Source organism: Sturnira hondurensis, unplaced genomic scaffold (assembly GCF_014824575.4).
Source record: "Sturnira hondurensis isolate 20B ecotype Veracruz unplaced genomic scaffold, ASM1482457v3 Scaffold0008916, whole genome shotgun sequence".
Classification (NCBI taxonomy): Eukaryota; Metazoa; Chordata; class Mammalia; order Chiroptera; family Phyllostomidae; genus Sturnira; species Sturnira hondurensis.
In genome coordinates, this window is record NW_028081547.1 from 2677021 (window position 1) to 2819859 (window position 142839).

General features: G+C 49.4%; 2 protein-coding genes, 1 non-coding gene and 1 pseudogene across 4 annotated transcripts; 3 read left to right on the plus strand and 1 right to left on the minus strand.

Moving 5' to 3' along the window:
- The first annotated feature begins 11312 nt into the window (after positions 1-11312).
- On the plus strand, positions 11313-18346 carry PPIF (peptidylprolyl isomerase F). Its single transcript, XM_037056384.1, has 6 exons — positions 11313-11609; positions 12903-12933; positions 13523-13611; positions 15287-15383; positions 15907-15982; positions 17374-18346. The coding sequence occupies exons 1-6, from the start codon at positions 11427-11429 to the stop codon at positions 17507-17509; spliced, it is 612 nt and encodes a 203-aa protein (XP_036912279.1). The 5' UTR covers positions 11313-11426; the 3' UTR covers positions 17510-18346.
- A 31376-nt stretch (positions 18347-49722) lies between these two features.
- On the minus strand, positions 49723-107663 carry ZCCHC24 (zinc finger CCHC-type containing 24). 2 transcript variants are annotated; one of them, XM_037056385.1, is made up of 4 exons: positions 107222-107467; positions 96284-96484; positions 61430-61594; positions 49723-53807 (listed from the first exon to the last, which is right to left on the minus strand). In XM_037056385.1, exons 1-4 carry the CDS (start codon positions 107465-107467, stop codon positions 53694-53696), a joined length of 726 nt encoding a protein of 241 aa, XP_036912280.1. In that variant the 3' UTR covers positions 49723-53693. The 2 variants fall into 2 exon arrangements, with proteins under 2 accessions (XP_036912280.1, XP_036912281.1); XM_037056386.1 differs by lacking the exons at positions 49723-53807; positions 61430-61594 and adding an exon at positions 80715-81181 and having other exon boundaries at positions 107222-107663.
- A 15212-nt stretch (positions 107664-122875) lies between these two features.
- On the plus strand, positions 122876-122982 carry LOC118993873 (U6 spliceosomal RNA). Its single transcript, XR_005067959.1, has one exon. It is a non-coding gene; the product is annotated as a U6 spliceosomal RNA (small nuclear RNA).
- Positions 122983-136557: 13575 nt separating this feature from the next.
- Positions 136558-138324, plus strand: LOC118993866 (Bardet-Biedl syndrome 4 protein-like; annotated as a pseudogene).
- The last annotated feature ends 4515 nt before the right edge of the window (positions 138325-142839 follow it).

Genomic DNA, 142839 nt, shown 5'->3' on the forward strand with positions numbered 1-142839 from the left:
GCACAACACCTTACCTATGTCACATTCTATTGGTTGGAAGCAAGTCACTGAGGCCAGCCCAGAGTCAGAAGAAGAGATATAATACTCCATCTCTTGATATCAGGAATAACAATGAAACTGTGGGCATGTTTTAAAACCACCACAGCAGGGAGTCACTGGCAGCTCAACCTGTAGACTCTAGGATGAGTCCTGTTTCTAATGAGAGCATTTTAGAGCTCAAGTGAAAACTGGCCTGGCCAAAGAGCTCGGCAACTGTGGCACGTAGTTGAGTCTTAGTAGTAGCTGCTTAATGAAGAAGAGAATGAATGCAAGAGTAAAGGAGAGGAGGAGGGAGCGTGACCCAGGGCCCAGGCAGCCCAGGACCTAGCCTGCCTGACTTTGCACTCATATGAGGACCATGCCTGGCCCCAGCTAGTGTGGCTCGGTTGACTGGGCATTGTCCTGCAAACCAAAAGGTCACTGGTTTGATTCCCAGTCAGGGCACACACCTGGGTTGTGAGTTTAGTCCCCAGTCTGAAGCACATGCAAGATGCAACTGATTAATATTTCCGTTTCATGTCAGTGTTTTTCTCCCTCTCTTTCTCCCTTTCTTCCCCTCTCTTTAGAATCAATAAAAACCAAAAAAATTTTTTTAGAAAGAGAGCATGCCTGTCACCCCAGCCTTCCCTGTGTCCTAACTCTGTATCCTAACTATACTGGGCCACTTAGGCTACTAGGCTGGAATTTGGCCCTGGCCCTGGCCCTGGCCCTAGACGTGGGGTACTGCTGTCAGAAACCCTGTTATGAACAACCATCATCTGCCTGTGGAGATTCCAGTCAAGTCTTCTGCAAGACCCTGCCACAGGTCAGTCAGGACCTCCACCCCAGCAGTCCTTCTCAGATGCTGGTTATGGTTTGGACTCTTACATATTTGCCCATCCAGAGATGCTCAGCCTTTGTGGATTTCCACAATCACAGCCCCACCCCTCCCTGACTAACTGGCCCCCCTCCCCACCATGTGCCTGGAAGAGCTGGGAATCCTAAGCTTGAGACATTGAGAAGAGTTCAGAAGCCCTGGGTCTTGGTGCGAAAACGCTGACAGAGAAGACACAGGGGAAAGGTAAAGGCTGTGGAGTGCGCACAAAAGAGATGGACGGTGGAGGGAAGACTGAGAAGACAATGAGAAGGGGTGGTTGGAGGGGTCCATGGAAAATTAGGACAACATAGTGTCCAAGAGAGCAGCTCTGATGAGTGGGCCAGTGGTTGTGAAGATGTGTGAGGAGCCCATCAAGGAGAAGAGTATGGGCGGGTGGAGAGGGTGAATGCCAGAGGGTAATGAGCTGCAAGATGAGTGGGGGTGAGGATGCGGAGGAGGTATAATGTGCTAATGACTCAATTGCCACCTTAGAGCCTTGCAGTTTGGTAAGTGAACTTTCAAAGGCAGAGCCCCCAGAAGGCTTCTCCATTTGGTGAAATCACAGCCCAGAACATTCCAGGCTTATGTGGGTGTTTCTCTAGAACAGGCACCAACAGAGGCCAAGTTCTCTTTTGATCCCTCTAATAATGGCCTGGGTTCTCAAGTCAGAGAAGGGTGCAAGGTCTCCAAGCCCTGGGAGGCCCCCTCACTGTGCCCCTCGTCACTCAGTGAGGCCCTGGATGAGAACTCGAAGTCTTTGATGTGTGCGGGTGAGCACCCACATGCGCCACGCACAGTAGGGGCACAGAAGTGAAGGAGACATGGTTCCTATCACCGAGGAAATCACCAAGTAAGAACGGTGCTGGAAACAGGATGGTGATAACTACTATGCACTGAGTGTTTGGTGTGCCAGGCAAAGTGCCTTCAGACATCATTTCTTAATAGCACCTGAGGGAAAACAGAGGTCCATATGCATGCTACATCTCAGTCTACATGTATACGATGAATCTAGGAATCGGGTTCCCAGCTGGAATCTACGTGTGATTTGACCACTTCTGAAGCTGACTAGTGAACTGGAAGCCCTAGCCTACCGAAGGCCTCCTCGCAGGAGGGCGAGGAACATTTTGGTTGGGAACTGAGACCAACTTGGCCCAGTAAGAAACCTGTCATTATAGAGAAGGACAATTTTAGATTCATTCTGACATCTGTAAACAGGACTGGTCTCCCAGTCCTGCCTTCATCAGGCTTATGACTGAGTCTTGGGAGACCACAAGTACAGAAGAAACAGAGGAAACAGCTATTTCACTCGAACCTTTGTAAGACATTGAAGCCCAAGTTACCCTGTTGTAGGGTCCTGTTACGGGTTGAATTGTGTTTCCTCAGAATTTATAAGTTGAAGTCAACACCAGTACCTCAGAAGGTGACTTTATTTTGAAATACTATCATTACTGTTATAGTTGGTTAAAATGAGGACATTGGGGTGGACCTTAATCCAATATGACTATTGTCCTTCTAACAGAAAAATTTGGACACAGAGATAGGCACAGAGGGAAGACATGAAGAGACACAGGGAGAAGACAGGCATCGAGCAGGCAAGGAGAGAGGCCTAGATCAGATTTTTCTCTCACGGCCCTAGAAGGAACCAACCCTGCTGACATCTTCATTCTTGTGGCCTTCGGAGCTATGGGACATATGTCTGTTCTTGAAGCCAATCAGCATGTGGTACTTTGTAATGGCAGTTACGGCAGCTCTAGCATACCAATGCAAGACCCTAAATGGGTGAAGGGAGGTCTTTCTGACCCATTGGTGAGGCCACCTGTTGAAGCACAGCCAGCCCTCAGCAGGAGCAGACTGGGTTGGGGGTACATGTGAAATCTCCCCCAGGGGGCTAGGGCAGGAGAGCTCGCAGGGAGTGCAGTTGTAGTGGGTCTCAGTACCTGTCTGCAGGTAGAATCTGAGATATCATCAATAGTATAATTTTTTGTATGTGGCCACCCTAGTGAGGTCTGGGTAGACATTCTACTATAAAAGCACAGTGACAGAATCACTGTTCAGGGAGGGAGGAGGTTTCGTCTTCCAGCCGTTGACCCACGAGGTAAGAGCTCCATCTGTGTGGAGTCATGGTCAGGTATTAGTTGAGCATCTTCAGGGAGCAGATGCTGAAAGAATTAGATGTGAAAGAAATGTATTAAGGGAAATCCCTGTGAAAGACAATAGGTGGGAGAAGAGGGAAGCTGGGATAGCTATCAGACTGTCTGGCAAGCTTGACCTTGACTCAAGAAGAGAGGGAAGGAAGGAGGGAGGGAGGAGGAAAGAGGATTGGTTGGTTGGGAGCCTCTTGCAAGCCCTTTGGGGAGCCTCCAGCCAGAATTGGCCATCAGAGGTGTCTGCCCCTCCCAGGAGGGGGCTGCCTTAGCACACCTGCCACACTCAGCCATTGGCTGGGAGCATGGCTCAGGGGCAAATGTGAGGTTGGATTGGAGAGTGCCGCAGCCTGAGCAACGCTTTGTCTCAGCTGCCACACTGGAGCAGCCAGGAAGGGAGACTTGGCCCACACTGGAAAACTGCAAAAAAGCATGAGGTGTTAGGGGTTAAAAGATGGAATAGTGCACAAAGCTGATGGTGCTAAAATGATGTCCCACACCCGTTATGGATGTTTCTTCCATCACTTCCAGTGAGTTTGAACATTATTTTTCTTGGGCTTACTGGCCACTTGTAGTTTGCATTTTTATGAACTGCCTGATTATTTTCTCTCTGTGTTTCCTATTCAGGTATTAATATAATTCTTGTTGATCTTCACCAACAATTTTAATACTAAAGTTACACATATATAACAGACATTTTCCCTGGTGGGAAGAAAGCTCCTTGATCATGTAATGGATATGAGTTCTGGTCTACAGGTACGAGTAGGCAAGAAGCACAACTAAATTTACTTTTCTATAACTGAGCTTAATTTCTGTTTCAAGCTCCCATTTTGACTAAATGGTGGAAACAGTTTAAGCAATTTGTGGGGAGACCCTTCTCCCAACCTTTCTCTCAGCATTGCCTCTAAGTTCCTGGCGGTTAAGGAGTGTCAAGATGGCAGAGTTGGGGCATCTGCCAGAGCTGATCCCTGGTGTCTACTGAGGTCCTCATTTCTATCTGTCTCTGATCATGCTCTACCATGATCTCATCCACCCACAAGGCCTGCAAGTCTTCAGGCTTACTAGGTCACTCTGGGCCCTCTTGGACCCTCCAGGAAATCTGTCCATTGCTCCCTATGCCACACTATGGCTGGGGGAGGGGGCCAGGAGTCCACTTGCCAGGATACACCAAGCACCTGTTTCTGAATTCCCCGGCGAAGGGAAAGTCCTGGGTTCTCACTCCTTTCTTAGTCTACACAGAAACAGAGCTCAGGATGCCCCTGCTTTCAGATTCCTCAAGTCATCCACAGGTTCTCATGTCCCTCTATGGATCTAACTTACTCGATTTCCCTCTACAACCTTCTTCCTCCAGCACTGAGAATTCCATGTCAGTACATTTGGATAAAGGCAGAGGCTGAGTGGGAAGACAGGTTGAGCATTGATGCATATTTTCTAAGCCAAATGGCTGTGTCCTTCAGGTTTTCTAGAAATGTCAAAGCTAAGTATTGTTGTTTCTGAAACTCACCTGCCCCAAATGATGGAGGGAATGAGCAGCAAGAAACACCTGGAGAAGAAATACAGGTTACTTTAATCCCAGTTGTGCCCATGGTGCCTTTCAAAGTGCAGACATTTAAAATATGCACCCTATGACATAGTTCCATGGTTTTCTCTATAGTTCCTTCTGTTTGCTTCTATGCTTCAAACACTTTTGGCCATTTTGAAAACAGCAACTGCATACCAGTATTCTCCTCTGGCTGTTATGGTTTCATGTCACATTTCACTCACCAATACACCAATACATAACTTTGAGGTTGTGCTCTGCTCCTTCTGCTCCGCCAAGCAGCCTAGACCTAAGAGGACTATATCAGAGTCTCAGAATCAGAAGGATTCTGGGTCCTCATGGGTCCTGGGTCCCATTACCCACTCCAGTAGGAAGCCTCTCTATGGCATCTCTGATTGGGGTTTCTCACACACCTCCAGCTATGGGCAGTTTACCACGTCAACGCACTGTCATGTGAGATCACTGATTGATAGAAAGCTTTCTCATCTAAATAAGCTCAAATCTGGTTCCTTACTGGTCCTGCTTCAGGTCTATGGAGCCCCACTGTGTTCCCTGCCTAACATCCCAATCACCCTGGAGATGACATCTTGTCCACCCCTTCCCCCCTTCTCTAGTGAGCAGACTTGTTAGAACTGCTTTGCCCACCCTAGAATCACAGGGTCCCCTGCTCCCCTTCGGTTTGGATATACTTACATCCTTATTTCTTAATTCTCACATGACCCTTACGAACAAGTACTAACATTAACCGTTCTTTATAAGCTGTGCCTCTGCCTTGCAGAGTTATCACAAGGACTAGAAGGGCTTACAGATCTAAGTCACCAAGCATGGTGTCAGGCAAGCTGGAGGGCACGATATCTGGCCTAATCCATCGAAAGGGGCACAGCTTGGAGGCCACCAGCTGCTGAAGGAAGGCACATAGCCAAGGGGAAATTGGGAAGAATTCAGTCTCCACTTCACACCAGAAGGACTCTGGGAAAGTCACTAACCCTCTCTGGGCCTCCATTCCTTCATTTATGAGACAGGGATAAGAATGTCCACTTGGTGGGGTCCTCCTGAGGATCAGGACCATGTAAACAGAGTGCTTAGTGCAGAGCCCAACATGGAGTCATCGCGTGACTGCCATTTCTTCTCAGCGGCCAAACCCCAGTCCCTCTTCCTGAGCGCTGCCTCCCAGCTCCTTCTGTCTCTCAGGTTCCATGCATTCACCTTCAGAGGAATGAGACAAAAATAGCACATTCCACCTCTGCACCAAGAAAGGCCAGCCCAGTCTCTCAGGGCCAGTTTTCTCTGACTGCCCATGAGGTCTTTGCCAAGAGCAGCCGGTGACGCAGCCAGCTGTCTGAGAGGGCAGATCAGCTGAGAGAGCAGCAATGGGATCAGGGTTGGCCTTTAAAGGGCCTTGGCTGAGGGCAGGATGCTCGTGCGTTAGTTATCCAGTGCGGCAGAGCAAATGATCCCAACACTGAGCTTTAAAACAACAAACATTTATTACCTCGCAGCTTTGTGGGTCAGGGGTTGGGTGTGGCTTGAGCCAGCTGGTGCCTCCGGCTCAAGGACTCCTAAGCAGTTGCAGCCAAGCTGTGGACTGGGAGCAGCAGTCACCCCCAGGCTGCTCTGGACTTGCAGGATCCACTTCCAAGCTCACTCTTGTGCTGTGGGCAGGCCGCAGCAGAGCCGAGTCCAACTCCCTCATGGAGCTGCTGGCAGGACTGGGTCCTGTACCACGGGGACTGCACCAGGCCATGGCTACCAGGGCGGCACCAGGGGCCATCCTAGAGACCACCTGCCTCAGAGAGGGTGGGAGTGGGGGGAAAGTGCCATCATAGCGTTGTCTGTAGAGTGGAAAGAGCCCAAACCCAATGTCCCTACCTCAAATTCTGATTATTCTGTGTGGCCTGGGACTGCTGGGTGCCTACCTAGCTGGATCCCCAGCCTCCTCTTCTACCACATGAAATAACTGACCGGCCCAGCCAACCTCACAGGCTGTTGGCGGATCAAAAGGTGGGTGGCTGTAAATATATTTAAGGAATCCTCCAAACATTACGCACCAGTTGGTGTAAGGACAGCATGGATATATTAAGTCAAGTCTTGGGTAAACAGACATAAAAACCACCCATAAAACTTCCAACAGGACACATTTATCATTCACTCAAAATCACCTTTCCCACCCCGACTCTGCCTTCTCAGGTAGCCAGGGCAAAGTGGCAGTCACTCATTGACTCATTCATTCGCCGAGGCCCTAGTATGTTCAAGGCCCTTCGCTATGTTTTTCTCCTTAATATGAACAATTCTGTGACATAGGCATTATTAACTCCTCTTTACAGGTAAGGAAACCAAGGCTCAAAGGAGCCCTCAACACCGTACCGGAGCTCACACAGCTACATGTGACCTGGTCCAGGTGTCCCCTCCTTGGTTAGGCCACAGAGACCCCACCCATAGAGTGTCGCCCTCACCCTGGTCACTCCACAGCACATGACCTGGCTTCCCTTATGTAGAACATGTACCACTATCTGAAATTATTTTCCTTCTTTCTTCTTTCCTTCGTTTCTTTTTTATCATTGTTGTTCTCTTTATTATGAGAATATAAGTCTACTTTTCTGTCTAATGACTACCGTCATTTCTGGTGCCTAGGTGAAGATGATAGCTGTGGAGAAAAATGCATAAATGAGTGAAGAAATGAAATAGGAAGGCAGGTCCCCAGCTGAATTCTGCCTGACTTCAAAACCCACAGTTCCAGGACCGGGTGTTGGCTGACTGTCACCCCTCCCCCCAGGGTCTACCTCCAAAGTCTTTCCAAATGCTTTCCTTTGGTAGCAGCTTGTCAGGAAGCCTTCCTCAGTCCCCAGGGCCACCTGGATCATAGTGAACAGCAAATACACCCAGAAGGCTGCAGCCAGGGGGCTATACAAGAGCCAGGCACTGAAGGGGGTGAGCCCTGCCCTCACCACGGGTGCACATGGTGACTTTTCAAGCCCCGATGGACTCTGGGAGTTTCCCCAGGCCTTCCCCTTGGGGGCTCTTGTCACTGTGCCCACCACCACTCTAGGCCTTGAGGGAAATTACTGCCGCCTGTCTCTCCCTTCCTCCTACTGTGCTCAATTCAGAGCATGCTCTGGCCCAGACCCACCAGGAGTCCTGGAAGCCAGCAGAGCAAAGCTAATGCATTCATACTGACTTCACGAATGCTGGGATGCCAGAGGGAACACCCCAGAAAGGGCGGCAATCACAATGGCCTGTTCGCAGCCTCTGGCTGGATTTCTGTGCTCTCACCCAAAAATCTCTCCCCCAGAATCTCTGTCAGCTGCCCATGACAGGTGTTCTCCAACCCCCAGATCCCTCAAATGGAACCAAGAGAGTTCAAGTCCCTGGCCTCCTTCTACCTAGGGCATGTTGTATTATATTGTCCTGGTGACTGACACTGGCAATGATCATTCATGAAAACCCCATTCCGTGCCCACCCCAGCCCCTGCTGGACGGCTCTCCAGGACACCCAGAGCTTCATATGGCCCAGGACAACCACAGCATTCACTCCTGCCATGCACATGGGCTGCCTGGGAGAGGCCTGCTCAACAGCGCTTACAATTACACTGAACGTTAACTATCCTTCCCCAACTTCGTCCTTCTGTATCCCCAGAGTGTAGCTCAGGTCTGGCCCATCGCAGGTGCTTTGAAAACATGTCTGCTGAGTGAATCTGGCAGAAAGGGCCTGGGCAAGAGTGGAATTAGACCACAGTCCTGGGACTCCGTGGATATGTGACAGCGAGCAAGCCCCTATCCCTCTGAGCTTCAGTTCTCTCTTGTGTACACTGGAGATCAGAATGTACAAACTACTGGCCCAGAGGCCCCATGTAGGTTGTAAATATGTTGTTTCTAGCTCTGCCCTGTTTATTTTAAAATTAGTTCTCAACATTTAAAAAGTGGAAGATTTCCATAAGACCTAAAGTTTTCAGCTTTTATTGAAAAATGAGACTTGGTTACATGGACTCGTAGTCCCACATATAGTAATTGGCTGGCCTGGGCAGCAGCTTCACTTTCCGTTGAGGTGTTTGGATGTACTGCCACCTCCCCTCGCTTTCTAGAACCTTACCCAGCATGCTTCACTCACAAATGTCACCTCCTGGCCTCCATAGGTGTCTGAATTTGCAACCCCTGAACACTCATTTCTGAGCCCACATGACCTGACTGTTCTTTGGCTCTGTGAGGTCTAAAGGCTGGTGTTATAGGATCCATGGGTGATGAAAACCATTAACACCCTGAATAAGAAGCCACTGGGTTGAATAATGGGGAAACTCCTGTTTCTGAGGATGACACAGAGTCTATAAATAGCCCCAGAGCCAGATGACACCTGCCTATCTCACCTGGGCCAGAGTCCTCAAGGGCTGGGCACTTTTCAGTTCATAGCTCAGCCCAGGATCTATCCCTCTTCCTGATGCCACTGAAGACAGCGCAGTAGAGATGACCATACAGCTAAGCCTTTGGGAGAGGTGAAACTTCTTTTTGGCAGGAAGGTAGTGATGGTGTTTGGTTTTCCAAAGAGGGTAGAAAGAGTAACATGAATAAGGAAACCGATTCTTGGTCCAAGGTCCTGGGGATGGGGGCATTGCATCATCGATGAATCACCAGTTCTATCTAGCAATGTTAGACTTTCAGGGCCCTCTGTGATTGCCACTCCTGCCCCCGCCCCCAACACACACACACACACACACACACACACACACACACAGAGCCTTTCAGCTCGTTGTCAATACTGCAGTTTTGGCTTGAAGGTGTTCTCTGATATCTCCCAGCTCTGGGTGGGTTTTGGCTCATTCCCCTGCTGGAATCTCCCCTCCACATCTTTGTGGGGATTACTCAGATGTGGTCCCCAAGCAGATATCTCCCAGTTCCTCAGTTTGTGTTTTGCTGTGTTGTCTATTCAAGGTTTGTCCCTCTTGCCTTTCCCATCCTGCCCCAATAACCATCTCCTTGATGACAGTGAGAAGAGCTTGACATATCCTTGACATACCTTGAGCTTGGAGTCAGACTCTCAGTGAATGAAGGCAGCTCTTCCCAAATAGGACAGCTCATGCTTCAGCAGAGTGGGGGATCAATGGAGGCCCTCTGAGAGCAGACTTAAGGAACAGCAGGATACCACTAATGCCCTTGGCATAGCTAAAGGCTGTGTGAGTTGAGGGCATGGGGTGATTCCTCTCTTGCTCTTTCAAATTTATAGTATGTACAGATATGTGTAATCTGGGAGATGGGCTGAGGGCCCAGATGGGGCAGGGAGTAAGTGGGCTCCCCACTCGGGCCTGTTCTACTTCAGATCACAATTGAGAAAGGAGGAGGCATCCCTCAGGAAAGAGTGAGGCTGAACCTGGAGAGGAACTGGGATGCCATTGGGGCTTCATTGAGTGACCATGCCCTTGTAGACCAAGAATACAGAAAAGGGAACTGTAAACTTCCCAGAAAGGACCAAACTAGCATTCTCACGGGGCTAGGACACTATGCTCTGATGGCATGAATTTGCTTGGGTCAGCATTTTGCAGCCAAACCCCTTCCCAGGAGTTGATTCAGTCTGGTCCTAGCTCAAGTCCGTCTGACTCCAACAGCCAGCTACCAACCTCTTCTCTGGCCCCTGAAACCTCTGAGCTCCTGCAAATGAGACCCATTGTAGTATGAGCTCCAAGTTCTGAGCAAAGACCATTTAGACTCTGTCCATCACTGATGCTCATGGCATAGTACTTAACAATTGACAAATTCCTCTCTGTCCTATTCATTTTATCCTTGGAACAGACCTGGAGTAAAAAAAAAAAAGAGTAGGATTATCATCACACCATTATTCTCAGGGGGAAACTGAGGCCTAGAGAGGTCTGGGAGGACTGGAACAGGCTGGTGGTGGGGACTCCAGGGTTCTTCTAGCGCTGAAGAATGCCTTCCTCTCTCTGGGCCTCAGTTTCCCAACTGGAGGGTACAGGTGTTGGCCAGATGCGCTCTTAGGACTTCTGCCTGTTAATCACTTACTGTGGGCCTCCCATACCTCGAAAGCTTCTGTGAAGTCCACCTCAGCATGTGGCGTAGGTCCCCCACCCCATAGCTTCTCCCACTCAGTTCCCTTTCTCTTCCCATCTTGCTTTTTCACTTTCCAAGCACTGCCCATGCACTGGCCCCATGCGCTGCGTCACCTACAGATTCTGTGCAGTCCACGGGGAGTCTGTTTCTGTGTGAGGGATGGTGGGAGAGGAGCCAGTAGCCCTGGTTGCACCAGGGCTGTCAGTCTGTGGGGTTGAGGAGGGGCATCGGATCCAATCCTGGTGAAGGTCCAGGGACCCGTGGGAGCACAACAGGCCCAGACAAGTTTCCAGTCTTGTGGGAGGGAGACCTGATCTCTAGAAGCATCTGTGGACAGGACAAGCCTGTGGTCACTATGGGAGGTGCCTCTGCCTATCTCTGCCTGCCACCCCTCACTCTAATCCAGCCTTTCCTCTCCACCTTTCTCTGACTGACTGTCAATGCCACCATTTCTCCTGGTGTCTGTCTGTCTGCAGGGCCCTCACAAAATGGAACTGGTATCTTTTTGCGAGGTCGTGTCAGTCCCTCAAAACTCTGGCCCTGGTGAAGTTGAACGTAATTCACGCCCCACCGCCCTGCCAGTCCGGCTGCGTTGCCCATCGAGGCCGGTAGGGGTCGCCTACCGACAGCCCTGGAGGGGGCGAGGCGGGGCAGCGAGGCCTGCGGGACCAATAAAAGCGCCTGCGCGCCGCCGCGGCCGACCAGACTTTGTAGGCGCGCGTGACCTTCGCTGCAGTTTTTTTCGCCGGCACCGCGGATCTCGCCTCCCGACCCGACTCGACCTGACTGGTGCGCCATGCTGGCAGTACGCTGCGGACCCCGTTTGCTTGGCTTGCTCCCTGTCCCGCGCTCCTTGCCTCTGCGACCTGCGGCCCGCACCTGTAGCGGTGGCCCCTCCTCGTCCTCCTCCGCTGGGAACCCGCTAGTGTACCTGGATGTGGGCGCCGACGGGCATCCTCTCGGACGGGTGGTGCTGGAGGTGAGACCACTGGACTGGACTGCGCCGGGCCGAGCTTAAGGGACGTTATCGGGAGAGCCCAGGACCCCGGTGCGGCGCTGTGCCTGGCTCTCTGGGTGACCTTGCCTCCCACTCCCGGACTCTGGGCCTCAGTTTCCCCATCTGTAAGAAGGGGCAACGGATTGGTCTCCTCCAGTATCCTCTCGGAACTTTGGAAAAATGGAGGCGGAGGGAGGAGGGTACGTGTGGACAGGAAAGCTGAAGGTCAGGTCGTAGAAGGTGAGGGCCCGGCCCCACTAGCTCGCCTGGTGTGCGGGAGGGGTTCCAAGACCTCACGGAATCGGAACCTAGACCCCAGCTCCGAAGTGGGTGTCGGGCGTCCGGGTCCGGGCGGCGGCCTGGCCGGGGGCTCTTGTGGCGTTCTTTGCCTAAGGCGAGAGTTGCGCGCCACCTTCCCAACGAGGCTCCAATCCCGCGCGGCCTTGCCATCTCCCTCACTCGCCGGGCTCTGGGGAATGAAAGAGGATGGCTGGAGTAAGCCATCTCACGCAGTATCGGGCTCCAGCCACGAGTTAGGACCCCGGTATGGGGAGTCCGAGCAGTGTGCCAGGAGCCCAATTCCAACTCCAGCCACCCTTCCGGGGTCGACACTCACTTCCTGCTCCTGACTCCTGGGCCATTAAAAAAAAAAAGCAAACAAAGCAAAGAGGCCTTAAGTTAACAGAGCAGGAAGGTGACAGAAACTCGGTGAAGCCTTCAAGCTTGGCTCTATTTTTAACTAAGGGGTCTCAGTTAAACCTCGGTTTCCTCTTCTGGAAAACGGAGAGCACCAGTCCGGCTGCCATTCATTTCAGTGATTTGGCGCCATGGTACCTTTTGAGGCTGGGAGGCAAGAGGCCAATTTGAATGGGGCTCCGACCCCCCCTTACCCCAATTTTTCTAGCCTCTCTCTCAGCCTGTTTCCCATCTGCTCAATGAGGATCTCGGAGTGGCTCCTCCCTGGACCCTGTCACCAGGCCCTGAGCCTGTGCTTGGGTCCAGATGTAGTAGCTCTGCCAGTTCCACCGCGGGGAAGCAGGCCCAGATGGTATTGTGATCTCTCCTCACACATTAGGAAACCAAGCCTGCCCCTCCCAGCCTTGGATTCAGGAAGCAGCTGTCAAGAATGATAGCTGCTTAGGCTACTTAGACTGGGAATAACAGAAACAGAATGGCACATGGTGCTGTCTCAGTCTCCTTGGCCACCTTGGAGGTTCCTGCCTTCACCTGGCTCTTGACTGACCATCTTCTCTTGTCCTTCTTCTCTCCCTACAGCTGAAGGCAGATGTTGTGCCAAAGACAGCAGGTAAGACAGTGCCTGGGGCCCTCCTGAGTCTGGTTTAGGTAGAAGGAAGAGAGGGGCAAGGTGAGGTGGGTGCGCTGGCAAGAGGAGTTGGGGCAAGGGAATCTAGGACCAGATGGGATTCCGTACCATGGGATGTACCCATGTACCATGGGATTCCGTACCATGTGTGGCTCAGCCACTGTGAACACTGGGGCAGCCTTCTGTCCCACTCTGGGCCTCAGTGTGGGCCTTGCCCACCTACCTGTCTGGTGGTAGTCTCAGTATTAGTAGAAGGCACATGTAAATTTCCCTGGGACAGCCTCCTCCCTCCTGGTGCCCAGTTGGGGCAGAGTGGCGGGTCACAACCCTTGGACTCCCTGCCTTGCTGACCTGGTGCTGGAATAGCTAGGATTGTGTGCTCTGCCACTGAGGTCAGTGACTAGTCCCAGGTCACACAGCCAGAGCAGACTCAGGGTAGGCCTAGAGTCTTCTGTGCCCTGCTCACCTAGGGGATTAGAGGGGATGCTGGCTGGAATAAGGAGTCACCCCCCACCCCCAGAGTCTAGTTGCCTCCTGACCCTGTTGACCTGCCTCTCCCCTCCTCCCTCAGAGAACTTCCGAGCCTTGTGTACTGGGGAGAAGGGCTTTGGCTACAAAGGCTCCACGTTTCACAGAGTGATTCCGTCCTTCATGTGCCAGGTACTGTGGTCCTCTGTGCTCAGGTTCCTTTTCTGTAAGTGGGGATAAGAATGGGGGCCATTCGCAGGAGTGCTCTGAGGACTAATGAGTGAGCATGTGCTTGGTGCTTGCAAAATTCTGAATGGAGGGCAACTATAATGACTCTTGGCCTATCCTCTCCCCCTGAGAGACTGGAACTTGTCTGTGCTGCTTTTGCCCTCCCCTGCCCCTGAAGTTAAGCAACAGGGCAAGTGGCAGGATGGCCCTGCCCAGCTGAGTTGGGAAAGCTGAGTCTGTGGAGGGGGTGTTGGCATTCAGTGTGGATATGCATGGGAGGTAGTGTATTAGAGGACTAGTGTATTCAGACAGTCTCTGCCCCCTGTGTATCACACTGAGCACATGGCATGGGAGAAGAGGAAGAGGAGGGAGAGGCGGGGCACAGATGAGAACATATAGGTCTGGACTTGGAGTTTCTCTTTGCAGAGAAAGCATCTCTCAGTTGAATGAATATATTCCTTAGTCATGGGCCCTGCCCATTTGTCAGAGGCATTAGTATTGCTGTGTCAGGTTTTAGGGTAGCTTTTGGCAGCAAGAACTTCCCCAGGGATCAGGACCCATGCTTCCTTGGGTATTGTCCTCTGTTAGGTCAGACCCTGCTAGCTCATGAGTTTGTGTCCTGAGGCAATGGCATGGATATCATGACCTTTTTGAAGTGCTTTCAGCCTTGAATTCTCTCCCCATTCCCTCCACCCTACCTTGGTGGCTGTAATCATATGGTGGTGTCAGTGGGTTGGGGCTAGGCTTGCTGATGTGACAAATGCCATAGGAGGGGCAGGTTGTGGCATGGGACAGGCTTCGCCAAGCCCTGTATCTCCCAGGAGCTGAAGTGGGTGTCCTGAGCTGGACTATTGTCTTCCTCTGAAGAACAACAGTCAGGGGTGGAGACTTCCAAAGTTGCAGGGCTTGCTGAGGCATGAGCTGGCAGCACCAGGGGCCAGGCCAGGGTTTTGAATTGTCCCTCTTTGGGGTCACCTTATTGGCATTTGTGAATGCTTCAGCTGCCTGGTAGGTCATCCCTGTGACCTGAGATGGTCCCATCTCAGGAAAATGGTACCACGGCCTAGGTCTGGTGTGGCAGCCATTGGGCTCTTCTGGCCCTGGAAGCCTCAGACAAGGCCTGAGGAAGGATGTCAGCCCTGGGTGGACTCTGTACTGGGTGTGTAAGGCAGAGAACACCATGGGCGTGGTCAGCGGAAAATACTGGACAGGGACGGGACTGAGTTTAGGGAATTGGCTCTATGTGAACAGCTGCTGCTCCCCACAGACCAGACATGGGATCGGGGGCCCCTGGATGCCTCCCTGTTTATTCCCCAAGAGCTGTGAGTAGGAAATTAGTTATGAGTCCTTAAGAATCATGTCGTTGGTCATCAGTTCTTTTGAGGATCATTTAAAAACTTGATCAAAAAGTGAATCATTTGGAAACAGGAGAGTTATGCTAGAAAATATTTAAGTTTGTTTTAGTTTTGCTTATTTTCCTTAATATTTTATTAGTCCTCATATAATTAGATGCTTTTTGACTCCTTTGCTTGAAGGGCTTCTGGTGGGGTGGGTTAGAGTTAGGGGCTTCCCAGTGCTGTAGCAATGTCCCCTGCCAGCTCTGGGTGACAGCCATTCAGAAGGTGCTCTGTACTCATAGGCTGGAGACTTCACCAACCACAACGGCACCGGGGGAAAGTCTATCTATGGAAGCCGCTTTCCTGATGAGAACTTCACACTGAAGCACGAGGGGCCAGGTGAGTAGGGGGTTGCCATTTCCTGGTCTGAGGTCCCAAGCTTTGACCCAGCCCCTGCCCTTCCCAGCAGGCCTGAGGGCTCGCAATGTGATCACTGATCGTTCAGTATCTGATTGTGCCTCGATACCTTCCTTTCAGTGCTCAGGGTAGTTTGTTGGGTTTTGCAAGAGCTTTTCCATTCTGAGCTCTCAGTTTAAAAATAAACTGTCATTTGGAAACTTGACAAGGGGGAGAGCCTTTAAACCAAACTCCAGTGTTGTGTCACCTTTGGGACCCAACGTACAATGTGGAAAAGTCTAGAAGCAGGTAGGGGTTCTGCTTTGGCTGTACCATGAGTGCTTCTGCAAGGCCCTTTCCTTCCTCTGGAGCTGCGCATCCCATGGTCCCCGGCTTCCTCTTCTGAGCCCCGGGCTCTTCAGACTCACATGTTCTTGATGTGGCTTGAGCCATCCGCTCTTTTGAGTGACTTCCTGGATGAGATGCCTCTGTAGACAGCGTGGCTCACCCCTGCTTGTTTTTGTAGGTGTCCTGTCCATGGCAAATGCAGGCCCCAACACCAATGGCTCCCAGTTCTTCATTTGCACCATAAAGACTGACTGGTGAGTTCTGTGGTCCTGGCTCCAGTCCCTCTAAGAACCAGGGGCAGCGTCGCAGCAGGAGGAGGGTTTGTGTGTTCTCTGAGGAAGGTCTGTTCTGAGACGGTAGCCCTCACCAGAATTGTGTAATGAGAGAGAAAGTTCCTGAGAGGACTGAGGGAGAATGGGGGCTGTTCTGCCAGCTCTGTCTTAATTAGGCTTCCTGTAGTCACTGTCAGCTGGAATTTTTTCAGTGTGTTTTGCACACACATATAAAGTATAGACCTCGAGGTGGCCTGCTGTAGAAACCCATTTGCCTGGTTTAACCTGTTGTTTTCCAGGCTTATCTCCATTATGGAGTGTACCTTGGGAAACAATGTGGTAGACATTTGAATGTCACACCACAGTTTTCATCAGACCTTAGCAAAGGCCTGCAGGTAGCCACCAGCTCTCTTTCCCACATGCCCATGGTTTTTAGGGATGTCTTCCCTGGTAAATTTCCACTCAGGGATAAGTTTCTCTACCCAGAATCCCTTGTGTCCTAGTCCTGGGCATTTGGGGTTGAGGGGACAACAGCTGGCCAGGGACTAAGACTTAATAAAGCCCTTTTCTGAGGACTTTAGGGAGGTCTGGGTGATGGCCTTCAAGCCAGAAGGGACGTGGATGTCAGGGCTGGGCAGGTCATTGCTGCTTTTGTGCTCCTTCCATGGAACCAAGCCTTAATGGATCCCGCAGTTCCATCCTTGGCTATTCTCTCCCCATTCCCTCCACCCTACCTTGGTGGCTGTAATCATATGGTGGTGTCAGTGGGTTGGGGCTAGGCTTGCTGATGTGACAAATGCCATAGGAGGGGCAGGTTGTGGCATGGGACAGGCTTCGCCAAGCCCTGTATCTCCCAGGAGCTGAAGTGGGTGTCCTGAGCCCACTGTAACCAGTTTTGGCCTTGCTGGCACTAGACTGAGCTGCCTTTTAGATTGTTGGAACTCTCTCAAGTTGAGAACTGCTCAGGACTTGCAGTCTCATCGCACTTGTTACCTTGGCTCTCACCTCATGATTCATGACTATTAAAATAGCTCCATTTACATAGAACTTTTATTTCCTTAGAGTAGTTCAGCATGCTATAATCTCTCTGAGCAGAGCAAGAATAACTCACTTTTCATAGATGAGGTAGCCAGGCAAGGTCACACAGCATGAGAGTGGCAGAATATGCCCCGGAAGAAGGCCTCCTCCCATATATTTTGGGGAGCTCAGCAAGGCTTGATAACAGGAGGTTTGGGGAGTGGATCCAGCTTTTTGGTGTGCATTCCTTTCCGAATTGCTATTTTTGGTAGATAGTTCCGCAAAGAAGTGACCGTGGTGTTGGTTGACATTGCATTCTTCCCATTGCTTTTCACCTGGCTCACCTATCCTCACAGGTTGGATGGCAAACATGTTGTGTTTGGCCATGTCAAAGACGGCATGGATGTTGTGAAGAAAATAGAATCCTTTGGCTCCAAGAGTGGGAAGACAACCAAGAAGATAGTCATCACAGACTGTGGCCAGTTGAGCTAAACCAGGATGCTAGGCCCACAGCAGCTCTACCTGTGTGTTGTCACCCAGGTGACTGCTTTGGCCTCCCAGTGAAGGTGTCCCATAGAGATGCCTGTGCTTTCTCCGTCATTGCCATGTGCTCAAGGAAGGCATCTAAGGAATGTCACACCTCCCCAGGACCCACTCAGTGCCCACCCTGCCTCATGACCCTGTTTCTGGACCCCCACTGTGGACATCCTGTCACTGCTCCTCATTGGGCGTCAGCTGTGATTGTCCAGCCCAAGGTCACATGTGCTTTGGGTATCAGGAGTGGTGATGGATTAGCTTCAAGTTCAGGTTTTTACCTTTTCCTTGACCAAGGGGGAAAGCCAATTGCTGCAAAAAAGGCTATTGTGTAGCTGTTTAATGATGTCTTCCTAATTGGAATAATTTAATTAACAAGACTGGAGATAATGCTGTGACACTAACTCTTCTGTGCCGTGACCTGAGTTGGTGGCCCAGGCCACAGAACTCCAGAGGAACACAATCAGGGCTTTTGTGAAGGGTCTCATGGCTGAGGCCTGTTTATCCCAGCCACTGTGAATCCCATCAGTTTGTTGCTGTTTATGGGGTAGAAGCAGATAAACCTGGGAACAAAGCCATTGTGAGACGTGCCTACTCAATGTGAATTCCTGCGTGGAAAACGGAAATGGCCTGTGAGTGCCATGGGCGCTGGGAGAAAGCAAACGTGGATTTCCTGGTGGGCTTTGATTTTTCTGTATTTAGTAATTTAAATCTACTGATTATATATTAGTATACTTCAGGGACATTTTATTTGTGTTCACCTTAAATGTGAAAATAAATCCTATTTTCTACAAAGACCATTTGTCTGGTGTCCGGTGGTTTTAGGAAACAGTGTCTGTAACCCAATCTTTATGGAGTTACCCTGTGTCTGGTGCAACGTTGAGGGCATTCCATGGACTGTCATTTAATCATGAGCCACCCAGCTTTATAGCTGAGGAAATGGGCTCAAGAAAACTATGTCAATGACCAGAGCTTTTCCATGAGCATTGGTTTCACCCTGCATCCCAGCTCTGTTCTTGGTGACCCTGAGCCTCAGTTTTCTTCAACTGAGTGACAATAATGGAGCGACAATAATATCCACCCTGCAGTGTGGTGAGGGCCAGATGTGATGCATGTGCATGCAAAGAGCATAGCATGGTGGGGACTTCCAGCCAAGAGGGAGGTGTAGGTAGATACACTTCACACCCTTGTGCAACCACAAAAACGAATGACAACTAAATTTCAAAACGATGCCCAGAACTTTCAGAAAATCAACTGTATGGAAGTCCGACAACCAGGGATTTAAAGAAGCCACATTCATCCAGGCAGGTGGTTTTACAGGGAGTCAAAGCAGCTCTACCTAATACACAGAAACGAACACAGGGAGGCTGCCAAATTGAGGAGACAAAGAAATATGGCTCAAATAAAGAATGGAACAAAACCCCAGGAAAAGAACTAAATGAAACAGAGATAAGTCAACCTAACAGATGCAAAGTTCAAAACACTAGTGATCAGGATGCTGAAAAGAATTCATTGAATAAAACAACAACCTAAAGGAAGAAATGAAGGCTACACTAAGTGAAATAAAAATCTACAGGGAACCAACAATGAAGGGGATGAAGCCAAGGTTCAAATCGATGATTCCGAACATAAGAAATAAGCATCAACCAGAACAGAAGAAACAAGAATGCAGAAAAAAACAAAAACAAAAACAAGGCTAGTATAAGAAGCCTATGGGACGTTTCGAGACGTGTCAACATCAGAATCGTAGGGATGCCAGAAGGAGAAGAAAAAGCAAGAAATTGAAAACTTATTTGAAAAAATAATGAAAGAAAACTTACCTTATTTGGTGAAGGAAATAGACATATAAGTCCAGGAAACAGAGAGAGTTCCAAACAAATTGGACCAAAAGAGGACCACACTGAGACACATCATAATTAAAATGTCAGAGGTTCAAGACAGAATCTTAAAAGCAGAGAGTTGACTTCCAGCCAATGTGGAAGTGTAGGTGGAAACACTGTACCTCCTTGTACACCCAAATTTAAGGACAACAAAGATTTAGAAACAAAAACACAACCAAAACAGACAGAAAATTGAACTGTACCAAAATCTGACAACAATGAACTGTTCATCCAGACTGGTAAGAGGGGCGGAGTCGGCAGCCAGTGGAGAGGGGTCCCAGCAGGAAGAAGTGGTGGTTGGTGACCTGGGCGTGGGAGAAAACAAGCACTCAGTGAGGCACGCAAGGTGGCTGACCGCGGACACACATTTGTGCACAGATAAACCAGGCAGGTTTAAAAACAGTGAGACAGACCACATAACCCAGGGCCCCAGCCATGGAGAATAGAGCCTAAAAGCACTGATTGCAAAAACTTTAGGGGTTGAGGTGCCCAGCCTCACAGGAGAGTTCATTGGGGAGACCCACAGGGTCCTAAAACTTCTACAATTCCACATACCCAGGACTAGCACTGTAAGGGCCCAATTTCCTTGTGGGAAGAGGCAGAGGGGACCGAAATCTGAGAGAGAGGAACAAGCACCATCACTCCCTCTCGCCCTGCCCCCACATACAGCATCACAACCCAGACACTGGGTTGCCCCACCCTGGTGAGCACCTAGGCTCTACCCCTCATACATAACAGGTGTGAACAGACCAAAACATTATGGCTCAAGCAGAAGAACAGCTCAAAGCCCCAGAGCCATACTTCTAAGCGACAAAGAGATAGCCAACCTATCAGATGCACAGTTCAAAATACTGGTGATCAGGGTGCTCACAGAACTGGTTGATTTTAGTCACAAATTAGATGAAAAAATGAAGACTACACTAAGTGAAATGAAGCAAAATGCACAGGGAATTAATAATGATGAGACTAAAATCAATGGAGTGGACCAGAAGGAAGGAAGAAACAAACAGAAAAGAATGAAGCAAGAATTCAAAAAAAGGGGAGAGGCTTAGGAACCTCCAGGACATTTTTAAATGTTCCAACATACAAATTATAGAGGTACCAGAAGGGGGAGAGGAAGAGCAACAAGTGGAAAACATTTGAACAAATAATAAAGGAGAACTTCCCCAGTCTGGCAAAGGAAATAGACTTCCAGGAAATCCAGGAAGCTCTGAGAGTCCCAAAGAAGGCGGACCCAAGGAAGAACACACCATGGCACATCATAATTACATTAGCCAAAATTAAAATGAAGGAGAGCATTCTAGAAGCAGCAAGAGATAAGGAGACAGTTACCTACAAAGGAGTTCCCATCAGACTGTCAGCTGATTTCTCAAACGAGACCTTACAGGCAAGAAGGGGCTGGAAAGAAGTATTCCAAGTCATGAAATCCAAAGACCTACAGCCAAGATTGCTCTATTCAGCAAAACTTTCGTTTAGAATGGAAGGGCAGATAAAGCACTTCTCAGATTAGGTCAGGTTCAAAGAGTTCATCATCACCAAGCCCTTATTATATGAAATGTTAAAGGGACTTATCTAAGAAAAAAGAAGACAAAAAATATGAACAGTGAAAGGACAGCAAACACAGTTATTAACAACCACACCTAAAACAAAAGCAAACTAAGTGGACAGCTAGATCAGGAGCAGAGCCACAGAAATGGAGATCACATGGAGGAATAGCAACAGGGGAGTGGGAGGAGGAGAGAGAGGCATAAAGTACAGAGAATAAGTAGCATAGATGGTAGTAAAATATAGATGGGGGGAGGGTAAGAATAGTATGAGAAATAGAAGCCAAGAAGCTCTTCTTGAGCCAAGAAGCTAAAGAACTTGTGATACATGGACATGAACTAAAGAGGGAGTGTGGGGGGAGGGGTGTGCAGGGGGGAGGGTAATGAAGGGGGGGAATTAGACAACTATAATGGCATAATCAATAAAATATATTTTAAAAAAGAAAGCAGAGACCTGGCTGGTGTAGCTCAGTGGATTGAGTGCGGGCCTTTGAACCACACAATCGCAGTTCAATTCCCAGTCAGCGCACATGCCTGGGCTGCAGGCCAGTTCCCAGCAGGGGACTCATGAGAGGCAACCATACATTGATGTTTCTCTCCTTCTCTCCTTCCCTTCCCTTTTAAGATAAATAAATAGAATCTTAAAAAAAAAAAAAAAAAGAAAGCAGAGTTACTTTTAAAGGAATACCTATAAGACTATCAGCTGATTTCTCAAAAGACACTGCAGGCAAGAAGGGACTGGCAAGAAAAGTGATGAAAATCAAGGACCTGCAACCCAGATTACTTTATCTAGCAAAACTATCATTTAGAATGGAAGGGCAGATAAAGTGTTTCCCAAATGTCAAGCTAAAGGAGTGGATCATCAGCAAGACATTATTATATGAAATGTTAAGGGACTTATTTACAAAAAAGATCAAAACTATAACCGTTAGGCAACAAATTCACAACTATCAACAACTGAATATTAAACCCAAACAAACTAAGCAAACAACCAGAACAGGAACAGAGTCATAGGCATGACTATGATCCTCAAGAATGATCCTCAAGAAGATGATCCTCAAACTATCCTCAAGAAGATCATTTTCAGGATTATCGGGGAGGAGGGGGAATGGGGGAAAAGGTGCAGGGATTAAAAAGCATAATTGGTAGGTATAAAATATAGGGGGATGTTAAGAATAGTATAGGAAATGGAGAAGTCAAAGAACTTCTCCATTTTTTAATATATGCACAACCCCTGGACATGAACTAAAAAGGGGGAAATGCTGAAGGGAAGGGGAGTACTGGGCAGAGGGCGGGCAAAGGGGGAAGCTTGAGACAACTGCAATAACATAACCTATGATATACTTTAAAAAAACAGCATGGTGCCTGGCACATTTTAGTAAGTACTCTGGGGTGACAGGGATGATGCCATTTCCACATGTCAAGGTTCCCTTCCTCCCTTCCTCCTTTCCTTGGATATGTTCATGGGTTATTAGAGGAAGAGGGAGAGAGAAACACCAATGTGAGAGAAACATCAGTTGCCTCTTGTATGTGCCCCCATTGAAGATGAAGCCCACAACCTTCTAGTATATAGGATAAATCTCTAACCAAATGAGCCACCCAGCCAGGACCCACGTGTTAGGCTTTTAGAAGAGAAGGACCTAAGACCATCCAAGGTTAGACATGAACTTCACTCTCCTAGATGTGCCATTTAAATTTGGAATTAATTTCTAGGTGTTTCTAAACTGACAGGAAAGGCAGATTGGGAGGTAAGAGGAAGACAGCTTCCTCAGACATCCAGATATGGCAGCCCAAACAATGGAATAATCACATTCTGTTCACAATGTGAATAGAGTTACCTCACACTGGGGTTCCCTGAGTCAGATTGTGTGCGGTCCTATGTCCTAGTCATTCTGAGGTCAGTAGCTAGACTTGAGTCATTTGGTGTATGGGGTTGTCAGGTTTTGTGAGGTCACAGGTTGATGTCGTCACTGAGGTCACGGCAGGATCGGATCATTTGGAATCTTGGAGGGTTTCCATGAAGTCAGTTCAGCTGCATGGATTGGGAGGCTCAGCCAGCCTAGCGTAGTTTTTAAACAAGAGCCTTCTATGGGTCCTCAAAGTAGAACAAGGGGGAAACAGAGCCAAGGGCCCCTGAACCCCATTCTCCAATTAGGTATCCTCCATTTTTTGTAACTGGGCCTCTACAAGTAATTTCATTTGAAGAACGGAATCTTGAGCCAAGTAATAATAATTGGTAATTGCTCATCTAGTCCAACATTTTACAGCTAGATAAACTAAGGATCCAAAAATGGGTCATGGTTGCCTAAGGTGAGCCTATGAGCCACCTGACAGAGCGGGGGCTGGTACTCCAGCCCCACCAGCTGAGAGGCCAGTTTATGTTGATGGCCTTTGGGAAAGCACGGGCTTCTACCCTCCAATCCACATGTTCTGAGGTCATATCTTCAGTCCTTGCATGGTTTTCTCTTGACCTCCAGGGACTATAGGAGGCAGAGGTGCTACTGACAAGTTTGAGCTACAGTCTCTTGAGGTGTGGCCTGCAGGCCTATGGTGATTCCTGAGAGGTCTCAGGGTCCCAGAGTCTGTGGGGCTTGTGCTTACAGGTCATTCCCTTTTTAAAGGGGGGAAAGGGAGGGAGGGGCAGAGAGAGAGATGGAGAGAGAGAGTGTGTGTGGTTTGACCATCAAATGGAATCTGATGAACGGGGATCGAGCCAGTATGCAGGAATTCCCTAAAAACTGTTGCCTGAAAATGGGGCCATTAGTGCCATTCTCTTCTCAGCACTTCGCACCAGGGCCTGAGCCCAGTCTTATTTCTTATACAAAACAGGAGCCTAGCTAGTATACAAATAAGATACTGACTTATTGCTGGCACGAGGTACCTTATGCATGAATGAGGCAGTGAGTCATACACATGCTCTCAGAAATGTAATCACATGATGTCATGTAAACACATGTTTAAATATCTGAAATAACATTTTCCTCTGACAACATGTGATAGCTTTTCATGATGACTTCGGTGAAATTCACACATTTACAAGTATAGGTGGATGACTTTTGGCAAATTCATAGACTGAGTAACTACCACCAAATTAACATTTCCATCTGTCCAGAAAGTCACCTTTCTGCCCCTTCCCAGACAACTACTGAATTCTATCACTATAGATTATTTTTACCTGTTGTAGGACTCATTTTTTAAATATATTTTATTGAGTATGCTATTACAGTTGTCCCATTCCCCTCTTAATTCCCCTCTGCCCTGCACACCCCCTCCCACCTGCATTTCCCCACCCTGCCTCACCCTGCCTTAGTTCATGTCTTTGGGTCATACACATAAGCTCTTTGGCTTCTCCATTCCCTATACTATTCTTAACCTCCTCCTGTCTATTTTCTACCTACCATTTATGCTACTTATTCCCTGTACCTTTGCCCCATTCCCTCCTCTTCCCTGCTGTAACCCTCCGTGTGATCTCCATTTCTGTGATTCTGTTCCTGTTCTGGTTGTTTGCTTAGTTTGGTTTTGATTTTGATTTGGGGGGGGGGGGCAATTAGGTTAGGTTGTTGATAGTTGTGAGTTTCTTGTCATTTTACTGTTCACATTTTTTATTTTTTTTCTTAGATAAGTCCCTTAACATTTCATATAATAAAGGCTTGGTGACAATGAACTCCTTTAACTTGACCTTATCTGGGAAGTACTTTACCTGCCCTTCCATCCTAAATGATAGCTTTGCTAGATAGAGCAATCTTGGATGTAGGTGCTTGCCTTTCATGACTTGGAATACTTCTTTCCAGCCCCTTCTTGCCTGCAAGACTTCTTTTGAGAAATCAACCGATAATCTTACAGGAACTCCTTTGTAGGTAAGTGTGTCTTTTTCTCTTGCTGCTTTTAAGATTCTCTCCTTATCTTTAATCTTGGTTAATGTAATTTTGATGTGTCTTGGTATGTGCGTCCTTGGGTCCAACTTCTTTGGGACTCCCTGAGCTTCTGGACTTCCTGGAAGTCTATTTCCTTGGCCATATTGGGGAAATTCTTCTTCATTATTTGTTTTATATATATATTATTGATTATACCATTACAGTTGTTGTTCTATTCCCCCTCTTCATTCTCCTCCACCCTGCACACCCCCTCCCCCACCTTTCCCCCCCTTTAGTTTATGACCACGTGTCTCAAGTTCATTAGATTCTATATTTCCCCTACTATTCTTGCCCTACCCCTATCTATTTTCTACCTGCCGTCTATGCTATTTTCTGTGCCTTCTACCCCTTCTCCTCCTCCCACTCCCCTGTTGCTAACCCTCCATGTGTTCTTCATTTCTGTGGCTCTGCTCCTGATCTAGCTGTCCTCTTGGTTTGCTTTTGTCTTAGGTGTGGTTGTTGATAACTGTGAGTTTGCTGTCCTTTCGCTGTTCATATTTTTTATCTTCTTTTTCTTATATAAGTCCCTTTAGCATTTCATATAATAAGGGCTTGGTGATGATGAACTTCCTGAATTTGATCTTATCTGAGAAGCACTTTATCTGTCCTTCCATTCTAAATGAAAACTTTGCTGGATAAAGCAATCTTGGGTGTAGGTCTTTGGATTCCATGACTTGGAATACTTCTTTCCAGCCCCTTCTTGACCGTAAGGTCTCTTTTGAGAAATCAGCTGACAGTCTGATGGGAACTCCTTTGTAGGTGACTGTCCCCTTATCTCTTGCTGCTTCTAGGATTCTCTCCTTCATTTTAATCTTGAGTAATGTAATTATGATGTGCCATGGTGTGTTCCTCCTTGGGTCCACCTTCTTTGGGACTCTCTGAGCTTCCTGGATTTCCTGGAAGTCTATTTCCTTTGCCAGACTGGGGAAGTTCTCCTTTATTATTTGTTCAAATAAGTTTTCCACTCGTGGCTGTTTCTTTTCCCCTTCTGGTACCCCTATAATCCGAATGTTGGAACGTTTAAAGATGTCCTGGAGGTTCCTAAGCCTCTCCTCATTTTTTTGAATTCTCATGTCTTCATTCTTTTCTGGTTGGATGTTTTGTTCTTCCTTCTGGTCCATTCCATTGAATTGAGTCCCAGTTTCCTTTCCATCACTATCGGTTTCCTGTGCATTTCCCTTCATTTCAGTTAGTTTAGCCTTCATATGTTCCTCTAACTTGTGACTATAATCAACCAGTTCTGTGAGCATCCTGATCACCAGTATTTTTGAACTGTGCATCTAAGAGGTTCGCTATTTCCTGGTTGCTTAGAGTTATTGGCTCTGGGGCTTTGAGTTCTTCTTGAGCCATATTTTGGACTGTTTGTGCCTGTTACGTATCAGGATCGGAGCCCTAGGTGTTCACCAGGGTGGGGCAACTCAGTCCCTGGGTTGTGATGCTGTATGTGGGGGCGGGGTCAAAGGAAATCAGTGGTGGTACCCTCTGCCGCCTCCCGCTGCTGGGGCCCTCGTGCTCCGTCTCACTCCTTTGCTAGTTTATCTGCACTCGAGAATGTGCAACCGTGGTCAGCCTGCCCCGCACCCTCACTGGGTCCGCAATGCTACCCTGGCTGCCTACGTGCCTGGGTCGCCTGGGTCACCTGGGTCCGGGGATCCTTCCTGCCTCACCCTGCTCCACTGCTGGCTCTGCCCCTCTTACTGGTCTGGTTGAACGGTTCAGTTCATTGTTGTCGGACTTCCGTATAGTTCAGTTTTCTGTTCTTTAGCGGCATCTTTGTTTACTAAACCTTTGCTGTGTTCAAACTTGGTTGTGGGAGAAGGCACAGCGTTTCCACCTACGCCTCCATCTTGGCAGAAGTATTATTTGTTCAAATAAGTTTTCAATTTCTTGCTCTCCCTCTTCTCTTCTGTCATCACTATGATTTGGATGTTGGAACATTTAAAGTTGTCCCAGAGGTTCCTAAGCCGCTCCACATTTTTTTGAATTCTTGTTTTTTCATTCTGTTGTGGTTGAATGTTTATTTCTTCCTTCTGATCCAAACCATTGATTTGAGACCCAGTTTCCTTCCTGTTGTTGTTGTTTCCATGTGCATTTTCCTTTATTTCACTTTCCATAGCCTTCACTTTTTCCTCTATTTTGAGATCATGCTCAATCAATTCTGTGAGCATCCTGACTACTAGTGTTTAAACTCTGCATGTGATAGGTTGCCTATCTCTTCGTCACTTAGTTGTATTTTTTTCTTGAGCTTTGATCTGTTCTTTCATTTAGGTCATATTTTTTTGTCTCAGCACACCTGTTATATAGTAGTGGGTGGAGCCTTAGTTTATTTGCCAGGGCAACCCATGTGGTTGTGCTATGGTGCTATATGTCGGGGAGGAGTCCTAGAGGGAATGATGCTGCTTGTTCAGCTCTCTGCCAGTTTTCAGCCACTTCCTCTGCTACCTACAAGCAAATTGGGCCTTTCTGGTGGCTTTGTGTAGGTTCTAGGACTCTGTGGGTCTCTTCTGTGAGGCTAGGAGTTTCTCCTGCCTCACCCCCCACAGGCTTTTTCCATCAGAGGTTTTGAGGCTCTATTTCCCCATTTTGGAACCCTGGGTTGCATGGGAACTTTGCACACCGATAAACCAGTTGTTTCTCCTGGTTTGTCTGCACACACATGCTCCACCAGCTGCCATCTTGCTGAGAGTCCCCTCTGCCTGGCTGCCCATCTCCACCCCTCCTACCAGTCTGGATGAATTTTCTTCTTTAACTCCTTGGTTGTCAGATTTCCATACAGTTTGATTTTCTGTCAGTTCTGGTTGTTTTTTGTTTTGAAATTTATCGTTGTCCTTCTTTTGGTTGTGTGAGGAGGCAAAGTACATCTACCTAGTCTTCCATCTCAGCTGGAAGCTCCAGGACTCTTATTTTTATCAATGGAATTAGACGAGATTTACATTGTGTCTGACTTCTTCAGTGTCGCATGTATGAGAACATGGAGAGTTTCGTATCCTCTGGGCTCTGTGGATTGTTGGGCCATGGAAAGGAAGGTTGATAAGTGTTTCTCAGTCTGATGAGGCCTGAGCAGTGCTTCTCCTAGGAACCATGGGATGCTGGTAAAGCATGCAGATTACTGGGCCGCCCCTGAGACCTACTGAACACAGATGTCTGCGGATGGGATCTAGGAATCCGAACATTAAAATAATAATTCTGCTAAAGTTGTGAATATTTGAGTGTAGGCCAGAGTGGGCAAGATTGAAAAGGGTGGGCATGGCTCACCGCTTGAGTCATTGTTTACTTCTAGACACATTTTTGCTGGATGCTCTCACTTGAGTTGTGACTGGGATGGTGGGTGGGGCAGTCTGTTCACCCCCAGCCTTGTGAGGCTTCTGGTTCTGTTTCTCTGAAAAACCCTGGCTACTACACACATCTTCATTTTTTCTACTTGGAAAACCAAATGAAATTGTAAAAATGTAAATGTTACATAAATATGTAATATAGAAAATTAAAATGACCTAAAACTCTATCATTTTAATAGTTGTATAGGTCTTGGCATTTGCTTAAGATGTAAAAAGCTACAAAAATCATAATTTCTACCCAGCAGTAATAAAAAGCTGAATAAATGATATAACTATAACTTCCTTTGAGTTCATCAGAAAGGCAACCAGGTGATGTGAATTCCAAAGAGGAACAAAACCCTGCAAAGGAGAGACAGGACATGTGATGTGGTGGAGCTCAGCAGGAAGACATGGCCAGAGAACAAGTGGGGAAAAAGAAACTGGGTAAAATTTTAATGAATTGTTAAAGGCTGGTGTGTCTGTCTGCAATAGCTGGGGCATCCCCACAGGAGGTGGGCTCATGCTCACTTAACAGATCTCTCCCCCAGTTCTTCAGTGATGCTCAGGAGAAAGACCGGGGCATGGCAGAGGACCTGAGGAGACTGCCTTGGTGTGCAGGCCTGTGGAGATCTTCAGCTCCTGAAGAAAGACAAGAAGCCATGCTCACTTCCTCAGATTCTTCTCCCCTATGAAGCACAATTCTTAGTGCACTGAGGGGAGGCAATACTCCCATCACCCCCAAAGGAGAAAAAATTACAACCCTCATGAGGGGCCAGAAATCATCCAGGGCCCAAGACCCTGTTCTGATACCAGCCAGAAATGAGCTACCACTGGGGCAAGGGGCAAATGCACACTTAAGACATGCCTTAGGCTGAGGCTGGACCAGGACAACAGAGAGCCCTCCTGCCCCCACCCCAAGCCTAGTCTACTGCTGGGGGAGAAGGAAAGGCATAGAGAGAGTTACCCTCCAGGCTGCAAGAAGCTGGAAGTGGAGTCCAAACAGTGAGAGAAACCCTTCAGCACCCCAGCTTTACCCAAAGCACCAGCAGCAGTTGCCCTCTGCTATAGGAATTTGCAGCGTGGCTCTGAAGTTTAAGGACAACACCACCAAAACCCAAACCCAACTCAATTCCTGAAGAGCAACTCCATTCCCTGCAATAAAGAATGGAAGCAAGAAACAGCACACCCATTTTCCAGTGTGCATTCTGTACCACTGTCTCTTCTATTGTACAATGCTTAGTATTCAATGGAAAAACTAAAATAGAAGGGGAAATAGAAGGGGAAATAGAAGGGGGAAAATAGAAGGGGAAAAACACTGTCAATAAGTAAGGCAATCAACTGAGTCAGACTCTGATATAATCCTGTCAGACAGGGACATTAAAATAACTGTGGTTAAATATTTTAAAGGGTCTGGTGGGAAAGGTGGGCAACATGCGTGAACAGATGGAGAACAATTTTAGCAGAGAAAATTATAAGGAAGAGTCTAATGCGCATATTCCAAGAAAGACAGGATACCAAAAATGAAGAATTCCTTCTGTGAGCTCAACAATAAACTCAGCACAAGTGAGGGATGTGTTAGTGATTTGGCAAAGGGTTATAGATGTAACACCACAGAACAATCAACAAAGGAAAAAAATAGATAAATTGGATTTCACCAAAGTTAAAATTTAAAATGTTTGTGCTCCAGAGGTCACCATAAAGAAAATGAAAAACAACCCACTCAATGGGAGGAAATAACTGCTGTTAGTGGGTGTAAGATGGTCCACCTGCTTTGGAGAGCATCTGGCAGATCCTCAGGTGATTAAATATAAAGTCAACACATGACCCGTCAATTCCACTCCTTGGTACATACCTAAGAGAAATGAAAAATGTGTTCACACAGAAACCTGTACACAAATGTTTATCATAGCACTACCAATAATGGTCACAAAATGGAAGCAATTCAAATGTCCATCAGTGGGAAAAGGAATCAACAAAATGGGGCATATCCACCCAGGGGGACGTTACTTGACTATAAGAAGGAATGAAGCCCTAGCTGGTGTAGCTCAGTGGATTGAGCGTGGGCCTGCGAACCAGAGGATTGAGGTTCGATTCCCAGCCAGGGCACATGCCTGGGTTGCAGGCCAGTTCCCAGCAGGGGACTCACAAGAGGCAACCATACATTGATATTTCTCTCCTTCTCTCCTTCCCTTTATTTCTAAAGATAAATAAATAAAATCCTTTAAAAAAATTTAAAAAAAAAGAAGGAATGAAGCACTGACACATGCTACAGCGTAGATGAACCTTGAAGACATAATGCTAAGTGAATGAAGCCAGTCATGAAAGGCCATGTAGTATATGATTCCATTCATACAAAGTATCTAGAGCAGGAAAATCTACAGAGACAGAAAGGAGGTTAGTGGTTGCCTACGGCTGAAGGGGTTGAGTTGGTGGGGGTAAGCGGTCAAGAGCCAAAGTGTATGATCGAGGTTTCTTTAATGTGATGATGACAATGTTCTAAAATGGACTGTTCTGTCATGGCTGGTGTAGCTCAGTGGATTGAGCACGGGCCTGTGAAGCAAAGGGTCACTGGTCCGATTCCCAGTCAGGACACATGCCTGGGTTGCAGGCCAGGTCCCCAGTAGGGGACACGTGAGTGGCAACCACACATTGATGTTTCTCTCCCTCTCTTTCTCCTTCCCTTCCCCTCTCTCTAAAAATAAATAAAATATTTAAAATGGACTGTTCTGGTAGTTGTCAATATCTCTATACTAAAGATCATTGACTTTTACACTTTAAATGGGTGTTGTATGACATGTGAACTATATTTATACCAGTAGTCTCCCTTTCATGTGTGTGTGTGTACATGTATGCTGTTTGGACCCCCCTCCCATTCCTCTGGAAAATGCCAAGATTTGACCTCGTTATGGAAGTAGTTATGGTGAGTCTTGGGCACCACCTTTGAAAGAATCTATTCCAGGTGAAGTCATGATAGTGGTTTTAAGCAAGGAAAACTTTTTCTTGGACACAGAAGGGCAAACTACCTCTGGCAAGGGAGGAACAGAGTGACTTGAGGGTTCAAGGTGTTTATTTCATTTGGATCCAAGGAGATGCCCCTATTACAAATTTCATTCTTTCCCATCAGTGGGTCTCATTCTGTCCCATCAGTGCCCCTTCACACGACACATTTATTGAGACTGAATTCAATTTTATGTTGTAATTCATCAACCTACACAATTAAATTTCTGCTTGCTTTGCAGTGATATCAGTTCAGTGACCACAAGAAATGAGAAAATCTTTTAGAGTTGTAATGGTAGCTATTACAACTAGCTTACATAATTACAAATTATGATGGTCAGATCATAATTTAAACTGAGAATTAAAGGACATGATTTGTCATTTTGGTAAACAGTCAAGCATGCACGAGGTAATGCACTCCACACCACAGTCCTTGTGGTCATCATTACCACCAGTGCTCAGCCACTTGGCCTCCAAAGGCACATGGTTCTCTGGTCACTTAAACACACACAGGTGATAGCATGATAAATTGTGACGTCACTGCATGCCATACATTACCAGAATTCCACTTCCCTTTGGTAGGTAGTTCAGCTCTGCCTTCAAGCCCAAGCACACTGCCAAACAAATCTCTAAATCCCATCTTTGTGGGTTATCTCCTAGGATGTTCCCAGTGTCAATTCTATATTGGATGGGTCCAAACAGGATACACAAACAACAGAGTAATTCCAACAAGGGAAGCTTAATATCTAAAATATTTATTATTATTATTATTATTATTATTAAATCCTCACCTGAGGAGATGTTCATCCATAGAGAGAGAGAGAGACATTGATTGGTTGCCTCTGTACATGCCCTGACTGGGTATCAAACCCACAACCTAACTATGTGCCCTGACCGAAAATCAAACTCACAGTCTCTTTGGTGTATGGGACAATGCTCCAACCAACTGAGACACCCAATCAAGGCTAAAAAATTATTAACCATACATGGGTTTACCTACTCAGGGGAAGAGAACTCTGAAGACTGAAGTGTCTCTCTGGTGCCCTCTGCTGTTAAAGTTTAATATAATGTCAGGTGGCCATTATGTTACCATGAACAGGGCAACAGAGGAGGATTTAGAGCTAAGAGAGATGGACTCATAGGGTGCTTTGAGCATTGCTTTCTAGTCTAATCTGATGATCTCTGCCATTCAATTAAATATTAGACCATTTATATTTGACTTAATTATCAATGTAGTTAGATTGAAATTGGTCATCTTGCTATTTATTTTCTTTGTCTCATCTGCTTTTTATTCCATTTTTGCTTTCTTTTGGAATTAATTTTTTGTCCTAATTTCACTTTATCTTTATTATTGACTTATTAGATTTAATTTTTATTGCTTAAATATATGTTATTGATTGTGCTATTACAGTTGTCCCATTTTCCCCCCTTCACTCCCTTCCACCCTGCACATCCCCTCCCACCCACATTCTCCCCTTTAGTTCACGTCCATGTGTCATAGTTATAAGTTCTTCAGCTTCTAGGAGACTTCCGCCAAGATGGAGGCATAGGTGGAAACACTGTGCCTTCTCCCACAACCAAGTTTGAATACAACAAAGGTTTGGAGAAACAAAGACACAACCAAAGGACAGAAAATTGAATTATACGGAAGTCCGACTACATCTAACTGTTCAATGGGGACGGTAAGAGGAGCGGAGCCAGCAGCGAGCAGGGTCGGGCAGGACAGGGCCCCCGACCCAGGCGCGCAGGCAGACGGGAACCAGCTGGGGAGCGGGGCAGACCTCGGGCGCATATTCGCGCACAGTGAGACAGACCACGCAGGCCCCAGGGGGCGAGGGCTGACGGAGGTGGCACACTCGCGTGCAGTGGGACGAAACGCGTGGGCCCGGTGACGGCAGCATCTGCGGCACCGGTGAGGGCCGCCATAGTCCCTCTTTGACCCCGCCCCCACATACAGCGTCACAACCCAGCGACTTAGTTGCCCTTCAGCACCGGTGAGGGCCAGGGCGGCAGGCGGCAGATGGGACGCCAGAGTCCCTCTTTGACCCCGCACCCACATACAGCGTCACAACCCAGCGACTGAGTTGCCCTGTTCTAGTGAACACTTTAGGGCTCTGATCCTGCTATGGAACAGGCACGAACAACCTGAAAGATGGCACAAGAAAAACTCAAAGTCCCAGAGCCAATAACTCTAAGTGACCGAGAAATTGCCAGCCTCTCAGAAGCACAATTCAGGACACTATTTATCAGGATGCTCACAGAACTGGTTGATTATAGTCGCAAGTTAGAGGAACAAAGTTACAAATTAGAGGAACGTGTGAGGGCTGGACTGATTGAAATGAAGGGAGATGCACAGGAAACCAATAGCGATGGAAAGGAAACGGGGACGCAAATCAATGGAATGGACCAGAAGGAAGAACAAAACATCCCACCAGAAAGGAATGAAGAAATGAGAATTCAAAAAAATGAGGAGAGGCTTAGGAACCTCCAGGACATCTTTAAACGTTCCAACATCCGAATTATAGGGGTACCAGAAGGGGGAAAGAAACAGCCACGAGTGGAAAACGTATTTGAACAAATAATAAAGGAGAACTTCCCCAGTCTGGCAAAGGAAATAGACTTCCAGGAAATCCAGGAAGCTCAGAGAGTGCCAAAGAAGTTGGACCCAAGAAGGAACACACCAAGGCACATCATAATTACATTAGCCAAGACCAAAATGAAGGAGAGAATCCTAGAAGCATCAAGGGATAAGGGGACAGTCACCTACAAAGGAGTACCCATCAGACTGTCAGCGGATTTCTCAAAAGAGACCTTACAGGCAAGAAGGGGCTGGAAAGAAGTATTCCAAGTCATGAAATCCAAAGACCTACAGCCAAGATTGCTTTATCCAGCAAAACTTTCATTTAGAATGGAAGGACAGATAAAGTGCTTCTCAGATAAGGTCAAGTTAAAGGAGTCCATCATCACCAAGCCCTTATTATATGAACTGCTAAAGGGACTTATATAAGAAAAAGAAGATGAAAAAGATGAACAGTGAAAGGACAGCAAACACATAGTTATTAACAACCACACCTAAAACAAAAGCAAACCAAGAAGACAGCTAGATCAGGAGTGGAACTATAGAAATGAAGAACACATGGAGGGTTAGAAACAGGGGGGTGGGAGGGGGAGAAGAGGGGAGAAGGCACAGAAAATAACATAGATGGTAGGCAGAAAATAGATAGGGGGGAGGGCGAGAATAGTGGGGGAAATATAGAATCCAAAGAACTTGAGACACATGGTTATAAACTAAGGGGGGGAGAATGGTGGGGGAGGGAGGGTGTGGGTGGAGGGGATTGAAGGGGGGGAATAGAACAACTGTAATGGTATAATCAATAAAATATATTTTTAAAAAAAAAGTTCTTCAGCTTCTACATTTTCCCAAACTATTCTTGCCCTCCCCCTGTCTATTTTCTACCTACCATCTGTGCTACTTATTTTCTGGATCTTTTCCCCCTCTCTCCTCCTCCCACTCCTCTGTTGCTAACCTTCCATGTGATCTCCATTTCTGTGGTTTTGTTCCTGTTGTAGTTGTTCGCTTACTTTGTTTTTGTTTTAGGTGTGGTTGTTAATAATTGTGAGTTTACTGTCAATTTACTATACATGTTTTTTATCTTCTTTTTCTTAGATAAGTCCCTTTAACATTTCATAAAATAAGGGCTTGGTGATGATGGACTCCTTTAACTTGACCTTATCTGAGAAGCACTTTATCTGCCCTTCCATTCTAAATGAAAGCTTTGCTAGATAGAGCAATCTTGGCTGTAGGTCTTTGGCTTTCATGAGTTGGTATACTTCTTTCCAGCCCTTTCCTGCCTGTAAGGTCTCTTTTGAGAAATCAGCTGACAGTCTGATGGGTACTCCTTTGTAGGTGACTGTCCCCTTATCTCTTGCTGCTTCTAGGATTCTCTCCTTCATTTTAATCTTGGCTAATGTGATTATGATGTGTCTTGGTGTGTTCCTTCTTGGGTCCACTTCTTGGGGACTCTCTGAGCTTCCTCGATTTCCTGGAAGTCTATTTCCTTTGCCAGATTGGGAGAGTTCTCCTTTATTATTTGTTCAAATAACTTTTCCACTTTTTTGCTCTTCCTCTTCTCCTTCTGATACCCCTATAATTTGGATTTTGGAACATTTAAAGATGTCCTGGAGGTTCCTAAGCTTCTCCTCACTTGTTTTGAATTCATGTTTCTTCCTTCTTTTCTGTTTGGTTGTTTCTTTCTTCCTTCTCCACTGATTTTAGTCCCAGTTTCCTTCCCATCACTATTGGTTCCCTGTACATTTTCCTTTATTTGACTTAGAGTAGCTTTCATTTTTTTCATCTAATTTGCTACCAAATTCAACCAATTCTTTGAGCATCCTAATCACCAGTGCTTTGAACTGTGCATCTGATAGGTTGGCTATCTCTTTGTTTCTTAGTTGTATTGTTCTGGAGCTTTGATCTGTTCTTTCCTTTCGGCCATTTTTTTTTGTCTTGACGTACCTTTTAGGTAGTCAGGGGTGGAGCCTTAGGTGTTCACCAGGGTGGAGCAACCCAGTAGCTGGGTTGTGACGCTGTATGTAGGGCAGGGGTCTGAGAGGGAACAATGGCGCTTGCTCCACTCTCTGCCAGCTTCCAATCACTTCCCCCAAGCAAATTGGGCCATTCTGGTGCTGATTCCCAGGTGGGTGGGCTTGTGTATATTCTAGGACCCTGTGGGTCTCTCCAACAAACCCTCTTGTGAGGCTGGAAGTCTCTCCTGCCACCTCACCCCCCACAGGTGTTTTCAGTCAGTGGTTTCAGGCTTTATTTCCATGCTCTGGGACCCTGGGTTGCGAGGTCTGTCTTGCTCTTCAGTTTTGCCTGGTTTATCTGCGTGTGAATGTGGGATCACCCAGTCCGCCAGCCACCTTGTGTGCCTCGCTGAGTCTGCCAGCTACCCACCACTTTGCCTCGATCCCTCTCTACCCGGCTGCCTGACTCTGCCCCTCCTACCTGTCTGGATGAATGTGTCTACTTTAGGTCCTTGGTTGTCGTACTTCCATACAGTTCAATTTTCTGTCAGTTCTTGGGGGCGGGGGTTGTTTCTAAATTGTTGTTGTCCTTATTTTGGTTGTGTGAGGAGGCACAGTGTGTCTACCTACACCTCCATCTTGGCTGGAAGTCAGATTTAATTATTTATTTTATGTTTTTAGTGGTTTCTCTGGGGTTTACAATACTTAGCTTAATTTACAACAGATTATCTACAAATGATACCGTACCACGTTACATGGAATGTAAGAATTAGTTGGTCAAATGGCAACTCTATATTTAATGTTTTGAGGAAATTTCAAATTGTTATCCAAAGTAGCTATAGATGTTTATATTCCCAACAGCAATATATGAGAGTTTCAATTTCTCCACAACCAACACTTGTTGCTATCTATCTTTTTTATTTTTGTCATTGTAGCAGGCATGAGGTGGTGTCTCGTTACAGTTTTGATTTGCGTTCCTCTAGTGACTAATGGTGTTAAGCATCTTCTCTTGTGTTTACTGGCCATTTGTATGTTTTCTTTGAAGAATGTCTATTTAGATCTTTTGCCCATTTTTAAATTGGTTTGTCTTTATTGTTGAATTGTAAGAGCTCTTTGTATATTCTAGATACAAGTCCCTTATCAGTGCATAATCTGCAAATATTTTTCCCATTGTGTGAGTTAACTTTTCACTTATTGGTGTCCTTTGAAGCATAAAACTTGTAAGCTTTGATGAAGTCCAATTTATCTATTTTCAAAATGACCATAGGCTTGAATATCTGCACACTCTGTTTCAAAAATAAATCAGTTTCTTTGTGGCAAGTGGGAGCTCTCTTCTTTTATCTCTGGGTAAAATCTCTGAGCCACTACTCTGGAAGCTGGGCAGGGCGGTGGCCTCTGGTGCTCTGGGCTTACTTCTCCTGGTATGGAATCTGTGCCTGAGAGTGAGCTGGAGGAGGGGAGATTAGGGCCCTGTATTCTCGACCTGCTCCACCTGGAGCTGAGCCTCCATCTTATGGGTGAAGGCTGGGTGTGTAGGAAAGAGCCACCACCCTCTCAGCCATAAACCTGCAGAATTTAGCCTCCTCAGCTTGAGGAGCTTAGAAATTCCTTGGCCTGCCTCTCCCACTCATATGAGAGCTGCAGGAAGAGAAAGCCTCATTTCCTTGGCCACTGTCCCCTGCAGAGAAGCCTCCACCAAGCCCAGCTGCAATGCAGGTAGGGGAGAAGGAAGCAGTCATATGCTAAGTGCCACAGACTCTTATTCGTACTGAGTTGGTTTAGTGAATTTTTCTGAATAACTGTTTCTTCATTTGCTGTGTGCTCTCAGGAAAAATTCCAGAGGCTGTAAATGGTTTGGCTTTTAAAAATAGTTTTTATCACCTTTGCTTATTTCACAGGGAAGTAGGTGCATGGAGCTCTTTGCACTGCCTCTCATGTGGAACGCCACCCTTTTTACTGTTAAGTTATTTGTATCTTTACAAATAAAGTGAGTGACTTGTACACAGTATATGATTGGGTCTTAGATTTTTTAATTAGTCTTTGCCTTTTAATTGGGATGCTTAGACCACTTATATTCAATGTAATTATACTGATATGATTGTGTATTTGCCATCTTGATATTTGTTATTTCTATTCATCCCATAGTTCTTTGATTCCCTTTTCCTCTTCTTTTGCCTCGTTTTGAATTAATCGAGTTTTTATTGTTCCATTTTACCTCCTGTGTTGGATTGTTAGCTATACTTCTTTGCTGTACATCTTGTTTATTTTATTTTATTTATTTTTAGAGAGAGGGGAAGGGAGGGAGAAAGAGAGGGAGAGAAACATCCATGTGTGGTTGCCTTTCATGTGGCCCCCACTGGGGACCTGGCCCACAACCCAGGCATGTGCCCTGACTGGGAACTGAACTGGCGACCCTTTGGTTCACAGGCCCATGCTCAATCCACTGAGCTACACCAGCCAGGGTGTAGTATACATCTTAAACTTAACATAGTTGTGCTGCAAGTGACATTGTGCCGCTTTACATGTAGTGTAGGGACCTCACCACACACTTTAGTTTCCTCCCTCCATGGTCTTCGTGTTGCTGCTGTCATGCCACTGCCACGTCATAACACAGATGGGGGTTGTAAATAGCCACTTATCTCCTAAATAAACTTAAATTATAATTTAGAACATATTTTGTATTCACTCACAATGTAACTGTTTTTCCAACATCTTCATTCTTTTTTGCAGATGCAGATTACTATGGTATCATTTTTTTCCTGGCCAAAAGACTTTCCTTTGTATTTCTTATAATACATGTCTGCAGCTAATGAATTATTTTATTCTTGAATATCTAAAATTTCTCCACTTGGCCTTCACTTCTGAAAAACTACTTTTGCTGAGTTGGAATTCCAGGTTGACCGTTTCTCCTTTCAGTAATTTAAAGATGGCGTTCCACTGTCTTCTGCCTTGGATTCCTTTCCCCTGCAGAGCTGCCGTTTTCATCTTCGGTCTTCTGGATCAAGGTGTCCGTTTCTCCCCAATCTTCTCTTATCACTGCTTTCAAGCAGTTTGATTATGATGTTATGTGATGTAGCTTTCTTTATGTCTTGTGTTTGGGTTCATTGGATTTCTGAGTTTACAGTTTTCATCAACTTTTATCAATTATTTTTTTGAATTATCTTTTTCTTGTATTTCACTCTATTTCCTCTCTGTTGGGGACTCTTAGCTCACTGACACCCTGTTCTTTTGAGAGATTTTTTTAAGTCTTTTCGTATTTGCGTGTTTCATTTTAAATAGTTTCTAGAACTACTTATTCAAGTTCATTAATCTTTTCATTTCCTGTTAATCTCATCCAGTGTATTTTTCACATCAAAAAACCTTTTTTCACCAATAAAGGTTTAATTTAGATCTTTAAAAAATAATTTCCAGGTTTCTTTTTAATATGCTCATGCTTCCCTCTACCTTCTTGAACATATGGAATAGAGTTAAATGACTGTTTTAATGTCCTTGTCTGTTTTTATCCATCTTTTCCTCCTCGTTATGGATCTTACATTTCTGTTTCTCCAGACACCTAACTTTTATAGGACGCCAGACATTTTAACTAAAGTACTGAACATTTTTTTGTATTCCTATAAATATTCTTAAGCTTTGTTCTGGAAGGTAGATAAGTTCTTTGGAAAGTTTTATTCTTTTGTGGCTTCCCTTTGAACTTGGTTAGAAGAGCCAGAACACGTTAGTCGAGGACCAGTTCTGTCCCCCTGCAGAGCCCAGCTCTTTCTAAGTGCTGTCCCCTGTGTATCACCAGGCTCTGCATTCTGGCTGGTGGGGACGCAAACTGTTTCTGGCCCCCGTGAGTTCCAGGGCCTTAGTCCTGCTTGTGCCTTTTTGAGGTCTCGTCACCAGCTGTAGGTGACTTCCTCCCACAGGTGCTCGTCAGTTCGCAGCTGAGCAGCTGAAGGAACTGTGAGCACATGCCGGGAGCCTCTCTCTGCATCTCCCTCCTCTCTGACCCTTCCCTGTTCTCGACTCTGCTCTCTTCTTTCCTGTACTCTGTTCTGCAAAGTCTACCCAACCTTTGCCTTCCTAAATTCCCAACTCTGCCGCTGCAATACTGGGCTCTGTGGCTTTCCCTTCCCTGGAAAGGGACCTGGAAACTCTGTCCTGGCGGGACATCTACAACTGTAGGGTTCACTTCGTTGGTTTTCCTTTTTTCAAGAATTCCTGCTCTTCGCTTCCATGCCCAATGTCTGCAAACCATTGTATCATACATTTTGTCCATCAATTTAGTTGTTCAAATGGGAGGGTAAACCCGGTCTCTCTTACGCCATCTTAGCCAGAGCAGAAATCACCTTCCGTATTGTTTAAGTGTTTGCAAGGAGAATACATCCTGTTATGACTTGGCATACACCATCTTCACAGGGTTGGGGGAGCCAAATATAGATGCCCCCATTCCCTTCCTAGGGGAAGCAGCAAGCCCGGGGGCCTCAGGGAGGCACCAAAAGAGGAAGACAGGTCAGACCACAGTCTTCCCCTCAGAGGCAGCCTCACTCCTGAGGGGCGGCAGGCCTTCTGGGGTCTGAACAGGCTGCAGTGCAGACAGTTTCTCTCCACATTTGTCCAAGTGCTCACAGGGCTCCAGGCCTCAAACAAGTCTTTGGGCTCACAAATCCGCTCCCTGCATCAGCCCCCAAATTGTATGGAGGACCCCAGGGTAGCCTATAGGCTCTGCCAACCCTGCAGGAATCACAGATCAGAGGAAGTGCCAGGGTGAGGGATTCTGGGTGAAGCCCAATGCCCCAGTGTGTGAATGGGGAAACTGAGGCCTGGGGGGCACAAGAATATCATCAAAGACAGTGGCCTGAGTCCTGTCAAGTTAGACCCTGGCTTTCCTGACTCCAGATCTTCCTACTGTACTAAAGAAAAAAGTAATTTGAAAAAAAGAGATTGCTTTTAAAAACAACAGTGCTTCAATAGAGAATTGACAAATACGTTACTCAACAGAGGAATATAACCAGCTGTTAGAGAAATGAGGGAGACTTCTTTGCTAACAGGAAAAGATGATGAAAAAAGCAGGTCACCAAACAGCATGTCAAGTGTAATCCTGTTAACATATATGAGGTTTTTCTGGAAAAAGTCCAGCCATTGTTGATATAATGAGAACAGTTTGTACGGCATTGATGTAACCTGGCAGCCAAGGAGAGTGGACTGGAACGTGCATGTGTGAAAAATTACTTCACTGTATTAGTCATCGGGAGCAGTAGAAGCCATTGAGTGAGCATGTGTACTGTGTGGCTGTTGCATTCTAAATGACTGAGCCAGGAGAGCAACGAATCTGCATCAGATTTTGTGTCAAGCTTAAACATTCCTAGGCAGAAGCTACCCGGATGATTCAGAAGGCTGCAGCTGTAAGTAATTGGTGATTGGCAGCTTCATCACAACAACATGCCCACTCATGCATCATGTCTCATGCAGAGTTTTTTTATGAGACATCAAATCACCCAGGTGACTCAGCCCCCCACAGCCCAGGTTTGGTGCCCTGCGACTTCTGGCTTTTCCCAAAACTAAAATCACCTTTGAAAGGAAAGAGATTTCAGGCTGACCATGATATCGAGGTAAATACAACAGGACAGCTGATGGTGATTAGGAGAACTGTGTGAGGTTCCAAGGAGCCCACTTTGAGGGGCCTGAGGTGTCATTGCCCTGTGCACAGTGGTTCTTGTACCTTGTATCTTGTTCAGTAAGTGCCTTTATTTTTCACATTGCATGACTAGATACCTTCTGGACAGACCTCATATGTGTGTGTGTATGTAAATTACATACACATCTATTTTTAATTGTATTTTATTGATGATGCTATTATAGTTGTCCCAATTTTTCCCCATTTGCCCCCCCCCCAACTCCTATTCCCTCAGGCCATCCCCACACCATTGTTCATGTCCACAGGTCATGTGTGTAAGTTCTTTGGCTGCTCTGTTTCCTATACTGATTTACATCCCCATGGCTTTTCTGTAACTACCTACTTGTACTTCTTAATCCCCTCATCTCTTCATCCGTTCCCCCACAACCCCCTCCCACCTGGCACCCATCAAAACACTCTTCGTATCCAGGATTCTGTCTCTGTTCTTCCTGTTTGCTCAGTTTGATTTTTACATTCAATTGTTCATAGATATGTACTTATTGCCATTTCATTATTCATAGTTTTGACTTTCTTCTTCTTAGATAAGTGCTTTTAACATTTCATATAATAATGGTTTGGTGATAATGAACTCCTTCAGTTTTTTTTCTTGTCTGGGAAGTTCTTTATCTGCCCTTTGATTCTAAGTGATAGCTTCACTGAGTAGGGCAATCTTGGCTGTAGGTCCCTACTCTTCATGACTTTGAATATTTCTTGCCAATCCCTTCTAGACTGTAAAGTTTCTTTTGAGACATCAGCTGACGGTCTTATAGGAACTCTCTTGTAGGTAACTAATCACTTTTCTCTTGGTGCTTTTAAGATTCTCTCTTTATCTTTAGCCTTTGGCATTTTAATGATGATGTGTCTTGGTGTGGGCCTCTTTGCATCCATCTTGTTTGGGACTCTCTGTGCTTCCTGGACTTGCATGTGTATTTTCTTCACCAAATTAGGGACGTTTTCTTTTATTATTTTTTAAAATAGATTTTCAATGTCTCGTTCATTCTCTTCTCCTTCTGGCACCCCTCTGATGTGAATGTTGGACCTCTCGAAGCTTTCTCAAAGACTTCTTATACTTTCCTTATTTTTTTTTATTCTTTTTTCTTCTTGTTCTGACTGGTTGTGGTTTGCTTCTTTATGTTCCAAATCATTGATTTGATTCTTGACTTCACCTACTCTACTGTTGTTTCCCTGTAAATTGTTCTTTGTTTCAATTAGTGTGTCTTTCGTTTCTGACTAGATCTTTTTAATGCTGTTGCTGTCCTTACTAAGGACACTAAGTGCCTTACTAAGTTCCTTGAGCATCCTTATAGCCAGTGTTTTGAACTCTGCATCTGATAGATTGCTTATCTCCATTTTGTTCAGTTCTTTTTCTGGAGTTCTGTTCTATTCTTTCTTCTTCTTAGATGAGAAAGAATTTATGCCACGTTTCTTTGTCTCCACATTTTGGCAGCCTCCCTGCGTTTGTTTCTGTGTGTATTGGCTAGAGCTGCTATGATTCCCTATATTAGTACTGTGGCCTAATGTAGTAGGTGTCCTGTAGGTTCCAGTGGCACAGCCTCCCCTATCACCCAAGCTGGGTACTCAAGGTCTACCCTTCTTGCGGGCTGAGTACACTCTCCTCTTATAGTTGAACCTTGATTGCTGTTGGCAGGTCCATGGGAGTGATTTATCCAGGCCAATCAGCTGCAATGATTGGCTTTCACCACTGACCGACATCCTCTGCCCTCCATGAAGGATCAACTGTGCAGTGCCAGGTGGTGATGCTCTGACGTGGTCTCTAACTGTCCACCAGGTGCACATTCTCTGGGGTTTCCTTGGTGGTGCAGGCCTAGGTCAGCCCCACCTGTGTTTTGACCAGGGCCATCCTGCCTGGGCTGTAAAGCAGTCTGAGATGGCTGCAACTTGTGCTGGACTTGGAGGTTCCCAGGCAAAGCCAAGCTGTGAATGGAGGCTGCCTACTGCGAGTGCCCTAGTGCTGGGCCTGGGGCCACTTATCAAAAGGTGGGGGGCTGGGGACTCACTGAGTCCAGCTGCTGATTGTTTTTGAGGATTTATGAACTTGTGAAGCATGAGCAAGGACCAGCCATTCAAACGGAAGAGCAGCTTGGGTGGGCCCGTAAGTCTGGTGGGTTGGAGTCTCTGAGGACGTCCAGGGCGGGGCGCACACACATGTATTTACTCAATCAAGAAGACTATGGAAGGATATTGCCAAACTCTGGACAGTAGTGATCTCTGGGTGGGGCAAGTCGGGCTGCTAGGAATTTTTATATCCTACTTGTTTTTCTGTGTTGTTTCCACTTTACGTTGTGCATGCATTTTTTTGATTATTGGGTGAAGGGATCCAGATTTTACAACATGACAGTTTTACCCAGAAGATGTGTATGGATGCCTGGGTAGCCCTGTGCTAAGAAGGTCAGGTCTCATCTGGGATCTGGGAGAAAAATACTTTTCTTTTGTCCACCCTACGTGTAAGTTTGCTGCCCATAGGAAAGTTACAGTTCTCTGCTTCAGCCACCAGGGGACAGCAGGGGATCAGCCAATCCCTGGAAGTGGGGACTTGCTGAGCTGGCAGGGATGTGGCCACACTGAAGCAGTCTCTACTGTGGACAGGGCTGGGATCAGGTTCCCAGGGACAGGAAGCCCAGTTGCGTGCCAGGTGAGGATCTTTTGCTTCAGCACAAGAGGGAATCTGAAGCAGAAGCCAGACAGATCTGAACGAACAGAGTGTGGGTGCCTGGGGAAGGAAGGGGAGTGGCCTGCAGGCCAATCACCAGACAGCTCCAAGTCCGAGGGGGTGTGGGCTCCTCATCTCCTGCCACCTGGTCAGCACGAAGGTTTCAGAATACATAGCTCATGGGGCTGACAGCTAAGAGGCTAAAGCAGAGGGGAAATTGTGGGGGGCAATTTCAGAGGCAGCACAGGCCCAGGTGACTGTTACCACCTCTGTAACCAGTGCAGTAGCTAATAAGCTCTTGAGCATGTCCCAGGTGCCAGGTGCTTTGCTTCATCTTGTTTAGTCTTGACAACGACACTCAGTTAGATAGGTGGGCATTATCACACCCATTTCACAAAGAGGGAACCACGGTCCAGAGAGGAGAGGCAACTGGCTTAGGATGGTAGCTGATGAGTAGCGAAGGTGTAGTTCAGTGTCCAGTCCATACGACCCCATAGTCCTCGCCAGGGTGAGGATGATGTCACAGCAGATGCCACGATCCCAGACATATGAGGCAGAACTTGGACCCCAAATTGTCCCATAGGTTGTAGGGCCACCCTGACCTCAAGAAGTGACAACAGGTGGGAGTGTGTGGATGTTGAGAAGGAGAATACTACTCAGTTCTCAGCATGGAGTGCTCAGGGTGGGGAGAAAGACCCCCTTCACTTCCCAGACCAGCATGGAGGACAGGGAAACATGACTGACCTGGGTCTGGGGCTCCTGGAGGCCATGGACCAGGCAAGGAGGGCAAGGATGAGCGAGTGCCCAGGGGAGAAGCCCAGGTGCTGGCCTGGTTCGCCCTGGAGGCAGTGGAGGCAGGAGCAGGGCTCCCCCTACAACTGGAAAGGGGGCCCCTCTGGGAAGTTTCCAAGGACAGAGGTGGAGACAGGATTGGACTGGGGGCTGTGCTGGCAGCTTGGCGTGAGTCCCAGCTTCCATGCAGGCCCGTACTACTCGGGCCGACCGTGGGGGCCTGTACTACTCGGTTATTGGCTCTGAGCTACAGCAGGAGGCTGTTGGGCCAGCTGGGCTGGTGTGAGGGGCCCAGGCAGAGTGCAGGGGCTGAGGGCAGGCACAGTGGCAGGAGGCAGGGATTAAGCCCTGGATCTGCCCTTCCCTGGGGGTGAGGGGTAAGAAGTGGCTTTGGGAGGAGGGTCCAAGGAGGGGCTGTGCTGTTGCTAGCTTGTATGACCTTGGACAGTCACTCTACCTGTTTGAACCTCAGCTTCCCATCTGTAAAATGGTACTCACCGTACCCCCACCTCACAGGGCTGTGTCAGGGATCAAAAACGGTGATGCATGCAAATCACATAGTGCCTGGTACACAGAGGGCACAATGGATGTTTGACTGGATGTTACCTACTGGTTTATTCCACATTGGACCTGCCGTGTGCCAGACCACAGTAGCACTGTGGATGCACGGACAAAGGCTGAGCAGCCCCCAGAGGAATGTGGGGGCTCTGGGTGTGTCTGAGGACACATCTGGGGATCCCCACTCTGCCTGGTACACTTCTAGGCCTGGCTCCCCTGTGAGCCCGCCTCCTGCCCAGGAGTGGAGCACACACAGAAGTAGGGGCACAACTGGTCCCCAGGTCCTGTCTCCCCTAAGCCATCGTCATCATTTCGCCGGTCCCATTCAAACACCCCCTCCCCATCCCACATTCCGGATTACTTGGAAACAGAGCACAGGCATGTTCACTTCTCTCATAAACACACAGGTGTCTGATCGACGAAGACGTCTTCACATGACCTCAGCGCTCTCATCACACCTGACAAAACACGGATTCTCTCACTGCATGAGCCACAAGGACACACTTGGCTCACTGTGTAGAGCCAAGTTGTGGGCTGGCTTCCCCCACCACACACGGGGTTCGGAGCCCCAGCTTGTGGTAAGACTCATGGCCTGTGGGAAGGAAACCTCCACACCCTCTAGAGGGCTGGAGCTCCCTCCTCCGTAAAAGTGACCCTTAGCTAAGAGGGGCGAGAGAGGGGTACTAGGATGTGTGGGCTTATGGACACTGCACTGTTCTAGCTGGAGAGGGTGCCCCAGGTCTCCCCATCCCACAGGTGTTTGTGTGTGTGAAGGTGAGTATGTCTGAGTGTGTGTGTGAATATGCGAATGTATGAATATGTGACTGTGTGTGAGTGTTTGTGTGTGCGAGACTCTGAGCATGTGTGATGAGTGTGTATGTGCAAGTATGTATATGTCTCTCTGTGTGTATGTGAGTATACATATGTGCATGTGTCTGTGTGTGCAATGAGTGTGTCTGTGTATGATACGTGTGTCTGCATGTGCAAGCGTATGAGTGTGTGTGTGTGTGACTGTGATGAGTGTGTGTGAGTGTGTCTAAGTGTGCGAGGCAGAGGCAGCACAGGGCCTCTAACATCTCTGGATAAATGGGGGAGGGGGTTGTGTAGAAGGCCTTTGTCCCAAGAACAGGCTGTTCCTGGCTCTAGCCAGAGCTCTGGGGAGCAGACAGAGGCCTGAATGCAGGGGCAATGAGCCTTCCCCAGCCCGTGTCCCTCTTTGTTTCAGCTTTTCCTGTCCCTTCTCCCCCTCCCAGGCCTTGGGGAACTAGGGTCAGGGCATCTGGCAGCAGAGGTGGCTGACTTCGCCACCCATTGTGAGGCCCAGCCCTGGGCTGACCCCAAGAAATGCCCTGTGTTGCCGAAGGCCTGCACTGGCTCCTGGAAATCCTCTTGGAGTCTTGTTGGGATCAAAACGGCCCAGAGTTTGGAGGCTGGAGGGTGCAGCAGAGGGCCCCATCAGTCAGTCTTGGGCACCAGGGCCCTCCTGGGCCTCAGTTTCCCACCTATCACATTGGCATATTGTTCCCTGCCCTGGCTCCTATGAGGACTGTTTGAAGGACACAAGGGGGACCTGGGCCTGTGGGTGGGACCCAGACCCAAAGGCAGAGGGCCACCTGGGCCCAGCCTCAGGGTGTGAGGCTGCAGAGTGGGTGGGCAGGGATGCAGCCACCACGGAATGTGTGTTGGGCACAGGAGATGCCCAGCATCCCCTTCAGCTGGCAGGTGGGTCCTGATTGCCCCAGATTACAGATAAGGACACAGAGTAAGGCACACAGCTTCCATATCACACATGCTGAGAAGGGGTGGTGCTAGGAGCCTTGTCTGGGTCACAGGAGGGACCCTGAGCTCCAGCTGTTCTGGAGCTGAGGTGGGGAGGAGGGGGCATTGAGCACTGGGCCCTCTGTCCCCAGGCTTGGGACAGTGGTGTGGTCTTCCTGCCCCATGTCTGGAGTAAGTGCCCAGGGGGCTCCTTCTACCAAGGCCTTCATGAATTGAAACTGCTTGTCCCTCAGACCACCTCAGCCCCTGGGGCTTCCACTCCTTGCCTCACCTTTGCAAGTCTGGGTGCAGGTGCTGCCTGGGGCTCAGCCCCAGGTCTGCCTGTGAAGCACTGAACTGTGAGAACTCAGGGTTCAAACCTCTGCCACTTGCCCACTGGGTGACCGCTGTGAGCCCTCCCTCACTGGGGACCTCAGCTTCAGTCCAGACAGAAATATGGGGGTGGGTGGCAATTTAGAAGGAAGGCAGGGGTGGACCCAGAGCTGGGCCATCCTGTCTGGGTCCCCTGACACCCTTTCTGCAGCGGACTCTGCTCCCTCTCAGCCCTCAGCAGCTGGCAGCCTTTGGACATGGACACTAAGTCCAACCGGAAATCCTTCCTGTCCAAGGGAATTACTGGTTTCCACGGCTCTGGGAGATGTTGAAAGGCAGACTATGTTTACCTTGGGTTTATTTTCTTTCCACAGAAAACAAAACAAACACACAGGCACATACACACTAACACACAAGGACAGATACCGGAGTGTGTGCCCGGGGCCTCCGCTGCAGCACACGGAGGGTGCTTAGTGAGTGCCTGCTGGGGGCACAAATGGACAGGGGGGTGCCAGAGTGGAGACTGGCTTCCTTCCCACCCCACTTCCTGTGTGACCTCTAGCAAGGCATTTCTGCCTGAGACACAAACAGTGGGAGCAAGAGATCCACAGCCCTTGGGTCCTCAGGGTGCCAAGCCGTGCCCTGGGCCTCCTGTTCACCGGGCCATCTCATCCGCACGTTAACCCCGCAGAAGCTGGGGCTCAGAGAGGCAAGGATCTGCTCAACCTCACACAGCCCGGGAGAGGCAGGTCTTTGGGGGTCGGGGGCGCTCTGAGACAGACCCGGCTCTGTGTCCCTCAGGTCTGCCGGGGGAGGGCAGCTGGCAGAGTGTCTGCTGGGGAGCAAGCACTCACAGATCGCTCTTCCCTCCAGTCTGTTTGGGTAGGGTACCCCCCCACCCCCCACCCCCTGCATTCACCAGCTTGGTCAGCTGACATCCAGCTGTGTTCAGACTGCACCTGGCCCTGCTGCCTCTTCACACACCCTGAGGGAAGGCATCAGAGGTGAATTCTCCCTTTATGCCAGAAACCAGGAAAGGGCTTGGTGGCTTCCAAGGATTCGCTGTGCACCCCAAATAAGACTCCTGCTTCTGCAGTAGAGGTTCTCTGTCTCTGCCTGTCCCTCTCCCCTCCTCCATCCATGGTCCCCGATCCCAAACACTCACATCTGGTTTTCTCTGCCCTTGCTTGCTGTCCAGAGCTGGCCCACAGATACATGGTGTACAAACATTCAAACATTTAGTGAACTAGTTGCCAAAATTGAAAAATTGGAATATTTCACATAAGAACCTGGATTTCCAAGTCCCCCAACTCGTGTCCCCCCACCCACACACGCTGAGAGTAAGAGCACACTCAGGCAGTGTATTCTTGGCAGTCACTGGCTGGAGCTGAGGATGTGATCCTTGCAGCAGGGCTGGAGCCCCCTGCCCCTCACTGATATCACTGTCACCACCACAGGACCTCAAGGGACCACTGCAAAGTCCAGTGCTTCTCAACCCTGCACATGGGACTAATCTGGGGGCTTTAAGAACCCGAGGACACACCCAGGCCAACATTGCAAGCATCTCTGGGGTGTGACTGGGGCTCCCATAGGTGATTCTGGTGAGCAGCGAGGTTGAGAAGGAGCAGAGTACCTGTCCCGGGCTGAAGGGCTCCCATGCAGGTCCCTTGCCACTGCTCCCTAGCCCTGCGAGCCATGTCTTCTGTCTGTGGCCCTCAGCGAGCCCCACCACGTGACAGCCCAGGCCCACTCTGGGCTTGCTCAGGAGACAGACCCTCTGCTACACTGCCTGGAGACTGGCCAGGAGGCCCTGGACACTTCGCTTTGTTGACTGTGTCATGCCCAAACCCCAGCCTTGGCCAGAGGGCCGAGTGTAAGCGGGGCCAGCAAGGCTCAGGCTGCCAGCTCCGAGGAAGAGTCACTGCTATATATGGTCACCCAGGAGTCCCATCGCTGAGCTAACTCGTGACCTAATGCTGACAATCTTGCCCAGTCTGAAGCCCAACTTGGGGAAGGCTGCCACCCTGGAAAGTGTCCACTTGGAGCACAGGGGCTGTGAAGAGGCAAAGCAACAATGTGGAAGCAGGGCGTGGACAGGCCGACCCAGGCCCAGGAGAGCAGACGGGCACCCCAAGTCCCTCCCTTCCTGGTCGGCCCCATGGATCTGTGAAAGTCCAGCTCCACGCTGACGCTCTGTGTGAACGAGGAAAGCCACGAGCCCCTCTTGTGTTTAAAGTCCTTTTAATACAGCACGAAAAGACTATATGTCTATAGGCAAGCCGTATACAGATTCTCCAGGAATAAGGCACACAACGGAATGCCATCCCTAGGGCGACACTCTGGAGAGGTCAGGAGCCTTTCCGTGCACCCTCCAAGCTGGGCCCACGGGCTGTTTGTCTCTTTAGCTGGACACACACATATTAACAGATACACACATGGACAGGTCACCCCACAGGAGTGGAGGAGGTCAAACAGGGAGGTTGGCAGCAGACAGCAACCAGCCTGCTGCCACCAGCCCCCGCGGAACACCTCCCCCCCACACATACTTCAGTTAGTTGTCGCGCTGGGCTACAATGTAGTGATGTTGGGTTAAACAGTCATTCAGGATAGACTCAAGTCCATAGATGCTGGAGGGCAGGTGAGGACTCTGGTTGACAAATCCAAGTTCAAAGAGCCTGGGGCCCGGAGACATGGCTCAGATGGCAAGTGCAGAGGGGTGCGAGGACCTCCGATTCCTCTTTCCCTCCTTGGGCCCTGCTGAGGGGCCCCCTTCACCAGGCCAAGGAGGCCATCCTTGGAGCTGGCTGGCCACAGAGGGGCTAGTCACAGTCCCCGTCTTCCCATGGCCCACCTCCTTGCCTCCTGCAAACTAATAACCATAATAAGATAAGAAGGTGCGAGAGAGTGGATTACAATGCTGTGTTTGTTACGATCCTCAGCTGAAGAGGCTCAGAGGGGTTACCGCTCCCTTTTCACTATGTTTCCAATAATAGCTTCCTGTAGAAAGGCAACACTTTCCAAATACACATGTGTATAAATACAGGACAGAAACATATTAATAAGTCTAAGTACTTGAAGAATATGCTGGCTACTTAATATTGATATTCTCATCCAAGGAAAAAACAACACAGAATAATATGGCTTAAAGAATTGTGAAGGGTTTTTTTTCCCTCATCAGAATTATGTACCAACTTCATATAATATTCTATGTAGACAATATTTCCTTCTTAACGTAGTTCAGTTGCATACTTTTTACAGGCCAAAGTATAGTAAAAAAAAAATCAAACCAAAAAAATCCCAAAAGAGAAAAGTTCTCACCATAAATATTTTCTTGCAGCTCAAGAAGATTTGCAAAATACTTCCAGAAATTTTCATTTGATATTCTATTGTCCTCCCGAAAGCTCTGAAGTTTTGAAAATGCCTCTGTTTGCTTTTTTTAATCTCAAAAATCAAACAATTTTCTTTTTCTTTTTCTTTTTTTTTTTAAAAAAAAGGCCTTCATATATATACAGACAAAAATCACTGTGAAGATTTTTCGGGAGAAGGTAACAAATTCAGTGTCATGAGAGTAATTGACAACCATGCAGAAATTTTAACATCCATGATTTTTTTTCAAAATACACAAATAGTATTTTTCTTTAAAAAAGGAATTCTGTGTCAAGTATAACTCAAAATAAATACAAACTCACAAGTAGAACTACTGAATACTTCATACAGGGTAAACACTGCCATCTCCCAGCCAGACCACTGGTCTGCTAACTGCAGGCGATTGTCCCTTTCAACACGACTACCACCACACACTTTCTTGTCCCCTCCCAGGCCCTCTGAGCACTTGGTTCTCACAGCATCCAGCCTGGACATCAGTGGCTTTGGCTGACCACAGAGCACTCCCAGTCCAGGCAGAACAGCACAGGAGTGGGGTGTACATAGGGGCTGCCTCGGGCAGAAGGCCCAGCCCCCATGGCGGCCAGCTCCGCACAGATGGCAGGGGCGATGGCTGCCAGCTGGATATGCCCACTGAAAACGTCACTGTGGGGCGACAGCCCATATTCTGTTGGCCCATGCAGAGCCTGGCCTCCAGCAGCCTGAGTCTGGGTTCTCTGTAGGGTCCGGGCCTCCCCCACCATTGCAGCACCACTGGCAGGCCCAGGCACGCTGGGGCCAATGCCCCAAAGCAGGGCCAGGTCTCTGGAAGGGTTGGGGCCTCATCTTGCAGGTATGCTGCCCACCACTGAGCACAGTATCTTGAGCCGCTCCCCAGGATGACGGACAGTAACAGCTTCTCCTCAGGAACAGAGTGTCTTCAGTCAGGGCGACTCCTGCTCACCTCGACACCGTGGAGAAGGCAGGGAACAACTGGCCTAGGACTCCTCAGTGGCAACCCCAGTGCGTGGAGAGGGCGCTCACAGTCGGTAGCCAGGCGTCGCTGCTGCGGGCAGGGGAGTCAGCTCTGGGACTCAGGCTGGGGCCGATACCGTCTTCTCAAGTGCTCAGAGTGCACGAGCCCCTGAAACCTACACTGCAGTGCCCTGGCTTCCAGAACACGCGCTCCATCTTTTGGACTCACTCCCCGGACCCCTGGTTAACACTTTACTGTAACTCCTCGTTTGTACAAACATTTTCATTTGAAAACAAAAGGCAACTAGACACCGGGTAGGCGTCCTTGAGCCGTGGTAAACACTGAATTTCAGGCCCATTTCATGGTCTGATTTCTTTTTTCCACAGAGGCATAATGGCGGGGCAAAATCAAGTGACTCAGTCCTGACAACCAGTTTTCTCCCTGTCCCTGGGAGAAAGGAAGAATGGTGTGAAAAGAAAACTAAGGCTTCTCACTGGGAAGAGGAAGAGGAGAATGTGATCCCTCCCACCTGCCAGGGCAGTGTCTCCCTGACCAAGGTGACGAGCCAACAGGCCTCCCCCCTCCCTCAGGAGGCAGGAAATCCCAGTCCCCGGTTCACAGATGAGAGGTTCCGCAGCTTGTCTGGGGTTGCCCTGTGTGAGGCGGGGGGGCTTCCTTCTCCTTCACTTTCGTAGGGGTGGGAGGTGACAGGCAGAGCCGGCAATGCAGGGGGACATGGGAAGACTGGCTCCCTCAGCTTGACTTCCTAAGTGACCCACTGATGGGTGACGGCGTGGAGTACAGGACCTGGTGAAACGCTCCAGATTAAGCCCTGTGCTCCAGGAGAGGGTGCCCGGCCAGGCTGAATTCCAGATGAGACCTGAAACAGGCCTCTGCTCTCCAGTGTCACTCTCTCGCTTAACTAGTGGGGAAAGCAAGGCCCGGTGATGACAAGTCCTCCCCAAGTTCCACAGCCCGTCGGCGGCAGGGCCAGCATTTGAACCCAGGACTCTGGTCCAACAGGCCCGCATCCTTCCTGCCAGAGCAGCTCCCAGGATGGGCCCAAAAACTCAACCGGGGATGGAGCGTGGGTGGGAGATGAAGGAGAAGGGAAGGGAATGGGCCTGACCAGATCCAAACCAGTGGGAAAAATGTGTGGGGGGGGGGTGAGTTGGGGGAGGAGAGGCGGGATGTGCCCAGGTCACACCTGGGGACACCGTCCGACATTTACTGCCTCCCCATCCCTGACCTCTGGGTCTACAAGGAGAGGGGACAGGGACGTCAGAGGCGATCAGGTTTAGGGCTCAAAGAGGGACGGGCAGAGATGCTCAGACAGGTGTCAGCTCCCCACGACTGCCAACTTCAACAGGACAGAAAAACAGGGCTTTCTGAGGGTGGCTTGGCACACCAGGCAAGTTCGGGTCCGGGAGAAGGCGGCCTGGCTGGTCTTGGGGAAATAATCCCCCACGGGCTTTGGGATTCACAGTCAATTTAGCGCACTTGTGGCCAATAGAAGGCTGCTCAGCCCAAAGGGGGTCTTAGAGGAGGAGAGTCTGCAGGGGACCCCAAGGGCTTTGTGGGATCAGCGCCTCAACCTCTGCTCACCGCGTCCTCTCCCCACAGACGCCAGGCCCACCGAGGGAGTCTGGGACCCAGCCTTCGGCAGGGCAGCTACGTCAGTAACACTGTTTGTCGACACACATGAAGACAAGACCCTAGGACCCCCCGCCCTGCCAGACCCGCATGCCTTGTGAGGACACCCCCACGCACATGGGGGCATGCAGCAACATGGATGAACGTGGGGAGGCGGCATCTTCTCTGGACGGCAGGAGGGCGCGGGCGCGGGGGCGGGCCGGTCATTGCACGCGGCGGCAGTAGTAGCCCAGCACCTTGCACTTCTCGCACAGGTGCTGGGGGTGCTCCTTGCTCTGGTCGGACACGTCCAGGCCGTCGGGCTTCTCCAGGGGTCTCTGCAGAGAGCAAGGAGGAAGAGGGCTCAAGGTGGGGAGAGGAGGGGGCAGCAAGAAAGCCAGAACCATGGAGTGAAGCAGGGAGAGGGACAGACACAAGGAGAGAGAGAGAGGATGGAGAGGGGAGGAGGGACGCAGACAGACACACAGGGAGGGCCCAGAGAGTGTGTACTGCGTCACAGAGGCTGTTCCCCAAGGCACCAGGGCCCTTCCTGCCTCTCACGGTCCCTGCAGGCACAGGCTGAGGCCTTGGGGTGGGGCCGGGGCTGTGGGAGGGGGTCCTATACCCACAGCCTGGGTCTGGATGCCACTTAGCCATCCCCAGCTCTCTGTGAGCAGCCACCACCAACAGTTCCCGAAAGCCCAGGGTAGAGACAGACAGGTGCCCAGACTCAGCCAGATGAGGAAACCAAGGCCCAGAGCAAAGAAGACCCAAGACCACACCTCCTGACTCGCAGGACGCAGCACTCCTTCCCTGGCTACAGTCACTCCCATGCCTGTTTGGGTGGCCTGAGGACTCAAGGAGAGTCTACCTCAGACACCAGCACAGCTCTTCAGGCCTGCGGGAAGCGAGCCGTCAGTTCTGAGGGGTTAGCAGCTGGTACTCCGAATGCTCCACTTGTCAGGGTGAGGCACACCGCCTGCCACGTTTGGTGAGTGGCTATGTGAGCAGAACCTCACTGTTGCCTAACAGGAAACTGAGGCTGAGAGTAGGGAGGTGACCTGCCAGACCTATGCTGCTGATCTCTCACTGTGTGACCTCAGGGAGCCTCAGTTTCCACATCTGTAAAGCAGGTCATCCACACACCATGTCTGCAGAGCCCTGGGAGGATCTGGAAGTCTAGGAAACTGTAAACTGTTAGGCATGTTTCTGTTATAAAGGAAACTTCCCTGCTCCCTCTTTTTTTTCCTCCCCAGCTCTCAAAAGCCAGCAAAGCCTTGTCTCATTAGAAAATGTAGGGATGCTATTAGGCACATGTCCTGAGGTGGTTAGCACAGCCCCAACCCAGAAGCCCTGCCTGTAGAAGGGTCCCCTGCAGGGACTCGGGGGACTCAGAGGAAGCTGGTCTGGGCCAGCAGGGAGCCACGTGCTGAGGAAAGGGAGCAGGAGCTACAAGCTGGTGGTGGGCAAGGAGTCTCAGTGCCAGTGACCGTGACCCAGGATGGTCCTGGAAGGACACTAACAGGAAGCACTCTACCCCTGACTAAACTGCGTGCTGCTCCAAAGTTGAACAGTAGCTTTCCTGCCCAATGATGCAGTGCCTGGCCCAAGGCAACACGCAGAGGCAGCACTCTGGGAATGCAGAGGCAGAGGGCTCTGGGACAGGAGGGCAGCAGGGCTGTGTGTGGCAAGGCTGTGACCCATCCCTGTGCTTCCAGGCCTAAAACCACACAGGGGCAGACTGGAAAAAGGACAGGAGCCACAGCCTTGCCCCAAGGGGCTTGCAGAGGACTGGCTTTCCTGGCTAGAGGAGAGATAACAAAGCTTGGTTCCCAGTCAGACCTGGGCTGGAACACCGGCTCTGTGACCACGAGTTGTGTGACCTTGGGCATGTCACCTGACCTCCGAGCCTCCATTTCCCTGTCTGTAAGAGGGGATATTGATAACATTTTCCTCATGAGATTGCTGTTGCAACTCAGTGAAGATCGGGAATAGAATGAGACAGCACATAAATGGTGCTCATGTTGATGGTGATGGTGATGGTGGTCAATGGAGGAGCCAGCAGCTGGTATAGAATCAATAAAAGCTGAAGCCAGGATTCCCTGCTGGAAGGCCTAGGAAGGTCACACCCCCTGCTCTCCCAGACATCTCAGCGGACACCTGCAACATCCAAGGCCATGACCCCAAGGCTGGGGAGCTCCCTGTGGGCCTGCCAAGCTCCCTGGCTCCGCTCACTGCCTGAGCCGTAGGAAGGGCTTCCCGGCCTTGAACTGACATCCGGGTGTCTGTGCCCCCATCCTCCTGATCCCAGCCACACGGGGGTCACACAGAAGCCTCTCCTCCACTGACTAAGCCCAGCCTACTTTCCATTCTCCTCGCACCTCTTCACGCTGGCCAGGGCCCCTTCCCTGAGCCAGTCTCCCAGGTGGGGCCAGAGTGCCAGGGTAAGCAGGCCCGACACCCCGTTGCTCCCCATCGTTCATACTTGGTAAACTGCTGCCACACAAATCATGGCACCGAACCTCGCACGTTCCTGAGAGGGACATAGTACTATCTGCCTTACAGAGGAGGAAACTGAGACTCTTCAGACATTAAAGGTCTTACCCAAGGGGCTGTAGCTGCCCTTATCTGCTGAAGTCTGGTGGGCAAGAACTTTCTCCTCTAGAACTTCAACTTGCCCCTCTGTAACCTGAGTGGAAGGCTAATAACGTGTGCTGTACATGTGACAGAGAAAGAACTAAATGAGATGACTGTCTTAAAATATTTTATAACCATAAAAAGCTCTGCAAGACTTATCGTTGCTGTGTGGCCTTTAGCAAGTCACTTAACCTCTCTATGCCTTGATTTTCTCCTCTGTAAAACTAGGCTAATAACTACTCGACAGAGTTGTTGTGAAGAGTATATAAGCTAATATAGGCAAAATGGTTAAGGCAGTGCCTTTCACATAAAACGCAAAGTATTGGCTAGTATTAATATCATATCATATCATTATTACTATTAGTGTTCTGTGGGGCTGGGGGCAGGCCGGGGGCAGGGGAACCAGCTGAGTCCCCTGTGGAACCGCCTCTCCAACACCCTCTCCACCCCTTTTGGCTGTGGCCCTATCAGCGCCTCTCCTCCCCGCCCTCCCACGGGCCCTGCCTCAGCTCTGCCTGCTCCTGGATGAAGCAGCTGGGGAAGCTGTCAAGATGACTCCCCTCCTCGGAGGGAAAACAAGCAGCAGCTGGGATTGATCACCCCAGGGCCATCCCCACCCCTGCAGTGAGGCAAAGCCCTGTAGTGTTTTCTTCTGTGGGGGGGGGGCAGGGCCGGCGGGGGGTGGGGCACTCAGCTGGAGCCTGACAGAAAACAGATGTGGCAGGGAAGGAAGGAGAAGGGAAGAGGAGGGTTCTCAGGAGATGGCTGCCCCAGAGGTCAGAGCCCAGGGGGCAGAAGAAATAAAGCAACCTCTCCTCTCAGCTCTTCAAAAGCCCCTGACACCATCCTCTCACCCCTCTGCCCAGTTTGCTGCCTCCCTGAGGGAGAAGACCCCTGTGAAAGGAGACTGGGGGTCGGCGCTGGGTGATGGGAGCTCTGGGTCCTAGGGACCCTTTAAGCTGGCTGGCTGAATGACCTTGTTCAAGTTCTGTGTCCTGTCTGGGCCTCAGTCTCCCTGCTACACACAGCAAGTGCTCAACAAACAAGGGCTGAATGACTTGCGGGGGGGGGGGGGGGCGGNCGGCAGTGTCACATGGTCTTAGAAGACCCTCCCAGACGGTGCCTGGGAGAATCTGATCCTGAGCATGCCGATGGGGGAGGGGTGGTGGTACAAGTCGGGAATGGCCTGGCATTGAGGAAGGGGTGCTAAGGCAGTGCAGGGCCAGGGGCCCAGGCCTGTCTGTTTAGGTCAAAGAGGGTATGAAAGTCACAAGGACTAAGCCTCCCAGACCCCCAGCACAGACCCAGGCACCTGTCCATCTGAGCCCGTGCAGGAACTGGGCCATTCTGGAACCCTCTCATCCCCACCCAGGCCACTCCTCTGCCCCCTTCAGCCCCAAACTTGGTTCCTGTCCATGATTCCCAGCTTCTCTACTAACCTTGGGTGAGTCGGCTTACACTCCTTACACTCCTTGCCTCAAGTTTCCTCCTCTGTAAAATGGGGAAGTAATAGAGCTGACCTCATGGGGTGGCTGAGAGGATGCAGATATAAAGTACTCAGAGGAGTGCCTAGCCACCACTCACTGCTGTCATAATTTTCGTTGCTGTATTCTCTTGTCACTGAAATCTACCTGCGACCCCTCCCCTTCTCTTCTGCACCGGGAACATAGGACTTCGGCTCGGCACACAGGTCTCATTTGTGGGAGGCCAAGCTGGGACACCACTGGGCCCGTGCACCTCAGGGCCAGGATCCTGCCAGTGTCTCCAAACAGCAGCAAGTTCCACTCGGAGGCACCCCTCCACCTGGGGGCCTGGGGAGGCTGCACGGCTCCTCAGCACCGTGCTCTGCCTTCCTGTGAAATGGGGATGAACGGAACACCTGGGGAGGGCACGGCGCACCCAAAGGGTGGGCAGGGCTTGGCGAACGGTGCCTGGAGGGTGGCCACGCTTCTGATTTGAGCCAGGACTTCTCTGAATGCCAGTTGCTAACCCGTCTGATTCTGTTTGGGTGGAGGGGAAGCTCCTGGAACACCTAGCAGCCCCCCAACCTTATGTTCCTTCAGTGTCTGCACAGACCTGGAGAGAACCCTCAAGGAAGGCTCCAGGGAGGAGAAGAATGAACTCTTTGAACAGCACCAGCCACACCCAAGGGCTGGGGAGAGCAGAGTTCAATGCAAAGGGTGAGTGTGCTGACCATCAGACATGGAGGGCTGATATTTTTGGACTGAGGTCCCAGACCTTTTCAGGAATCACTAGGAAAACTCCAGGAACTGGGACACGGTCTCCTTTAGATGGCCCACCAGCCTCACCCCCAGTACACTGTGGTCTCGAAACACTTGTGCGTGTCATGTGCCCTGTGTCCACCCACCCGTGGGGTCATCAGGCCTGTCTCGGCACTCCAGGGCCTTGGCCTCTCCCCCATTGCCATTAGGATGCGGGCCTGACCCTGCTCCGCTGGGGCGCCATGGCCACTTTCATGTTTCTCTGCCTGTGTGTGACAGTGTGGGTGAGGGGAACCACGCAAGTGTTTGTGGGTAGGGAGCGGGAAGTCTGTGTGAGAGGAGACGGAGGCCAGCACGAGGGTCATGAAACCACAGAACCTTTCAGCTACGAGAACCCTCTCCTCACTCTTCTAGTCAGATAGAGACCAAAGTCTGCTGCGGCCTCCAACCAGCCTGGCGCGGCCCCGCACTCCAAGCTCTGCCTCGCCGCCCTGTCCCCTACTTCACACATGTGGTTCCCTTACCGGCAGCGGCCCAGTCTGCCACTCCCACCCGGCCCCCTTAGTCCCTGACCCTCCACTCCCCATCAGAGCGCAGCCTGACGTCACTGTCTCAGCAGAGCATTCATTCCCCAAGTGCTCCCAGTCTGCCTCCCCGCCTGTGGCTTCCCCTTCCCTGGGCCTCCCCGACCCCTGAGGCTGCCTCTTTTCCTGTGACTCAGCTTACACAGGGGACACTCGCCCACCCCTGCTCCTCGGTGCCCCGACTACCTCATTAACAGTGACCTCCTCTCCTATCAGCCCCTGGACTGGGTCCTCTTCAAAAATTCCTCTCTGTCCAGCTCACTGGCTCCCTGACCACCTCCCCAGCCCCACCTCTCCATCAGGGCCCTTCTGGCTCCCCTTTCTGCAGACTGACACCCCAGGACCGTGCATTATCACGTTTGTCCGAGTGTGCCCAACTCTTCGACCTTCCTCCCTCTGAAACACTCTCCCCTCGCAAACCACGGCCGGGTAGCACCACTCACCGTCTCCTGCCCACTTGGCCCAGTGAGCTGGACAGAGTCACAGGACTGGGCTGGCTGATGGCTCTGGCTACAGTTAGGAGGGTTGTTTGGCGGTCCAGCAGGTTTCTCTGGGAGGCCCACTCCTCAAACCCACCACACTCCTCCTCACCCTCATTCTCAGCTGAAAGCCTCGTGTCCCATTTCACTGAGAAAACAGAAGCCTGAGAAGGGAAGTTTCTTATCGCTGTACTACCAAACCATCAACCTTCCTTATTATCCCCACCCCCTCCATCCCTCCTGTGCCAAGATAAGGCACACTCTTGCCCCTGCATCATCAGCCTTTTGCTTTCCTGTGGATCCATCTCAGTTGCCTGAAATATGTTCCAGGCTCTCCATCTCTGGAACAGCCACCCCAATGTCACCTCCCCAACTCCAGCCACTGTCCCCTGTGTCTGCTTCTCCCCATGATCAAACCCCCTCGAGAGAGTGGACCAAGGAGTTACTCCGTCTGCAGGCCAGCCCAGGCAGCCTCCCCGCTGATGGCCCAGTGCCCTCAACCCTGCCAGCAGGTCGGCTGTCAGCCGTCATCCCCACTCTGCGCCTGACCTGCAGGGTGTCAGCTTTAGTTGGTCTCAAACCCCAGCTGCCATTCAAGTCCCCATGTAAAAGGGATGCCCCATGAAGCTTGAGGACCGCTTCCCCATAGCCAAATCTCAAGGGCAGCTTTCCATGGTCATTGCACCTGACATCTTAGCACGGATCACCACTTGTCCCCTCGAACAGTGTTCCTCCTGACCCCCGGACTCCACATTCTCTGTCTCTCCCCCTGCTGGGTCCTTCTCCTGCACCCAAGCCCGGAACACTGTGGGGCCGCAGCCTGTGGCCTGGGGAATCCCTTCTCCACTCTGCACATTTTCTGGGAAACCTCACCCAGTCCTTAACACCTGTAGGCCAGTGATCCCCAGTTATGCGGGGGCCACCCTGGCTTCTCAGCTGAGCTCCAGAACGACATGGCCAAAGGCCTTCTTGACATTTTGGCTTGGATTTTTAGTAGCATCTCAAATGTGACATGTGCATCAGAGAATTCTCGTTTTTATCTCGGACACCTATGTCCCACCCCGCCCCACCCAAGCCCAGGCCGCTCTCCTCAGGAATGACCACCTCGACCCACTGAGGTGCTCAAGCCCAGAGTGTGGCTGTTCTGGGTCCCAGCCCCTCCCGCACCTCCCGCACCCAGTCCGCCCACACTGTGTTGGACCCAGATCCAGAACCACCTCCCTGACTTGGACCTCGCCCAGCTCACACAGGACGCGGCCATGGCTTTCCCACCGGCTTCCCCACTTTCAGTCCTTTGGCGCCCTCCCCCAGCCCAAAAGTCATCTCTACACACAACCAGAGTGACTGTCTCAAAACGAAGCAGGGGGCATGTTGCTCAGGAGTTTCCTCCTGTGGCCCCCACGGCTGCAGGAGTGCCACTCAGCCTCCGCCCCTTTCTTCCCCCTCCACTCTCCCGCTCCCCCACCGGACTTCAGGCCTGGAGCAGCCCAAGTCCGTATGGCCTCAGGGCATCTGCACCTGTAGTCAGCTCCCTCTTCCCAGGGAGGCCGCCCCTGCGGTGAGAGGTCTAGCTTCCTGCCCTCCCCCAGCCCCCCGCCCCCCTTGCAGCCTGCAGAGAGTAAGGTCCTCCCTGGACCGGCTGACTCAACCCCTCCCTACCAGACAGGCCGGCGGGCACCCGGGCCCCTAGCCCTGTGCACCGTGCCCGGCACAGGAGCCGCCCTGTACACAGGAGTCAGCTGGGTGAACCAGTGAGCAAAATGCACACTTTCTACAGCAGCCCACACCCTCACCCCCCCTCTGTCCTCCAATAGCACCCAGTTCCTAACTTTCAAACTTCACCTGGGGTGTGCCGTCTCGGGGTCTCGGCACAGTTGCCTCTCTACCCTCCTCCCCTTCTCTCACTCCCATTCAGATGAGACAAGAGCTAATTTGGAGGGAGCTGGTCTCATCCCTGTCATGAGGAGGAGGACTAAGAGGGAACCAGCCCCCCTCCCGCCCCCCAGGGAGCCACCGCCAGGTGGCCCCGCCAGCTCACCTGCTTGTGCGGGTACACGTTGATGTGGCACTTGATGCACTCCTGCCCCATGTTGGCCCAGGAGTTCCCGCTCATCCACTTTCTCTTGCACTTGGGGCACTTGTACTCGCCGAAGCAGCGCTTTTTGCCCTGGTATGGGGTCAGACCCTCGCCTTTGGGGCGTGCCTAGGGGACAGGAAGCAAACACAGGGTTCGGGGTCAACCAGGCCAAAATGCTGCCCCCACGGGGTCCCCGCGGTGTCCCTCTTCAGCTTTCACGCCCAGTGTCCCTGAGGGCAAGTACTCTGTCCCCAGCCCAGAGAACACCAGGGTCACTGCAGAGCACGCACGGGAATCCAAGGTTGGGAGACAGAGAACAGAGGAGGTGGCAAGGCGGGGGGTGCCCCTCTTTTTCAGATTTGAGGGAGCAGAGTACTGGATGGTGGCTAAGAATTGCTTCTTTAACTCAGGTGTCACAAAGAGGCGGCAGGTGGCTGCGGGAACCCATGCACAGGTGCTCGCTGATCACACCGTGGCGTGGTTTAAGTGGTTACTGAAGAGGCAACCCAGCCCCCAGACAGCCCGGGGCCTGGGCGGAGGAGGTGGGCCTCGCCTCACCCCTGGCCCAGCCAGCCGCCCCCACCTGGAGGCAATCCTGGTCTCTTTTCCGTGCACCACCCTGAAGACACGCTCCGCACTGACAAATGCACGCAACGCATGCACACGCACGCTCTCTTCCCCTCGCTCATGTAGCAACAGTATACTGGCTCTGCATGTTTCTGTTTTTCTTTTTACTTAATGATGTATTTTGGACATATTGTTGCGAGATAAATATAATAAAATACCCTGTTCCTACACCAGTAGAAACAGAGCTCTTGTCTTCTGTTTAACAGTTGCAAGTCCCAGTGTTTGCCAGTCACTGTCGCAGAACAGCCGGGTGGTCTCCACTCTGCCACCATCACAAATGACGCTCCAGGGGATAACTCTGAGTGTGCACATGTGTGTGCACACACGTGTGTGAGTGTGAAAGAGAGAGAGAGAGAGAACACTGGTGGGACAAATTCCTAAAAATAAAGTTGGTATGCGCAATTCTAATTTTAAAGGCAATGGCCAATTGGCACTGCCCTTGGCCAGGGGCACCAACTTCACCTCCCATCCGCTCACTGAGAGAGCTTTCATGGTCACCAGTCTGAGAAGCGGAAAACCCCCTCAGAGGAGCTTTCACTTGTGTGTCTTCCATTAGGAGCAAGAGAGATGCTCCCCATGCACTTAAGGACCATGGGTACTTCCTTTATGAACTGTTAGTTCGAGTCCTTTGGAAAAACTTTCCCTGCTGGGGTTTGGTGTTTTTCTTGATGATTTGTAACTGCCCTTTATATATGAAAGAGACAAGCTTTGTCCTACATGGTATTTTATTTATTCATTCATTCATTCATTCATTTAATTATTTATTTTTAGACAGAGGGGAAGGGAAGGAGGAGGAGAAAGAAACATTAATGTGTGGTTGCCTCTCACCAGCCCTCTAATGGGGACCTGGCCCAAAACCCTGGCATGTGCCCTGACTGAGGATAAAACCATCAACCCTTTGGTTCACAGGCTGGCACTCAATCCACTAAACCACACCAGCCAGGGCCTCCTACATGGTGTTTTTAAATAGTTTTATGGAGATATGGTTCTACATTTACCGATTGAAGCTGTACCATTCAATGTGTTCTAGTATAGTCACAGAGTTATACAACTATTACCACAATCTAATTTTAGAACATTTTTGTCCCCCGCCCCCCAAGAAACCCTGCACCCATGAACAGTCATTCCCCACCCTGCCCCCAGCTCCTCACCCCACGCAGGCCTGGGCAACCACTGGCCTGCTCTCTGCCTCTCAAGACCTCCCTGTCCTAAATATTTCACATCAGCGTGGTCATACAGTAATCGTCCTTTTGTGTCTGCGTTCTTTTAGTTAGCGCGATGTTTTTAAGGTTCAGCCGTACTGGAGCACGTGTCAGTACTCATTTTCGTTGCTGAAAAATATTCTGTTGTATGGACCTCCCATGTTTTACATAAATTCACTCATCAGATGACAGAGATCTGAGTTGTTTCTAATATTTGGCTATCATGAGTGACGTTAATGTGGACATTCTTGTACATGCTGCAGTGTCTTATAAAGTTGATTTAGTTGCCCCAATAGTTAAAAAATGGGAGAGTTCAGGGAGAAACCTGAACACATTGGTGCAGGATTCGTATGGCGTCTATCAGCTGAGGCTGCAAAGTAGCCACCCCATCAGATGGATGCCACCTCTGCTCTGACCAACCGCTCCCTGCGGTCTGTGTCACCTCCCCGGCACATGCAGGCTTTGAGTTCAAGACAGGCTGGAACACAGGTCCTACGTGGTGACCACTGAACTGCGGCCCCTAGACTGGCCTCAGCAGTATTCCCGGGGAGCTTATTAGAAACGCAAAATCGCAGGCCCCATCTTCGATCTATGGACTCAGAATCTGCATTTTAACAAGAGGCCCAGAGAATTCACATGCCATTAAGTTTAAGAAACATTTGTTTCCATAGTACTGTTTGCCTGGGTCGTTGCCCGTGTGTGAAGCAAGGTTAAGAGTAGACTCTGGATCCAAATCCTAGCTCTGTGATCTTGAGCAAGTCACTTCACCAGGGTAACAACAGGACTCCACATAAGACTGTCATCAGGATTAAATGAGATACTGCCTGCAAAACACTTGAAACAGTTTGCAAGTCACTCCACCCCTCTGTGCCTCGGTTTCCTCATATGGAAACCCAGGGCGAGGACGAAGGGCCTGCCTCTCAGGACAGTTGGAAGGATGGGACGCCTTCATGCACGTGAAGGTCTCAGCTCCGTGGCAGGACACTGCAAGTACTCAGTCCCCAACAGCGACTTCAGTGTGATTCTCTCCTGGGCCTTGCCCAGGGAGACGGAGCTGATATGTTCTAGCTGATGGGGAGGTTAGGACTGAGACCAATGGGTGTACATTGGAAGAAGAAAGTTCCAAAGATGGGAGGGAGGCCCGGGTAGAGGTAGGCTTGCTATCCTCGGGTTGCAGGGGACGTGGCAAGTGAGAAAGGAACAGCATTCGGTATGTTCAGCTTCTGGAATTCCAAGCAAGGACAGAGATAGAGAAGGGCCATGGGAACTGCGGATTCTGCTGGCAGAGGGAAGAGCGAAGAGGACAGTCACTTATGAAGCACCGGTCTCTGGGTTGGCTTTGCGCTCAGGGCTCCAGGTCCTGTCAGATCCCCATTCACCTTTTCCTATAACCCCCTGTGGGGCAGAGAATATCATTAACCCATTGACCAGATGGTAAAACCGAGGCCAGGGGAAGGAGCAGGGCTTGCCAAAGAGTTTCCAGTGTGTGAGGAGCAAGAGGCTAGGCCCAGCAGGCTTTTCCACAAGGTTACACTTGGCTCATCTTTTCCATCAACCCCCAAGTGTGTCCCAATCATGAAACTGAGGTCTGTGCTCAGGAGGAGAAATCCCCCGGGTCCCCAGGCCCCCAGCTTAGTCCAACCCCGCCCAGTGGCTTTGCCCTCCTGCAGGTCAGAGGAGGGCTGTGGTGGGCAGGCAGGGGTGATGGAGGCGAGGCGCCAAGGAGCCGCTTCCTGGAAGGGCTCAGTCCCAGCACTGTTTACACTTACAGACCAGGGCAGGGCCAAAGAGAGCAGGGATTTTTGACAGAACAAAAGCTTCTCTACCCCCTACAGTGTCCCTCTGTCTCCTCACAGAAAGGCACAGCCTCTTCTCATAAACTTTAGCATGAAACAGACAGTTACCGCTGAAGGCTCTGCAGGGGCCACCCGCCTCGGCTGGGAAGGATGCCAGGCCCAACCAGCTTCTCCTGACCCAGGCCCCTGCCACGTACCCCTCTGGGGAATCAGATCTGCCCGGAGCCTGGGCCAAGCTCACTGAGGTTCAGAAACCACCTCTAATAGCACAGATGGGCCCTCTGGGGACCAGAGAGCAAAGAGACTTGCTGAAGGATATACAGCAAATTGAGGACTGAGCAGGGAGGAGGGATTGGCCTCCAAAACCGGGCTAGAATTGCCATGGAGGGCAGCCTGGGAAGTGGGAGGTGGCAGCTGGCATCGGAGTAGGAAGGAGGCCTTGTGCCAAGGAGCAGTGAAAGCAGAGCTGGGTGGGGAGGGAGGAGGAGCCCTCCAGGCGAGTAAGCATCTTGGGAAGAGATGCAGGTAATGCTGACACTATCTAATCACTTCTTCAGAGTTTTCTTTGCACCAACTCATGAGATTTGTGGCCATTGGCTGTATGGTAGTGAGCCCCATGTCACCAGGGGTATGTAAGCAGATGCTAGATAGTTAGTTGTTCACTAACTACCAAGGAGGTTGCCAAGGGGACTTATGCCCTGGTCAGGCAGTTGAACCAGGTAACCCTGACAGCACTTCTAACTCTATAGTCCTTCTAACTCTTCTTGCTGGCAAAAGCCAGATGGGCAGATACGGGGAGGCAGCACGCTCACATGCTGCTGAAGGTAAGGGCCACACTGGTGTATTTCCTACCATATTTCTATAGTGCACTTGGCAGCCAGCCTTCAAACTGAAAAAAAGAAAAAAAGAAAAAGAAAAAAAGTTCATTCCTTCTCCTCAGCAAATCTATTTCTGAGTGACCATCCTAAAAATGATCAGAGAAGTGGACCAAAGAGCTGTCCAAGGACATTCATTATGGCATTGTTCATGTCAGCGAAAAATTGGAACCAGCCAAACATTCAACACTGACGCTCTGATTCCCTAAATGATGTTACACCCATTGGATGAATGACAACAGAGCCATTAAAATATTTATGAGGATTTTTTAAGGGTTTGGAAAAATGCTTATAAAGAAAGCAGGATAAGTGTTCAAAAATGGACTACTTCCAGAGAAAAACTGTAAAAAAGAAAAACTGCAAGAAAAGGGTTGACAGGAAATCAGCCAGAAGTGTTCAGAGGTTGCCTCCAGGACTCAGCCTGCTCTAATCTAATTAATGAACCGGCTTTAATGAGTATGACTACCTGGCATGCAAGGCTCAATCTGTCCACGAGGGGGCACCCTGCACTTTCCCAAAAAACGATGGTGGTTCCGTCTACACTCTTCCATGCTCCCGGCCCCTTGTTCCACTCCCCGCTCCCCGACCCCTTACCCTTTGCTCTTGCGGTTGTGAAAACTGAGGGCTGGGTATAGGGCACTGATGACGTGGGGTTGCTGATTCTGTTGGAATATGTTCCTGTCCAAAGAGCTGCTCTGCCCTCAGTCGTGGAGTGAGCTTCCTACCTCCTGGATCCCATCTATTTCCCGGGTTTTGAGGACAGCCAGAGACATATCCACACCTGTCACAGGGCACTAGAGCCTAGCTGTTCACTCTGCCCATTAGTGTCCCTGCCCTGCTTCCCACAGTCCCGGCAGGAGTGATTACGCTCTCCTCTTGGCCCCTTTTAGAGTGAGTCCCTTTTGCAGGGAGATGACACTGTCACCTTTGGTAGCCGGAGGCAGAGTAAACACCCCAGGAACCCTGGGCTCAGGAGGTGGCGGCCCAGCAGGGTTGCGGAAGACCTGCGGCTGTGCCCTGCACAGCCCAGCTCCAGTCCGGCTCTGCCCCAGGATGCACAGAATCTGCTCTTAGGGTCCTGCTTCCCAGCTGTGCACCCCTGTGGCAGGCCTCATCCTAGCCCTGGCCGCACCACCTACCTCTGCCTGCCTAGCAGAGCAGGCCATGCCTGGCCAAGCTCTGGCACAAACTAACAGACACATGAACCCTAGTTCTAGTCAGGGCCAGATCCTCTTTGAGTCATTTTATGAACCAGATAGCATTAGGCCCAGTTTTCAGATGAGAATACTGAGGCATGAAGAGGTTAAATGACTTGTCCAAAGCTACACCACCCAACAAGTAGGTTTGAACCCAGGCCATCTGACTCAAGCCCACTCTCTCAATTGTCCTGTAATGTGCCAGAATCGCACAGAGATGAGGAACCTGCCTGGCCAGACTATGAGAAACGGGAAACTCTAGGCTGGCCCCACAGTGGGTCCAGTTGAGAGGCACTGGCTGGAGCCAGAGGAGCAGGGGGAGGAAATAAGGAACAGATGGGCCCCTTGCTGGCTCACTGTCCTGCCTGCTCTCCTGCAGCTGGGCCACTGAGGTGGTCCTGGCCACAAGGAAAGACAGGAAGAGCCCTGGGTACCAGGAGTTTGTGATGCCCTGAGAGGCAGGGGTATCTGGCCCACCAGGCCCAGGACTCTTTGGGCAGCCTTGTTGGCCCTTCCTAGAGAGTCCAAGAGGGTTTGGGGGACCTTTCTGGAGGCCAGGGGCTCTCCCTTGGGGAGGTAGTGCCCCGCACTCTTTGGAGGGACAGGTAATCTTCTCGAGCACCCTGTCTCGGCCCACAGGTGCCCCTGTGCCCTCCCTGTTGCGTCTCCTTGGGGCCAAGCCAGTGGGGAGGCTACGGCCAGAGCCCCAGACTTGGGCCCTGGTTGTCCTATGCTCGTCTCAGAGACACGGTTTCTTCAGCGTCCAAGTGAGGCAGCCGCTCTGAAAGAGCTAGAATACTGACCTCTAATGAGCATTTACTAGGTGTCATCCACTCCCTGACCTCCCATCCCACAGCCCCTCCACTGATGAGAGGGAAAACTGGGGCCCAGAGAAGCCCAGTGTCCCATGTAGAGCCCCGCAGCTGTGGGGCCCAGACTTGAATCCTATCTGCTGACTCTGCAGCGACATTTCCCACCTCACACACGGCCTCTCTGTGAAATAGTTATGAGGAAATTAGAGAACAAGCCTGCTCCTAGAACATGACTCACTTCTGACATCTGACCCCAACCCCTGCTCACCACCTCAGTTATTCCTTTGTTCAATTAACGTTTATGGAGCATCCACTCTGCACAAGACTTTGTGAAACATTCCAGAAATACGGAAATAAACAAGACTGATAAGGAATGCTCCCAGAGCCCAGGGCCTTCCACAGGGACCAGCCCTCTGACCCCTTTGCCAACCGTGCCCAAGCCAGGCACGAACGCCGCTGGCCGAGCGCTCCCAGCTCCAGGCCCGAGGCAGACACCCGCCTGCAGAAGCACGCGGACCCACGTCCTCAGGCAGAGGCCTCTCCTCACCCAGTCCTGCTGGGTGACAGGCGTGGGGCCAACGTGTGACACATAAGATGATCTCTAATTGGTGCAACAGCCCCATGAAAAGAACATTCTTAACCCTAATGGCAGATGAGGACACTGAGGCTTGGGGTAGGGGCAGTGACGTGTGGAAGTCACAGAATTAGTAAGCAGCAGGGCCAGTTTCTGAGCTCAAGTTTGTCCAGTGCCAAAACCCATGCTTTTTCTCCTCATGTCCTCTGTGACACTGATTTAGGGGGCACTCCAAACACTCCCACACTCAAGTGTCCACAGAGGTGGCCTCGGAAGACAGGCGGCAGGGCTGTCTCTGCCTCTGCAGCCCGGTCCAGGCAGCTGCAGACTCCACCGAGGCCCAGGGGAAGCAGGCGATCAGAGGACAGGTGGGCTGGGCCTGGGGGCCTGCAGGCTGCTGGGAGGGAGGGAGGACGCTGCACAAGGCCCCCCTGGGTTTCCTCCAGAGCCTCAAGGGCCCCCTTGTCTGAGCACAGGCATCCTGGTCGCCTGCCCCTGGCCCCCTTCCCTCTTCTGGGTTCCTGCCGCAGCCCAGCATGGGCCCAGAAGGCCCAGCCTCCTCGGCACCCCTCCCACCCGCTTCCCAGGCCACAGCCACCGCAGAAATGCCATCCTGATTCCACAACACTGGGGTTTGTCAAAGTGCAGGGAACAATGGAAGCTTTCACATTGCCAGGAAAAGGTCTCAGGAAAACCCTGGGGAGGGGGCACAGAGTGGGGGTGTGAAGAGGAGGGAAAGGGCCAGCTGGAGAAAACAAGGGGAGACAGAGAGACAGCGTAGAGGCAGAAGACATCAGGAACAAGGGACAGGGAGGCAGGGGTGTGGTGAGAGCCAAGGGCATGAGCGAGACTGAGGGCAGTGTGGGAGACTGGGCACCACCACGGCCACAGGGGAGGTGAGGGAGAAGGTGGGCAGTGAACCACAGGGAAAGAGGGAACAGGCACGGAGACCAAGGAAGCCCTTCCAGGACCCAGAGGGGTGTAGAGGCCCCAGCACCCCCACGTGCCTTGGGGCATGGTGTCCGCTGCCCTGACGAACCCTGGCCCAGAGGTCAAAAGGAACCCCTCTCTCCAAACCCTGCCCCAGGCCAGACGATTTGAAGTTCTCTCTGGCAAAACTTTTTGGAAAGCAAAGTCTTTTTAATCACATGAACAGCCACTCCCTAAGTTATCTGTTTCCTGCTTCTGGCTTTCCTCCATGAGCAAACCACACAGATCAGAGCTAAGGGGCGGAGGGAAAGAGGGGCCAGTCCAAAGGGGTGGAAAACATCCGAATCCTAGTGATTGCAAAAGGCCTGCGTTTTCCTCTCCTCCAGTGGCTGCTGCTGGCCCGGGGGTGGATGTAAGACTCACAACCACCCTGCGGTTGGCACACAGCTGGATGCCACTCCGAGTCTAAGCACCATTGGCTGTCCCGAGTGGGATTCCAGGTGCCTCTCTGGGGGCCCGTTAGCCCAGTAGCCCCTCTTCTGACTGTGGTCCCCGTCTTGCTACAGCCACGACCCCGTGCAGCCGAGTAGGGTCTCCCGCAGGCCGGTCAGTGACCACTTCGGGCCTGAGGGCGCCTACCAGCTACAGGACTGAGGCAAACGCTCAAGGCTCTGGCGCTGCTTTGCTGTCTGGCCCAGCTGAACTTCTAACAGTTGCTGCTACTCCCTCCTACAAAACGTACACTCGAACAACAATAACAAGAAAATTAACTCCTACAAAAATGTACCCCGCCCCCCCCTTTTGCTCTTGCTCTTCTCTATGCCCCCAAACATTTTCCCACCGGTGTAGGTCCATGTAGCCTTCAAGGCCACACTCAAAGCAAACCCTCCTGGCCTCCCGTCTCAGTCAAAACTAACTGCTCTTCTTTGGGTGTTCACCCCACCTTCCGGGTCCCAGCCTCGTGCACTAGCTGTGAACCCTGCTGCCTCCCCAGAGAGGGCCCTGGCTCCCCAAATGCCCAGGGGACTGTGTGGTCTGCACCACTCACTCAGCTTCGGGTCATGTCCTGCTCTGACCCTGCCTCTGCATGCCAGGGATTTTATCCCGAATTTAAAGATTTCCACAAACCGCTGTCTCTGCTGTCCTGTTTCCTCTCAGTGTCTAAGCGTGTGGTGGGCACATCCACATCCCCTGCTTCCCCCGGAGCACCCTCGGTGGGCCTCAGAGCACATCGGCAGCTGGAGGAGACACAGGTGTAAGTTCCCATGATGGGCGAGGTGTGCAGGCCAGGGCCGGAGACACACATGCAGGAGGTGACAGTGACGTCCCTCCTGGGCTGTGCTGACAGGAGGGCCGCCTGAGGCTGGCATTTTCATTGGTAGGCTGGTCCCTGACTCTGCATCTGAGGCCATCCCGGGTGAGGCCTGGTCAGACGTGCCCTGGCTAGATGTGGCCGTGACCAGCCCAACGCTACCTTGCTGGAGGGAGGCTCTGCCCAAATCCTGAGGGCAGGGCTGGGGACAGGAAGGTGGTGGGTTAGGAGGAAGAAAGTCCTCAACCTGGAGTGAGACTATGGGTGTGAGAGCCACAGCCCCAGGAAGAGGGGACAGGGGAACTCAGCTCAAAATAGCAATGGGGGAAGGGTGTGGAGAGTGGCTAAGTGCCAGAAAAGAAATCTGATCTGCCCTGGCGGGTAAAATACTGAAGTCAGCAGTTTGGGGCCACTCTGGCAGGAGCCAGGGGCTGAGGCGGGGAGGCTGCAGGCCTGATTCCAGCTTGGGCTCTCTCCTCACATTAATCCCTCCTCTCTGGGGCCTCGAGTTCCTCATCTGGCCACTGAGGGAGCAGGAGACGCAAGCAATCTATTTCAGAGAACTTGCAGCAGGTGAGTGTTGGAGCCACAGACACAGCGCTGTGTGCCATGCACCTGCCTTGTAGGTAGCTTCCTTGCGATCCAATTTCCAGATGAGAAAACGAGGCCCAGAGAGGGTAAGTCGCCCGTCCAAGGTCACAAAGCAGATAAGTGGCAGGGCTTGAGCCCTGGGCTTTCTGGCTGTGGTCCAATACCTTCATTGCTGAATGAGGTCCAGAAGGCTGTGGACTGGTTTCAAGGTCACCTGTGGCAACTGTAATGGGGCAGGGGTTAAGAGGCTCCTGGGGGTCAGTCCAGGCATCTGCCAGCTTTTACTGTCAGTCCACAGGGTCGACGGCATTGGAAATCAGAGAGTGAGTCACAGGGAGAAGGGGGTGTGTGTGTGCGTAAACATGCAGGTGTATTTGTGCCTGTGCATGTGCGTGCCTCTCAAGGTCACGGCAGGGCACCAGAGGCAGCACAAACCTCCCCTCGTTCTTCCCCTTGGTTGGGGGTGGGGAGTTGTCCAGCAGTGTTAGAGCTATTCTGATGTGACTTCTCAGGGGGTCGCAGGGAAAAAGCAAACCTGACACTTCCCACCCCCACAGCCCAGGCTGCAGCTGACCTTGCTTCTTCTCCCAGGGACTGGAAAAGTCTGCAAACTGTCCCTTCCACATTGTTCCAAAGGGCAAGGGTGCTCAGTGTGGCTCTGCAGCAGGCAGGATGATGGCGCCTTGCTGGGTGCCCAGATGCTCCGTTCCCCTCACTGGGCCCTGGGTTCCCCAGCTGGAAAACCCTCACAGCTGTTGCTATGTGCAGCATTACGTCCATTCTCAATATAGCTTCTACAGATGAGGAATCCGAGGCACAGAGAGGTTGGGATTTGCCTGAGGTCACACAGCCAGAAAGTAGCAGAGCTGGGATCCAAACCCAGGCCCGGCTGACTGTCACAGGACCATATGCCTTCCAAGTGGCCAGCAGCTCCGATCCTCTGGGGTGTCCTTGCTCTTGTCCATGGGCAGTCCCACATGACTATAACCCTGCTGGCACCCTAAGAAGGGAGAACGGGCAGTGTGTGACCATTGCAGAAGAGGGGGCTAGCGGGTGGTGCTCATTCTCACACCTGCCTCCGCGCATGCCAGCCCCACTACCTGGCAGGTACTAGGCTCTCAGAGTGGAAGCCGCACTTTCCCTGGGAAGCTTCCCGTGACTGCTCCCGCCTGCAGGGGCCCCTCTGGTCTCTGTGCCCTACTGAGCTCACCTTGTCACTCTCTGTGCCTCAGGGCCCTTGGGCAGCACCAGGACCCTAGACGTCAGTGGAGGGAAAGCAGTGTACATGCGCCCTGTAACCTTGCACACAGCCCCTCAGCCAGGGTTCCCAGCCAGGTCCTTCAAAGTGCTGACACTGTGGCCAGAGCCAGACAGACATGGGACCTGCCCTCATGGTGCATCTGTCCCGGAAAAGCTCTGACATGGGTGCCGGGCCAACCAGGGTGTGTGCTGTGTCATTCACTCAGCACAGTGATCCCACCACACACAGTGCTAGGAATACCAGTCCATTTTCCTTACCAGAAAACTAAGGCTCATTTCCAAAGCCACACGGATGCAGAGTCTGCATTCTCTTTTTCTGACTCCAGATGCCAAGGCTCTTAGTCCTAGAGCCCAGGCTATTTCTCACTGCCCACTCCCCAAATGCTCATTCTACAGCCCAGGAAACAAAGACACAGAGGAGGCCAGGGGCCTAGTCCAAGCCATGGAGTTAGGGACAGAGCCGGGAGTGGAACCCAGGGCTCCTCACTCCAGGAGCCGGGCTGCGTGCAGGACCGTGAGGCTGCTAGGCTCGGGTAGGGCAACAGCCTGTGGAGGGAGGAGGAGCCGTTTCTTTAAAAGCAGGGGTGGTGGAGGTAGAGGCAGGGTGCTGGGGGAGGACTGGCCTGGCTCTCCTGGACCAGCCCCAACCTGTGACTCCTCGGCATCTGGAAACTATCACGCGGAACAATGAAGGGAGCAGGGAGCCTGGCTGCTCAGGGATCGGGGCTCTCGCCTTGTCTGTTCGGAGAGCAGAGAAACCTGCGGCCCACAGGCAACTCCTGCCTGCGCCTCCACCACTCCTTTTTGCCTTGGCACGGGACATGTATACAGGCCCCAAGGGGCCAGCTGTCAGGAAAAGCCAGCCCCTGAGCTACAGGGGGGGCTGGTGGCGAGGCTGGGTGCCCAGACGCCTGTCCAGAAGTCAGAAGATCCCAGCTGGCTTAGCTTCCTGCTTAGCCTGTGACACTCCAGGCTGAGTATTGGGCCTCCTTAGGCCTCAGTTTCCCAAAAGGAAGCTCAGGTACCACCCCACATGAGCTGGCCGCTGGCCGCCTACTGGCACGTATCTGACCAGCTTGCTGCCTGGGCCCATGTTGCTGCCAGGGGTCCCACTGTCCCCTGAAGGCGGCGTGTCAGGGGCGGGGGGACAAACAACCAGCCAAGGAGCAAGAAAGGGACTGAGAGACAGTCACCATGTAGCAAGCACTCACACTGCCTGCCACCAGGTCCCCCACTTGTGCCCTCAGTACTCATGCACTGAGTGCCTGTACTATGTACTCACGTACTATGCACAAGGCATTGGGGCAGGGTAATGAACAAGACAGATGGGACCCCAGCCCCCAAGAACTCACTGTCAGGTGAAAAAGAAAAAAACAGTACTTCATTCACATGAAGTTGTGATGAGGGCTATGAGGGAATAGGGCACGACAATAGACACTAAGGGGCACCCTTTCTTCAGAGAGGGCAGCCACATGGCAGGGTCTGTCCCAACCTCTGAAGTGTGATAACTTGAACTGCTTTAAAGAAGGTGTTTCCGAATGGCCCCCCGCTCCCTACCCCCAGCCACAACACACTGTGGCCAAGACAGGTCCTTTCCCTACCTGGACCAGTTTCCCCAAGCATCAGCGAGGGGAGGGAATAGAACCAGGAAAGGCGTATACTTCATCTTGTGTGTCCACACCGATTATCTGCTACCAGAGCACTGTGCTGAGGTTTCTGTAGCTGTATCCTAGCTCAATAGGCCAAAAGGGTGTGATTTTGGCAATGTACGCCTCACCATGGCCCTGGGCGGGGGTAACAGGCACACGTGACCTGTGTTAGCCTTCTGGCCTCGGTGATTCCTCAAGATCCTCTGGTGCAAATGCTCCCCAGGTAGACAGCACACAGGCTGGAGATGCTGAGTTCCTGGAATGAGCCCTGGCTTGCCGTGAGAAAGGGGCTGTTGCTTCCTACACCTCTGGGCCTATCACAGGAGCTAATCTTTCCCTGCGTGTGTCACACGACTGTTGTGCCTTCCAAACAGGATCCTGGCTGCAGAAGCACTTTAGAATCCTGACTCTTCCTCCAGGAAGCCTTCCCTCCCAGCCCTCCCAGCTGACATCCCCCAGGCCCCGTGCATCCCCTGTACTTTGTATGTCTCTGCAGGAAGCACACAGGATGCCCTGCTCAGTTTGTGAGTGTTTTGCCTCCTCCCCGAGCCACTCCCCAGGAACACAGGCCAGGCAGGAGTCCTCTCGGAGCCCCGGGACCAGAATGGGTCTGGCACAGAGCAGGGGGCCTCTGAGGAGGAGGTGAAGGACAAAGTGACCATTCTGGACATTACTATCAGCATGAAATAAGTAGCCAGAGGATACAGTCAGATAGAGTTGGGGTGGCATGGGGAGGGGGCAGGCAGCAGCCTGGTGACTTCCTGGACGAGCATGCCAGCCCATGTTCCTGGTCCTCAGTGTGGCTATTGTCCCCACTGGTCCAGAGAGCAGCCTCAATAGGCCCTCTGTCCCTGTTTGGGCATGCCAGCCCAGCTCCGTGGCGTCCCACCCAGGCAGCTGGGAAGCAAGGGCCGACACTTCCTGTCCCCACTGCTAGTGTTCAAGTGTTCTGAGAGGCGGGGGAGGGGAGGGGGCTCTCAACACAAGCACCCATCTATGTCCCCCGGAGGAGGGCTGCCCAGCTGGGGGATGAACCAGGAGAAGGGACAGCAGCGCTGAAGACGTGCTCAGCCCTGTGCCCCCACCCAGCTCCCTCTCTGGGTTACTCTGGCCCTCTCGCTCTTCCTCAAGCAGACCCAGCACAGCCTTGCCTCACACCTCAGGGCCTTTGCGCTTGCTGTTCCCTGGGCCAAGAATTTCTTTCCCCCAGATCTCCACATCATCTGTTCCCTGCTTCATGTGTCTCTATTCGAGCTGCATTTCCTCAGAGAGGCTTGCCTGGCAACGTTGCCTGAATATGACCCAACACCACAGCCTATCTGTTTTTATTTCTTTGTTTTCTGGCGGACAACAGAATGCAAGCTGAATTCTCCCCTTCTCTTTCATGTTCACTATGGTATGTCCCCAGTGCCCAGAACAGTATCTGTCAATTAGCAGGTGCTCAATAAATACATACTGAATAAACAGGTAAAGTAACACACTCCAACACTTCTCTATACACCCCACCCCTGTCCTCAAGTGATTGGTTACCAGGGCTCCGGGAGGTGAGGTGACTGCCAGCATCACACAGCCTGTGCAGGGCAGGACAGAGCCCAGACCTCCTGAAGCCCAGTCCAGTGCTCAGGGACAGTCTGAAGCCCATGGAGAGGGGAAGGAAGAGTGGCCCGCCTCCGGACAACTCTCCCCGCGCCTTCTGGAGCCACCTGCTCAGCCTGGGGACACTGCCATGCTCCCTCGGAGTGTCTTTCAACCTCAGAGGACTGCCTTGCCACAGGACAGGGCTATTCAACCTGACACATGTCATCAGGGGAGCACATTTCCCTCTCCAGGGGTGACACCGCGCATTACTTGGTACAAGGACCCAAGGCAAGTCCCTGAAAGCCCACCATTCCCGGTCCCTGGAGTCCATCCACATACGCTCCTCACTGGTCCCCAACCATCTCTCCCATCCTTGCCTCGCCCCCAGAAGCCCAGAAGGCCACATAGCAGGAGTGGAAGGAACTACCTGGATGACGTGGGCAACCTGGGCTTGTGGAGGCCCCAGCGCAAAGCCTCCTTCTCTTGCCCACAAAGGGGCACCGAGCCTGTGCTCTGAACTGGGCCGGAACGGGCACACAGCTGCAGACACGTGCACTGGGCGGGCAAGACCCACGGGGAACGGCGTGCACAGCTATTTTTCATGGGTACACAGTTTAAGATGAACTGCCGGCCCTATTTTAAGTTGACCAACAGGGAAAGAAGTGGCCAAGAAGGCAGCAGAGGCTCCTCCTTAAACCTGTTCCGTGGCCCTAAGGGAGGCCTGTGGGCTGAGCTTCGTGGCTCCCTGGGGCCTTGGCAGCATCGTGCAGTGGCATGGGCCTCTGTGTGCGTGTGCGCACCAACACGTCAGAGAGGGGTGTGCGTGCCCGCATACACACTCGGAGCTCCTTATACAGGTGCGGTGAGCGTGGCTGTGCAGTCCCCCACAATACACCCACCTCCGCAAGCTTCAGTGGGTTGGGGGTTGGTCCAGGGCTAGCAGCCCTGGAGTTCTCAGAATGATTAAAAACAACTGAATGAAAAATTAGGAGAATCATGAGGAGGGAAGAAAAAATGCAATCACACTTAGCTCTTCTGGAAAATGTCTTTCCATTCCCTTGCTGCATGAGAAGGTGCCTGGGGTCCATCTCCTGACTTGTACCCTCTCAGCTGGGCAAAAGCAAAGTGAAAGAGATGCGGTGTACAGCTCTGAGACTTGGGTTCGAATCCTGACTCTGCCATTACCAGCAGTAAGAGCTTAGGGTAGTTTCTGAATCTCTCCGGACCTTGGCTTCCCACCTCTCAAGGGGGGATAATACGATCTATTGAGTAGGGAATTGAGAAGATTTAATGTGCTTATGAATGCAAAGCACTTGGCACATGGTTGTAAGTCAGTAAATAGAAGACCTCAACTCTCATCAGTATGTGGCCTAAAATCTCAGATGTACAAGGCCTTTCTTTACACTTTCTTCCCTATCTCTCCAGCCCTCTGAAAACCCAAGGAAGTCTCTGGAATCCCAAATGTCACCCTCTCAGTAAATATAAAGCCCACTGAGTCTCCGTCAACAAACATGAGGTGCTGGTCAGAGCTGGGCTCTGTGCTGGTGTGAGAAGCTGGCAGTGGAGGAGGCTGGCCTTGGCCCCCTCCCAGCTTCTCAGGTGTAGGGTCTCATTTAATTCTCACAGTAACTGGGAGTTACTGGCCCCCAGCAAGGAGGAGGGACTTTGTCAAGGTCTCCCAGGGAGTAAGTGGCGGGGCCTCCCCCTACACCTGACTGTGCACAGCCCACCCTCTGTCTCCTGGTCTCCGAGCCTCCCATGCACCAGCGCCTTCAGCATGCGTCCTGGGGCAGTGAAACAGGAGCCTGTGGTGCAGAAAGCAGGAAATGGCTGGGCAGGTCACATGGGGCAGGGAGAGACGTTCCTAGGCCTGGTGAAATCCAGCAAGCTACAGGCTTCTGTAACCCTGAGTCACAGGCCCGGTCCCCGTCACCTCAGGGAGACCTAAAAGTCAGCTCAGTCTATAGAAAGTTCTGTGCAGACAGCGAGGCCTGAGAAGGACGATCTGGAAGTCACCATGGTGTAGCTGGACACTTTGGAGTCCTGGGTTTGGTCACCAGCTCTATCAGGCACATCCCTGCCTCCTTCTGGGCCTCGCTTTTCCCGTGTGGACTTGGTGTGTGTGTTTAGGGGAGATGCTTTGGATGCCATAGACTCCCATGACTAAGAGCCGACACTGACACTCTGGGAACTGACAGCTCGGCTGTGAGGCGGGGCCAGTGAACTGAGTGAGCAAGAGATGCTGCTCCACGTCTGAGCCGCTGCCCTTCCTTCCTGCTGCGTGGGCAAGCACGGCCCTCACACTTGGCCTGCCTTCCACTCCTCTAGCGGCAGCGATGGAGCAAGGGCGGGGCAGAGAGAGCTCTGGGGGGGTCTCTGTTCTCCCCATCCTCGCTCTGCCGCCCAGGAGAGGATGTCCAGGCCAAGCAGGGGAGGGGGCACGCATCCAAGCTCACACAACTGCCACCTTGTCTCGGGGAGACAAAGGCCGAGCTCCAGGCCTTGGTGGCCAATTGCCCAGATGGAATGACAGATCACAGAGTCACTGAATTTAGAATTTTTAAGAATGTTAGCATCACAATAGCTTAGATTCATAGAATCTCTAAAATCCACAATAAAAATATGTTAGAATCATAGATGTGGAGAGTCATCATTTCAAAGAATAAAGCACGTGGAAACTGAAATATGTGGAAGAGTTCAAAGTTACAGAATTTAGATGTGAATGATTAGAGAACCTCAGACTCAAAAAGCTCAGAGCAACCAACTGTCAAAACAGTCCAGTGTGAACTGTTTCTGATAAAAGTTTCTCATAAACATAAAACATTGTAATCCCAGGATCTGAGAATCGGGGATTGAATATCGAACAGTTCAGGAGTGGGATGCCCCGGAAGACTGGTTTTCAAGTTCCGCGGAACATGTAACCCAGCATCCCCAGGCCCTCAGAAGGACAGTGACGGTTTGCTGACCTGCAGGGGCTCTCTCCAAACCTGAGCTCCACACCCTTCAGACAAGGACAAGGGTGTATGAGAACCACCAGGAGAGCTGAAAAAATGCTCAAGGCCAGGCTTACCTTGGATCTACTGAATCAGAACTTCTAGCACCAAGCTAAAAAAAAAAAAATCCCCCAGGTGAGTCTAATGTGAAGCCCCAGGCAAGAATCACTGCTCTGGTGACCCTCTCTTGTCGGGAGAAAGAAGGGAAGGCATGGACCTGGCCAAGGACATGCATGGTGGGCGCCAGCCTCTAGACCAAGGTCAGCCCCCTCAGACTTTCTCTACTTGTTTCCTCTCCTAGGACCCCTCTGGGTCCAGAAGCCCTTTCTCTTACTCGCTGCATCTGCCTTCGAAACCCCCTGCTCCAGGGGTATTCCCAGAGGTCTTGGGCACCATTCAGGCCAGGACAGAGTGAGACACCTGGGGGCTACTAAGCTCACAAAGCCACCCCCCCACCCACAGGCCCAAAGCCCTTCAGGTCATTTCAGAGCAGAGCTAGAGGGGCACTATGAAGGTCATTGGAGTCAATCCCCAGCCTCTAAGGAGGCCTTCAATGAAGAAAGAACCAAGGCCTCGGGAGTCATGAGCCAGCTGTCACTGGCTTTCTGTGTGGCCTTAGACAAATCACTCTGCCTCTCTAGGTCTCAACGGCCTCCAGGCAGAGGCTGGACAGAGAACCTCTGGGACTCCCTTCCAGCTGTCTCTTGACTTCACACAGCAGGGTCACACATTCAAGGTAGTGGGGCGCACAGCATCCTTTGCTGGCTTATTCCCGGTCACTTAGGAAGTTCCTTCTTATGTCTAATTTGAAACATTCCAGCTGTAGTTTCAGCCCTTTGCCTTCCTGCATAAAGATGGAAACCATCTAGGCACAAATGCCCTACTTGCTCAGAGGGACTCCCCAGCTCCTGCACCCTGGCCGAGGGAGGATGCCCCTCTCTCCTGCGCTTGTTACAGGTCTGGCTGGCCTTGCTGACTCCAGCAGGAGCTTCACTCCCAAACAAATGGGGCAGGGCCTCAGCAGAGGCTGCCACAGCAACGGAGGCTGTCAGAGCCATGCCTGACCCTGGGTTTCATCCGATGTCCTCACAGCCCCTGAGCAGCTCAGCAGGGCAGGGGTCCTGCTGGGCTGGAGTGTCTCCTCCAGAGAGATGGGAACTTCCGGCCAAGAACCCTTCAGGCTGTGGAAAGAAGGCCTAAGAGGAGGCCTCCGGAGCGGAGATGTAGAAGCCCAGAGAGCCCTCAGACCAGTATTTCCCAAATTTCAGTGTGCCCACGAGTCCCCTGGGAGCTTGTGGAGGTGCTGATTCTGATTCGGCAGGTCTGGGGTGGGGCCCAGGGATCTGCATTTCTGATAAGCTCCTGGTGATGTAGCTGCTGGCTCACGGACCACACTCTGGGAGCCTTTAGATGTTCACAAATAACAATCTATTTATCCCTAAGGACACGTACTTTTTTGTTCAGTTTGGCCTACAAGTCATTTCCAGCTCCGTTAGATCATGGGATCCACACAGCAACCCCGAGGGGCAGACAAAATGCATGTTGCAGGGCCCACTGCACAGAAGAGGAAATTGAGATGGAGCAAGGGCAAGGGGCTTGTTCAAGATTACCCACCTGGCTATGCTCCCTCCTCTAAAGTACCCCTCTGCGGCTGGTTAGAGCCATACACCTTGGCAATGACTCAGCTAGCGACTCCCTGTCCTGCCTCTCACTCAACCACGCAGGCAGGCCTGGAGGTATGGGCCAGCTCCTCTGCCCTGAGGCCTCCCAGGGGTCTCCAGGAAACCCTGACTGAACTGTTCTGCTATTGACCTGGCTCCCAGAGGGCTGAGTAGGTGAAATCAGCCATGGCTCCTATGTGACCCTGGGGAACTCCTTGATGTCTCTGAGAACATCGATGATGCACGAGGAGACATCAGCATGGTCCCTGGCACACAGGGTACTCAGCCAGTGTCAGCTCCCTGCCTTCCTTTCCTTCCCCACATCCCATTTAGCCCTTGTTCACTTATTCCTTTCTTTTTTACATATTCAATATTTATGATAGCATGGCCTCTGAAGCAAGACTGCCGGGGGTTATATCTGAGCTGTGTGACCCTGGTCAAGTCACTCACCCTCTCTGTGCCTCAGTTTCCTCCTCTATGCAGTGGGGGTAATAGCACACAGAGGGCTGTTGTGAGGATCAGATGAGTCAATATGTATAAAGTGCTCAGAGCAGTACCTGGAACAGGGCCAACACTCCCTGAGAGTGTGAGCCGCTGCGCTGTTAATACCTCCTCCACACGATGGCCCCAGCTCTGCAGCAGGTGCCACAGCAGACACTGGGGCTACAGTATTGAAGCAGCAGCACTAGCTCACATCTGCTGAGCACTCAAGATGTGCCAGGCACTGTGCTAGTGATTTTGTGGACTTCCTGGCCCCACCCCGACCCTGCCCCAAGATCATAGTCAAAGAAAAATACCAAATACTAAGCTGGTTGTGTGAGTTTCTTTTGGGAACACAGAGTGACTGACGGCTGGGGAGAGCTCAGAAGGCCTGTGGGAGGAGGGGACACACAGCCCTGTTTGAACCTCAAGTTCCCAAGCAAGAAGTGGAGGGACTTGGGTTCCTATCAGCTTTTACCCCTTGTCATCATGCCTACTGCCTTGGGGACAGCCCCCTCCTCACCACTACCCTAACCTGTGAAATGAGAGACCCAGAGCTCCTCCACAAAGCCTCCCTCCCTAGCCAAAGCCAGGGACACACTTTCTCCGGCAGCCTGATTTCTGCCTGGGCCGGAGCACAGCAGGTGCAGCGTGTCCTGGTGGATGGATCTGCCCCTGTGGGCAGAGAGCGGTGGTGGGAAATGCCTGATATTAACCAGCTATGGGACCATGGGCAAGATACTTAACTTCTCTTTGCTACTTTGTTGCAGAAGAAAAGAAGAAAGGAAGGCAGGGAGAGATGAACAGAGAGAAAGTGGGTATGAGAGGGAGCTGCTTCACAGGTCATGTATGAGGGAGGTCTCATTTCTCTGGTCTCCCCACACCATGGGAGCCCCTTCCCTGTATCTGTGCCTTGATTTCTCTGCAGCCTAAACCTTAGAATGGGGGAAGCTGAGGGAAAGGAAGCCCAGCTCTTACAGGCAGGGCAGGGTGGTGGTGCCAAGTTTTCAAGCCCAGAGGCTGCGCCGCCTCCTGCTCCAAAGCTGTAAGATACGGCGGGGGGCGGGGGGGGGGTGCTGGTGCAGGCTCCAGTCCCATCCTGGGAAGGGGGGCACCCCAGATGCTGTGAGTGGTTTCTCTAACCACTGCCATCACAAGTACGCTTTGGAGAGCCCCTGGCAAACAAGGGCAGGGGCCACGGCAGCCCCCTAGCTCACACACACCCAGATGCCCACAAATCTTCCCTTGCTCCCCTCATTTCAGCAAACACTTTGTGAGCACCTACTGCATGCAGGCCTGCGCCCAGCTGCTCACTGGACAGTGGGGCGCTCATTTGCTTGTCTGGTCACCTCTGGGTATCACAGAGGCCCTGAGAGATGGGTATCCTGGGTGACCCCACTTTACTTCACACACTAGGGGACACAGGGCACAAGGGCAAGGTCAACTTGACCAAGCTACTGAGGAGCAGGCCTTGGACAAGAACTTGGGTCTTCTGACTCCAAGGCCCTCTGCCAGCCACGTGGACACAGACCCGACCAGAGATGGGCCCTCAGGAAGTAGGAGAAGGGATCAGCCCCAGGCTAGGCCAGGCTGAGCAAGGTGGTGTAGGAGCGCAGGGGACCTTCCACAGGAGAGGGTGCCTTTGAGCTGGGCTTGGAGGAGCTAGAGAAGATGACACTGAATTACTGGCTAAGGGCACAGCACAGGCAAAGTCCTGGGGCTCGAGGAGGCTCAGCCGAACTCAAATGGCAAACAGCTGAGAGCAGCTCCTGGTGCCTAGGCTGGGGCCACACTCCAGGACCAGGGCAGAGCAGAGCGGAAATCACACAGTGAGCGGGGAACTCCTGTCCTTCAGGTTCTAACGTTCTAGATGGGGAGGCAAGAGGGGTGAGAAGCCATTAAAGGGGTCCTGGGTCGGGGTACTAGTCATGAACGTGGGGTTCAGAGAGGAGAGCCCATGGACCTGGGATAGCTGGGGAAGGTGTCTTGAAGGTGGGGTTTGGGTGGGGTTCGAGCTGGGCTCTGACGGTGGGTAAGGAGGGAAAAGAGTAGGGAAAGGCACTGCAGGCCTGAGGGGTTGCTCGAGCAAAGGCACGGAGACTGGAAAGGCCCCGGTGTGCGGGTGTGCGTGCTGGTGTTTGTGCGGGTGTGCGCGTGCACCTGTGCGTGTGGGTAAGCGGCCTGGCTGGGATGGGGCAGGGAAAAGGAAAGGGGAGGCGTCAGTGCTGTGATGTCTCAGGCAGATTCTCATCTACCTCACACCAACCCTGCAAAGCCGAGCTCCAGGTTCTCGCTCCACAAAGAGGGCAGAAGTGGCTCAGGGCCCCAGCAACCTGACAAGTCTTGCTATACTAACCAGAGAGCGGCCACTTACTGAGTGCTGTTGGGCACCGAGCACTGAATCAGCTGCTCTGCCCACCCACTGCCCACAAACACCCCGCGAGGTGGTGAGCCCATTTCACAGATGCCTGGGTGGAATTGTGCAATGCTCCGAAGACCCAGGTACGACAGGGCAGAAGTGAGGTCTGTGGACACCTCAAGGAGACTTGGCTGCCCTGTACTCTCACGTCCTCTGAGGTTGAGGGAAGCAGAAAATGACCCGTCAGAACCTTCCATGGGGCCTACAGAAAAGAACTGCCCTGGCTACTCCAAGAGAAAAACAATCCGAGTGAGAGGTTCAGGTCAGGAGTGTGGCCTACAGGAGGCCATGGGCAGGAGTTGTTAATGAGTGAGTGAGTGAATGGGGTCCTTCCAGAGTTCAGAGGAGGGCAATCCTTTCGAGCTTGAGGACAGGTGAAATCAGAGAAGGCTGCCTGGAGAAGGTGACACCAGGCAGCTACCCGGTGCAAGGATGCAAGTGCTCCCCTCCTGGTCTCCATCCGCTAAGCCTTGTAGGTAAGTTCAAGAACCAGGGATAGGTCCTAACTCCCAGGCTCTGCCAATATCTCTATCCTTCGAGGCCCACAGGCAGAGGGTTAAGAAGGTGAAGCCAACTGATATGGCAAGATTCCTGGGGACTCCAGTAAGTATGGGGACACAGGAGCCCCGAGTCACCAGCTATGGTCCATTTAAAAGGAGAACTGGCGGTGAGGATGTGAAACTGGCCCTCAGGGACTCTTTCCTGCTAGTTTGGGGCAGCAGGAAGGATATAGTAGTGACTGTCCTGTATGTCCCCACACCCTGTGCCCCGCCCTCCATCCCCCCTACAGCTGCTCTCCCTTGTCTGTGCCAGGGAGAGCACTTGGCAAGCCCATCCCTCTGCCTGGCCAGAGGGGAGCTGACAGCCCACAGGTGGCACTGGTCATCTTCCAGCCATGCCCACCACCCCTCCTCCTGGAGCACCCCCATGCGCCAAGCAGAGCACCCAGAACCCAGTCCCTGCCTGTCCACCCTTCCAGACAGCCTGGGTGACCCAAAGCCACTAGAGCCTACCCCTACCTCCACCCTAAGGCACCTGAGAAAGCACAGCCTTGACACATGGCCTCCTTGCAGTCCATCATCATGGTAGCCCCCTCTGTGAGATGAGGGTGGATGAAGGACAAGACCCCCCCTCTGGTGACCCCCCACAGCCCTGAAGCACCTCTAGAACGCCTCAAACCAGCTGAGCTGAGGCATAATAATAATGACGGTCATTAACATAGTCACAACAGCATATAGCAGTGCCAGGGTGCATATGAGGTGCCAGGCTCTCTGTTAAGCATTTTGTATAAAATAAATCATTTATCCTCACAACTTCCCATGGGGCAGGTTATTATTATTTTCATCTTACAATGGAGAAAACTGAGGCCTAGAGACAATTAATTTTCCCAAAGGCCCCCAGCTGGTCCGAGGCAGAGGAGGGGGTTCAACCTAGGTGGGCTGGCTTCTGAGGCCGTGCTCACCTCACTGAGGCACAAGGAGAAGGCCTTGGTTTGGGGACTTCGCCAATGTCAGCAGTCACCACACCATCCCTGGCAACAACCATCCCAGCTAACATTCTCTGGGCACTCGCGACATTCCAGGTTCTGTGCCAAGCCCTGGAACAGCAGGGCCCAGGCCGCTCCACCGTGCGCCAGCCCAGGTTCCCGAGGAAGGCCCTTGCAGGGACCCTTGTCCTGCACGCAGGCCCCGGCCCAGGTCTCCCTCAGTGCTGTCGTGTCATGATAGTGTCGGTCTTTGCGCCCTGCCTTCTTCTCTCCCCATCTGTTCCCTTCCTCCCTCCATTGATCTTTCATAACACGTAGTCCTTGCCCTGTGCAGTGAGAAAACATGTTTCCCCAACCAGTAAGTACAGTGATGGATCTGAGCCAACCTATGGCCCTGGGCTCCAGATTCTACGGGGAAAGTCTTACATAGCCTCAGTCCCCTCTGCCTGTCCCTCCCCAGGATTCAGGCACTCAGGCCTGATGAAAGCCAGGCCTGCAGTGAGGTCAGCACCTGAATGGCCAATCGGAAACCCCAGGCAGGGGTCGGACACGGGCTGATGGCCCAGGCCCTCCCTGCCTCCTTAGGACACCCTACAGGGACCAGCCTGCTCTGACCTGGGAGAGGTGCAAGGAGCAGGGTCCAGAGTGCTACAAAGACGGGGGTCTGCACCAGTCTCTACTTTCCCCCTGCCTCCTGGCCCTCCCCACAGCAGGACCCTGAAACTATTTACACCCCTCCTCTAAGGTTTCAGCTGTTCTAGGATTCGATTCTTTCCCTGCTCTATTTTTCTTCTTTTGCAATCTCCAAGAAACACGAGCTGCCAGATGGGTGGGGGTGCTGATTGTTTTCTGTCTGACATCTGGATTTCGTTAGCAGCCCTGGGCATGCTGACTCAGGAATGGCAGCTCCCCTAGGCTCAGGCGCTCCCCAGACCCCTCACAGAGCCCCTTCCTCAGCTGGACATGGGAGGCACAGGTGACAACACCACTCAAGCCTCCCTCACAGGAGTAACCTGCCCCCCAAGGGTATCTTGGGAGTGGTGGAGGCTGAAGGCTTAGAGAATTTCTGCTTTCAGCTCAGTGCCTGATGGATGGTTGCCAGGGTGGGTGCGGCTGGGCCTGACCACTCTGAAGAGTGGACAGAGGGCTTAGGGAAAGGACGCCAGGTCCTGGATGTCCTGCCCCATCTGCACCCCAGTCTCTATTCATACAGAGGTGATGAGTGGACTATCAGGGCAGGAAGCCCTGCACTGACCCCAAATTACAGATACATTTTGGAAATGAGGAAAGGTGTCCCCAAATTACAGATACATTTCAGAAATGAGGAAAGGTTAAATGGCTTATTCAAGGTTGCACAGGAGGTAAGTAGCAGATTTGGAACTTGAACTCTGGTCTTTGGGTTAAAAACTTGAAGCTATTCCCTCGACCTCCACAAGACATCCCTTCACTAAAATCAGGGTCCTTATGTTGGACCCTGAACTCTATCTGACCTTGAGATAGAAGGTAACATCTGGAGTTTCCACATCCTATCATCAGAGAGGCCCGTGGTGGCCACCCAGTCTAAAGTAGCCTGCAGATCTTCTTCAGGCTACAGGATGAGTGTTATGGGCCCATTCCTCCATAAAAAGTTGTTAAAAATGATATTTTATGACTGCATTGGTATAAAGACAAACGTTATCCAGGCTAGGTTATTATCATTATTATTTTTTAATTTTTATATTTTTATCCTCATCTAAGGACATGTTTTTCATAGCTCTTAGAGAGAGAGAGAGAGAGAGAGTGCAAGAAAGAAGCATCCATTGGCTGCCTCCTCCTGTATGTGCCCAGACTGGGGTTTCTATGTGCCAGGACTGGGGATCGAACCCGCAACCCTGGTATGTGCTCTGACTGGCAATCAAAGCCACAACTTTTCCATTAGGGGACAATGCTCCAACTAGCTGAGCCACGCTGGCCAGAGCTGCATTCATTATTATTACATTTATTCTTTTCTTTTGGCTTTAAACTAAATAAACATTAAAACATTTTTGTGGACACTTAAGAAATCACAGGCCTGCCGTTTGTTCTGGAGAAGTCAACCTGGAGTTCTCTGTCAAACCACTCAGCTTCTGCAGAACACTTCTTACGGTCTGATATCTCCTTATCTTATTAACTTGTGCTTACTGTCTAACTTCACCAACTAGAAGGTAAATTCCAGGACACCAGAAACCTTTTCTGGTACGTTCACTGTGGCATCTGTAAATGCTTAGCCCATTATAGGTGCTCCACAAATACTTGCTGAGTGAATAAATGAAGGAGAGCCTATATTTTCAGGTAGATAAATGTGTATCCCAGTTAGGAGCACCCCACTTGCCCAGGTGGCCACCTTGAAAAGCTGGTAGCCTCCCTTGACACCTTATCCCTCTTCCCCTCACCCTCATGGTCACCATACCCCACAGATGCTACATTCTCGCGGGGTCCAGAATTCGTCCCCTCACCTCCAACCTGGGCTCACCCTTGCCCTATATCTGGTTTTACCCTCTATCCACATTCCTGGACTGGCTTTGCTAGCAGTCTTGCCTCCTACAGCCCGGCCTCTAACCGGCCACTAGTGTGATATTTCAAAATGCCAGTCTGAGCATGTCACCTGAAACGCTTGCCTGGCTCTCCCTTCCCTCCAGATAAAGTCCAAGTTTGTGCAGCCTGGTACACAGGCCTTTCACCACCTGTTGCAGCCACACCTCCTGGTCCTCCCCCTAGGCACCCAGAGTGCCAGCTGTCACCAGGGGCCTGCAATGCTCGGAAAGCAAACTCCCGTTATATACACAATTGCTTGGAAGCCTTCCCTGCCTCAGGCCCAGACTCCTCCTCTCAGAGGCCTCCCATGAAGCCCAGGCAGAGCTGGCTTCTCACTGTAAACCTCAGCTGTAGCCCTGATTGCCCTGAATGGCCAACGTGTCTCAGTCTGCCCCATAGAGGACAGGGGTAGGGCCGTATCTAGCACACCGGCACACTGTAGGAGCTCAGCAAGGTTTGGGGGGTTGTAGTAGGTCCTGGGCCTGGCTCTCCTAGACAGGCTGTGTGTCCTGGGCACGGATGTGACACAGAGCCAAGTCCCCACCACAAACCCACATACCTATGCAGGCAAGTGCAGCTGGCTCGGAGCAAGGTGCTGCTGCTCAGGTCTTCACAGTCCTGCCACACTGGGGTGCAGAGGCCAGCATGATGCCCAGGCGGGTAGGTAGCAACTGTGACTCTTCCACAGCCACCTGGGATCTCTGCAGCCACTGCAGTCGGCAGCCCCCACCCACCCCTAGCCTCCTGGCCTGCACCGAGACAGCAGACGCCCTGGGGCTGGGCCAGAAGTAGAATCTACTGGACACACCAACTTGGCCAGACCAAACCTAGTATGTCCTCTGCCCACATTGTCCTTGTCCCTCTTTATTTCCAGCAACCCAACTTTTTAAAAAACTCTGACATTCTGAGAATGATAGTGGAGATCAAAGTGTGCACGCAAAGGCAGATAGTTCTAGGTAGTAGAACCTAGTTCAAAAAGCATGGGCTCTTGAATCAGGAAGACCCAGGTTCCAATGTCAGCTTTGCTGTTCACTAGCTGTGTAACTTTAGGCAAGTCACTTAACTCCTCTGGGCCTCAGATTTATGATCTGGCAATGGACTGATAAGAGTTTTTTAAAGAACCAAATGAGCTGATGCACAAAACATGGTAAACTCAATGCTTAGAAACTATCACCATTGTTGTTAATGTTATTATTCCCCTTCAACTAGAGGCCTAGCACAACAGTAGAAGCAGGCTTTTCAAGAACAGCATGGTAGACATTCTTGACTCCCTAGACTTCTTGAGCCAGTCCCGACATGGGCTGGAGTTGGACCCTAGTCCAGGCACAGCCTCACCCTGTGAGAGGGGCTGCCCTTCAGAAAAACTGGAAACTGGTCTCCAGCACCTCGCATTTCTGCCTCAGGTCTCCCAGTCTTCCTGCAGAACCCAATCCCCCACACTGACCCAGGGAAGTAGGAGAAGCCCCAGTGGTCTGAGGAGCTGAGCTCTCGATACCTTTATCACACGCTTAAGATTGGAAAAACACAGTCTTTCATCCCCTGGTTCCTGTGTTATACCACCTGGGGCATTGGCAGTGAGTGCTTTAATAGCATTTTCATTGTGCCTTCCTCAGAGCCCTGGGGCTGCATGAATAACTTCAGGAGCTAGGAAGGGCTAGCTTAGGGTTCTGCACATTCCACTCCCAGTTAGGCCAATTTTAAGATATTCAGAACATTTAAAAATCACTTCACAGGAGAGGAGAAAGAGGCAGAAAAAATATTCAAACAAATAATGGCTGAAAACTTCCCAAATCTGATGAAAAACTTTAATCAACACATCCAAGCAACTCAAGAGACTCCAAGTAAAATAAAAATGAAGAGGCCCACAATGAACACATGATAATAACTGCTGAAAGCTAAGTGAGGAGGCAATCTTGAAAGCAATGAGAGAAAAATGACATCATTTATAATGGAATTCCAATAATATTAACAACTGACTTTTCATCAGAAATAAAGGAGGTCAAGGGAAGTAGGAGAACATATTCAACGTACTCAAAGAAACATAAAACCTGTCAGCCAAAAATTCTATACCAAGCAAAGCTATCTTTTTGAAAAATGAAAGTGAGATAGCAGGCAAACAAAAACAGAGTTTTCAAGGCTAGCACTCCAGCCTTTCAAGAAACACTAAAGAAGTTCTCTCAGCAGATAGCAAGTGACCCCAACAGCACGCAAATCAACGTGAAGAAAAACAAGGAGCACTGATAAGGGGATTGCGTAATGTGAAAGACAGTATAAATAAACATTTCCTTCTGTTTCTTCTCTTAGCTGAGGTAAAACGCAATTGTATAAAACAGTATGCAAAAAATGATCCTATTTGTCCTATAACATATATAAATGTATTTGCTAATGACAGCACACAAAAGAGGCAGGTGGGTGCAAATCTGTCTTGGGCTCAAAAAGTGACTCCAGGTGGTAAGTTACTTGAATCTACACAGTAACGAGGGAGGAGAACCAGGAATGGGAAGGAAGAAGGCTGATCTGACAAACAGTTCAGTGTGGTCGTTTGCTCTCTCTCCCTCTCTCTCTTTCTCAATACAGCAATTATATAACTGCTTTCCTTTCTTTTTCTACCTTCTTTAAAAACACATAAAATTATGTAAAAGAATAGTTATAATGAGCATTGTTGAGTTTTTAACATATATAGATGTAAAGTGTATTAACAATAATGCTCCAAAAAACAAAACACAAACAAAAAAATAATAATGCTACGAAAACAAGGAAAAAAAACTAGAGCTATGTAAGTGTACTAGTCTCTAGAGTTAAATTAGTATAAATCGGAAGCAGACTCTGATAAGTTAAGATGTATAAGATAAGGCCTGGATCAATCACTAAGGAAATAGCTTTAACGATGGTAAAAAAAATCATTAAAGAAATTTAAATGTTACATTAGGAATCATCATTTAATGCATAAGGAAGCAGTAAAGGAGGAATAAGATGAGAAAAAAATGGGAATAATTTACAAACCAAAAAGTAAAATGGCAGACCTAAATCCAACTGTATCAATAATAGCATTAATAGTAGCATTATCGATAATGTGAAAGGATTAAACAATCCAAACAAAAGGCAGAGATTGTCAGATTGAATAAAAAGTAAACCAAGATCTAACTGTATGTTATCTACAGGACGTGCACTTTAGGTTCAAAGATTTGAATAGATTGAAAGTTTAAAAAAAAATGAAAAAAGGTCTATCATGTAAATAGCATCCATAAAAAAAGCTGGCTCTGCTGATATCAGAAAAAATAGACTTTAAAACAAAAAAATGTTATCAGAGATAAGGAGGGCATTTTTATGATGACAAAAAGGTTGGCCCTGGCCAGGTAGTTCAGTTGCTTGGACCATCATCCCAATGAGCCAGGATTGCAGATTTGATCTCCAGGCAGGGCACATGCAAGAGGCAAGCAATAAATATGTGAGTGGGTAGGTCAGTGAATGGATCCCTCACTCTCAATCAATTAAAAATGAAAAGATCAACCAATAAGGGAAATACAATTATGAACACAGATGAACCTGATAACAAAGCATCAAAATACATACAGCAAAAATGAACAGAATTGAAGGAAAAGTGGTCAATTAAACAATAATAGCCCTGGCTGGCGTGGCTCAGTGGATTGAGTGCTGGCCTGCAAACCAAAGGGTTGTTGGTTTGATTCCTAGTCAGGGCACATGCCTGGGTTGTGGGCCAGGTCCCCAGTAGGGAGTGCACGAAAGGCAACCATACACTGATGTTTCTCTCCCTCTCTTTCTCCCTCCCTCCCCCTCTGACTAAAATGAATAAATAATAATCTCTAAAAAAACAATAATAGAGATTTCAATACCCCTACTTACTATAATGAACAGAAGAACTAGGCAGAACATCAAGGATTCAGAAGACCCGAACAACACTTTAAACCAAATAGATCTAACAGACATCTATTAGAACACTCCACCCAAATCAGCAGATTATTCTCCTTAAGTGCTCGTGAACCATTCTCTAGGTTAGCCCACATGCTAGGCTATAAAACAATTTACAATAAAGTTAGAAGTGCTGAAATAATATAAAGTATGTTCTGTGACCCCCAATAGAATAAAATTAGAAATCATTTTTAAAAGATATCTGGGAAACTCATACATATGTGGATACTGAAAACATACTTTTACATAACTAGTGGGTCAAAGAAGAAAAAGGGATATCAAAAAATAACATGTGATAAGTTAAAAAGAAGATATGACATCCCAAAACTTACAAGGTGCAGCTCAGAGGAAAATGTATAGTTGTAAACATCTACAGTAAGTTCTCAGTTAACATCGTTGATAAATTCTATGACTTTCTTTAAGTGAAACAATGAATAATGAAACCAATTTTACCATAGGATAATTGATATAAATAGCAGTTAACTCCCAATAGTACCTCATCAATGCTGTAATGAAGCAACACTCACTGATAATATGCTTGTATACATAGAAACTAGAAAAAGAAAACTAAATTCAAATCAGGCTGAATGAAGGAAATAATAAAGATTAGAGTGAAGAATTGAAAGCAAAGACTCACAGGAATATTTGTACACCCGTGTTCACTGAAGCATCATTCACAATATCCAAAAGGTAGAAGCAGTCGTTGCCTGTTGGTGAATAAATGCATAAACAAAGCGTGGTGATTGCACACACGCGCACACAGACAAATATTACTCAGCCCTAAAAGGGGAAGAAAATCCTGTCAGGTGCTACAATGTGAATGAATCTTGAGGACATCTTAAGTGAAATAAGCCAACTACAAAAGGACCAATAGTGTGTGATTCCACTTGTAAGAGGCCCCTAGAGTAGTGCAATTCATAGAGAAAGAAAGTAAAATGGTGGCCGCCAGGGTCTGGGGGAGTAAAGAAGAGGGAGTTATTGCTCAATGGGAGCAAAGCTTCCATTTTGCAAGATAAAAAAAGTTCTGTGGGTGGATGGAAGTGACAACGCACAGCATGACAACATGAATGCACTTAATGTCACTGAACCACACACTTAAAAACAGTTAAGGTGGTATGTTGTATCTTATATGAATTTTGCCACAATTTCTTAATAGATTAGAATGTTAAGTAATAAAATCGAAAATAGAAAAATAGTAGAGGAAATTAACTACACCTTAAGTTGGTTCTTTGAAAAGGCCAATGAAACTGACAAAGCTTTTGCTAGACTTTAAGGAGAAAAAAAGAGAGAAGAGTCAAATTACAAGAATTAGGAATGAAAGAGGGGAACATTATACCAAGCTTACAAAGATAAATACAATTACAATAGGACATTATAAAGAACTGTATGCCAATAAATTAGATAACAGATGAAATGTACAAATTCCTAAAAAGACACAAATTACAGAAACTGACACAAGAAGAAATAGAAAATCTGAATAGACCTATAAGAAGTAAAGAGACTAAACTAGTAATTTTAAAAATCTACCCACAAAAGAAATCCCAAGCTTAGATGGTTTTGCAGATGAATTTTACCAAACATTTAAAAAAGAATTAACATTGACTCTTCACAAAATCTCCCAGAAAATAGAACAGAATGGAGCACTTCCAAAATTGTCGAACTGATACGTGATAATACATGAATGAAGCATGAAAACAATATGTTAAGCAAAAGAATCTAGGCACACAAGACCCTGTATTATATGATTCCATTTATATGAAATGTCTAGAATAGGCAAATTTAGAGAATAGAAAATAAAGTTAGTGGCTGCCTAGGGGCTGAGGAATAGGGGGTGACAGCTAAAGAATGTGAGGTTTCTTTCTGAGGTGATAAAAGTGTTCTATACTGTTGTAGTGACGGTTATACAACTCTGTGAATATACTAAAAATCATTGAATTGTACACTTTTAATAGGTAAATTATACAGTATGTAAATTAGATCTCATTAAGCTATTACCAAAATAAGCACTCCACTTTTAAATGTTATATATTCTGAGCTTTTTGTAATATTTTATTCAAAGTCGTTTTCCATGCCTTAACCACCCTTGTCCATGCGTCCATTCACCCAGGGAGACTTGCACTGAGCACCTGCTGTGTGTGGTTCCTTGAGCTGGCATGGGGGGTTGGACAGTGAGAGGTACAGAGGGGAATCCAGCCCAGCACTGCCCCTGAGCTTGTGGTCGGGTGAGGGGTGGGGGGCATCCAGTTAAATTCCAGCCTGCCAAATACCTAGTACCTTGCCAGGAGGGCGCACTCTCCATTGTGATCCAAGGGAGAAAAAAATAATGCTAGCCAACATTTACTGAGTGCCCACTGTGTGCCAGGCATTGTGCTAAGCACTTTCCATGCATTATTTCAATGGACCTTCATAATCCCATAGGTCAGTGTCCTCATTAGCCTCATTTTACTGATGGTGAAACTGATTATTTCGAGCCCTTGCCCTCCCACCTCTCGTGAAGCCTGGAGGGAGATGCCTGGGCCTGCAGGAGTACCAGACAGCATCAGGTTTGGGACGGGGCCAAAAGAGGGTTTCTACCCATTCAAGGGAGAAACTGAGGCTCTGCAGGCTGCAGGTGCCTCACTTGGAATGGCATGGGTGCTCCAGGAGGCCAAGAGGGTGGAGGCCCCAAGACCGGGGTGCTCGTGCTCGTCTGCCCTCTCCTCAGCACTCCACCTCCCTGAGACTCTGTTTCTTCAACTGGAAAGTAGGGCTATGACTCCTGCTTCTGCAGGGAGTTAGGAGTCTGTCTCTCACTTACCTGCACGAGGTAAGTGAACACGCTGTATAACCCACATGAAGGAAGAACCAGGGTTAGGCCCACCCTGGAAAGTGAGAGGCACCAAGGGCAAGGGGCCCTCTGTGCCCACAGCTACAAGAGCTCTGGCTCTGTCTGGAGAGAGAGCGGTATGCACGCGCACACTCACACACTTTCACTAGCCTGCCCCTCTGGCTCACCATCTGTCGCCTTTGGATAGTGGTCACACTGTGGGAGGCACAGCCGCCCTTCTCCCATCACCCCGCCAGCCCCGCTCAAGCCCTCCTTCCCCTGGAAGCCTTCCCAGGCTGTGAGCCCCGTGTGAGCACACCTCCTCAGAGCCCCGAGAGCCCCTGATGGTGTCCGAGTATCACCTGCCTAGTGGGGTAGGTGGGTAATATCCCAGCTCTTCCACTGACCAGCTCGATGATCCTGTGTAGTTCCTGACTCACACAAAGCATCGTGTAACATGGGCTAATAAGAGCACTTTACACATACGGCAGTTGTGTGATGAATGAAATCATGCTTCGAGACACTTACCACAGTGCCCGTGTCCTTCAGTGGGGCTAAGTCCTGCTCTGCCCACCTCACAGACTGTGGGCAGGAGAGGATGGAGGGAGGTTTGTGAGGAATTGCTGCGAATGACTGAGAGCAGAGTCCCTCTGCTTGGGGGCTCAGCTGGGGAGGGCACAGGGAGGTGCTGACTAGGTGGACTACGGACACGACTCTCAAGACCACCTGGATCCTTAGTTGCTTGTTGGTCCCTTGTCCTATTCAGACACCCTCTGGGGGTAGGGCCACACCTTTTGCTGAGATGTGTCCAGGGCCCCTGCTCACTACACATTAAGGGAGAGATGGGGCCCACTGGAGTGTGGGTCTGGAGGACAGCTGCCCGTGGGTCAGCTCCCATTGCTCAGGAACCAGGGAGGGCCTCTCTTGCCCAGGGGGAGGGGGAGGCCAGATCACTGGTGTACGTGAATCACTGGGTGGGCAGGTCTTACTAAAATGCAGCTCTGGGGTGGGCCTGAGATTCTGTATTTCTGACAAGTTCCCAGGCAACAACGGATTCGGCTATGCCTGGCTGTACTTTAAGTAGCAAGGACAAAAAGCACAGCATGACCCTTTGTGATGGGAGTGGTGAGCGGGAAGCACATCTCAGCCTCTCGCTGGTCCTGGCGGGACCCAGCCACACCCAGCCAGGCCCTCGGCTTCCAACATCTGGAGGGTGAGACAACATGGATTTTCTGAGTTTACAGGATTCCGTTTCCATTACATACATAAAATAAAGTAGTACCACATCATAAAAGCATAGGAAAATATGAAAAATAGTGGGGAAAAATCACTGATAATCTCATACCGTATTTAAAACAACTGCTAACCTCTCGTCCCAGGATTCCAAAGCCACATGTGTCAGAGAGCCTGGGGGTCATCTCACGAGTGGGGTCAGCCTCAGAAGTCCTACTTAGTCATGGCAAAGATTTGATGAGAGACAGGGGTTGCTCCCCACAATGACCTCTCAGTCCCCTTTCCTCCCCAGCCCCACAGTGCCTTCACCCAGCCCCACTGTGGTGGCACAGAGTTACGGCAGGCCCTGCTCCGCCCTCACAGGCAGCAGGTTGAGGGGCCTACTGCATAGGAGGTAGAGGTGGGCCTGGGGGAGGGGGTGCACATCTGGATTCCTGGCCCAGAGCCCACATTCTTTTCCTGTGAGTGTGAGGAGACGGGGTCTCGGGAGAGAGCTGTGAGGAGGCTGCTGGCCTCCATCCTGCTTCCCTGTAACAAGACCCACCCTGGCAGAAAGACTGGTAGGGCCTTCAAGGCCAAAAACCTCATTTTGGGACACCGTAGCCAGATTGCTGCCTAACTGGTGCAGGTCCAAGCTGAGCCTCTGTCCCACTGATACCAGCCAGACTTATCTCAGAAATACCAGAGGGACAAAAAGGTGGGGACCAGAGAAAGCCGCAGGGCCACTTGCTCATTGAAAGAGATGGGGGATAGGTGGGGAGCTGATCCACCCACCCTACCCATCTACCCATAGAAACTATTACACAGGTCAGTAGGGAGCCCACGGGCCCCACCTGGGCCAGGCTGCCTTACCTGGGGGCAGTCCTTGATGTAGTGTCCTTTGTTGAAGCACAGGTGGCACAGGTAGTTGGGTGGGGGCCTCTTGCTGGGCTTCCGGGTCTCGGAGGTGAGGGTCAAGTCAGAGAAGTGCTCGGTGAGGGAGCTCAGGCCATCGGCAATGTTGTTGAGGGAGCCATAGGGCGAGGCGCTCTTGTACACGCTGCTGCCCAGCGCCTGCAGAGACAGAGGCTGTGAGGGCTCCGGACAGCCTGGACACACTCATTCGCAGCTCTGACCTCGGGGAAGTTTCCATGGGTGGGCACGCACACACACACACAGGCACACACAGGTAAATTCATAATGACCCAGCGGCTGCCCGTGGAGTCTGGCCTCCTGGAGCCTGAGTTCGAATCCAGCTCTGGCTGTGTGTCCATGGCATGCCAGTTAACCACTCCGGGCCGCAGCAGCCCCGTCTGGAAAACAGGAATGGTAACTACCTCCCGGGTTTCTATAAGACTAACAAGAAGTCACCAACACATACACTTATCTCTTGCCTGGCACTCAGGAACCACTCAGTAAGTGGTGAAGATCATGGTAATGCTGATGATGATGACGATTATCATTAGTTCTCTACACTCTGCCAGGAGATAAGCAAGTCTAGCAGAAAACAACCTGCTAGGTTTGGGGCTCTGTCGCTTACTGGCAGAGTGGCTGTCGACAAGTCACTGATCTCTGAGCTGACTCAGTTTCCTCAACTTGTAAGGAAGAGGAATGTCAGATGCTGCACCGTTTCCACTGTACAGAAGAGCAGACTGCAAGGCGGTGCTTTGCCTGGTCTCCTGCGCACGAGGCCTGTGCAGACTGTGTCCGGGGAGCCCTCGCCCAGCCAGCCAGCTCTCCGGGAGCCCAGGGAGGAAGTTGCCCACCTCTCCCACCTCCAGTTGACAGGAACCAGATGTCTTGCCTGGCTTCAAAGCAGACGCGGCCCAGGCCCCCTCCTGGTGTATACACCCTCTATTTATAGGAGTCACAGGCTCCGCAGCCAGGCACAGTGGAATTTAGCGAAGGCGGGCCTGCGGTGAGGCCATGGGCCCCCTTTCCTGAGGCGAGGCCAAGGCAGGAAAGAGGCAGCTTCCTCAGGAGGGTCCATGGCAAACCTGGCCATGGGCATCCCCGGACCCCAGCTCAGGTGTCCAACTCGAGGAATGAACTACAGGCCTTGGGGAGCCTTGGGTCTAAATGGAGAGACATGGCCTTGTTCTTGAGAGTCCCCAGGCTGACGGGTGAGAAGAGCCTGAGAGACAGCTGCCTCGGTCTCCCTCACAAAAATAGGGCAGACAGGGGCCCTGGGTGGTGATAGTTCTTTCTGTGTCCCCTCATTGTGAGAAAGGGGTGAAGGTGAGCTAAGAGCTGGCCCCAAGGGACCAGGTATGTAACCAGGATAAAGCCCCAAGGGATCGGGGCCGTAACCAGGATAAAGCCCACCCCTCACACGTTTGCCTCAGCCTCCCTACTCGTTTGCTTCAGCCTCCCCACTCGTTCCATCTCTGGGGATCTGGCACTTAACCCCTGGAGGACACAGCCCTTACCATCTGGGTGCCAGCCCTCCCCCTGGCTCCCTGGACTCCCTGCTACATGACCCAGGGCCAGCTCCTTCCCTCTCTGGACCTCTGTTCCCTCTCGTGCAGGTGCAGATTAGAGCCTAGGATCTGGAAGGAAATCCACAGACAGCATATCCAGGGTGGCCAAGGCCCAGCACAGCCGGCCTCCAGCAACTGGGCACAGAACTCGAAGGCGCCCAAGACCATCTCTGCTCTACCACAGACCAGGGCCACCATGAAGCCCAGGGCCACTGGAAGATACCACACAGAACGGCATTCAGTCTGAGGGCAACTCCAACTCTCAGCTGGCCCCAAATGGGGTGGCCCACCCGGAGAGGCAGAGGATCCCCACCCCTGAATGTACGGGAGCCACACTGAACAACCTTAAGGAGTGTGGGAGGGTTCTGATGGAAATGAGATTAGATGCCAGCTGAGCACCTACTCTGTACTAGGCCCTGAAAACTTTACACATATTAAGATAGTTGATGCTCACAATGGGGAACAATGAGACATTGTCCCCATTGGACAGACTGCTGATGTTCCGACTTGCATTGAGTGACCTGGGGAACTCTTAACAAACAGTTTTGTGGACCCACCTGCCAAAGCAGCCGCCTGGGACTGAGGACCCGGAGTCCACACTTTTTACTGTGGTAAACTTGACCTGCATGAAATCTACCAGTTTAACCATTGTTAAGTGTACAGTTCAGTGGCATTACATACATTCACATGGTTCTGCAACCACCCCCACTGTCCCTCTCCAGAAACTTTCCATCGCCCCAGGCTGAGGCTCTGTCCCCATTAAACACTGACTCCCCCTCCCCCACCCCAAGTTCAAATAGGCATTTTTAAAGCTCTCCCAGGCAGTTCAGGTACAACCACCTGGCAGAGCCCCTGGACTTCTCAACTGTCAAGGTCTCTCGGTAGATGGACTCTAGGCCTCTCCCCACCCCACTGGCCTGAGGGAGGGCAGCACAGCCCCCGCCTCCCAGAGAAAAGTTCATCCAAACTCGAAACTTGAAGCTCTAAATGCGTGACTCACCCTCATGGCTGGGAAATGCAATTTCACAAATAACAACCCTCTTTCCCCCCTTTTTCTTTCTTTTTTTTTCCTTTTTCTTTTCTGGATGAGATAGAAGCAAGTCCACAGGAATCAGGACTGTTTTGGCAGCTAACTGTCGAGAGGAAGGGGAAGTTTTGTGGGTGCCAGAAAGTGCGCTAATTACACCCTGAGAACCCCTCCCCTCCTCATGCAGCCACACTCTCCTGCCCATGGCAGCCCTGCTGGTATCCCCAGGCAGCCCGAGGCCGCTGAGCAGGCTGCCCTCTCCCTGGCAGCTCAACACCCCGAGAAGGTCCCAGCTTTGCCCGGCACACAGGCAGCTGCAGGCCAGAGAGGGGAGGCCAGAGCTCCTCTCCTCACTGCCGCTCCCACCTCCAGCGTCCTCTGGCCTGTCCCCCGTGGCTGCTCCAGCCCCAGTTCAAGAGGATGCCACCTCAGAGTTGAAAGGTCGGAGCGGTGAGCTGCTACAACCTCACTCTCACAGATGGAGAAACTGATGCCCAGAGAGGACCAGGGGCACGGACCAGGGCACACAGCCAGGCCCACGGGCCAGTCCTGCCTGCCAATGTCACAAAAGGTGGGTGGGGCAGCAAGCTGTTTCCTCTCCGAAAAAGTCCGAGGAGGAGCTCAGGCCATGGAGGTGAAAGGTGAGTCGGCCTCTCAGATGTTTCCATGATGGCCTGTGGCAACTGGACAGAGCAAAAGCCGGGACACACAGAGTTTCCTCCCCTCTGGCTGCAGAGCTGAGGCCTGGCCACTTGGGTTTCCCAGGTGCAAAACAAAATGGGGCAGGGAAGGTGGGCAAACTTGATGACTCCTGCAGCCCTACTTTCTCAAGGTCCGACACCCAGTTACTGAAAGACACCTGCAGGGTCCAGCATGCAGACTGCACTTACTCAGCAAGGGTGCTATCTGTTCCAGGTCCTGCCATCCGTAGCCAAGGGCAAGACTGGGGAGAAGCTCCCTTTATCAGGCAGCCCCTAACTCTACAAGAGCAGAGCTGTTCCTCTCCGCATCCCACGGAACAAGTGCTTTTCTGCCTCCAGTTCCGCACCTGCTGTCCACCTCCAGGAGGCCTTCTCTATGTCCACCCCGACTTCCTCTGGGCCCCGACCCCTGGTCTGGTTCTAACTCTAGTGGTGGGGCCTCGAAGCCACCCCTTCCTCTTACTCAGGCCTCGGACTCCATAGGACAATGTGATGGCACAGATTCAGCTCCTGAGGTCTTGCTGGACACGGAGGCCCCAGCTTCCTCCAGGGAAGGAAGGAAGGATCTTGTTGCCATAGCCCTGTCCCTCAGTGCTATGGGTGGGGTGGGCCTACCCCATGACTCCTCTGTCCTCACCTGAAGGAGTCCTGAAGTCTCTCTCTAATCTCTTTGCCATGTGATGCCTCCTCGTGTCTCCACGAGGCTGGACATCCTGAAGGCAAAGATTCTGCCATGCTTGACACCCCAGAGCCTCTCCTTACACCCGTGGTGGTTCTGGGTACAGATAATCCCAGGCAGGGAAGGGCCTGGGAGCCCCACTTGACAGAAGAGAGAATGGATGCCTCAACACCTTGAAGGAGTTAGGTTGAGGTCATCAGGTTCCTATGGACCAAATCAGAGGGTGGTCTCCCACCAGATGAAGCTGCTCTGGGTACTGGTTGAGAGCAGCCCACTAATGTGATGGGTGGAAGCCTCTGGGCCATCAAGGCCCAAATCACCAGCCTGGGGGAAAAAACCACCTGTCCTTCCTCCTTAGGTCAGTGACCCAAGCAGCCAGCAGGAAGTGCGGGAGCCCCACACCACATCTGGGGAACAGAGAATCAGATTCCTGTCCATCGTTGGAACTTCTCCAAGGTTCTGGCTTGGTGGCTGGGGAAAGTTAGATGGGAAGACACTAAGTTTATTCTGATATTAGTCGTGTCACATACTTGACCAGATCCTTTCCCTTTCTTAGTCCTCCGCACTGTTTTACAGAACTGGAAACTGAAGCTCAGAGAGGCTGAGGAACTTGCCCAAGGGTGCGGCTGAGGGGAGATTCACACTCACCCAGACCTGCTTGCATGTTATATTCCAGGCACAATGCAGCTTCCAAGGCTCGGCCTCCCCTCCAGGAAGGGGGCCAGAGGAAGATGCCAGGTGTGAACCACTGTTCTCGGCACAGAGGCCTTGTGACATCATATTACCAAGCCCCTCGGCACTGGCCAGATGAGGCACTGGCTTTTCTGGGCTATGTGAGGATTTGGGCCCTGGGGTTGGTCGTTCTGCTGAGGGATTTGGGGTACAGGGGCAGACATTTCTAGGGCTGACTCAGCCTGCCAAGCTGTGTTCCATCTCTCCCTCAACCCTCCCCCCGCACCAGGACAGTAAGAGGGCACAGTGGGGTGGGGGTGTGGGGCGCAGAGTTAGGGCAGGTGGACAGAAGCTTCCAAGACCAGCCTAGAGGGAGAAGACACCAGTGCGGAGTGGAGAGGCAGGAACAGTGGGCAGACAGGGAGCAACACCTTCAGGGAAGGACATGGCGGTGGGCGAGGCAACGAGAGGGGCAGCATCCGAGGAGTCCTGGCCGAAGCAAACGATGGGCCCTGCCCTGCAGGCCTGAGATGAACCCAGAGGGGAAAACCTCTGATCCTAGCCCCCAGCTATGTGGGAGTTCTTTCATCAGTTGAACACAACTGCTCTCTTATCCCCAAAGTCTCCCCTGTACCCCTCACATAGACATGCATACATGCACACACACACTCGCACATACATATACACCCATACTTCTCCCTTTGAGATAAGAAACCACTTATCTCACCAATGACTCCATCCCTTCTCCAAGGGTGCTGCACTTCCACCCCTGGGGTCTATCTGGGGCTTCAGCCCCAGAGTCAAGTGCATGCACACAGGCATGCACCCTGTACACAGGAGCAGAGGTGGATGTGGGTGGGGCTCAGGGAGAGGAGGAGACAACCAGTTGTCAAGGCAAGGAGTTGGCCAATGGGAAAATGAAGCCACACCTGGAGGGAAGGTTTCCTAGCCACAAAACCCCATCAAACATTCCTTCTGTGAGATAAACCAAGAGGTTAAGAGAATTGAGGAGAGTATTCACATAATTGCAAGTCTGGGGGAGAAAAAGAGGAGAAGGTTCAATTCAAGTCATCCTCCCATCCATCCACCTAGTACACATTAACTGAGCACCTAGTGCATCCTGGGCACTGACTAATGATCAGATGCAAGGACTGCACTGCAAACACACACACACATACACACACACAGAGGACAGTCCAATCATCCTGAGAGCTAGGCTGAAGCCCTGGCCTACCACTGATTTCCTGACTGTTTCATCCTCCTCTTGAGGAGCCTCAGTTTTCCCATCCAGACAATGCGGATGCTACACACCGGCTATAATATGAGACAAAAGTATAGGAAGTGCTCAGTGTCCATCTCCTCTGCCTCTCCCAAGCGAGGCTGCCCTTGGACTCACATCCCATGGAGCCCCATGAGTGTCTGAGTAGTGGCTGGAGCAGGGGCACAGCAGGGAGCCCAGAACCCATGACCAGTGCTACTGCTCCTCAGAAGGTCTGGGGTCAAGAAGACAAAGTCAGAGGCACTGAGGCTTGACAGAATGCTCCTAGTTACGGCCTGCCCTGCACTGGCACCCACAAGAATGACCCAGGTGAGGACTACCCTGCAGACCACGAGCCCACGGAGACCACTGCAATTGGATTGCAGTGGAGATCTGGCTCTGCCCCTGACTTGCCGGCTGACCAGCCAGATCCCTGCTTTCTCTTCCAAAGGTGGAGGCTATGAAGAAAGAGAGGCCAAGATTAAAGCACCACTGGAGAGTAAGTGACTGCCGCTCGAGAGCATCTTCTCCACAGGGCCCTCCTCCTGGTGCTGACAGAGCCTGGCTCTCTGTCGCTGCTAATTAGTAATTACTAATGCTGCTTGCTTTCCTCCCTACCACCTGACTCATAAGTTCTCTGAGGTGTGGTCTCCTCTCTCAGGCTAGGCCCACCCAGCTAACTTCATTTGATGAAGAGTGAATCAGGCCACCTCAGCCAATAGGCCCTTGAATGACAGTCCTCCTTTTTTGAGTCACAGCTCAGCTTCCTGGGGGTGGCCAAAAGGAGCCAGGCATCCTCTCAAACTCCTGTCTGGGCCAGAGCGGTCATTTCTCCCAGGACCTGGGTCTGTATCCGACCCCACTCCATAGAGACTACAAAGGCTGATGAGAACAAATTCAGCTCCTAAAACCCACTCTTAGCCTCAGTGAGGCAGACTCCCATTCTCATACAGGTATGTGGCTTTGTTCTACACATCCACACTGGTAATGTGACCCCTTGGTTCATCTGTCCCTGTGGAAGGCACAGAGGACACATCAAAACCTTCAGAAGAATTGTCAAGACCTGGGGCCCTTTTAAAACAGGACCCCATATTTGCTCCTCCTAGGGTTCTAAGAGTCCTGTCTATGCAGAATTGCTGAAGCCCTATCTGTTAAGCCTTGTGACACCCTTGCCACTTTTCTCAAGTCTCCCACACGCAGGTCAGACTGGTAAAGGAGTGGGAAGGGGGGTCCTTCCCACTCCTGCAGAAGACGGTGCTAGGACCTGGGGAGGGCCCCTGGGTTCACAGCTCCAGGAGGAGCCCCCTAAGGATTGGAACTATCCAACAAGGAAGATGTCTACCTCAATGGAGTGTTCCCTGGGTCTGGAGATGTTCCAGAGAACACTGCTAGGTGTTCTGTGCCAAAAATGTGCTCCAGTCAAATAGGTATGGAAAATGTTGGGTTGAAGAAAGGTTAATAGGTTTTGTACTGCAGGACTTTTCAGACCCTTTACAGTGCTAGAGTGTGTCTCTGAAGGAGGGACAGTATGCTGTGCTTTCCAGATGCATTTGACCCCAAAGCCTTTCCCCACAATCCCCATAAAGAATTACTTGACCATATGGCCACATCTGCAAACCACACCTGTCCCTGGAGGAAGAGGGAAAGAAAGGGGCTTCCCTAATCTGACCTGGGGTGGCATGGCCACCTCTCTCCCCCTGAGAGGGTACAGGGACTACCCAGGAGGGTCTGTGGGCATCACTCTGAGGGGCACAAGAGCTAACGCTCAACAAGGTCATAATTCTATTTTTCTGGAAGTGGGGTCCCACTGTACACACACAGCTGTGAATTTAAACTCCAAACAAAACTTGGCAGGGAAGACCCCATGCCTTCCACCTCCCCCTCCCCCTATGAACTGCCTTCCTTGAGTACCTGGAGAGGGAGATAGTGCTAAGCCAAGGGCCTCAGGAGTCTGTCTCCACAGACACATAGTTGTCACAAATCATGGGTTGAAAGAGGGTTCACAGGGCCCAGTTTCTAGACCTAGATGCCTTTTTAAAAAATTGCACAAAGTGCCTGTGCCTGCTTTGGACTGGTACCCTCACCACAAGCTGAGAAGCTGAGGGGCACCTCCAAGCATCCAGGTCACCTCCTAGTGCTTGCTCCTGCACTTGCACATGAACTCTGCCATCTTTCTCTCCGCTTCCAGGGCCAGTGTTCCACTCAGAGCCCTTGGCTTATCTTCAGCTTCCAGAGCTGAGGTTCCAGGGGCACAATGGGCTTCTGTGCCCCCATGTCCTCAACATCCCCACCCCCCGCCCAAATCCCAGCTGCATTCATGGTGTTTTGCTATTGTGGTGGGAGCAGCCTGGGGGTGGTGCAGGAGGGGGTGGGCTCTTGGCACAGGGACTGGCGCAGACAGGCTGTGGTCAGCAGTCAGCATGCAAGTCACATTCGCAGGCACTGCCACCGGGACTGCCAGGCCTCTCATAGAATGGCAACGCTCCTGGGTCCCTGTGTACCTTCATAGAGTCCCCTCCGGTCCACACACAACTTGCTTCCTTTTCAACTGGCCCCTTGGTAGCATTCAGTTGTGGGGTATTTCTTTTTTTTTTTTTGCCTTCTCAGCCAGTGGCTATTTTGGATCCACATTAGGTCACTGACTAAGTCCTAGATGCAGGAGAAGCCTGTCCCCAGGAACACAGCTATGGCTCCAAGAGGGTTTAGGAGGTGGAGTGGCTGATAGGTGAGAGTAAGTGAGCTTGAAGCCAAGAGAGACTCCTGGAAGTCAGCAAGCACGGTCCTCCATCCCCTCCAAGGAAGCCACTTGCCTAGGAGCACAGGAGAAGCCCTTGGTACTACTTCCCTAACACAGCCTGTCTGTAGGCACATCCTCTCCTCTTTGTACAGCCCTCAAATCCCATGCACACCACTGAGACTGCATTTAACAGATAGGTGAACTGAGGCCCAGAGACAGGGGTGTTCCCCAAAGTTAGGTCATGAAAGACTTTTTTCCACTGCTCTAGACAACCTTGGCTAGCTCCTTCTATACCTACCCCAGTGAAGGAATGTGCCTCTTTATGGGGAAACTGAGGTAAGCAGCAGTGAAGTGACAGGACGCAGACCCTGCTAGGATTCTGGATGCCAAAAATTTCCAAGATGAGGCACACCATCCTCCTCCCAAGGGACTCCTGATAGCCAAAACTCCCAGGCCCTCTCAGCAGAGACCCACCTTTGGGGAACAAGGCCACCATAGGATGGAAGCAGAGGAAGGCTAGTAGGGGTGATTCAGGGCCCCCACTTAACATGTAGGCCACTCACCCTCTGCCCTTGGGGCTTCCACAAGACCTCCATGAAATCACCCAACCATTCACACAGTACCATCCTGTCTGTCTTCTAATCTGGGTGCTATGAGCCCATGAATGAATCCCCAGAGGCCCACACAAAGCTCAACAAATTTTTGGTAAAACAACTAAAAAGACCCACTTACTGAAAAAAAACCTCACAGGCTGTCCTCCAAAGTCACTGATCCCCAAAGCCAGTTCCCTGAAGAGGCAGCAAATTCTCTTACAAGAAAGAAAGATTCCCAGCCAAAAACAATTCCTCGTGTGGAGAGTGCTTTACAGTCTACAAAGAGCTTTGGCACACAAATTCTCCTGGCACCAAAGGCTGCCTCTCCACGCTCCTCTCCTTCAACTGTGCCCAGCCAGCCCAACATAGGTCAACCAGTCCTTCTCTCAGCTCACCTGGTGCTGGCCCTCCTCTAGCCTGAGGCCAGCATTTTATATGTCCATGTCTCCCCTAGTCAATAATGGCAGAGTTAAACACATGATGGGGCCAGAAAGGGCGACCCTCTATCTCACCCAGCGCACTGGTGCCTATACAGGCCTTCTCCCCAAAACCTTCAGGCCTCAGACTCTCCTAAAACTAGCTGGTGTGCTCAAGTCTAGAAGGAAAATGACCCTCACGCGTGTCCTCTCCCTCACCCCTTCCCCCTGAACTTTTACAGAGAAAGCTGCCAGAAGGGGAGTGAATGAAGGCCACAGAAGGGTGTCTGCAGTTCACAAATGAAGCAGGGGTAAGTGGGAGTGGGGGAGGAGGGGGTGGAGGAGTCTAGCTGAAGAGAGAGAGGAGTGGTATACTGGAAGACTCTGAAGACCCTCCAAAGGGGCTGTGAGTTCCTGGCAGTCTGTGTGTTTATCTAGCTGGGGAAGAAGATGCCCTCTTCCACTTTGTAACTGAATCCACCCAACAGCAGACTTTGTAAGCAGCGGGCCCAGGTTTCTAGAGAAGGCATTGGGCAGCTGGAATCTTCCCCCCTACTAGCCCCCCTCCCAAGAGCTCAAAAGGATTTCCCTTTCATTTCCTTCCAGTCTGGGAGGGCGGGGGACAGAGCAGTCTGTGGGGTCAAGCCCTCAAAAACCACTTCCTATGTGGCTGCGGGAAGGCGAGCAGCTGGAGGATGTAACTGGGGGTCCCAGTGTGCGCGAACAGCAGGAAAAGCCCTCTGGGCGAGTCACTGCTCTCCAGAGTGCACTTCGGGTCGGAAACCACCGAGGTCGAAGGAGAAAAGATTTTAGGCCCCTCCAGAAGAGATCAGAGTAGAATCTTCTCTGTCGGTCCCAGCTAGCGGTGGCCAAGAGGGGGATGGGATTGGGTGTGGGAAGGACGCTTGGAAGGGGCTCCCCGCCTGGCCGCGCCCTGGCCGTCTGGAGAGAATCCGGAGCCCCCCAACCAGCTGGCCCGCCCCTGACCCCTTTGAGCTGGGAGCCCCGGGCTAGGAGAGGGGGTGGGAGAGCCCCGCCCGCGCCTGAGCTGCTCCCGGCTGGGCTCAGCCGGGAGGTGACGCGCTCCCGGCGCCCCGGGGACTTCGGGCAGCGAGTTTGGCAGAGCTGAGCAAAGACAAGCCAAGCGGGGCCGGGCAATACCGAGCCAGGCCAGGCCAGGAAGAGCGGGGCAGATAGGAAAAGGCCCCATGCGGTCGACGGAGGGCGGGGGCGCGCAGGGGCACCCACCTCTCCGCGCTGCAGCTGGAAGAAGCTGTTGAGATAGCTGGAGTGCAGGGGCGAGCCCAGCTGCTCCGGGCGGCCCTTGCCGAAGGCCAGCTCTGGAGGCGCAGCGCCAGGGGGAGGCTCGGGCCGGAAAGCATCGAAGGCGCTCGCCTGGTGCGTGTCCTGCAGCGACAGGTAGACCCAGTTGAGCAGCTGGGCTGGCTGGTAAACCGAGGCGGCGCTCGTGTCGATGGCCGACAGTAGGCTCATTTTGCGGCGGCGGTGCCGGCCCCTCCCCGGCAGCCCGCTTGCGCCCCCCACCTCCAGCGGAGGGGCGGGCACCGGGGAGCCTGCGCCCACTGCTTGCCGCCCGCGCCCCGACGGCGATCGCCCGCGCCCTGCGCCCTGCGCCCTGCACCCTGCGCGCTGCCCACAGCCGCCGCCGCCGCCTCCCCGGACTGCGGCTGCAGCGCGCGCGGGCGGAGGAAGGAGGCAGCGAAAGTTGGGCAGGAAACTTTTGGGCCCTCCCACTTCGCCCTGCCCGCCCCGCCCAGCGCGGGGATCCGCTATCTGCCTCAATGCTGACCCCTTCGGCGACTGCTCTCGGGATGGGGCCCAGAGGCCGCTCCCCTTCTAGCACCATCCTCGACCCCCATTGGTCGTTTCATTGAATATAAAGTAGTGGGGCGGGGTGAACAGGGGAATGGCGTTTATTTAAATAAATAGCTCAGTGTAGGGCCGCCCCTGGGCGGTCCCCTTCCAGGCCCCACCCCTCCCTCCGGAGCCCCGAGTCTTACTCCGGAGTGTGCGGGAACTCAGTACAGCAGCGTATTGATCAAGCTCGTCTTGTGCTACTCTTGGCTCTCTTCTGTCTCTCGTTCTTTCCAAAATCCTCTCCAAAAACTTCATTTTCACTTGGTTTTCTTTTTATATTTTCCCAACCTGTCTCACACTCTGCCTTCTCTCTCAGATTGTTATATCCCGTGTCCCTCGTCTCTCCGCGGGTCTTTCTCCGTGGCTCTGCCTCTCTGTGTCTCTCCGTCCGTTCCGTTTCCGTCTAGTCTGAATAGTCTCTGTCTCCCCTACCCCTCCCAGATCCAGACGCGCGCGCGCGCGCACACACACAGACTTCTCCCCTCTTTCTCTCCCTATCACTGTAGGACCCTCCCCCTCCCACTTAATTCCTTCCATCTGCAGAATCGCTTTGCGGGCCGACTCTGCCAAGGGGGGCCCGGGTTCCTGCCCCAGGAAGGACTCCCCGCCTCCTTCCCTCGCCTTCTCCCCACCCCCTCTCCCTCTCCAGTTTCTGCTCTGGGCCAACCTCGCTTCTCGTCCCTTTCCCCCAGATCTGCGGGGTCCTGCGAGTCGCCAAGACACCAAATGGGTCCGAGCGAGCTTGGAAGATGACTGTCACCCCCACCCCCATGCCTCCCAGGACAACCCAGCTAGTCCAAGTATGCCTGGAGTGAGCCCCCGCCCCCACCTGATTTACCCGAAAGCCCTGGGGCCCTCTCAGTCTGAGGTGGTCACCCGCTGCCTGCACTGCACCAGCACCAGGAACCTAGCATCAAGGCTCCTGGAGGCGACTTGAGTCACTTCTCCCACCTCAAACCTGGTTCTGGTGCCATCCCACCAACGTATAAATGCCAGCTCTGCCACCTTCCTGCTAAATAACCTGGGCCTGGCGCCTAAACTCCGAGAGTGAACCTGTAAAATGGGGACAGTCACGGTCCAATCTCGGGATATCTGTGAATTTACCAATTTGAGCTTGGTAATCAGAAGACACCCCATAAAAGTCAGCTCTCTGCCATCCACCTCCACGAAGATTTCTCCCATGATCTACATCCATCCACACCGGTGGGTACTTGGACCTGAAAGGACTTCAGTGAAGACCAATGAAGCTCTTTTCCACCATGTCACTAACCAAGAGCCCCTTCAATTTCGTTCAGTCTCATTTGATCCTGTTTTTAAAGATTTTGTCTATCAAGTGATTTGCAGTTATTGATACAAACCATAGCTCATATACCAATCAGATCTTAATACTTTATTTATCAGAGAAACTTCTATACAGAACCCTTTATATTTTAAAACAGTGTTAACCTATTTGTTTAAAGAAAAGGTACACACACACACACACCATTAAGGATGTGTGTGATAACCATTTTACTCTTGAAAATATTTGGGGTCATCTCTGGAACTCTGCTACTATCTTTGAGGTTCCAGAGTGGGGCATGGTGGTGGAGAGAATTTGGAACCACTGACCCAGACTTTCCCTGGAGTTTACAAAGAAAACTTCTGTTCAGAGAGGGGACATCCTCTAATTGCACAGGCAGGCAGTTGGGGAGCCCAGAGAAGACCCTGAAACACCCACCTCCAGCTAGAGCTCTCTGTCTCTGCTTCCCGCTCTTCTCCCAGACAAAGGTAGTCCTGTTAATTTGAAGGTGGTTTTAGTGTGACTTGCAAATTCAAATTGCTTTAGGAGTCAGGCCATTGCCACCAGGTATAAGGCAATAAATGAGCAGTGATGAAGCATGGGAACTATATTGCTAGCCACACAAAATCCTTCTGTCATGGTTCTCAGCCTGAGACAGTTGAGTCTGACACCTGCTTAGAGACATGTGGTTTGGGTTCCTGTCCTTCAGAGTGACTTGATGCTGTAAGGGTGCTTATCATACCGGGTGAAAACACTGATGGCCTTTATGCATTTCACAACCCCCGCCACCCCCACACCTTACACAGGACCTGGTGCATACGTAGGTAGTAGATGATCCAAAACTGTTTGCTAAGTCAATGGTTAAATTGTGGGATGGAAGGATGGCCAGATTATGCTCCCCTTTGAAGACTGAATGCTGCTTTGGTTTTGTATTTTTCTCCCTCCCCTTGCCCACAGCACACCTGCTTAACACATGGGCTGTGTACCCAGTGGGTGATCAATAAGTTTGAGCAACCGACAGGCAGTTTGCCTAGATAGCAGCTGACTGACCTGAGGTCAACTCCTCAGCTGACCTCTCAGGATTCCCTGAGACAGCACCTCCTGGAGGATGGGGGCAGGGTGATTGGCGAGGGTGACCTGATGGGTGTCAGAGGCCTGGGTACTAGGCCCAGAAGACTGGGCCACAGCTAAACTCCGCACCTCCCCGCTCCCCATCACATACACATTAAACCTTGCATTTAAAATGTCAGAGGTTGTAGCCAGAGCCTTTGCTTTATAGAGGAGAAGGCACCATGGCCAGAGAAGGAAAGAGGCTCACCCAAGCTCACACAGAAAGCCTGATGGCTAAGCCACCTGCTCCTAATCCACTCCACATCCTAACTTTCCCTCCACTGGTCCTGGTTTGGCACTCTCCTGGTGTGGTGGCACTGTCCTCAGAACTGCCGGTAGAAGGGAAGTCCAAGGTGAGACTTGGGTTCCTGCCCCCTTCCCTTTGTGGTGACTCTGTCTACCCTGTGGCCTTCAGGATGGGACAGTGGAGGGAAGACAGGATTTGGAGGAAAGAAGTCTGGCTGAGTGGCCTCAGGGAAGTCTCTGCCCTCTCTGTAAACCTCAGTTTTCTCAATTAGTGGCTGATGGGGTCAGATGAGGATGTGAACAAGAAGGTGCTTTGCTAGCTGTGAATAAGCAATCATGTGCAGGGATACATAGCATTAATGATTTTAGTAAGAGTAATATTCAATTTCTCTAGAGTGGTGGTGGGGAGTGTATGTAGAGAAGTGTTTGCCCCTAAAGTGGCCCAGGCAACAGGTCTGATAGCTGTTGGTTTTAAGAGCTTTGAGCTCAGAGAAGCAGGAAAAAGCTTAAAAAGAAGAGCAAGTGGGTCTTCATGGGGGAACAAACTTTGAATTTGGGCTTGAAAAGTAGGCAGAGATGAGCAGAAGAAGAGGGGGCTTCACAATCCTATGCAAATTGGTGCTGCTTATTTCTCTAAAACATGTCTCATAGTGATGTCTGATACAAAGGAATCCCTAACACTCTGGAACTTGTCCACACTCCATGCCTCAGGAATAAACAGCAAGAGCTAAGCTTCCCCTCTCCTCTGGGCCAGGACTGGGCATTGGGTTCCTTTGGGCTGTGTGTTGACACAGAAGGTGTCAGTTTACAGCAGTGATAGCAAAATGGCAAATACTCTCCCTGCAAGTGCCACTGTCCATCCCCTACCCGGGCCAGAAACCACTAAGCACAGAGCCCCTTCCCAGACATGAGTTCAGATTCCTTCTCAACACAGCCATCTGCGTTGCCACTAAGGGTGGAGTTGACTCAGAAGATGAAAACAATTTAACCATCTCTGACTTATATCCACCCTCCCAGGACACAGGCCAACCTATCTGGTGATTTTGTACAGATTAGAAAAGAGGATGCCCTCAAAGCCAGTGGGCTCAGATGCTGTATAGAAATCACTTTTGAACACCCATTCATGTGCATGCCCACACAAAGGGCACCTCCTCCACCCATTGATAAGGCCCCCTGGTTGCCAGGCATACAACTTGGTGGATGCTAGCTAACTTTCAGCACCATCAACCCCAAATATCTTTGTGCAGAGCTATGATAATAAAACCTTAGGGACAGCCAGACCATTCTAGCCCCACCCCTAGACTCTTGACCATAAGAGAACTGCAAAAGTTGAAGAGACCTATGAATCTTACATTCAGCCAGCCACTCCATATTGGTTCTAAGTTGTGTGAAGTGCTGGGCTGTTGGAGACTGTCTCCTCCCTAGCTGTGTGACACCGGCAACTCGAATATCCTCTGCTCTACAGTTTCCTCACATATAAAATTTTCACACTGTTGCTTGAATGCCAGGACACAGGAAGGCACTGGGCGCTCAGAAGGCCCTGGCCTCTGGAAGGCCCTTGGAGAGTGCTTGCTTAGTTTCAAGGCTAAACACTGTGAGGTGGTGATGAGGGGTGCCAACCTGGATGTCAGAAGCCTAGGGTTCTCCTCCCAGCCTTTTATGCATGGCTCAGGGCAACTTGGCAGAAGCCTTTGGACCTCTAGTTCCTAGGAGTCATAGGAATTGGCCTAGCAGCCCTACCCTGACCTCCATCACCCAAAGAACAGCCCTCAGAAAAATGATGGGGTGGAGATGGGCCCCTTCTCACACAGAAGCTACAGGCAGGAATGACTTTTCTTCTCTCCTTCCGATTTTATACCCACTTTCATTTAAAAAATACATACATTTTATCAAGAGTCTCGTCCTGCAGAGAAACCCCAGAACTTCGGGACTGCAAAGATGCCTTGACACCCAGGACCAGTGGTCAAAAGCAAACATGTCCTCTTGCAGCTGACAAGGAGAGTGGCTTTGAAGTACGTACATATTTAGGCTTTTGGGACATCTGTTTGGAAGATGAGGATAAGATACTCACCCTAAATTTAAGTGTGCAGAGCTCTTTACATTGGAAGAAGTCTTACACACATCAAAGAATGGAAGGTAAGTTGGCTAACAGAAACTTTGGAAGGAGTTGAAACTGCCTTTCGAGTTACTCTCTGGTCTTTCTTGCCTACTTAGAATCTTTTTATGGCTGCTCATTGGATAAAGTCCAAACATCTACTGAACATGATGTTCAACCCTTTTGTCCTCTGACTCCAGTCCACCTTTCCATACCAACTGCAAGTACAACCTACCCCTCAATCCCGACACCTCCTCGGCGCCCTACCTTCTAATGAAACCCCTCTCGAGCAAGGCCTTCCCTGCCTCCATGCTCTTGCACAGACTGTTCCCTGCCAGGAAGAGTCTTCTTTTTTCATTTTCCTGGCAGTCTGCTCTCACCCTTTAAGACCTAGCAGAAAAAATTCTTTTCTCAAAGAAGTCTTTTGTCATCACAACTCCGACATCCGCTCTCACACACACCCATTAGTCTATCTTTTATTCTCAACTACAGGGTGTTCATACAGCATTATATTTATAACATGGTCAGTCATCCCTTCTCCCCCTCTTTCCTCCCAGCCCCACCAGTAGACTGAGCTTCTATGCCTGGCCCAATGCTGAATCAGAGCAAGCCTTCTGTTTACTTAATAAATTAGTTAAACTAGAAAGCCACTGTGGTTTGTAGTCTCAGGGACTCAGAGGATTATAGACATGCAGAGGGCTGTGACAGCGAAAGGTACTGTTTGCTCTGTTTCCCAGCCTCCCTTGCAGCAGGCTGGGCCCATGGGACTCGTTTTTGGCCAGAAGATGGTGATAGAAACACTGTGTCCCTAGTGACACAGCAAGAGTAGTTGTGGGTTCTCCACATTTTCAATCTCCCACTGGAGGGTAGGGAGTGAAAGACTTCAAGATGACAGAGGCCAGAACCCTGAGCCAGAATTGCAGGAGGGCTGCCAGGAGGACCTCTCAGACTGCCAGGTAAGCTAGAAACAAACCTTCTGGTGGTCAGCCACTGAGGTTGATTTGTTACAGCAGCAGAGCCTGCTCTGGCTCAGAAAGTAGAGGTGCCCAAAGATAATCTGATCTAAAAAACTCATTTTACTGTATGAAAACTGAGGCTCAGAAGAGGAAAATTACATGGTTTCTGGTTCTAGGATTTTGAATTGTCCCTTTGAACACTACTTGGGGGCAGCTGCCAAGTCTTCTGATTTCCAGTGCCAACCTTCTCCCTCTCCCTCAGCCAACACTCATAGAAGGACATTTTTCATAATCCCTGCTTGGTAATATTTTTATTAATTTAATTGTTTATTTATTAATATGTAAGTTCCTATGAACAAACCAGCCAACATAAAAACACAGACCTTGGCAATGGCATATCTACCTACGAAGTCTGCCCTTAGCCAATTCCCCAGGCTCCCCGAGTCGGAGATAATCACCATGTGGAATCATTCTCTTGTTTTCTTATTTGTGTAGTTTTGTCTTACATACATGTTTTCTAAAACTACCATACTTTGCTATATATAATGAGCAATCTTTTGCCCAAATTTTTGAGGGAGAAGTAAGGAGGTACATTATACATGGATAGTACCTGCAATATCTTGTATCTGTTCTTATGTTTTGTAATTATTACATAAAATTTCTTATACCATAATATGTTCAAAAATAAATGCTAAAATTATAACATAAAAAACAAGTATCTGAATGTAAATAAGTAAATAATTGAATTAAAAAATTAAAATGAAAGATATTTTTCCTGAAATTTTGGGCCAAAAATGTGGGTACACATTATACATGGCAAAATATAGTATATATCTTTAATTTGTTGTTTAACTTTATTAAAAAATTATCATGATATTTGATGTCATTGTAACTCACCTTTCCACTTAATATAGTACTGCTAAATTTTAGTCACTACCTGAGCATATGTTTATTGATTGTATTATTATTATTGTTATTATTTTAACCTCACCCAAGGACATTTCTTCATTCCTTTTAGAGAGAGAGGAAGGGAGAGAGAGAAATGTGAGTGTGAGAGATAAGTATTGATTAGTTGCCTCTCATACACACCCTGACCAGAAATTGAACCTGCAAAACCTTCAGTTACAGGACGATGCTCCAACCAACTGAGCCACACCAGCCAAGGCATATTGATTTTTTTTAAGAGAAGAAGGGGGAGGCAGAAAGAAAAAGAGAAACATTGATGTGAAAGCAAAACATTGATCAGCTGCCTCCTGCATGTGCCCTGACCAGGGACCGAACCCACAACCTAGGTATGTTCCCTGACCAACAATCAAACCCTCAGCCTTTTGATGGTGTATGAGACAATGCTCCAACTAACTGAGCCACCTGGCCAGTGAAGTACTTCTAAATTTTAATCATATGAAGGTATACTATTATAATTCATTCATTTAGATAGCTGTGTTCTCTTCCAGTGTGTGACTGTAGCACGGTTTATTCAACCACTCTCCTCTTGATGGTTCTGCAACACTGCAGCTAGGACTCTCCCTGACACGCATTTGCAAGAGTGTCTCTTGAGTATGTGCATTTGCGGCATTGTAGGATATGTAATTGCTCACCTTTACAAGATACACCTAAATGACTTCTAGCACAGAGGTGCTGTGGGTCCGCTCCATCCCCAACACTTGATTTTACTTTTCTGTTTTGCCAAATGTGTGCGCAGGTACTCCTGTTAACACTATGGCAGGTGCCTTGACCTCCCTGGACCTGTTTCCAATCTGCTAAAGGAGAGTGATATGCTCAGCACCTACGCAGCTCCTGAAGTGAAGATGACGTGGAGAGTAGATGCTATCCACGTAGGACGCCTGCAGCCAAGGAACCAGAAGACTGGCCTTGCTTCTGCTATGGTCTTCACAGTGAAGGACAGGCAGCTACTCCCTCCAGCGTCTCCAGGACCTGGCCCACTAGGCCAGTTCAGAGAAGGGGAAGCTGAGCCTCAGAGCTGTATAATTGGCATGCTGGAAGATGGAAAGCAGAGGCAGGCAGAACGTGAAAGCTCAGGCCTGGGAAAGGACTCCAGTCCCACCCGGTTTGGACAACTCATCACAGACCCACACTCGGAGGGTTTTCCTCTTGGCTCATGAAGTGATAAAGCCAGGGGTATTGTTGTCCCTGGCCTCTGTCATTGATAAGACAGAGAAAAACAGCTCCCATGATTACATTGATGCTTCTAGCCTTTCCTTCCGCTTGCCTTCCTGCTTGGAGACCTTTTCTCCTGTGCCCCTTCCTTTCCCTCCTTCTGGAGACTGTGATTCAGGCCAAGATGCCTTGTGGGGCCAAGGAGCAGGGGCTGGGCTCAGTTCCCATGTTTACTGCCCTCAGTTGGCTCATAGATCCTTCTAGGCTTGGACCTTCAGCCTGTCTGAGCCCAAAAGACACCTACGCAATGGTATGCTGGATTCATGAGAGCTGATTACTAAACTTTTATGGATTTGTGTCTGCCAATTGTTAAACACAGTCATTATTAAAAATTAGTTCATCACATCCCAGTAATTGGATTATGTTTTGCTGTTATCTATGCTCTTGAGGTGGTTGAGGTACGACTGTCTGTTCATGGCAGAAAAGCTAGATAACAGTGTGCTGCATGCATTCTTCCCAATCTGTGCTTGTCACAAGTACAAATGTGAAACTCGTGAAAGCATTTGTATCATGGAAATCAGCTAATGCCATGAATCAAGAATTTTTTTTCTGCGAGCTGGTTACTAGACATTAACCAGGACACTGCTGCTCCTAGGCACTTTTCTTAAGATCCTTGGAGGAGGAATCTGTGGTCCAGGGGGCTTGAGATCTGACCAAGGCCACACAGTGAATCACAGGTAGTACTAAGATGAGAGTCCAGGTCTTCTGAGGACTCCACACAGCACACACCTCATCTGTCCACTTATGTTGTCTGTATCACATACACTAGATGCACAGAACACTCTCAATTTTTCCCTATTTTTAATAGAAATCATTTTACAATGGCTGTATATTGTTACTGTCAAAAATTTAAACCACCTATAATCCCATCGGTCAGTGATAACCAGTGTTGGCTTTTTTATAGGCATCATTCTGGGCTTTTATCTGTACATATATACATATATAATTTTTACCACAAAAGCAGATCAAAAATTGCATGCACTGTTTATGATATGAATCATGCTTTTGTTTTTCAACTCTGTAATAGAGTGCGGTCATCCTTCTGAGTCAAGATTTCTCCTCCAGAGGTTGAGTACTTCTTTCCTTGACAGAGCTGTGTTTTGCAATCAGGCAGACTAGTTTATATCTCAGCTCTGGCGTGTATTTGCTGTGTGACAAAAACCAAGTAACTTCTTTGTGTCTCTTCTGTAAAATGGAGATAATGATAGCACCTACTTCACAACATTATCTTGAGAATTGAACGGATACATGTTATGCTTTTAACATTGCCTAGCACAGAGTAAGCCTTGAGTAGATATAACTAAGTTTTTCATTTTGCCTTAACATTTCACTGTGGTGTTGCTTTCTACCTGCTGGGTACTTTCTCTGGAGTTGACTCTAAGTCTAGAACAGAATTAAGAGGAATAAAATTGCACTGAAATTGACATAACCCAAACAGAATTCTTGGTTACCTGCAATCTGCTCCTTTCCCAGGGTAACCCATATCAGTAACCAGTACTGCTGTTCCCGCAAAACCCAAGCCAAAAACGAAGTCATTATTAATTCCTCCTACTCCTCCCCTTTGCATCTGACTCACTAATAAGTCCCATCCATGGCGCTTCTAAGATACATTGTCCACGTCTGCCCACCTGCTTCCATCCTCATCTCCAACAGCCCAGTCCAGTCCTCTGTCTTCTTGAGCCTGGATCTGGGCAGCCCCCTCCTCACTGCTTCCTCTACTGCTTCTCTCAACCCACTGTGCTCTCCCACAATGCATTTTACAGCCAAGAGCCAGAGCAATATTCCAAAAGCAGCGCAACATGTAAGTGACAATGAATGATGGCTTGGTTTTTATTTTATTGAAATAGAAGAATTAAGACTATCAGAATACATTGCACAAAATATCTATTGTTTTGTGATACTTTTGTTTCATTTATTTAAAAAAAAAACATACACTTGTATACATCACTGGTGTACCTGGTCATGATATACCATTTTATTCTTTTTTTCTTGTGTGTGTATGGTGGCAGGGAGGGAGGGAAGGAGAAAGATTGAGAGAGAGGGAGAGAGGGAGAGAGGGAGAGGAAAGGGTGGGGAGAGAGAAGAGCACTTAACCTAAGATCTACTTTCTTAATGTATTTTTTAAGTGTACAGTACAATATTGCTACCTATAAGGACTTTGATGTACAGTAGATCTTTAGTCACTTTGTATACCTGAAAATTTGTACCCTTCAACTAATACCTTCCCCATTTCCCCCTCCTCCCAGCTCCGGCAATCATTGTTCTACTCTCTGCTTCTCAGAGTTTAACTCTGTTGGATTTCTCATGTAAGTGGTAGCATGTAGTATTTGTTTTCTGAGCCCGCCTTAGCACAGTGTCCTCAACAAGGACATCTTCTTGATTTTAGAGACAGGGGAAGGGAGGGAGAGAACAGCAATGTGAGAGAGAAATATCAATCAGTTGCCTCTTACATATGCCTCAACTAGGGACCAAACCTGTAACCCAGGATTGTGCCCTGACCAGGAACAGAACCAGCAACCTTTTGGTTTACAGAACACACTGAGCCAATCCGGCGAGAGATAAACATGTACTTCTTAAGCTACTCTTAAAAAAATCTATCAAATGCTATTGCACTGCTGTTAAAACCCTTCAAATAGCTCCCACCACACTCAGAAAAAGCCCAAAGTCCTTAACTTGGGCACAGTCCTGCAGAACCTGCCCCTCCCTCTCACTTCACCCACTTTCTCTCTAGTCACTGGCCTTATTTCTGTTCTTCTAACACTCTCAGCTTAGTTGCCCTGCAGATCTTCGCACTGGCCATCCCCACTGCCTGGACTACTCAGCCCCAATATTTGCCTGGCTGCACAGATCATTCGGGCTTCAACTCAAACATTGCTTTCCTGCTTGTTTATTTATTGACTTACTTATTTATCACTTGTCTTTCCCCACTCCCCCGAAACAAGCTTTGTTTCGAACTGACCCCAGCACCTGAGGCAACAGTCGCCTGACAATTGGAAACAAGCTTGAAGGTCTCCCAAGCTCCTCTGAAGAACCCAGGCTGTGGATCGCTATTTAGCTCACTGCTGGGCTTTATTGCAGAGGAAAGTGAGGCCCAAAGAGACAAGAGATGCCAGAGGTAACCGAGAGCTTCAGCTGCCTGACACCACTGTCCCTTGCTGCCCCCGGGCTTCCAAGTCTCTACCCAAAGGCCTTGTGCCCACCTCAGGCCCTAGAAGAGTTCAAGTTGCCTGAACCTTTATCAGAGTGCTTGATGCCTTTATTCTTCTTAGTTTTGTGCATTTATTTTGCTTTATTGTATTTCCTTTTCTCCGTATTTTATTCATTTTGTTCATTTATAATAACAGCCCACAGCTTCTGTGTTCTGTGAAGGCTAATGATTTACCAGTGGATCCTGAGCTTTGGTCACTTGTCTTCTCCCTGCCACCCCCTCCCTCTGCCTGCTGGCTCTCAGGCTGAGCTCTTGCCCTGCACGCCACCTGCCCCCTTCCTGACACCACTCTCCCCAGGGCCTTTTCAGGGGGTTCTGTGGTTCCCGCAGGAGCTGGTGCCCTCCCCCAAGACCCCTTCTTTGTGAGTCCAGCTCTAGAACCTCAACAAAACCTCCCTGAACCTCATTGTCCTGGTCAGTGCTCTAGCCAGGGGTGTCTGTGTGGTGCTTACTTCCAAAGCTGGAGGATCCAATAAAAATAACAGATGTGAGCACCGTTTGTGGGCTCTATCCGATATTAGTGAGTGTACAGAAAGCCGTTCATATTCACGCAGTGGCCTTCAAGTCCACGGGCTGATTCTGCCAGTTTAGGGTACTTTACCCAGGCTAACCGCCCTCCTCCGACATTCTTCTCTCAGGCGTATTCAGATCTGGCCATGTTCCTCCAGCCTCCTGGGCCACTAACAAGATTCTCTGAATCACACTGCCACTCTGGCCTACTACCCTTCATTTTGGGTTGACAGATTTAGCAAAAACGAAACAAAAAACAAACAAACAAAAACAAGGTTGCCTAGATAAATTTGAATTTCAGGTAAAAATGATTTTTTAGTATGAACATGTCTCATGCAATATTTGGAACATACTTATACTATACTATTTGCTGTTTATCTGAAGTTCAGATTTAATTTGGTGCCCAGTCTCTTAGGTGGCAACCCTACTTCAGGGGCTTCCTTGATTTGCCTTGGGTCAGTCACTTAAATCACACTCTACCTTGGTTTCACTTTCTGAAAACAGGAAGCACAATAGCTAACTCTCAGGAAAGTTATGAGGCTGAAAAAAAGTTTGGAAAAGTCCAAAAAGCTGTGATATGTGTATGAGGTTGAACAGATCTCATTGTCTAGCTTAACAATCCCCACCCAGGCTTCTCTCACTTGGTGAGCTTCTTGGCTGTACCACCTTTCCTCACTCCATGCCCAACCACCTGCACAGCCATTCAGTCCCTGGTGACATCACACCAGGGCACTGTCTGTTTTTCCACCCTGAGGCCTGCCTGCTATAAGCCTGAGTGGCTAAGTAAGGATGACTACGTGCCTCAGTTTACTCAGGACAGTCCAGGCTCATGCCAGTTATTCCTGTGTCAATTGTAAATTAATGATGCTTTCTTTTTCCAGAGGGGACCAGAAATAAATAATATGATGGTTTGTCACCACCTGCCCTTTCAGTTCTTTGATGGCTTCATTTTCAAGGATTATACCTTCCACTGTACTGCAGTCCTCACATTTCCCCTGGCCACATGTTGGGCATGCCACTCAGAATCACCCTCCTCAACACTGAAAATGCAAACGTCTCTTTTTGACCATAACTCCTGTCCTTCCAACTTCATCACCCACCTTCTCTTACTCTTGTCTTTTCTTCTTTCCTCGTGTACCTCACCTGCCTTGGTATATCTTGTCTATCATTCTTGTCAGCATTTCATTGGCCCCATTGGCCAGGCATCTCGCCTGCCCAGAAAATTTTTGGTGTAGATTCATCTATCATCAGCCTTCTCTAGACTGGCCTGGAAGGTCAAGGGTTGCTGGACAACCTCATACAATCACACAGTCTGAGGCCACTAGATTCTTGGTCAAAGAGATGGCATGATTGAGTATGTGCTTCCACAGGAAACCCTGGCTACAATGTGCAGAGTACCCTGGAAGGGAGGACCTAACAAGCAGAGACCAGAGAGAAGCTGTTACTTCACCAAAACTTTACTGAATACCTCCTTTGTGCAGGCCCTGTTCTAGGTACCGGAGATAAAATAGTCCAAAAAACTACAAAAACCCTTTGCTCTCAGCAAACTTACATTTTAGTGAAGGAATTTAGACAATAGATAACTGTATTAGTCCAGGTTCTCCGAAGAAACAGAATCAGTAGGAGATCTCTCTCTCTCTCTCCACACACACACTCTCTCTCTCTCTCTCTCTCTCTCCAGTTCAAGACTAAGTCCAAAGGCAGGAGAAGACCAATGTCCCAGCAGAGAGAGAACTATTACTCACTTAGCCCTTTATTCTATTCAGGCCTTCAACAGACTGGATGAAGTCTATCCACATAGGAAGGGCAATCTGCTTTACTCAGGCCACTGATTTAAATGTTATTTTCATACAAAAAACAACCCCTCACAGACACACCCAGACTATTATTTTACAAGTATCTGGACACCCAGTCAGATTGACACCCAAAACTAATCATCACAAGTAAGTAAATAAGTAACATGTTATGAAGTATAAGTTCTGTGGAGAAAACAAATAAAGCGGGAAAGGAGGATAAGAAAAGCCAGCAGTTGATGTTTTAGACGGGGTAGTTAAGGAAGCCCTCTCTGAGAAAGTGATAAGTGAAAACTTGAATGAAATGAGGGAGTAAAACCTTGGAGATATTAGGAGGAACAGCATTCTAGGGAAAGGAAACAGGTTCAAAGACTTTGAGGGTGGACGAGGCTGGCCATATTCAGGGACAGCAGGACCCAGGACAGCAAGAGGGAAAGTAGAAGTTGATAAGGTTTGGAGAGGAAACGGGCTCCCACACAGAGCCTTGTGGGTCGTTGTAAGGAGAGTGGCTAACACTGGGTGTGACATGGAGGGTTAGGAGTGGAGTAATATGACCTGAATTATACTTAGAAGCAGGCTAGGGCAGAAGCAGGGACACTAGTTGGAAACCACTGGTAATCCAGGCAAGAGACGATGGTGGCTGGGACCAGCTTGTTAGCTGGCAGGGTGGTGGGAAGTGGCTGGACTCTGGATATGTTCTGAAAGTAGAGCTGGCAGAACTTCCTGACAGATTTCTGGTGGAGTGTGAGAGATAATACCAAGTGTTTTTTACCTAAGCAACTAGAAAAAATAGAGCTGCCATTAACAAATGGAAAGGACAGACTGCAGGAGAGCAGGCTTATGGAAAAGATTAGGAGCCCAGTGTTGGATATGGTTCATTTGAGATGTCTGTTACACATTCTAATGGAGATGTCAAGTAGGCATTTTGAGATAAAATTAAAGATAGAGGTCTGAAATAAGGCTGAGAATAATCAACATAGAGATGATATTGAAATTCATTGGACAGGATGAGCTCTCCCATGCAGTAAGTATAGGAAGAAAATAGGAATTAAGGCTCTGGCTAGTGTGACTCAGTGGACTGAGCACCAGGAGGCAAAGCAAAGGGTCGCTGGTTCGATTCCCAGTCAGGGTACATGGCTGGGTTGCCAGTCAGATCCCCAGTAGGGGATGTGTGAAAGGCAACCACACATTGATGTATCTCTCCCATTCTTTCTCTCTTCCCCTCTTTCTAAAAATAAATAAACAAATAAAATCCTATAAAAAATAAAATAGGAATTAATAAATGAGACTTCTGGCCAAGAATGGAGGTGTAGGTAGATACACTTTGCCTCCTCGCACAAGCAAAAGAAGGACAGCAATCGATTTTAAAACAAAAAACAACCAGAACTGCCAGAAAATCAAAGTGTACAAAAGTCCAAAAACCAAGGAGTTAAAGAAGAAACATTCATCCAGACTGATAAAGAGGGGTAGAGATAGGCAGCCAGAGTGGACAGGATGTGTGGCAAGGTAGTAGCTGGAGAACAGGCAGGGGAGGCTGGTGGTCCTACATCCTCATGTGGATAAACTGGGAGAAACAAGTCAGGAGCAAGACAGACTGAGAAGCCCAGGGTTCCAGCACAAGAAAAGAAAGCCTCAAAACCTCTGGCTGTGTGCTCACTTCGGCAGCCCATATACTAAAATTGGCATGATACAGAGAAGATAAGCAAGGCCCCTATGCAAGGAGGACATGCAAATTCTTGAAGCATTCCATATTTTTAGGACACATGGACAAAACCACAGGGGGATAGGATCAAGGGTGAGAAGTAGGGATGGTTGGGATAGGGGGGAATGGTGGTAGTGGGGAAAATGAAGACAACTGACTTGAACAACAATAAAAAAAGTTAAAAACAAAACAAAACAGAAATCTGGCTGTAAAACCTGTGGGGGTTGCAGCAGGGGGAGAAACTCCCAGCTTCATGAAAGAGTTCATTGGAGACACCCACAGGGTCCTAGAATGTACACAAACTCACCCACCCACCCAGTAATCAGCACCAGAAGGGGCCAATTTGCTTTTGGGTAGTGGGAAAAGTGACTGAAAGGCAGCCAAGAGCTGAGCAAGTGGCAGTGTTCCCTCTCAGACCCCTCCCCACATACAGCACCACAATGCAGCAAAGTGCCTTTCAATCACTTCTGTGAGCATTCTGATTACCAGTGTTTTGAATTCTGCAGCTGATAGATTGGCTATCTCCTTGTCACTTAGTTCTTTTTTTGGAGTTTTGATCTGTTCTTTCATGTGGGCCACATTTCTTTGTCTCAGCATACCTGTCACTTTTATAAGGGGCAGAGCCTTAGGAATTCACCAGGCAGGGCAATCCACTTCACTGCATTATGGTGCTGTATGTGGGGGAGGCACCAGAGAGGGAACAATGAAACTTGCTCAGCTCTGCCCCACTTTCAGTCACTTCCTCTGCTACCTATAAGTGAATTGGGCCCTTCTGGTATTGATTCCAGGCAGGGAGGTTTGTGTGCATTCTAGGACCAGTGGGTCCCTCCAACGATTCTCCTGTGAGACTGGGAGTTTCTCGTGCCACTGCACCCCCCACAGGATTTCGCAGTCAGAGGCTTTGAGGCTTTATTTCCCCACGCTGAAACCCTGGGTTGCACAGTCTGCCTTACTCCCCAGTTGTTCCTCCCGGCTTAATCACAATGAATGTGTGACTGCCAGTCCACCAGCCACTGCCTAGCTATGCATCCTCTCTACCCTGCCTGCCCATCTCCACCCGGGTCTGGATGAATGTTTCTTCTCTTAACTCTTTGGTTGTTTGTCTTCCATACAATTCGATTTTCTGGCAGTTCTGGTTGCTTTTTGTTTTCAGATTGGTTGTTGTCCTTCTTTTGGTTGTGCTAGGATGCAAAGCATATCTACCTATGCCTCCATCATGGCCAGAAGTCCTTGGACATAAATTTTCAAATTAGTTGGGAAATTAAACAGGCTTTTGACCAATCATTCCTCTTCTTGGCTCTACCTTCACACTTACTTCCAGAGGAAAGGAATGTTGCCTGTTCCCATGCCTTTTGGGCTTCTGCACTGTAAATTAGCTTGTTTCATGGCTTTTTACCTGTACTTTTATGATTCAACTTTCTCTATTCTACTAAGGCTAGTTACACTGTTACATGAGCTTCCCAGCCGAGAAAATTATGTTGCGTAATTCCCTCTCTTAGTCCTGTTATTTTTGTTGGTTTACCTTTTCTTGACCTTTCCTCTCATTTTAGAAAATGATTGAGTGAAAGCTAATGTCAGTGTTCAGCCCACCAAGTTCAACCAGAAGTACCTTCTCTTCCTTTCTCAAAGGCTGAGATTTGATCTCCCTGGGGATGTAGCAGGGAGAGCCAGTGTTTGTTAAGTCCTGGATGCTGTGACTGCAGTCATGTGAGAAGCCCCTCTGCTTCAACTCTCTGTCCCAGAGAGGACCTCAGTCCTAAGCCCCTGCCCTTGCTGAGCCCTTCCTGAGGACTTTGAAGACCCGAACATATTGAGAAGGGAAAGGCATTGGCTCAAAATTTTGAGCTGGAGGTCTCAGAGCAAGGCTATGTCTGGCTATGGCTCAGCCCAAGGAAATAACACAAATGATGAGTGGGGTTAGGGACAGAGAACAAGAATCCCACCAGTAAACTTGTCTCTCTGGCATATTCATTCTCAACTTCCTAAGAATGTCTTGCAGCAAACCGCCTGGGGGGAGTAATAAAGATGGTGACATTCAGGATTAGAGTCAAGGAACTGAATGATTGGTCACTGAGTAGAATCACTTCCCTCCAGTTGTCCTCTAATATCCGTTGCCCTCACCTCACTCACAGTACTGAGAATGCCCTCTCCCTGGGCGATTCCAGCGATTCTCTCTGGGCATGGAATGGGTGCCCTCACTGGCAGGCTCCAGGCAGATCCATCCCAAGGACTCCCCAGGTTGTATCTCCAACCACAGTCCCTTACCTCTAGCTGAGCAGAGATGCTTTTCCCTGGATGTACCACAGATCGTATAGCCATTTGTACTCTGTATAACACTATATTTTTAAGATCCAAGCCCATCATCTGTTTTGGGTTTCTTAAGGATTCTCCACATTTCTGGTTCACTTCTATATCTTCTCCTTGTTTCTAAGAACTGTTATCTATTTATTTGGTAACTTTTAAATATCTTTGCTATAATTTTTTTAGGTCTTTGGGTGCGGGAAAAGATAGCTGTGTGACTTCACACTTAGAAGAACATGTATGTCCTTTACTGGGGTTTATTTTTAAAGGGTCTTACGGTATTCTTTCAACCCCAACAGTCTCAAGATGAATAAGAGTCTGCCTTCCTTAGAGAATGATGTTTCCCAACCTCTTGAACAGTTTAGGGTACATTTGGTAGTTTTTCTTACAGTTTATTTTGACCATCGTTCTTTTTCCTTCATCATTAGCTCATCTCTCACTGTGGTAAGAACAGCTTCCCAGATCTCTGGATTCCTCTTTGGAAAACACACTGGAAGTTTTGTTCCCGTGGGAAGGATAGGATGAAAATCTGCTTCCTAGGATGACTCCATAGCTATTTAACCAATTACCAGGGGGTTATGCAATGTTCTTACTGTCCTGAGGCCTGTACCAGTAAACATTTATTGCCTACTAGATAGAGCCCAAATGCCTTATCCTGTAATGAAAGCCACTCAGCATTTGCAGTGTTATTACTCTTATCTCTGGGCTGCAAGGAATCAGCAGAGTGAGGTCAAAAGTGTGGGCTCTGCAGCTAGACCACTTAGGTTCCAAGCTGACTCTGCCATATACTTTCTCTGAGACCTTGAGTGAGTCACTTAACCTTTTCATGCCACAGTTTCCTTCTCTGTAAACTGGTGATAGTAATAACAGTACATGTTTCACAGAGTTTTTGTGAAGAGTAAATGAATTAGTAAGTGAAAAGGGCTCAGAACAATGTGTGGTGCTCAGAAAGTGCTGCATAACTGTCCGCTACTAGCTACTACCTTTGCCTCTCTGCATCCCAAGACAGACCCTCCTCTCCAGTTGGACTGGGCCATTCCCTGTGTCTCTCCCCAACTACTCTGAACCTCTGTTTGACAGAGTCTTCAAGGGCACAGATTAAATACTCTTCTCCCTTCTCCTTTCTTTCTCCTTCTTCTATTATCAGTGATAACTACTATTTATTGAATATTTGCTATGTACTAGTCACTTTTCAAGTGTTTTTTTACACTCCCAATAATCCTGAAGACTGGTAACTTTGCTCCTGTTTTATAGATAAAAACACTAAGTTTGACAGAGGAAAAGTAAGCAGCTCTTCTGAGCGGCTGGGCTGATAGTTTAACTGCATCCATCTGACTCTGTCTACCATGCATGCTGTCTCTCCCTTTCTTATTACCAAGAATCTACTGTCTCCCATCCCTACCTGCAAGGACACGCTTGGGGTTCTCCATGTTGTGAATGAAATCACTTACAGTGATTTTGGTCCCAAGTACTAGAAAGCCCAACTCAAGTTGGCTTAGACCAGGAAGGGAATTTGTTGTTCATATAAGTGACATGTTTAGGGGAAAAGAAATGTTTAGGCTTCAAGCAAGGGTGGATCCAATGGCTCATCAGTGTCCCTGAGGACCCACTTTTGTTGTTCTCTTGGCCGGCCTTCTTCCATGGTTCTAGTCTCACCCTACTGCTGGCTCCCCTGGGGCTTCAACATGACTGTCAGCAACAATCTGGGTACTTTAGGTTAGATTCCCCCACATCCTGAGATGGGGGTGTAATAATAAATAGTTTATTTGGGAGGCAATCCCAGGAAACATTAGTGAAAAAAAATGGGAAACTGAGACTTCCAGCCAAGATGGAGGCAGAGGTAGATGCACTGTGCCTCCTCGCACAACCAAAATAAGGACAACAAAAAATTAGAAACAAAATAACAATCAGAGCTGACAGAAAATTGAACTGTATGGAAATCAGACAGCCAAGGAGTTGAAATAGACACATTCATCCAGACCGGTAGGTGGGGCCAGGTCGGGCGGGTGGCCAAGAGGAGAGGGGTCACAGCACAAGAAGTGGTGACACCGGGCACACAAGGTACTTTGGGCACACAAGACGGCAGTGGCAGACCCTGGGTGCTCAGGCAGCAGTTGGAAGACCCCGAGCACGGGGTGGCAACGGGCAGACCCAGCAAGGGGGTGAGTGTGAAGTGAGGCACTGCACACAAAGCAGCTGGCTGACCAGGTGGTCCCACATTCACACCCATGTAACTGGGGAGGGAGACAGGCCATGCAACCCAGGGTTCCAGTGCCGGGAAACAAAGCCTCAAAACACCAATTGAAAACACCTGTGGGGGTTGACTCACAGAGAGAGACCCCCAGCCTCACAGGAGAGTTCGTTGGAGAGACCCACAGGGTCCTAGAATGCACACAAGCCCACCCACCCGGGAACCAGCACTAGAAGGGCCCAGTTTTCTTGGGGGAAGTGGCAGAAGGGACTGAGGTCCGACAGAGAGCGGAATAAACGCTATCATTCCCTCTTGGACCCCACCTCCACATACAGCATCACAACCAGACACTGGTTTGCCCTGCCCTGGTGAATACCTAAGGCTCTGCCCTTCAATATGTAACAGGCTTGACAAGACCAAAAAAAATGGCCAAAACAGAAGAACAGATCAAAGCTCCAGAAATAACACAACTAAGTGACCAAGAGACAGCCAACCTCTCAGATGCACAATTCAAAACACTGGTGATCAGGATGCTCACAGAACTGGTTGAATTTAGTCATAAATTAGATGAAAAAATGAAGGCTATGCTAAGTGAAATGAAGGAAAATGCACAGGAAACCAATAGCGATGGGAAGAAAACTGGGACTCAAATCAATGGAGTGGACCAGAAGGAAGAAAGAAACAACCAAACAGAAAAGAATGAAGAAACAAGAATTCAAAAAAAATGAGGCGAGGCTTAGGAACTTCCAGGACATCTTTAAACGTTCCAACATCCAAATTATAGGGGTACCAGAAGGGGAAGAGGAAGAACAACAAGTGGGAAACTTATTTGAACAAATAATAAAGGAGAACTTCCCCAATATACCGAAGGAAATAGGCTTCCAGGAAGTCCAGGAAGCTCAGAGAGTCCTAAACAAGTTGGACGCAAGAAGGAACACACCAAGGCACATCATAATTACATTAGCCAAAGTTAAAATGAAGGAGAGAATTGTAGAAGCAGCAAGAGATAAGGGGACAGTCACCTACAAAGGAGTGCCTATCAGACTGTCAGCTGATTTCTCAAAAGAGACCTTAGAGTCAAGATGGGGCTGGAAAGAAGTATTCCAAGTCATGAAAGTCAAGGACCTACATCCAAGATTGTTCTATCCAGCAAAGCTTTCATTTAGAATGAAAGGGCAGATAAAGTGCTTCCCAGATAAGGTCAAGTTAAAGGAGTTCATCATCACCAAGCCCTTATTTTATGAAATGTTAATGGACTTATCTAAGAAAAAGAAGATCAAAAACATGTATAGTAAAATGATAGCAAACTCATAGTTATTAACAACCACACCTAAAACAAAAACAAACTAAGCAAACAACTAGAACAGGAACAGAACACAGAAAAGGAGATCACATGGAGGGCTAGTGGGAAGGAGGAGAGAGAGGGAAAAGGTACAGAGAATAAGTAGCATAGATGGTAGATAGAAAATAAACAGGGGGAGGGTAAAAACAGTATGGGAAATATAGAAGCCAAAAAACTTATGACACATGGACATGAACTAAAGGTGGGGAATGTGTGTGGGAGAGGATGTGCAGGGTGAAGGGGAATGAAGGAGGGGAGGAATGGGACAACTTTAATAGCATAATAAATAAAATATATTTTTTAAAAATGGGAAACTGTGATAGGGAAGGGAAATAGAGCCTAAAGGGTCATCTAGAAAAGAACCTTTTGAAAACTAGAGCAATCCCACTACAGATTGGGGGAATGATGTAGAACCGTGTACCAGAGTTATCCCAACAACCTTAGGAGCAGGCAGAGTGGGCTCCAGAGGCCTCAGAAAAAGCCTGAAGAAGAAAAACAAAAACACCAAGAGCTAACGATTGGAAATAGGACAGGGGGTATGGGAAGGGCACCAAGTACATCTGTTACACTGGGCATGTGCTTCCTCAGTCATGCCCATTGGACGATAGAGCAATCCTTCCCATAGTAGTCACACTGTAGTCTTGGACTGCACTCTGGTTTGTCTTGCTGCCGTCCTGTGCCCACACCTGAACCAAAACCTATGTGCAGGTGAATACTCTGCCTGATTACCTTAGTCTTCAGTTACTGCCCACCCAGCAACCCTTCACTGTGGCAAGCTATAGCGGCATGCTGACTGGGAGACTAACCAGGGCCTCCCCACGCTCTTCTAGGGCTGGAGGTGGGGCCAGTCCTCCAGAAGTGCATGGCAGCTGTCCCGGAATGTTGGGAGGGTGCAAAAAATGCCGGGAAGCAAATGACAATGTTCATCCCATAAGTATTCCCTAGAACAAAAAGAATGGGGTGGAAATAAAGCTTGGGAGAAGAATATAGAAGCCTGGAAGCCCGGTGTTCGGAGAGGACTTTGAAGGTCACATAGACTGACTCACCAGTGCTACCACAATTCCCTCCTCATCTGTCCTTCAAAGTGACATTTGATCTCAGCTCATACACCTCCAACGATAAGAAGCCCACCACTCACAGAGTAACCCACATTTGTTCTGCAGACATCTCTCTCACCATTAGAAGTCTCTTTACACGGGTTGGAATCTTCCTCTCTGTGTCTTCTCTGGGGTTTCCAGGACACATCTGCTTCATCTGCCCTAAATCTCAGTCTCACCAGGAAGTGTAAACAGTGATTGCATTTCTCCCAAGACTTCTCTGGAACAAACAGGCACCTCCCAGGCCTGTCTCCTCAGAGGTGGTAGCCACAGAGGGACCCCAACATCTGTATTGGAGGTCTTGGGGAGGCCCTCAAGGCAAGCACCTTAGAGTCCGTGGAGCAACGATGAGTTTATTCCTTGGAATCATCAGCCAGTCTCTAGGTCAGCCACAGTTTACTGCTTGGAAACAAATGGCCTCAGTCACGGGGAGGAGCCCCACTTTCCTCATGGATGTGTTTATTTGGAGGATGTGATCTCCCAGTCATACAAACTCTCTCCCTGTCTCCTGCCCCAGCAGCTCCCACAAGAGCTCTGAAGTGTCTGGCAATGACCACAGGCTCTATGGCTGCAGTTTCTGAGATCTAGGCTGCTCACATCTGGCCACACACATCTAGGCTCCACATCCAGCCCCAGCCCTGACCCCCCACCACCTTGGAGGTCTGCAAAGGGGAGGTGTGCACAACTATGGAAGGGGTCCAAGCTGGAGTCACAAGTCCTTCAGTGAATCTTGCTCCTCTGAGATGGATGACTTTGCCTATCAGAGCCTCAGTTTCCCTTTTCTAAAAAACAGAGAAAGAATTCATTTGCATAGGTGCTCTGGAAATGTGAAAGTACTGAGCATACACTGGGTTCTTAACAGGTATGTGTCTTATGGTGCTTTGTTGGTGAAGGCCTCCCTGACACTCCCCTGACTATCAGAATCTGTTCAGAGAGTTACCAATCTTTTGTTGTAGTAACTGAAACTTTGAAGGCACCAGATGGTAACTCTTCTGTCATGGAAACAGTTCTCCACTCCTGCCTTCCTCCAAGATGCCCTCACATATTGATCAGATAAGGTAGTGTTCCTATACTGTCCCAATCTCCATCTTTTATAGACCTTACGGAAGACATCTATAGTTCTGTCTTCTCTCCTTCTTCTTGGGAACTGTCCTTACCCTATTCACGTGTCTATAGAGGAAGTGCCTTGCTGGATTCTTACCCATCCCTGGATCTCTGTTGACCTCATGTTCTTTTCCATGACCTAAGCTGGGCTAAGGTCATAGTAGACTAAGCTGATAGTCTTCATGTTGGGAGTGGAAGAATCCTTCTTTCTCCATGATGTGCAGATCTGCAACTCTTGGCAGCCATGTGGAAAACACCAGCTTGCAGTGAGGGAACAAGGCTGACACCCAGAGAGAAGCAGAGACAAATGACACAGCATGTTGCAGTCCAGGGGTCAGGTGGTCTTCAGCCTGTCTGTCCCACAACTTAGTGGCGCAAACTATCCTTAGAATCCAAAAGGAATGGCCCATTTTTTCTCAGCCCCTTCTGAGGTTTGGCCAATTGGGAATCTATCCAAAAATAGGATTGGCCCCATCAGACTGTATGTATCCTGAACTGGAGCATAGACTGTCAAGGTCGGGTATTAGCCAGTGTTGAGTTCTGGAGGTAAACAGACAGGGTCCTCAGGGCAGTCACATGGATTCTTACATAAGCAGAGACAGAGCCTAGAGCAGAGACAAGAGGGAGGCTGGAGAAGGGGGCTGCCTTGGCTCCTGACAGCTTTCCCTGCCTGTTTTCACTTCCCCCGGCCTGCCCTGCCTGCTCTCAGGCATCATGAACCATTCCTGCATCTACCTGGTAAATCATCTCTTCTGCTCAAGCTACTTCAAGAGGGCTCCTTTTCCATGTCCCCACACTTACTGTTTCTTCAGCACAGCCTGAGATGGAGGCAACAAACAAGTCTGTGCTCACACATTGGGGGTGCTAGAGAATGTCCCTACATGATCTGAGAATTTACTCTCAGCTTTAAGAAAAATTAAGGTGTCCAGTAGTCCCCCCCCCCCACGGGTAGTGTCGCTTTCCACTGTTGCAATTACCTGTAGTCAACTCAAGTCTGAAGATATTAAATGGAAAATTCCAAAAATAAACCATTTATAAGTTTTAAATTGCATGCTATTCTGAGTAGCGTGATGAAATCTTGTACCATTCAGTTGTGTCCTGTTGGAGACATGAGTCTCCTTTTGCCTAGTGTTTCTATGCTGTATATGCTATCTGCCCACTAGTCACTTAGTAGCGATCTTGTTTACTAAATCGACTGTCATGGTATCTCAGTGCTTGTGTTCTGGTCGCCCTTGTTTTACTTAGTAATGCTTCCAAAGTGCAAGAGTCGTGATGCTGGCAATTTGGATATGCCAGAGAAGCCGTAAAGTGCTTCCTCTAAGTGAAAAGGTAAGCAGGCATAGGAAAAAACGTAGTATATGTAGGGCTTGGTACTATCCACAGTTTCAGACAACCACTGGGGATCTTGGGTTGTATCGGATAAACGTGGACAACTGTAATTCACATGCATAAATTCATTCATTTAAAGTGTACAATTTAGGTTTTTTAGTGTATTCATAGAGTTGTGCCATCATTACCACTAATTCCAGAACATTCTCATCACTGCAAAAAGAAACCCATACCATTTTTTCCTCCTGCTAGCTCCAGCCCTTGGTAACCCCTAAACTGCCTACTCTTTATATGTAGATTTGCCTGTTCTGGACATTTCACATAAATGGAGTCATCCAAAATGAGGTCTTTTTTGTATGGCTTTTTTTCACTTGGTGAAATGTTTTAAAGGTTTATGTTGTAGCTGTATCATTATTTCATTTCTTTTTATAGCTGAATGATATCCCGTTTTGCTTATTCGTTCATCAGTTGGTGGACATTTGGGTTATCTCCATGTTCTGGCTATTGTGATCGTGCTGCTATTAGCACATACATACACATATTTGTTCGAGTACCTGTTTTCAGTTCTTTCGGGTATATACCTAGGAGAGGAATTGCTGGGTCATGTGGTAATTCTATCTTTAACTCTTTGAGGAACCACAGCCTTGCCCACTCCAAGAGAGAAAACTGTGCTGCCTGGGCAAGATCAAGTCCCTAGGAATGGCGGCTCTGGCTAGAGGTAGTAACACAGGCAAGGCAGGCAGATGCAGGGAAACAGGGAAGGTGGCTGCTCAGCTCCTAGTCTCCAGAGACACTTTCTGTGGGCTGTAGCTCTTCTTTGTGGGAAGCTTGTTTCTGGGAATTTTCCTAGGTTCTGCCAGGGCAACCAGCCCTGAACCAGGCACACCTTTTGCTAGTGGACAAGGGTAACTGATCAGCTTCAGATTCCAGGTTGCCCATACTCATGGACTTTGGCAGAACTCACTAGCACATTCCAATCCAGCATCATTTAGAGAGCTCCTACTGTGTGCCTGGGCCACCACAGGGCCCTCATCCAGGACCTCAGCACCAGTCCTGGCATACTGTGTGGTTTGGGTGGGGAGCCCAATGTCCCTGAACACTCAGAGGCCCTGGAAAGAGCCTGGGTTTTGGTGTCAAGACAGTTCATACGTTGAAATATTATTTAATTCAAGTGTGATTTGGATAAGTCACTTAACACTGTGAAGCATTTATACCACTTCTGGGAAAATCACGTTACTGTTGTCACAGGGTGGCCGTGAGAGCAAACAAGGTGAGACATATAAGCATCTAATGTCTGATACAATGGGCTTGATAAATGGAAGATACTTGTGATTATTTACTACTGAGCCAGCTTTCAGCCTTGGTGTTGCTTTAATCTCCTAAATCTGCATCTCAGCCCAGACCTCTCTCATGAAGTGTTGACTATCCAATGCACCCCAGCCCTGTCTACCTGAAGTCTTTGGGTGCCCCAGCTCGTCATGCCGTGCTGAACTCCTCAGCCCCCCGTGAAGACTTGCTACTCTTCCATGTTCGCAATCTCAGAAAGGTCAGACTATCCGGCCAGGGACCCAAGTCAGAATCCTGGGTGGCAACTAGAGCTTTGCTCTACCACATTCCACATATTCACGCAGTCGCAAACCCTCTGACATCTTCTGATTGCATCCTCCCCTGTCCTACAGTCCATGTGCAGTGGAGGGATCCATCAGTTTCCTGAGATATTTTGACATCACACACCCCCTCTCTGTGTCTTCCTAGTGTCTCATGCCAACTCCAACAGGCTTCTGCCTCCCTTACACCCCCCAGACAGCTCCCATCAAGATCTCCAGTGCCCTGCCCTGGCTGGTGTAGCTCAGTGGATTGAGCGCGGGCCTTCGAACCACAGGATCGCGGTTTGATTCCCAGTCAGGGCATATGCCTGGATTGCAGGCCAGTTCCCAGCAGGGGACTCACAATAGGCAACCATACATTGACTTCTCTCTTTCCCTTCCCCTCTAAAGATAAATAAATAAAATCTTAAAAAAAAAAAAAAGATCTCCAGTGTCCTTACCAAGCTGAATCCAACAGTTCCCAGAGTTCATCTTCCCTTACTCACTGGCTGCATTTCACACAACAGACCTCCGCTTGTCCTGAGATACCTTCTTCTCTTGTCTTCAGGACACTTCTCTTTGCCTGACTTCTCTCCTGACCCTCAGGCTGTGTCCCCTCAGTCTCCCTCACTGGGTCACCCTCATCTCACTAACTTCTAACTGTTGGTGTTCACTGGAGCTCATTTCTTCTTTTTTTAAAGTATATCTTATTGATTATGCTATTACAATTATCCCAGTTTTTCTTAACCTTATTCCCTTCTGTCCTGCACCCTCATTCCCACCAGCATTCCCCCCCTTTAGTTCATGTCCATGGGTCGTACATATAAGTTCTTTGGCTTCTCCATTTCCCATACTATTCTTAACCTCCCCTGTCTATTTTGTACCTACCATTTATGTTTCTTATTCCCTGTACCTTTGTCCCCCTTCTTCCCCTCTCCCTGATAACCCTCCATGTGATCTTCATTTCTGTGATTCTGTTGCTGTTCTAGTTGTTTGCTTAGTATGTTTTTGGTTTTGTTTTTAGGTTCAGTTGTTGAATCAGCAGCACCTGAAAGTGCACAATATGCTTGTAGGAAGCAAGGGAAGTGATGGAAAGTGAGACCAGAGCGGAGCAAGTGGCACTGTTCCTTTTCTCACCCCTCCCACACAAAGAGTGCCACAACACAGCAAAGAGGGCTGCCCCACCCTAGTGAATACTTAAGGCTCCACCCCTTACCACATAACAGGTGTGCTGAGACAAAGAAATATGGCCCAAATGCAAGAATATATCAAAACTCCAGAAAAAGAACTAAGTGACAAACATGTAGCCAACCTATCAGCTGCAGAAGTCAAAACACTAGTAATCAGGATGCTCACAGAATTAACTGAATTTGGTCACAAAATAAAGGAAGAGGTGAAGACTACACAAAGTGAAATAAAGAAAAATATACAGGGAACCCACTGTAAAGGGAAGGAAACTGGGACTCAAATCAATGATTTGAAACAAAAGGAAGAAATAAGCATCCAACCAGAACAGAATGAAGAAACAAGAATTCAAAAAAATGAGGAGAGGCTTAGAAACTTCTGGGGTAAGTTTAAGCATTCCAACATCTGAATTATAGCGGTGCCAGAAGAAAAAAAGAAGAGCAAGATATTGAAAATTTATTTGAATAAATAAAGAAAGAGAACTTTCCCAATGTGGCAAAAGAAACAGACTTCCAAAAAGTCCAGGAAGCCCAGAGAGTCCCAAAGAAATTGGACCCAAGGAGGAACATACCAAGACAATCATAATTAAATTACCCAATATTAAAGATAAGGAGAGATTCTTAAAAGCAGCAAGAGAAAAGGAGACAGTTACCTACAAAGGAATTCCCATAAAACTATCAGCTGATTTCTCTAAAGAAACCTTACAGGCAAGACAAGGCTGGACAGAAGTATTGCAAGTCATGAAAGGCAAGGACCTACATCCAAGACTGCTCTATCCAGCAAAATTTTGATTTAGAATGGAAGGGCAGATAAAGTGCTTGTTAGATAAGGTCAAGTTCAAGGAGTTCATCATCCCCAAGCCCTTATTATAGGAAATGTTAAAGGGACTTATCTAAGAAAAAGAAGATGATCAAAAATATAAACAGTAGCACTGGCTGGTGCAACTCAGTGGATTGAGCACGGGACTGTGAAGCAAAGGGTTGCCAGTTCAATTCCCAGTCAGGGTACATGCCTGGCTTGCAGGCCAGGTCCCCAGTAGGGGACACATGAGCGGTAACCACACGTTGATGTTTCTCTCCCACTCTTTCTCCTTCCCTTCCCCTCTCTCTAAAAATAAATAAATAAAATATTTAAATATATATATATGTAATATATATTTTACTGAACAGTAAAATGACAGTAAACTCACAATGACCAACAACTGAACCTAAAAAACAAACACAAACTGAGCAAACAACTAGAACAGGAACAGAATCACAAAAATGGAGATCATATGAGGGTTATCAGTGGGAAGGAAGACAGGGGAATGTGGGGGAAAGGTACAGGGAATAAGAAGCATAAATGGGGGCCGCGCAGCCGTGGGCGGATCCAAGATGGCTGAGGAGAGGGCTGTGATGAGAGGAGAAGGATGGGGGAGAGAGAGAAACATCGATGTGAGAGAGAAACATTGATCTGTTGCCTCCCATATGGGGGTCACAGCACAACCTAGAGAACCCACTGCATCTGCTGAATCTCAGAACCCCCAGCTCAAAAAAGCTCTCGAGTTTCCTATTTTGGAGAAGCAGAACTGGTTGATACATCTCCACTATATCCAGAAGGATTATGAAACATGCAAGGGTGTTATCAAAGAACAGCTTTGGGAGACCCAGGGGTTATGTGAATATGCTCTCTCTGTCCAAGCTTTGATATTTCGCCTGGAAGGAAATATCCAAGACTCGCTGGAACTCTTTCAGACGTGTGCTGTTCTCAGCCCTCAGTGTGCTTGATAACCTCAAGCAGGTGGCCAGATCTCTATTTCTTTTGGGAAAACATAAAGCTGCCACTGAAGTATATAACGAAGCAGCTAAGCTTAACCAGAAAGATTGGGAGATCTGTCATAACCTAGGAGTTTGCTACATTTATCTGAAACAGTTCAACAGGCATGAGACCAGTTGCACCATGCCCTACATCTTAACAGGCATGATCTGACTTATATAATGTTGGGGAAGATTCACCTGTTGGAGGGAAACTTGGACAAAGCCATCGAAATCTACAAGAAAGCTGTGGAATTCTCACCAGAAAACACAGAACTTCTTACAACTCTAGGATTACTCTACTTACAGCTTGGCATTTACCAGAAGTCATTTGAACACCTTGGAAACGCACTGACTTATGACCCTACCAACTACAAGGCCATCTCGGCAGCAGGCAGCATGATGCAGACCCACGGAGATTTTGATGTTGCCCTCACCAAATACAGAGTTGTAGCTTGTGCTGTTCCAGAAAGTCTCCACTCTGGAATAACATTGGAATGTGTTTGTTTCTTTGGCAAGAAGAAATACGTAGCAGCTATCAGCTGCCCGAAACGAGCCAACTACTTGGCACCCTTTGATTGGAAGATTCTCTATAATCTGGGCCTTGTCCACTTGACCACGCAGCAGTATGCCTCAGCTTTCCATTTTCTGTGCAGCCATCAACTTCCAGCCAAAGATGGGGGAGCTCTACATGCTCTTGGCTGTGGCTCTGACCAATCTCGAAGATACTGAGAAGGCCAAGAGAGCCTACGCAGAAGCAGTCCACCTGGATAAGTGTAACCCGTTGGTGAACCTCAACTACGCTGTGCTGCTGTACAACCAGGGCAAGAGGAGGGACGCCCTGGCCCAGTATCAGGAGATGGAGAAGAAAGTCAACCTACTCAAGGACAGCAGCTCTCTGGAATTTGACTCCGAGATGGTGGGGGTGGCTCAGAAGCTGGGAGCTGCTCTCCATGTGCGGGAGGCCCTGGTCTGGACTAAACCCGCTAAAGACCCCAAATCACAGCACCGGACCGCTTCAACCAGCAAAGCTTCCTGTTTCCAGCAGCCCCTGGGCTCTAATCAAACTCTAGGGCAGGCCATGTCTTCAGTGGCTGCGTACAGGAAGCTCCCCTCAGAGAGAGGAGAAAGGAGGGAGAAAGAAGAGAGAAACATCGATGTGTGAGAGAAGCATTGATTGGTTGCCTCCTGCACACACTATGACCAGGGACCAAACCCACAACCCAAGCATGTGTCCTGACCAGGAATCGAACTGGCAGCTTTTTGCTTTGTGGGATGAAGCCCAACCAACAGAGCCACACCAGTCAGGGCTTAACCAAGGAATTTTAAGACAGTCGATGATACCACTGATGAAATGCTATCAACATACTATCTATATGTCCTTTTTAGAATAAACATGACGTATCATCATCCCTTTGGGAAAGTTGTTATTCAGGTATAAAAATAAGAAATCACAATAAAAACTTTTAAATAGAAAAAAAAAAGAAGCATAAATGGTAGGTACAAAGTAGCCAGGGGGAGGTTAAGAATAGTATAGGAAATGGAGAACTTATATGTACAACCCATGGATGTGAACTAAAGTGGGGGAATGCTGGAGGGTGGGGCTCAGTGCAGGGAGGAGGGGGATAAAAGGGAGAGAAAAACTGGGACAACTGTAATAGCATAATCATTAAAATATACTTTAAAATGAATAAAAAAGAAGGAAGGAAGGAAGTGCATACACACACACAATTCACCCACAAGGATGGAGGTTTGTCAGAGGACACCAGAAGAGCTACTCATAGCCAAAGCTGAGACAATTTGAACAACTAAATAAAATAGTATTGGATTATAACTCAAAGAAGAAAATAAATATCCATGTGTCCATACTGATACAAATAATAATTAAACAAGTAAATGGAGAATATTTAAATCTTCTGTGCAGAAGAATTCCAAATTATTTATGTAAATACTTTTCCTTCAAGGAGAGGGAACATAACCCCCCAGTCTTTAAATACGGTCTGTAAATCGTGACTTTCTTCCAAAGAAAACAGTATGGAATGGGAGGGGAAGGTGGAGAGAGTCAAACGGTACCTCAGTCAGGTGATCAAAGTTAACATCATTGGTGATAAAACATGTCAATGTTCTGTACTCTTGGCAATGTGATGAGAATCTCATTATATCTCTGTGGTCTGTCTCTCAAGAACACACACCCCAGTCTAATTGCAAGAGAGACATCAGCATAACCCAACTGAAGGCCATTCTACAGAACACCTGACTGGTACTCTACCAGACGGTTAAAATGATCAAAAACGGGAAGTCTCAGACATTCAGGTCTAAGAAGAACCCAAGGAGACAGGACTCGTAAATAGAAAGTTTATTTTTAATAAATAAATGGAAATAATAAATAGATAATGCTAGCCAGAATGCTTTGAAGAATCTACTGAACTATAATATATAAAAATATTTTCTAATAGGAATGTTTTGTCCAACTTCCTTCATTATAAGTAGAGATTAAGGATAATAAAGCTGGATCTTTGGATGAAGAAATGAAGAAAAATATGATTTTTTAAAAAAATTTTATTTATTTATCTTTAGAGGGGAAGGGAAGGAGAGAGGAAGAGAAACATCAATGTATGGTTGCTTCTCGTGCATCCCCTACTGGGAACTGTCCCCTGCCGGGAACTGGCCTGCAACCCAGGCATGTGCCCTGACTGGGAATTGAACCCCAATTGTCTGGTTCGCAGGCCCATGCTCAATCCACTGAGCTACACCAGCCAGGGAGAAAAATATGAATTTTAGTAAAGTACTATCTTAAGATGACAGAAAAATAATTTCATCATGTTTTTCCCAAAAGATTACTGGAAATTAGTGTAAATACATATACATTTAGTACCACCATTTCTGATCTTAAAAGGTAAGTTCACAAGTAAATTAAAAGACATTAGATGTTATCTTCGATTCCCAGTCAGGTGCACGCCTGGGTTGCAGGCCAGTTCCTGGCAGGGGATGCATGAGAGGCAACTATACATTGATATTTCTCTCCTGTCCGTCCCTTCCCCTCTAAAGATAAATTTTTAAAAAATTTTAAAAGACATTATATGTTATCCTCATAGAATACTAAAATACTTGGGAAATATGAAATTTTCCCTTTGGAATAAACTCAATCTATTATACAAAAAAAAAAAAATCCGAAAACAAGTTTAACCCAGATTCATTCTCTCTCTCTCGCTACACAGGTGGCAGAATCTGTTTTCTACCTAAGCAGAAGCTTGAAGCTTCATTATCTAGAGAGGATAAAATAAAGCTATCCAGACAGAAGGACACCAGACATGGATGAGTGTGGAGTATTAAAAGTAGGGATTAAGTGGAAGTGCATGCACAAGATACTAAAGCCTCCAGTCTTCTTCCCCCACTCAAATCCTAAACCACCAGCAGTAGCAGGTCCAGGCAGGAACTGCGTAGGCAGGTTCCCCAACAAAACGCTTGGCTCCTTTACCCTAGAAAGGAGCCCACAGTCACGAAGAACGCCCCCAGATACACACACACACACATATAGAGCATCCAGTCAGATCTTCAATGTCTTCTTCAGACAAGAAGATAGCCAAAAATCATGTATTGTTTAAGGAAAGCCTACACTAAGAAATAAAAGCAACTGGGAAGAAACAGAAGCTGTGAATGGAAGAGTAAACTTCAGAAAAAATTGTCATGAGTATCTTCAGAGAGATAAGAAGTACTGCATCCATGAAACAAAAAGGAACTCAAAGAAAGAACATCCAGAGAGCAAAAATGAACTCTTTGAAATTAATCACATAATAAGAATTAAAGTTCAGTAGATGAAGAGAATGAAAGGACATACTGAAGCCTGAGAGAAAATATTTGAAAACCACACATTCGATAAAGGCTTGCATCTAAAATATAGAAAGAACCCTTGCCCTGTGGCCAGGTGGCTCAGTTGGTTGGAGTATTGTCCCATACACCAAAAAGTTGCAGGCTGAGTCCCAGACAGGGCAAGTACCTAGGTTGTGGATTTGATCCCCATTTGGGGTGCATACGGGAGGCAACCAATCAATGTTCCTCTCACATTGATGTTTCTTTCTTTTGTTCTCTCTCCTTTCCTCTCTCACTAAGATCAATTTTTTAACAGTAAAATACATAACAAACCTTTAAAACTGAACAATAAGAAAACAAACAACCTAATTAAAAATAGGCAAAAGGTCTGAACAGTTACCTCCTCGAAAAAGATACACAGTCTGACTGGTGTGGCTTAGTGGATTGAGTGCAGGCCTGCAAACCCAGTCTGGGGTTCAATTCCCAGTCAGGGCACACACCTGGGTTGCAGGCCAGGCCCTCAGTGGGGGATGCATGAGGGGCAACCCCACACATTAATGTTCCTCTTCCTCTCTTTCTCCCTCCCTTTTCTCATCTCTAAAAATTAAATGAAATCTTTAAAAAATATGTAGTTGACAAATATGAAAAGAAGTTTGACATCATATGTCATTAGGAATTATAAATTAAAATAATAAGATAAGCCTTGGCTGGTGTAGCTCAGTGGTTTGAGCATAGGTCTGCAAACCAAAGGATCATGGTTCAATTCCCAGTAGGGCACATACCTGGGCAGCAAGCCAACTCTCGGCTGGGGATGAACGAGAGGCAACCATACATTGATACTTCTCTCCCTATCTCCTTCCCTTCCCCTCTAAAGATAAATGAATAAAATCTTAAAAATTTTTTAAATTATTTTTAAAAAATAAAAATAAAATAAAACAACAAAATACCACTATATACCTCTTAGAATGGCCAATATCCAAAACACTGACACCAAATGCCAGTGAGGATATGGATCGACAGAAACTCACTTATTGCTGCTGGAAATGCAAAATTTTACAGCAACTCTGGAAGACAGTCTGGAAGTTTCTTACAAAGTTAAACACACCCTTACCATATGATCCAGAAATCATGCTCCTCAGTATTCAACTAAATGAGTTGAAAGCTTACGTTTACACAAAAACCTGCACACATATGTTTATAGCAACTTTATAGCTGCTAAAAAGTAAAAGCAACCAAGATGTCTTTCAGTAGATGGATTTTAAAAGTATCAACACAAGCAAGTTATTTTGCAATGCGGAAGTGTATACCAAAAGAATTGCTGAAAAGAATTGAAAGTGGTTGCTTCCCACATCTCTGTAGTCAATTAATGTTTGACAAAGGAGGCAAAAACATACAATGGTATAAAGATAGTCTATTCAAAAAATAGTGATGGGAAAACTGAACAGATACATGGAAAAAATCAGACTGGACCACCTTCTTACACCACACACAAGAATAAACTCAAAATGAATTCAAGACTTAAATGTTAGCCTCTAAACCATAAAAATCTGTGAAGAAAACATAGGCAGTAAAATCTCAGACATTTCTTGTAGCAATATTTTTTCTGAGATATTGCCCCAGGCAAGAGAAACAAAAGAAAAAATAAACAAATGAGACTACATCAAACTAAAAAGATTTTGCACAGCAAAGGAAATCATCAACAAAATTAAAACACAATTTACAGAATGGGAGAACATGTTCACCAATGATACATCTGATAAGAGGTTAATACCCCAAATTTATAAATAACTTACAAAACTCAACACCAAAAAAGCAAAAAAATTCAATTAAAAAAATGGGCAGAGGACCTGAATAGACACTTCTCCAAAGAGGACGTACACATGGCTCATAGACATGTGAAAAGATGCTCGAGTCACTAATTATCAGAGAAAGGCAAATCAAAACCACAATAAGCCCTGGCAGGTGTGGCTCAGTGGGTTGGGTGCTGGCCTGCCAACTGAAATGTTGCTGGTTCAATTCCACTCAGGGCACATGCCTGGACTGCAGGCCAGGTCCCCAGTTGAGGGCATGCAAGAGGCAACAAAACAATGTGTCTCTCACACATCCATGTTTCTCTATCTCTTTCTTTCTCCCTTCCATTCCCTCTAGAAATAAATAAATAAAATCTTCAAAA

Coding starts and splice junctions, on each gene's coding strand:
- PPIF (XM_037056384.1), top strand. CDS start 11,427: ATGCTGGCAGTACGCTGCGGACCCCGTTTGCTTGGCTTGCTCCCTGTC. Junction 12,934..13,522: donor TGTTGTGCCAAAGACAGCAG/GTAAGACAGTGC, acceptor CTCCTCCCTCAG/AGAACTTCCGAGCCTTGTGT. Junction 13,612..15,286: donor TTCCGTCCTTCATGTGCCAG/GTACTGTGGTCC, acceptor CTGTACTCATAG/GCTGGAGACTTCACCAACCA.
- ZCCHC24 (XM_037056385.1), bottom strand. CDS start 107,467: ATGAGCCTACTGTCGGCCATCGACACGAGCGCCGCCTCGGTTTACCAG. Junction 96,485..107,221: donor TCCAGCTGCAGCGCGGAGAG/GTGGGTGCCCCT, acceptor CTGTCTCTGCAG/GCGCTGGGCAGCAGCGTGTA. Junction 61,595..96,283: donor ACATCAAGGACTGCCCCCAG/GTAAGGCAGCCT, acceptor CCTGTCCCCTAG/GCACGCCCCAAAGGCGAGGG.